The 137,751-nt window shown below is 45.1% G+C and overlaps 2 protein-coding genes across 5 annotated transcripts; one reads left to right on the top strand and one right to left on the bottom strand.

Moving 5' to 3' along the window:
• The first annotated feature begins 9,132 nt into the window (after positions 1 to 9,132).
• Positions 9,133 to 15,237, top strand: LOC145361721 (retinoic acid-induced protein 3-like). The gene is made up of 4 exons (XM_080217646.1): positions 9,133 to 9,162; positions 11,652 to 12,646; positions 14,285 to 14,355; positions 15,064 to 15,237. Exons 2-4 carry the CDS (start codon positions 11,674 to 11,676, stop codon positions 15,175 to 15,177), a joined length of 1,158 nt encoding a protein of 385 aa, XP_080073772.1. The 5' UTR covers positions 9,133 to 9,162; positions 11,652 to 11,673; the 3' UTR covers positions 15,178 to 15,237.
• Positions 15,238 to 53,789: 38,552 nt separating this feature from the next.
• Positions 53,790 to 128,906, bottom strand: LOC145361548 (CCR4-NOT transcription complex subunit 3-like). Of its 4 annotated transcripts, XM_080217375.1 has the most exons (21): positions 128,820 to 128,857; positions 113,610 to 113,657; positions 93,931 to 93,998; positions 92,070 to 92,137; positions 89,553 to 89,627; positions 85,959 to 86,048; positions 83,606 to 83,734; positions 82,462 to 82,488; positions 82,274 to 82,342; positions 76,124 to 76,343; positions 74,273 to 74,415; positions 73,479 to 73,532; positions 72,325 to 72,497; positions 70,153 to 70,295; positions 68,487 to 68,595; positions 67,698 to 67,854; positions 60,630 to 60,732; positions 59,132 to 59,330; positions 57,983 to 58,115; positions 56,206 to 56,331; positions 53,790 to 54,196 (listed from the first exon to the last, which is right to left on the bottom strand). In XM_080217375.1, exons 3-21 carry the CDS (start codon positions 93,953 to 93,955, stop codon positions 54,098 to 54,100), a joined length of 2,142 nt encoding a protein of 713 aa, XP_080073501.1. In that variant the 5' UTR covers positions 93,956 to 93,998; positions 113,610 to 113,657; positions 128,820 to 128,857; the 3' UTR covers positions 53,790 to 54,097. The 4 variants fall into 4 exon arrangements, with proteins under 4 accessions (XP_080073501.1, XP_080073500.1, XP_080073502.1 ...); XM_080217374.1 differs by lacking the exon at positions 113,610 to 113,657 and having other exon boundaries at positions 128,820 to 128,906; XM_080217376.1 differs by lacking the exon at positions 113,610 to 113,657 and having other exon boundaries at positions 60,630 to 60,729; positions 128,820 to 128,906.
• Positions 128,907 to 137,751: the final 8,845 nt, after the last annotated feature.

Here is a 137,751-nt window from a genome sequence, read left to right as displayed (position 1 = left end):
ATGTGTTGGGTTGCAGGAATAGGGTGGGGAATAGGGCCTGGGTAAGATACACTGCCAGTCAGTGCAGGCTCGATGGGCTGAATGGCCTCCTTTTGTGCTGTAGCAATTCTATGAGTGGGCAAGTGAGATTATGCTTTAATTATCAAGTGTCCACACGGTGAAGCCTTACATTGTTTGCTGGAGCAGACGAGGAAGGAGCATCAGAGAGAAAGCTAAGACTTTACCTGTTAAAAACCTGTTTAAAATAAGTTTAAAGCACTTTGTTCTTTGTAGAACTGTTTAAAGCATTTACTTATTGTATTTACTGCTTTAAGAATTGTGAGGGAGTGATTATCAGGCAGTTGTGGCCCATCAGCTTTAAATCAGCGCCAAGTTTAAAAGGAGGCCTGGTGTAGATAGCGGGCAGCGTCGGAGCGGGCAGCGGAGTGAGAGGGAAGCAGAGTGAGCTATTAGGGCTTAATATCAAAAAGGGCTGGAAGGTAAAAAGGCCAGGTGGAAAGAACAAGGAAAAAAAAAATTTTTCAAAACTACTACAGCAAAAAACAAGGAAAAAATTTTTTCCCACAACAAATTATATTGAATAATGGAGGGGCATGTGATGTGCGGTTCCTGTATGATGTGGGAACTGGTGGACCCCAGGGTCCTTCCCAGTGGCCATGTCTGCAGTAAGTGCAGGTTGCTGGAGGAGCTCCAGCTCAAGGTGGATGAGCTGGCCTCTGAGCTACAGACACTGAGGCTCATCAGGGGGAGAGAGGGTGTCATTGTCAATGGGGTGCAAGTGACATCCACCCCCCCTAGACTGTCTAAATCTAAGGGTCAGGAACAAAAGGGGGCTGCTGGGAGGAGGAAGGGGGGTGAGGAGCGGAGGCCTCAGCCTCTTAATCTGCATAACAGGTTTGAGGTTCTTGCTTCCAGTCTGGAAGAGGACGAGGCAGGTGAGGTTGGTGAGCAAACTGCACACGGTACAGTGATGCAGCAGGACATAGGCAAAGAGAAGGGGAAAAGGAACGTAGTAGTGATTGGAGATAGTGGGGTGAAGGGTATTGACACTGTCCTTTGTCACAATGACAAAGTGCACAGAAGGGTGTGTTGTCTGCCTGGTGCTCGGGTACAGGATGTCGCAGCTGGGCTGCAGAGGAATCTGGAGTGGGAGGGTGAGAACCCAGTTGTGGTGGTACATGTGGGTGCCGGCGACGTAGGCAAAGTGCGGACTGAGGATCTGGGGAGGGAGTATGAGAAGCTGGGAATGGAATTAAAAAGTAGAACCGACAAGGTGGTCTTCTCTGGGCTACTGCCTGAACCGAGTGCAGACGGGCGTAGGGTTGACAGGATAAAGGAAGTGAATGGGTGGCTCAGAGATTGGTGTGGGAGGAATGGGATCGAATTTATGGGGCATTGGCACCAGTATTGGGGTAGGTGGGACTTGTTCGGGCGGGATGGGGTTGGTCTGAATCGTGCTGGGACCAGAGTGCTGGCGAATCGAGTAAAGAGGACTGTAGACAGGGCTTTAAACTAATTAGGGGGGGGGAGGGTGCGAGGGTAGGTGATGTTAGGAGGTCTACAGTTAAGGATAGGGTACAGGTAAGGGAAGAGGCTGAGGATGTCCCAAGTGGTGGCGTTACGGCAAATAGGGTCCAGAAGAAGGCTGGGATGAAAGCGCTTTATCTGAATGCACGAAGCATTCGGAATAAAGTGGATGAGCTGGTGGCGCAGATCGACACAAATGGATACGATCTGGTGGCCATTACAGAGACGTGGCTGCAAGGTGACAGGGACTGGGAGATGAATGTACAGGGCTATCAAGTGTTTAGGAAGGATAGGCAGGAGGAAAGAGGGGGTGGCGTAGCTCTGCTGATTAAGGACAGCATCAAGGTGGTAGCAAGGGATGATATCGGAGCCAAAGAGCAGAAAGTGGAATCGTTGTGGGTGGAGATTAGGAACAGCAAAGGGAGGAAGACGCTGGTGGGTGTCGTCTATAGGCCCCCGAATAATGATCTGGAGGTGGGGCGGGCTGTTAACGCGCAAATAAGTGCGGCGTGCAGGAATGGGACGGCAGTAGTTATGGGGGATTTCAATCTGCATATTGATTGGTCGACCCATGTTGGACGAGGTGGGCTCGAGGAGGAGTTCTTGGAATGCTGCCGGGATAGTTTCCTGGAACAGTGTGTGTTGGAGCCGACGAGGGAGCGAGCTATCTTGGATCTGGTGCTATGTAATGAGGCGGGTAGAATTAGGGACCTTGAGGTGAAGGATCCTCTTGGAGAGAGTGATCATTGTATGGTGGAGTTTCTGTTGCAGATGGAGGAGGAGAAAGTGGGTTCCCGGACACGTGTCCTTTGTTTGAATAGAGGGGAGTACGGTAGGATGAGAGAAGAATTGGCGAATGTGGACTGGGGGAGCGCGTTGGAAGGTAGGTCTGCTGAGGAGCAGTGGAGGATCTTTAAGGAGATCTTTCTTGGTGCTCAGCAGAAATTTATTCCGATGGTTAAAAAGGACAGTAGGAAGAGAGGTAATAAGCCGTGGATAACGAAGGAGGTGAAGGAAAGTGTTAAATTAAAAGCGGAGGAATTTAGAGTAGCTAAGAGCAGTGGGCGAGAAGAGGATTGGGAAAGGTTTAAATGTCAACAAAGATTGACAAAAAAGTTGATAAAGGAGGGTAGAAGAAGCTATGAAGCTGGGCTAGCGCTTAATATAAAAAAGGATAGCAAGAGTTTTTATAAATATATAAAAAGGAAGAGGCTGGCTAGGGTGAACGTTGGTCCCTTAGCGGATGAGAAAGGGGAGCTAGTGGTAGGGGATGGGGATATGGCTAAGGTCTTGAATAACTTTTTTGTTTCTGTCTTCACGGAGGAGGACGTGAATAATTTGCCGGGTGTTAGCGATGGAAAGGTGGTAGGACTGGAGGGTCTTAATGACATTACTGTTACTAGAGAGGTGGTGCGCGACAGACTGGAGGGGCTGATTGTGGACAAGTCCCCAGGACCGGATGGAATGCATCCGAGGGTTCTGAAAGAAATGGCGGAGGTGATAGTGGATGCCTTGGTGGTTATTTTCCAGACGTCGCTGGATTCCGGGGAAGTGCCGGAGGATTGGAAAACGGCTAATGTTACGCCGTTGTTTAAGAAGGGTGCCAGGCAAAAGGCGGGGAATTACAGGCCGGTTAGTTTAACGTCTGTGGTAGGTAAAATGTTAGAATCCGTCATTAAGGAGGAAATTGCGAGGCATCTTGAAGGGAATTGCTTGATAGGGCAGACGCAACACAGTTTCATTAAAGGGAAGTCGTGTCTGACAAATTTACTGGAGTTCTATGAGGATGTGTCTAGGGCGGTGGATAGAGGAGAGCCGGTGGATGTGGTCTTTCTGGATTTTCAGAAGGCGTTTGATAAGGTACCTCACAAGAGGTTACTGCAGAAGGTCAGAGGACATGGAGTTGGGGGTAGGGTGTTAGCGTGGATAGAGGATTGGTTGTCAAATAGGAGGCAGAGAGTGGGGGTCAATGGGTGCTATTCGGATTGGCAGTTGGTGACTAGTGGGGTGCCCCAGGGGTCGGTGCTGGGGCCTCAGCTATTTACCATTTATATAGATGATCTGGAGGAGGGAACCGAGTGTAGGGTGTCGAAATTTGCTGATGACACCAAGATTGGGGGAAAGGCAAATTGTGCGGAGGGTGTGGAGAGTCTGCAGAAGGATCTAGATAGGCTGGGCGAATGGGCCAGGAAATGGCAAATGGAATTTAATGTTGGCAAGTGTGAGGTGGTCCACTTTGGTAGGAAGAATGGTAGGAAGGACTATTACTTACGTGGCGAAAAACTGCAGCAGGCGACGGTGCAGAGGGACCTCGGGGTCCTTGTGCATGAGTCGCAAAAACCCAGCCTGCAGGTGCAGCAGGTGGTCAGGAAGGCGAATGGGATGCTGGCCTTCATAGCGAGGGGGATTGAATATAAAAGTAGGGAGGTCTTGCTGCAGCTGTATAGGGCATTGGTGAGGCCGCAGCTGGAGTACTGTGTGCAGTTTTGGGCGCCGCACCTGCGCAAGGATATTTTGGCCTTGGAGGGAGTGCAGAGGAGGTTTACTAGGCTGATACCGGAGTTGAGGGGGTTGAGCTATGAGGAGAGGCTGAATAAACTAGGCTTGTACTCGTTAGAGTTTAGAAGAATGAGGGGAGATCTCATTGAGACGTATAAGATGATGAATGGGATGGATAGGATAGAGGTGGAAAGACTCTTCCCGCTCAAAAAAGACAGTAGGACTAGGGGGCACAGCCTCAAGATAAAGGGGGGGCGGTTCAGAACGGAGTTGAGGAGGAACTTCTTCACTCAAAGGGTGGTGAATCTCTGGAATTCTCTGCCCGTTGAAGTGGTGGAGGCTGCCTCGCTAAATATTTTTAAGAAGCGGGTTGATGGGTTTTTGATAAGAGAGGGGATTAAGGGTTATGGGGAGAGGGCGGGAAAGTGGAACTGAGCCACGACAGATCAGCCATGATCTTATTGAATGGCGGGGCAGGCTCGAAGGGCTAGATGGCCTACTCCTGCTCCTATTTCTTATGTTCTTATGTTCTTTCTTTCGAAGAGCCAGCACAAACTGGATGGGCTGAATGGCCTCCTTCAGTGCTGTAAGAGGATTTGATTCTTTCCCAGGTCCGTGGGCTGTTGGAACTCCCTCCCTTTTCTATTTCTGGCCTTTCCACTTTGACATTCTCCGTGACGTCTGACCCCACCCAGCCACAGACTGAGAGAGAGAACAGGTCCCAGGATGAACCCGGCTGGTATTTGTCAGCAGGGTTTACAGGAGGAGTTGGGCAGGTGGAGGTGTAATTAAACTGACTCACCTGAAATAGTTTGCAAGTCATCTCAGGACACTGACTAATCGGAATTCCTCCAGTTATTCTGAGATCATCGCTCCCTGACCCAGCCCAGCCCTGAGGGGGATGAAGCAGGAATGTGGCTGCCGGGAGCCTCCGGACCGGTCCCTGTCTGAGGGAGAAAAATCCACAGGCAGCTTCTTTCCAACATGGCTACAGCTTTCAACATAGGAATATCCTAACAGTCGGTGTGAACCCCAGGGAAATAAACCTCCGTAAAACAGTATCATTGAGTCACCTGTCCTGAGTTTACAGTCGTGGACTCTCCCAAACCATAAAACCCCAGCCGAGGTTAATGAACCATCCTGTGCACTACCCCTCACCCACTCCGATTCCTGTGGCAGACAGGGCGGTAATATTCCAGCCACAGAGTTTTACAGGACAAAAATAGACCCTTCGGCCCATCGTGTTAATGCCAGCCTTTAAGCACTTATCTATTCCAATCCCCATTTCCCAGCGCTGGGTCTGTAGCTCTGTGTGTGTCACAGTGTTTCAAAGCTCATCTAAAACCCTCTTCAACACTATGAGGGTTCCTGCCCCTCACAGGCAGTGAGCTCCAGATTCCCGTCACCCTCTGGGTGAAGAAGCTATTCCTCAAATCCCCTCTAAATCTCCTGCACCTGGTTATTAACCTGCCTACCGAGGAGAAAAGTTTCTTTCTATCTACCCTATCCGTGCCCCTTGTAATTTCAAAGACCTCAATCAGGTCTCCCCTCGCTTGTTATTCCCTGTCGTATTTTGTATTATTGAACAGGACGTGGGTGTCACTGGCTAACTCAACCCTAATGACCCATCACTAATTACCCCCCCGAGAAAGTGGTGGTGAAACATCTTCTTGAATTGCTGCAATCTTTGTGGTGTAGGTACACCCACGGTGCTGTTAGGGAGGGAGTTCTGGAATTTTGACCCAGTGATGGTGAAGGGATGGCCGATATATTTCCAAGTCAGGATGTGTGTGACTTGGGCTGGGATAAACACAGTAAGAAATCTGACAACACCAGGTTTAAGTCCAACCGATTTATTTGATAGTAAACTCACAAGCTTTCGAGGTTAACCCCTTCATCAGGTGAATGGAGAGTTCTGGCCTCAGACAGAGCATATAAAGCACAGACAGTGTACAGATTACTGTCTGAGGCCAGAACTCTCCATTCACCTGATGAAGGGGTTAACCTTGAAAGCTTGTGAGTTTACTATCAAATAAATCGGTTGGACTTAAACCTGATGTTGTCAGATTTCTTACTGTGTTTACCCCAGTCCCACACCAGCATCTCCACATCGTGACTACTATTGGGAGGGATATCCAGGAAGTGGGGTCCCAGGCATCTGCTGCTGTTGATGGTGGTGGTTGTGGGTTTGGAAGGTGCTGTCTAAGGAACCTTGGTGAGTTGCTGCAGTGCATCTTGTAGGTGGTACACACGGGTGCCACTGTGCATCAGTGGTGGAGAGAGGAAATGTTTGTGGAGGGAGCAGCAATCAAATGGGGCTTCTTTGTCCTGGATGGTGTTGAGCTTCTTGAGTGTTGGAGTTGCTCCCATCCAGGCAAGTGGAGAGTTTTACATCATACTCCTGACTTACGCCTTGTAGATGGTGGACAGGCTTTGGGGAGTCAGGAGGTTACAGGAAAAGTTAGAGTTCAGATACAGCGAGTGATTAGGAAGGCAAATGGAGTGTTAGTGTTTATTGCGAGGGGAATGGGAAATGAAAGTTGGGATGTTTTACTGGAGTGGTACAGGGTGCTGATAGGACAACATCTAGAGTGATAGACACAATTTTGGTCCCCTTGTTTAAGAAAGGGATTAGAAGCAGTTTGGAGAAAGATCATTTGGTTAATTCCTGGGATGAGGGGGTTAACTTATACAGAACGTTTGGACAGATTGGGCCTGTACCCAATGGAGTTTAGCAGCATGAGGTGATCTTACTGAAACAGATAGGGGGTTTCCACCATGGGAAATGTTTCATGCACTGGGACACCCAGATCCCTCTGTGTCTGTGTAATATTTCCTCATTTAAATAGTTTTTTTTGTGCTTTTCCTGCCAAACTAGAGTTCACACTTCCCTGCATTAAACTGTATTTGCTAAATTTTTATCCACTCATTTAACATAACCTTTTCAAAACCTCCTCACAGCTCACGCCCCTACCAACCTTTGTGCATTAGCTAATTTAACAGTCATACATTGGGTCACTTCTTCCACGTCATTGATATAGATTGTACAATTTGAGTCACTGGCACTGATCCCTGTGTCATTCCACTGGTTACAGTTTGTCAACCCGAAAAAGGCCCATTTATGCCTACTCTCTGTCTCCCATTAGCCTCTCTCTGTGTTAATATGTTATCCCCTTACACCAAGACCTCTCATTCTGTGTAATAACCCTTGGTGTGGCAGCTTATCAAATACCTTCTGGAAATCTAAGTACAGCAATGAAAGGGAGATGGATCTGTTGGCAGAGTTTCCATTTCTTTTCAGAATGATGTATCTGTAGAAATTCCCTAGAGATGGACAATGAGCTGACACATGACCCAGAGATGAGGATATTATGGGGTGTGTTGACTGCGTCATATCTGACATTACCTAAATGAGAGACAAGGAATCTGGAATCAAATCTTTTTTGAGAAAACACAATGCATTTTGAAATCTCTGCCCTCACTAATTTCGTATTAAACCCTCAGCTCCTCCTGACAACTGGTTTACAGAGAATCTCGACAGAACCATCCAGTCCAACAGCTTTCTGTGTTAATCCATGTGACAACAATAAATCAAGTCCAATCAAATCAAGGCTCTTCATAGACAATGCTTTATTGTTTAATTTTAATCCCTGTTGTAAGGTGTGAAACACGGCAGACAAGTTGTGTACAGCAAGATTCCACAAACAACAATGATGGTTGGGACTTGACTGTGCTCTCTGCCATAAGACCATAAATCATAGGAGCAGAATGAGGCCACTCGGCCCATCGAGTCTGCCCCATTCAATCCCCATTCTCCTCCCTTTTCCCCATAACCCCTGATCCCCTTATTAAACAAGAACCTATCTATCTCTGTCTTAAAGACGCTCAATGACCTGGCCTCCACAGCCTTCTGCAGCAAAGAGTTCCCATCCGTTGGAGAGGGAGACAGGAGTTTAACACTTTAGTCCAATGGCTGCATCTCCTACAGAGCAGTATTTGCCTCGATCTTTACTGAGGGCGATTGACCTGCCTCAGGGAGGCTGCAGTGAAGGTTTATTGGAGCTTTGGAATGAGGAGGCGGAGGGATCTTGTGAGGAGAAATTGAGTCGATAGGGGTCTATATTCTCTGGAGTTTCGAGCAACGGGAGGTGATTTCATCGAACCAACTGGAATTCTCGGAGGGTCGGATAGAGTGGATTCTGTTTCCCTGGCTGGAGACTCTAGAACAAGCAGGTGTAGGGGGAGGGGGGACATGCTCAGGATTGGGGGTCTTTTCATTCAGAGAATTGTGAATCTTTGGGATTCTCTATCCCAGGGGGTTGTGTGTGCTGATTGGTTAAGTATATTCATGACTGGGATTGATAGATTTTTGAACCAATAGGAAATGGGGGTTTGGTGAGCAGATGACATTCTGTTAAAGAATCAGCCATGGTCTCACTGAATGGTAGAACAGGCACGATGGGTCGAATGGCCTCCTCCTGATCTTATGCACAATGCCAGCCAGTATCCTCTGCTCAGGGTCTGTGGAGGGGGGTCTTTGAAGAGAGAGGGGATTAAGGGTTATGGGGAGAGGGCGGGAAAGTGGAACTGAGCCACAACAGATCAGCCATGATCTTATTGAATGGCGGGGCAGGCTCGAAGGGCTAGATGGCCTACTCCTGCTCCTATTTCTTATGTTCTTATGTTCTTATGTTCTCCCAGTCCCACCTTCTGAGGGACACAAGGACCAGAGAGGCCTCCTGTGGGATCTTACTGTGCCCAGACTGGCTGCTGCACTCCTTACATTACAACACTTTCAGGACAAGTACTCCACTGCCGGGAAAGCAGAGTGGGATGCTGGCTCTTGAGTTGTGAGGGGCGCTATATAATGAAAGTCTTTCTTTGGCTGGTGGTGAGTAGGCAGACTCGGTGAGTAACGGCCTGGGGGGTGGGAGTGGGGGAATGTGTTCAGCATTTTAGTTCCGATAATAGCCGGGGTGGGGGGGGGGAGGTAAAGAAACCTGAACAGCGAGTAAACAGCTCTCAAATCTCCAGGCGGGACCAGAGGAACGTCAGAGGAGCTGGACACACCTGGAGGATATAAAACACAGAGAGAGTTCACCCCCACACACAGAGCACACACAGCCCAGCCAACAGGTAGGAACTACAGCAATGTTATTCGATGGTCTCTGAAAAGAACCTGCATTCTCGTTAACTTTTTACTCTTACTTCCACTTCCTACTCTTTGTTTTAAAATGAGAAGTTGTTTTTTTCTAAAGCCAGGTCTGGGTTGTGTTGGAGAAGGTGTGAGTTGGGAGGGTTTGTTAGTGAATAGCTGGTCAGAGAGGAGTCGGACTGAACACTCACTGGATATGGAGTTGGCCCCTCTTTGTTAAACTCTGAATCTCCTTGCTACCTTTCCCTCTCTCTCCACACTCCAGGGCAGGGAATCCCACTCCGCGCCTCAACTGCTGCAAGTGACAGGCTGAGATTTTCCAGTTTAACATTCCTGTCCCGTTGCTAGAAGCCAGCCTGTTCAAGGAAAAATCCTTCTGTGCCCCTCAAACCCAAAATTCCTGTCACTCACTGTGCCCAGGGCCAGCTGATAGAGTAACCCACTCGCATTCCACCTATTATTCACATGTATTGGGATCCAGTGAAAAAGTATTGTTTCTTGTGGGCTATACGGACAAAGCATACCATTCATAGAGTAAATAGGGGAAAAGGAAGGAGAGAGTGCAGAATGTAGTGTTACAGTCACAGCGAGGGTATGGAGACAAATCCAATGTGAGGTAGGTCCATTCAAAAGTCTGACAGCAGCAGGGAAAAAGCCGTTCTTGAGCCGGTTGGTCCGTGACCTCAGACTTTTGTAGAATTGAAAGGATTCCCACCTCAATTGAGCTGCATGGCAAAGTACAAAATACTTCTCCAGTGGGTGGCACTGCTGCCTCACAGTGCCAGGGACCTGGGTTCAATTCTGGTGTGGGTAACTGTCTATGTGGAGTTTGCAGATTCTCCCTGTATCTGTGAGGGTTTCCTCTGGATGCTCCAGTTTTCTCCTACAGTCTGAAGATGTGCAGGTTTGGGGGGATTAGTGGGGTAAATACATGGTGTTTATGGGAATAGGGTGGGGGGGGGGGGGGAGGGCCTGGTTAAGATGCTGTTTCAGAGAGTTGATGCAGACTTGATGGGCTGAATGGCCTTTTCTGCACTGTAGGGATTCTGAGAGTAAAAAGTCTGACAACACCAGGTTTTAGTCCAACTGATTTATTTGATAGTAAACTCACAAGCTTTCGAGGGGACTCCCTCTTCGTCAGGTGAATGGAGAGTTCTGTGCCCAGACTGGCTGCTGCACTCCCTACATTACAACACTTTCAGGACAAGTACTCCACTGCCTGGAAAGCAGAGTGGGATGTTGTCTCTTGAGTTGAGAGGCGCTATATAAATGAAAGTCTTTCTTTGGCTGGTGAGTAGGCAGAGTCGGTGAGTAATGACCTGGGGCTTGTGAGTTTACTATCAAATAAATTGGTTGGACTAAAACCTGGTGTTGTCAGACTTTCTACTGTGTTTACCCCAGTCCAACACCGGCACATCCACATCAGGGATTCTGAGAGAGTTAGTGTGGGCACTTCAACATCTCAGATCTCCTTCAGTAATTAATAGAAAGCTGGTTCTGAACCCTCTTTAGAGAAACCACAGCACAGAAAATACTCAATAGGCAACTTCAGAGAGAGAAACAGTTAATATTTCAGGTCTGTGATCCTATCACATCAGTTCTGGTGAAATCTCACTGACCTAAACCATTAACTCAGTTTCTCTCTCTCTCTCCTCAGCCAGAGCTGCTGAGTATTTCTGGCAGTTTCTGGGGGGTTTTTCACAGTAACTCTGGAGAAAGCAGATTACTGGCCACTCCTTTCTCTGGCGCTTCCAGACACACTGGGATCCACGGGGAGGATTCCTGTGAAAAATTCTCCCCCTTAGTGTGGTGTGCTCTTGAGAGGTCACAGGTTTTGAAAGACGGTCAGTGAATGGCCTTGGTGCCTCACCCCCCGCCCCTCACCCCCCGCCCCACACTATGTAAGACCAGTGAAAGTTACAGAAAGATTGGCTTCAGCCACGTTGCAATGTAAATTTCCAGCATTCAGACTGGGTTCACGGTGGGAGATATAGGGGGGATGTCCGAGGTAGATTCTTTACTCAGTGTGGTTGGGGTGTGGAATGCACTGCCTGCTGTGATAGTGGAGTCGGACACTTCAGGAACTTTCAAGCAGATATTGGATAGGCACATGGAGCACACCAGAAATATAGGGAGTGGGATAGCTTGATCTTGGGTTTGGACAAAGCTCAGCACAACATCGAGGGCCGAAGGGCCTGTAGTGTTCTGTGTTCAGACTGGATGATATTGGGTGAAATAAACTGACCTAAGACTGTCTTAAGTCGGATCATTCATTCTTTTTTACTTTAAATATCCTTCAAAGGACAACAAGTGATTCACGAGTGGCTTGTTATTCACTTTCTCATGGAAAACAGTCAGTGTTAGAGTTAGTGACATCCCAGAATAAATATAAACAAATGGAATACATTGGAGAGAAATGGGTACTTTTTGTGAAATTAGAGAAACTATAAAGACTCTATTATTTTTGCAGCTGGTGATTGCCAGTTTTAAGGATGGATTTGAAGATGTTTTTCACGCTGCCAGTTTTATTCCTGTTGACTGTTCTGGACTTTGTAACAGCCGAGGTTCCCAGAGGCTGTGAATCAAGCCTCGAATCAGTTTATTTCAACCTGTGTGACCTCGATGCTGTCTGGGGAATTATTCTGGAAGCCATTGCCACTGTGGGCATTGTCATCACCCTGATATTACTTGTGGTTCTGCTCTGCATCACCCCCTTCATTTTGGATAAGAGGAAGAAAGCTTTCGTGCCTGTCCAGTGGATCTTCCTGTTTGCCACTTTGGGCATCTTTGGCCTGACCTTTGCCTTCATCATCAAGCTGGATGAGAGAACGTGTCCAACCCGAATCTTCCTCTGGGGGGTTCTCTTTACCATCTGTTTCTCCTGCCTGCTGGCCCACGTGTGGAGGCTGCTGAGGTTGGTGCGGAAAGGAGAAGGCTCCTCAACCTGTCACATGCTGAGCCTGGTTCTGGTCCTGACTCTGGTGCAAGTGGTCATTGCTATTGAGTACCTGGTGCTTGCCACTGTGCAATTCAATAACTCCTGTTTCTTTGATAACAAAGACTTTGTCATGCTGCTGATCTACGTCATGTTTCTAATGGCCCTAACGTTCATCCTCTCCATCTTCACTTTCTGTGGCCATTATAGAAAGTGGAAGAAACACGGTGCACACATATTTGTCACAATGTTCTTCTCCATTGCCATCTGGGTGGTGTGGATTGTTATGGTTATCCGTGGGAATGCCGAGTTAAGCAAGAGCGCAGAATGGGATGATCCAACCTTCAGCGTCGCTCTGGTGGCTAATGGCTGGGTTTTTATCCTGTTCTACGTGCTTCCAGAACTCCGACACATCACCTGCCCTGCCAAGTCTGAAGAGGAACCACCAGAAAACGTATCTTCGAATCAGAACAGTAGCGGGCTGAAGGGTCTGGACAATCAAGTGTTCTTCCTGGAGGAGCCGACTCGAGGTGGGTAATTACTCAGTGATTTCCTCACATTCCAAACATTCAATGTGAAATAACCAAGCTGCTTCTGGCTTGGGAATGGCCTTGGAATATCCTACACCACACTGTAACTTTAATATGAAGGCTTTGAGTTTGTTTTCTGAGAACTTGATTGAAAATTAAAACAAACAGCTGTAAAATATTATTTAATTTAAGAGGATTATCTACCAGAGCAGGGGAGGGGCTAAATAGCCCATTGAAAGAGCCAGCACCAGTGCATTGGGCCAAATGGCCTCCTTGATATGGTCCAATTTTAATAATCTGTTTGTGATGGAACTGAGTGGGTAGAACTGGGGGGGGGGGGGGGTGGTGGGGAAACACCCAGAAGTAGTTGGATAGAAGAAAATATCTACCTCTTTACAATGTTGTGGAGAAGGTGGGTGTGGGGGGAGCATGAAGAGGCAGTAGCGGAGAGTCGGTTTGCATTTACTGTTCCCCCTCATCTTCCCTTTCACTCCAATGATGAGGAAATTCAGGTGAGCAATGTCAGGCTGTGATTGGCCACTTGTCCACATCCCTGACCAATCCGGCTTCCTCCAAGGATTTCTAAGTCGACACACCGACTCCTTTTCCGTTTTATGAATTGGAGACTGAACCCTGCAGAGAACTGCTTCCTTCCCCATTCCATAGACTGGATAAGGCACATCCCCCCCCCCCCCCCTCCCCCCGACCCCCCCACCCCACCCCCTCAACCCCACTGACAGGGCAAAGGCCCCTCCAAGACTTCACCAATGTTGGGGACATCCCAGTAAGAACTGTTTTCAGCCAATTGCAAGTTTCCGTTTAGCACTGACTCCTGTACAATGTGACCATCAGGAGATTATGGCTGGGATGTACAGGAAGATGTTGCTCGGTAACAGTACTGTTTGTGCAAGAACCAATGTGTCACTCCACCAACACCTTGGCACCTGGGTCAACAAATTTACCAAACTTGGTGTGTTCCCCAGTAAGGGACAAACCACGACAAAGACAAAGAACAAAATCAGCCCGGGAAACAGGCCCTTCGGCCCAACGAGCCCATGCCGCCATCTCAACACCACCAGTCCCCCTCTCCACCCACGACCCCTGTCTAATGTTTTTTGGCCATCCAGATTGAGGGAAACTGATTTAGGGACAATTTATTCCTGCCAATCAGCCTAACAGCTCATCTTTGGGGTGTGGGAGGAAACCGGAGTACCCGGAGAAAACTCACGCAAGCACGGGGAGAATGCGCAAACTCCCACAGACACCGGCCCAAATCCATGTGTCTGCACAGCAATCAGCGATAGTCACTGAGCTGTCGTCTTGCCCATCCCAATAGCAAAGAGGAATTAGGGTGGAACCTGTTATGGTGTTGAGTTGACCTGTGACTCATCATTTTAACATCAGTGAGTTTTTTTTCTGAAGGATTTGGGGTTTTTTCCCCTCGATGTGTTAGGCTGCTAATGGCAGACTGACCTTTCTAGCTGAGTGGAGGATGTTATAGAAATCCGGAGAGATATCTGTGTAAATGTCACAGAAGAATTGAAGGCGGCTGATGAGGACTGACCCGTTGCAGTGACCGTTCTGTTTAAAATCTCATTCCTTCTCACCTGATTTCTTTTTTTCATTTTGTCTCCACAGGAATGTCTATGAATCTTGATGAGAATACTCCATCTCCCTCGTACCGAAGTCCCTCGCCCATGGGCCACAATGTAAGTACGGTTTGCTGCTAACGCTTACTCTGTGCGCTCAGCCTTGCCCTGCATCAACAAGGTTTTCTTGGCTGTTCCGGTTCATTCTCAAACGTTTATCCCTCAACTCATTGAACTGTTCCCTAAACACTCCCAGTTTTCCAGTTCCTGCTTTTTGCCATACCTGATTATTGGAATGTTCTCAACTCCAAGCAACACTGTGGTCTCCACTATTTATCACTGAGACTGGGGGTGCTCCCATTGTCTGCATCCAATCTATTGCTGAAACTTGGACTGTCTTCATCTTCCATTCCAATCTTTAACTCAGCGATAGAAGAATGAGAATCGGATAATATGATGAATCCCTCAGGAAAATCTCCTGTAATGTTCAACATTAATCTCCTGGGAGGAGGAACAGAGGCCCACAGCTGGTCATTACAGACTCAGTCAAAGCCGACTGTTTTGAAACCTGGTGTCTCCATGTTCAGGAGCTGATGGGTGCACCGATAGCGAGGGTCCTGGGGACAGGACAGCACCTTCTGAGGTTACAGAGACCATAACGATGAAGACTAATGTCCTTGGGACAGAATCCACATGGAATCAAACCGAGGGATCACAAGCCCACGGTCAGAGGGTTAGAAAATCGGAATCTTGGGTTCAAGGTCGAAGGTTATGTGAACGTGGCAGATTTTAGGCTTGACTCTAATGTTCTGCACTTTCTGTTTTTAGATGTACTCTTCCCCACAAGATTTTACAATTCCTCGCCCTCACACCAGACCCAGCTATCACCCCACACCTCTCCTACAAGATCCATACCTCAACTACAGGCAGACAACATTCTAGAACATTTCAGGGCTCACTCGAGGCAGATCCTGTTCACCGGGCTCCCCCCCCCCCCCAACCCGACCCTTCACTCTCCGAGATTCTTCAGTGAGTTGTCACAGCAAATTCCTGGACGCGTCGGCTTCTCGATTTTTATGGAAAAGCTTTTCCCTTGGTGTCCTGAAGGATATGAAGTATTTACTCAGGGAGCAACACTCACTCGTTCCCATGGTTACCAATCAAGTGCTGGTGTTGTGAGCCTGGGCCAGTCACATTGCTCTGTTAACTGTTGACTATTATGGAAAGCTGTCTATTTATCGAGGAATAAGTTAATCGAATCAATAATGCTTTAATTTGCAGATTATCAACTCTGAACATTCATTTGCCAGATCCCAGTGATTGGTTAATATGCTGCATGTGTATATTATAATAATTTGGTGGCTCTGTTTTGCAGTGCAGATTTCCTTTGTCCCTCCCTCCCCATCAGACTTGCTCCGTCTCATCCACAATCTTCACCCTCTTGAATGTAACAGAAGTTGCAGGAGTGATCACAAACTAACTTCACTCTGGCCATCTGCTGTTGTGAGGAGTGGCTGCAGAGAGTGACCAGGCACGAGGGGACCCCCCGCCCCCACTCCCCAGTCCCCAGTCCATCACAATCAGATGGGCCACAGAGACTGTGTTTGGGATCTTTCTCTCCTGCCATTTGATTCATGCCTCATTCTGCCAATATTTATCTGTTGGTGATACAGCCTGACCCCTCAGTGCTGCTGGTTCAGCCGGGATCTGAGTCAGAGAGAGGAAACCTCCCATCTGAACTCAACCCCTAAATGAGTGGAGTTCTAAAAGTCAGAAGTGACTTTCCAATGACCCTCCTGCTTTCTGTGTCTCTCTCTCTCTGCATTTGCAGAATTAATTTAATGAACTGTAAATTCTGCAGTGTAAATATTTTATTAGATATTTGTGGTTTTATCTATGACTGAAATAAAACTTTTTTTTGTAGCCGCAATAAAGTTTATTTAAAGGATTGATCTGTGTCTGTCTGAATCGGTTAATAGCACAGCAGGAAAGCACTTGGTTTCAAGAATTAAAACAAATGAGGAAAAAACTAAAATGTAAAAACACGGGAAAAGCTTCTTTTGGTACGCCTGGAGGTGAGAAAGTTTGAGGCTGAAACTCTAATAATGGGAAACAAGGCAAAGGCACTCTGGATCTGATGACTAAACCCTTTGAATTGATTTATTATTGGGATACAGTGAAAAGCATTGTATCTTCTGCACTATACAAAGCATACTATTCATAGAGTACAGAATGGAGAGGGTGCAGAATAGAGCTTGGAATAAGAGTGAAAGATAGAATTCAAGGATAGGGTTCAGCTCACAAGAAGTCACCACATTCCAGCACTTATCCTAGGGTCTTAGAAGCAGATGCAAAAACAGTGACCAGAATTCTTCCGCCATGGGAATCGGAGCAGGTGAGGGGCAGACAATGGGAAGGTCCCTTGACCTTGGGTGGGATTTTACAGTTTTGGGATGAGCAAAGGCGTAGCAAATTCTTCTTTTGTGCATTTCCCAAATTCCCTAACTATCATCAGGCTTTTATGAAAGGGGAAATCATGTTTAACAAATTTATTGGTGTTATTTAAGGATACAACAAGCAGGGTGGATAAAGGGGAACCAGCAGATGTTGTGTATTTGGATTTCAAAAAGGTATTTGATATGGTGTCATGTAAAAGCAAAATACACAGATGATGGAGATTGGAAAGAAAAGCAGAAAACGTTGGATAAACTCAGCACATCTGGAAGCATCTGCGAAGAGAAGCTGCGTTAACTTATCAAATCTGTGTGAGTCTTCAGTGTTGGATGGTTTTGGAGGTAATAGTTCATCTTTCATCCACACTAATATCAGGAAATAAGAGTTGGAATCAATGGATCATTTTCAAGCTGGCAAATTGTAGCTGGTAGATTGTGTCAGGGATCAGTGCAGAGATTTATTTACATTGTACACCAATGAGATGGCTGCAGAGTGAGCATTATTGTAGGCACGTTAGCTGATGATGCAAAAACAGTCAGAAAGCAAGTTGTGAGGGGGGATATGAAGGAATAGGTCAGTGGGTAAAAGTTTGGCAGGTGGTGTATAATGTGGGAAAATGAGACATTGTCCACTGTGGTGGGAAGAACAGGAAAACCACATTCCTTTTAAATGGAGATTGCTGAAGTGCTTTAGGCGTCCTTACATGTGAATCATAGAAGCATTAGTACTCGGATACAACAAGCAATGAGAAAGGAAAGTGTTGGTCTTCATGGTAAGAGGGAGATGGAGAATAAAAGTGGGAAAGTCTTTGCCTGCAGCTGCACACAGGGCAGGGGTGAGACTGCGCCTGGACGAATGTGTCCCAGATCAGTTTCCTGATTTAAGAAGCTACGGACTGGCATTGGAAACGGTTTAGAGAAGTTTCACTCAGCTGATTCTTGAGTAGCCTGGCCCTGACCTCACTGGGGTTTAGAAGAATCAGAGGTGACCTTATTGAGACACATATGATTCTCAGGGGGCGCTGAGCGAATGTCTCTCCTGATGGGGGAATCTAGAACTCGGGGACAGTGAAGTACACGGGGAGTCTGTTTCAAGGCAGAAGTGAGGAGGGATTTCTTTGAAGGTCATTAGTGTTTGGAATTCTCTTCCACAGAGAGCAGTGGAGGCTGTGTCTCAGTGAATAGAGTTAGAGTGGGACTTGGTGCAAGTTAAGGCAGCAGAGGTTTGGATGGACTCAGGTTTGTGGAGGGGAGAGCAGCCAGGACTCTGTGGGAGTCGTCAAGTCCCTGGTAATGAAGGAAGATTTCAACAGCAGGTGAGCTGAGACGGAGTGTGGGGGGAGACAGGGTGGAGGGGGAACGGGGTGTGGGGGCGAGATGGGGTGTGGGTGGAGACAGGGTGGAGGGGGAACGGGGTGTGGGTGGAGACGGGGTGTGGGTGGAGACAGGGTGGAGGGGGACGGGGTGTGGGGGGGAGATGGGGTGTGGGGGGAGACGGGGTGAGGGGGTGGAGGGGGACAGGGTGAAGGGGATTTGAGGTGTTGGGGGGGAGACAGGGAGGGGGGAAGGGGTGGAGGGGGACAGGGTGTGGGGGGAAGATCAGGAGGAGGGGGGGACGGGGGTGGGGGGGAGTCCGATGAAGTTATGGAGGTGGAATTTGGCAGATCAGCGCAGATATGAGATTAGGAGCTCGTCTCAGGGTCAAAGAGACACTGAGATTAAGAACATAAGAACACAAGAAATAGGAGCAGGAGTAGGCCATCTAGCCCTTCGAGCCTGCCCTGCTATTCAATAAGATCATGGCTGACCTGTCGTGGCTCAGTTCCACATTCCCGCCCTCTCCCCATAACCCTTAATCCCCTCTCTTATCAAAAACCCATCAACCCGCATCTTAAAAATATTTAGCGAGGCAGCCTCCACCACTTCAACGGGCAGAGAATTCCAGAGATTCACCACCCTTTGAGTGAAGAAGTTCTTCCTCAACTCCGTTCTAAACCGCCCCCCCCTTTATCTTGAGGCTGTGCCCCCTAGTCCTACTGTCCTTTCTGAGCGGGAAGAGTCTCTCCACCTCTATCCTATCCATCCCATTCATCATCTTATACGTCTCAATGAGATCTCCCCTCATTCTTCTAAACTCTAACGAGTACAAGCCTAGTTTATTCAGCCTCTCCTCATAGCTCAACCACCTCAACTCCGGCATCAGCCTAGTAAACCTCCTCTGCACTCCCTCCAAGGCCAAAATATCCTTGCGTAAGTGCGGTGACCAAAACTGCACACAGTACTCCAGCTGTGGCCTCACCAATGCCCTGTACAGCTGCAGCAAGACCTCCCTACTTTTATATTCAAATTGAGAACAACTGAATGAATTATTGAGATTGAGAACAACTGAATGAAAGGTCAGCCAGTTGCTGAGAGGCAGAGTCAGTGACTGGGCGAAAAGAATTTGGATGAGGGAACAAAGACAATGACTTCTATCTTGCCAAGACAATTTGAGGGAAATTTCTGCCCCTCCAGTACTGGATGTTAGATAAACAATCCGATAAATCAGCCACGATGGTGATTTTGGAGAGAGGAGGTGGTGAGGTAGAACTGGGACATTGATATCAAAGGCTGTGCTTTGAGCTGATGTGACTGAGGGATGTAGATGAGAAAGGGGAGGAGGTAAGGACAGTCAGCGGGGAGGCTGCAGGGGGAACAGTGCTGAAACAGCCCCACACACACACAACAATCTGCAAATCAGCCACTTCAGAGAAATTGGGTAAGAGATAAATACTGGCCCAGGACACCAAGGCCAACGGTACGTTGGTTTTAGAATCAGGGTGAGGAATACAGAAAACTAAAATCCAAATAAATTATACAAATCATTGATCCATGTACTGGGAGCCTCACCCTGACAGGAGGAAGATCATTGAGCTCACACACTGGCAACTAAAACCAGGATGACTCCAGCAATTAGAAGGTGCGTGACATTGTCTCAACTGCGATAAGGTTTAATGTAGGAGTTTAAAATTTACCACACGTAACTTTTTATCTCTCACCTTATTCTTCAGGAACTGTATCCCAGTGAGAGTCAGCACCTTCAGGAACTGTATCCCAGTGAGAGTCAGCGCCTTCAGGAACTGTATCCCAGTGAGAGTCAGCACCTTCAGGAACTGTATCCCAGTGAGAGTCAGCACCTTCAGGAACTGTATCCCAGTGAGAGTCAGCGCCTTCAGGAACTGTATCCCAGTGAGAGTCAGCACCTTCAGGAACTGTATCCCAGTGAGAGTCAGCGCCTTCAGGAACTGTATCCCAGTGAGAGTCAGAACCTTCAGGAACTGTATCCCAGTGAGAGTCAGCGCCTTCAGGAACTGTATCCCAATGAGAGTCAGCACCTCCAGGAACTGTATCCCAATGAGAGTCAGCACCTTCAGGAACTGTATCCCAGTGAGAGTCAGCGCCTTCAGGAACTGTATCCCAATGAGAGTCAGCACCTTCAGGAACTGTATCCCAGTGAGAGTCAGCGCCTTCAGGAACTGTATCCCAGTGAGAGTCAGCACCTCCAGGAACTGTATCCCAGTGAGAGTCAGCGCCTCCAGGAACTGTATCCCAGTGAGAGTCAGCACCTTCAGGAACTGTATCCCAATGAGAGTCAGCACCTTCAGGAACTGTATCCCAGTGAGAGTCAGCGCCTTCAGGAACTGTATCCCAGTGAGAGTCAGCACCTCCAGGAACTGTATCCCAGTGAGAGTCAGCGCCTTCAGGAACTGTATCCCAATGAGAGTCAGCACCTTCAGGAACTGTATCCCAGTGAGAGTCAGCACCTCCAGGAACTGTATCCCAGTGAGAGTCAGCATCTTCAGGAACTGTATCCCAATGAGAGTCAGCACCTTCAGGAACTGTATCCCAGTGAGAGTCAGCGCCTTCAGGAACTGTATCCCAGTGAGAGTCAGCACCTCCAGGAACTGTATCCCAGTGAGAGTCAGCGCCTCCAGGAACTGTATCCCAGTGAGAGTCAGAACCTTCGGGAACTGTATCCCAGTGAGAGTCAGCACCTTCGGGAACTGTATCCCAGTGAGAGTCAGCACCTTCAGGAACTGTATCCCAGTGAGAGTCAGAACCTTCAGGAACTGTATCCCAGTGAGAGTCAGCACCTTCAGGAACTGTATCCCAGGGACTAAGGGAAGCAGTTTAATTGGGGTGTTTGAGTTGAGTTGTATGTTGCTGTGCCCCAGGTTTTGAGGAAGTGTTTATGAAGGATATTGTTTTTCCAAGGTTTCTGTCAGTTGAGTGGGTTGAACAGGGGGAGGGACAGAGTAAACAGCATGGTTTAGGAATGAGAATCCATACAAACAGAACAAGGAGCCTTTTGTAACATCATGCGTTGCTGAGTTCATCATTTATCCTGGCTACAACAGCCAGAATAGTTGATCTATTTCTCTCGTATTAGCACACCTTTCATTACAAATAGTGGTTACCAGGGTAACCAATCCCAATGTTAATTCATGCTGAGTTTTGCTTTGTCCTGTTTAATCTGATCATTAACTGCTCTGTTGCTGCGGTAAGCTCTCGTTTCTCTCCAGAGTTTACCCTGCTATCTGGTCAGTAATTAACAATGAATCATCCCCTCCCACAACCTCACAAGGCTCAGGAGGATTCACCTCAGCTGCGGAAGCAGTCAGGCCAAGTGATTAAGGAGCTCCCATTTTCCGCACGTGTAAAGGGTAATTGTGTGAGGATGATCCTGGGCAGGTTAACATGACAGCTTCAGGGCAGCTACAAACAGAGCTGTAAAGAGCTGAGATTGCAGCGGTGAAAGGAAATCCTCTTGAACTGTGGTTCCTAACCCTTTTACACGTCACAGCACATCCCAACAGTATAAAAAATATTGAAGCATCTCTCTTATTTACTCTGAACTGCCCTCTCGCTAAATGAAACCTCCAAGGAACAAGTCAAGCCACCAGCTAATGCAATTGTCACTTGTTTGAGAAGTTTATAACGAAAGCCCCACGCCTTTAGGTGCATGTCAATTATCTCCCGAGTTTGTTTCTTGTGGTACATTCTCGAATTGTTCCTGTTTCAAACCTCTGACATCTTCCCTCACTGGGTGGGAACTTTGTTTTTTAAACTTCTCCCTGTCTTCTCTCCTGTTTTTCTGACTTTTCCTCGTGTCTTGTGCCCTTTCTGGGGTTTTTCCAGCGGGTTCATGCGACCTTTGCCTTCAGCTCCAAGTCCCGCTGGTCACACGAACTGGCCCCGATTAAAACCTAAACCACTCGGGCCTGAAACTCGAGATGCCGACCGCAGAGCTGAGGACAAAGGTTAGTTTTAGTTCAATTATTTGAATCTTTTTTTCGTGGCACTCTTGGGGGCAGAGGGGGGGTCTTCAGGGCATGTCAAGTGTGACCCCAACACACCGGCTGGGAACCAGTGCTGTGAGGTTACAGAAACCCGCAGCTCAACAGTGACAGGCGGAGAACGGAACATTTATTCCTGTTCACACTGGACTGGGTTCACAGTCAGGTGGTGAAGATGGGTGGAATGTATGAACTTACTGAGGGAACAAAGTAACACGAGAAGGCCATTCAGCCCCTTGAGCATGTTCTCTCATTCCATTCCCATCATAGCTCACCTGTCTCTTATCCACCTTCCTATCCAACAAAGTGACCTAGTTAATTAATTAAGAAGCCTCACAACACCAGGTTCAAGTCCAACAGGTTTATTTGGTCACACAAGCTTTCAGAGAGCTGTTCCGAAAGCTCGTGCTACCAAGTAAACCTGTTGGTCTTTAACCTGGTGTTGTGAGACTCCTTACTGTGCCCACCCCAGTCCAACACCAACATCACCACATCCTAATTAATTACCCAACAAAAGCCTACCAATCTCAATTTTGAAAATTACAACTGACCCACACACAGCAACTTTTTGGGGGGGAAGTTTCATATTTTCACTATGTATGGATGATGAACATGACACACCTAACCCTTCCCCCCTCTGCTGTCTCTATCCTGAGTTCTTGTGATCACTAACACTTTCTCCAGTACTAATTAATGCAGGCTTATCCCAACGTTGTGAAAAACGCGTGATGGGAAAGTTATAAAATTTTCAACCAACATCTGACTCACCCAGACCATCTGATTATAGAGTGTGCCGGGTTAACTGATCTCTGACTGGATCTTGAGGTAAAGCTTATCCCCAGGTAATGAGAAGTCAGTGAAAGGCAGCTTGGATAGGTTAGATGTAACCTCAGTGTTAATGGCTAGTGAATGACATCACTCTCTGAATCTGAAATTTGTGGGTTAAAATCCCATCATGCCCTCATCTCTCCCTTCCTCTGTGACTTCTTCTAGAACATTCCAATATCTCCACACTCCCCTCCTGCTGGCTTCTTATCCTCTCTGATTATCATTGCTCTGTATTCATGGCCATGTCTCCAGCTGCTTCAGTCACAACCTTTATTCTCCTGTTTAACATCGACCCCTTTGATCACGTCTGGTCACCTGCCCTGATATTTCTTCAGGAAGATCATTTTGCCTCTCGGCTTTCTTCACAATACAGCATCTCTGGATGTTTCTCAAGGTTAAAGGTTTAACTCCCAATAAAGGTTATTGGTGTTTCTGTGCCGTGTTTGGGTTTCTGCCTGTGCTCGGCCCTCAGCTACCCAGAGCTCGTAGGTTAAATGTTTTCTGATAAATTGAAATCCTGTTATGAACAATCTTTGGAAGTCTGTAAGCTGAGCAAGAATCTCCACTTGCCTCTGGTTTAAATGTGCTGCTGGGGTCAGTGTAACTCAGTTTCTTTTGATTTATTATTGTCACATGTATTAATAGTGAAAAGTATTGTTTCTTGCGCGCTACACAGACAAAGCATACCATTCATAGAAAAGGAAAGGAGAGAGTGCAGAATGTACAGTTACAGTCATAGCTAGGGTGTAGAGAAAGATCAACGTAATGTGAGGTAAGTCCATTCAAAAGTCTGATGGCAGCAGGGAAGAAGTTGTTTTTCCCTGTTCTTGAGTTGGTTGATACATGGCCTCAGACTTTTGTATCTTTTTCCGATGGGAGAAGGTGGAAGAGAGAATGTCCAGGGTACACTGGGTTCTGGATTATGCTGACTGCTTTTCTGAGGCAGCAGGAAGTGTAGACAGAGTCAATGGATGGGAGGCTGGTTTGTATGATGAACTGGGCTTCATTCATGACCCTTTGTAGTTCCTTGTGGTCTTGGGCAGAGCAGGAGCCCATACCAAGCTGTGATACAACCAGAAAGAATGCTTTCTATGGTGCATCTGTAAAAGTTGTAGCTGACATGACAAATTTCCTTAGTCTTTTGAGAAAGTAAAGAAGTTGCTGGGCTTTCTTAACTATAGTGTCAGCATGGAGGGAACCAGGACAGGTTGTTGGGGATCTGGACACCTAAAAACTATCGACTATTTCCGCTTTGTCCCCACTGATGTAGACAGTGACATGTTCTCCACTACGCTTCCTGAGTAAAGTTTTAATGCGGTTTGTTGAATATATAAACTAAATTGGAGGAAACTGTGATTTAGCATTTAATCTCAGTCCAATTAGATCAACTATTGTGAAAAAAGGGGAAATCTAAACAAGGTCAACCTTGAAACCAGCAGCAAGTTCCTCAGGCTCTAGTGTTCGAGTTGGAGGTGGTTCAAACTGGCTGCTTCTACTTTGTTTATTCCCTGCAAACCCTCCCAAGTGTTAAAAGAAGGGCTTGTGCAATGTTCAGGAGCTGGAGTGTTACACTCACATTCTGATCCTGCAGAAAACACTGGAACAAAATGCAGAAAGCAGGTTGATTGTGTCCAGGAGGCAGTGTGTCCACTCTGCAAACTGGAATGACACCACGCAGCAACTAAGCAGGGGGGAAAAAAAACAAACTAAATATTCAGGAAAAGTAGTGGGCTTAGCACTGGGAATGGAAGGTCTAGATCAACTGATACACATCCACTTACACTGACGAATGTCCGAAAGACGTGCTGGTTAGATGCATAGTAGCAAAGTAGTTGTTATTCTCCCTACCTGTCACACGGGGACCGGGGTTCAATCCCCCGTCAGGGAGTTACGAAGTTTGCCTGATGGTGCGTTGGTAGGGCAGCACGGTGGCACAGTAGTTGGCACTGTTGTCTCTCAGCACCAGGGACCCAGGTTCGATTCCAGCCAAGGGTCAGTGTCTGTGTGGAATTTGCACGTTCTCCCCGTGTCTGCATGGGTTTCCTCCAGGTGGTCATGTTTCCTCCCACAGTCCGAAAGACTTGCTGGTTAGGGTGCATTGACTATGCTAAATTCTCTCTCGGTGTAGCCGAACCGGCACCGGAGTGTGCAACTAGGGGATTTTCACCGTAACTTCATTGCAGTGTTAATGTAAGCCTACTGTGACTAATAAATAAACTTTAACCTTTAAAAAAATTATAGATATCCATGTATTCACCTGGTCATCTTACCCAAAATTCCATATTGTATTCCTTATTTTGTTTATGTAACATTCTTACAAGTTTATACATCTACAAGACTATTCCAAAACTCAAATTAAGTAAATAATATTAAAGATTTAATTTAATTTAGTCTAGCCCATTCTATCATAATGATTATTGATTGTGTAAATTGTGCATAAAATCATCCAACAACTGTTATTTGGCAGCTAGAATGTATCCTGAGTTGAGACTGTGCAGCCAACAGGCAACCCTTCCATGTGTTATTATTAGCGCAGAAGTTTTATTTGTCTGAAAGCACACTATCCATTTTCAAATGTTAATTGGGGAAGTTGGGAGGGGGTCAGAGTTGAAGGTTCACCTGGGGGGGGAGGTCAGAGTTGAAGGTTCACCGGGGGGTACCCGATACTCTTGCCCTCGCCCTGGGTGCAGTGGGCTCAGGAAGTGGCCAGATGTGGTTACAGCTACAGTACATTCAGGGGATTGGCTTTGGAGAAGGATTAAATGTTAGTGTTAAATTTCAGGTTGTTCCTTTAATGTAGGAAATTTACGAAAAGTGAAGTAAACATTTATACTTCAAACAACTGCAGCACCAGGGTTGAAGCTTGTATTGTGGAACTGCAGAGTTTAAATGACCAAACGTATTCAGTCTGACCAGAGTAAACACCAGCCAGCTGACCCATCAGAGTATCAGCTCCCCCTCCTTTCAAAATGGGAATAATTATTCAATTCCAGAATTTTCTGCTGTTGGGTTTTCTCTGGGGAGAAGTTTTGCCTCAAAGTCCTTTGGATCCTCTCGGAGTGACTCTCTCCCCGAAAACCTGGACAACCTCTGCCATTTGCCTTTTTGATCACAGCTACAAATATTGTGTGTTTAAACACAAACACCAGGATGTTGCAGAGTATAAACAAACACAGCGATGCGGGAGAACAAGGTCATGGAAAGAAAGCTGATGTCAAGCCCTGACTCACATCTGAACCTTTAATCATTCTCCCAGCCCAACATTTCCCAGTTTTCATGCCGCCCATTTATCTTCCTGGGGTAAAAGATCCAATTGTTTTAGAACCAAGATGAATAAACAATGAGGAATCAGACAGAGGACCTTTCAGGACTATTGGTACATGTGACATGACTGCGAGTACAAGGCCATGGAGGCCAGGTCATTGGGTGTATTTAAGACAGAGATAGGGAGGTTCTTGATTGGTAAGGGAATCAAAGGTTACAGGGAAAAGGCTGGAGATTGGGCTTGAGAAACTTAACAGCCATGATTGAATAACAGAGCAGACTCGATGGGCTAAATGGCCTAATTCTGCTCCTATATCTTACAACTTCAGACAACAGCTTGTATTTTGAGAATCTTTATTTAAAACACGCCAAGGTACTTTAGGAGAAAAGTTATCCCAGAGCCACAGAGGGGATGGCCAAATGAGGAGGATAAAGTGCAGAAAGCAGATTGAAGCAGAGGCGTGGCCACACCAATGGGGAGAATGTGGAAAGTGGTTGTGCATCATTCTCTGGGAGACACACAGCGACTGTGGAAAAGCAGCTTACTGTAACATCTCCATCTGCATTTATTTTGTGTTTTATTATTTTTCACTATTGCGAGATGCCCTCAGTGTCAGGAGTTGTGTGTTCAGCTTACACTCTGGGAGTGCTGCACTGTCAGAGGTACTGTGTTTTGGATGAGGTGTTAATCTCAGCTGGTTGAGTCCTGTGACACTATTCTACAGAGCACCAGGGAGTGTCTACAGGGCCAAATATTTATCCCTCAATCAACATAAATAGATTATCTCACCATCACGACATTGTTGTTTGTGGGAGCTTGCTGTGCACAAATGAGCTGCTGCGTTTACTACATTATTACCATTTAATCAGTCCCTCATTGATTGTAAAGGGCTTTTGGATAGAAACACAAACTAGAGGCAGGATGAGGCCATTCAGCCCTTTGAGCCTATTCTGCCATTCGTTTTGATCATAGCTGATCATCAACTTCAATATTCTGATCTCCCCCCAATAGGCCTTGATCACTTATATCTAATTTTTTTCTTGAAACGAGACAACATTTTGACCTCGACTACTTTCTGTGGGAGTGAATTCCACACATTCACCAGCCTCTGGGTGAAAAAATTCACAGTAAGAAGTCTCACAACACCAGGTTAAAGTCCAACAGGTTTATTTGATAGAATGTGACTTGCATTCTAATCAGTATTCTGCAAATCGTGTACCTTCATAAGGCCTTCTCTGATCAGAACTTTCCACACATCTGACAAAGGAACAACATTTCTGAAAGCTTGTGGGTTTACTATCAAATAAACTGGTTAGACTTTAACCTGGTTTGTGAGACTTCTCACTGTGTTTACCCCAGTCCAACGCCAACATCTCCACATCATGAAAAAATTCACTTCAGTTCTAAAGGTTTACCCCTTATCCTCAAACTATGACCCCTAGTTCTGGACACTCCCACCATCGGGGCATTCTTTTTGAATCTACCCTGTCTAAGCCTGTTAGAATTTTATAAGTTTCTATTAGATCCCCTCTCACTCTTCTAAACTCCAATGAATATAATCCAAACTGATTTAGTCTCTCATATGACAGACCTGCCATCCCAGGAATCAGTCTGGTTGTGAAAGGGGAAGTTATAGAAATGGATCTCTGCACCAAATCCTGAATGTACCTCCCCCAGCTGAGTCAACCTTGTGCACAGATCTCCCCTCCGGATCAAGATTTTCAGATTCACCCTGGCTACAGAACCATGTCTGAGCGTCTCCTGGTGCCTGGACAATCCAGATTTACAGTATTTGAGTGTGTTTAGATTTGCAGATACGATCCCACATCTTACTAGCCACAGAACAACTTTCAAACCAGCCATTTCCCCCTCCAAATTTTGAAACATTTTCATAACTTGGCAATCTTCGACTCCTACACTGCAGGAGGCCATTCGGACCGTCAAGTCTGCACTGACCACAATCCCACCCAAGTTTACTCTAGCTTGTCCCCCTGACATTAAGGGGCAATTTAGTATGGCCAAGCCACCTAACCTAAGAAAACTGAGCACTCGGAGGAAACCCATGCAGACATGGGCAGAATGTGCAGACTCCACACTGACCCAAGCCAGGAATTGAACCTGGGTCCCTGGCACTGTGGGACAGCAATACTAACCACTGTGCCACCTTTTATGATTAAACCTTTAAGATTTAAGCAGTGGTTTCTCTGGAAACAATTAGGTGTTTTCTGTAACTCTGTTCTGTTCACAGTGAAGTAACATTCCAAAGATGTTACACTGACAGCAAAATATGCCCAACCCTTCATTGAGTTTCAACATCATCGCCACTTGCCAAAATAACCCAGTGATTTAGTAATTTAGTAATTCAGTAATTAGTCCATTCCTCCTCGCCTTCCTGCCTGTGGTTCAGCCATTCTGATCCTGCTGCAGCCAGACTGAAATCTTTGCCAATATCTGTTAGTGCTCTGAGCAACACTCTCCCACCTAAAATGAGGGGGCCACAGGTTCTAGTCCCACTCCAGACACTCTGGTACAAGATTTCCCAGTGTGGTACCGAGGGAGTCCTGCTCTGTCACAGGTGGCTGGTAAAAGATGGATGGCCTCATTTAGGAGAGACATAGGGAACTCTCTCTGGAGTCCTGGACATTATTTAACATCAATCAACATCACTAAAACAGATCTGATCACTAATTATGTTGTTGTTGTTGTGGGATCTTGCTCGGTACAAATTGTCTGCTGTGTTTCCTACAACAGTGACTGAACTGCAAATATGTTTGGTAATGGCATGAGGTTGTGATAGGTGGTAAAGCAGTGCAATTTCTCACTATATCAGCAGCATCCGCAGTAATCTTGTCGTATGAGGAATGGTTGAGGACTCTGGGTCTGTACTCATTGGAGTTTAGAAGGATGAGGGGGGGATCTTATTGAAACTTACAGGATGCTGCGAGGCCCTGGATAGAGTGGATGTGGAGAGGATGTTTCCACAAGTTGGAAAAACTAGAACCAGAGGGCACAACCTCAGGCTAAAGGGATGATCCTTTAAAACAGAGATGAGGAGGAATTTCTTCAGCCAGAGAGTGGTGAATCTGTGGAACTCTTTGCCGCAGAAGGCTGTGGAGGCCGGGTCATTGAGTATGTTTAAGACAGAGATAGATAGGTTCCTGATTAATAAGGGCGTCAGGGATTATGGGGAAAAGGCAGGAGAATGAGGATGAGAAAAATATCAGTCATTATCGAATGGCGGAGCAGATTCGATGGGTCGAGTGGCCTAATTCTGCTCCTTTGTCTTATGGTCTAATCTCTCACCCCGATTGGTGTTTAAAGTTGGAAGCTTCAGAAACTTGGCGGAGTTTATATTTCCACAGTGACCCTGAGAACTTGTCAAACTCCTGGCCCCAGGTCAGTGTCCAAGCCCCCCCTCACCGGAGCTGATTGAGAGACTTTCCCCAACATGAGGCTCCAGCTCTTACTATCAGACCCTGGTTTACTGCCCAGCTCCCCCTCCACCAGCACTGGCCATTTGATGAATGGCGGCAATACAAAGTGGTCTCGAGGGCGAGCGCGAGAGCACAGGAGAGAGAAAGCGTTCTTTCAAACAGTGCGCGTTGTGTGTTTTTAATTCCAGTATCAGCCTTGCTGCTGGGCTGGGTGTTACCTCCATACTGTGTGTTTTGGAAGGACACGCAGACAAGTCATGGGTGACTCTGCGTCAATGTCGTGCTCAAACAGCACAGGGCTGCCACCTCTTCACTCCACTGTCCACACAACCGTGACTGTCAGGCAGAAGGAGACCTCTATGACTTGCCTGGACTTGCAAAATCTCACTAAATGTTCCAGCTGGAGACAATACAAATCTCTTTAACCTGTGTTTAACCCTCTGTCCACTCACATTGTCTGTACCTTTAAGACTTGATTACCTGTAAAGAACACAGAAAAACTACGGCACAAACAGGCCCTTCGGCCCACAAGTTGCGCCGATCATATCCTTACCTACTAGGCTTACCTATAACCCTCAATCCTTTTAAGTCCCATGTATTCATCCAGAAGTCTCTTAAAACACCCCCACCGACAGCAGCCGATTCCACTCACCCACTGCCCTGAGTGAAAAACTTACCCCTGACATCTCCTCTGTACCTACTCACCAGCACCTTAAACCTGTGTCCTCTCACATTCCAACCATTATTTTGTAAATTGAGTTTGTGTCTTTATATGTCCTGTTTGTGAACAGAACTCCCACTTACCTGACGAAGGAGCAGCGCTCCAAAAGCTAGTGGCTTTTGCTACCAAATAAACCTGTTGGACTTTAACCTGGTGTTGTCAGACTTCTTACTGTGTTTACCCCAGTCCAACGCTGGCATCTCCACAACAGGGAGGGATCGCAGAGGCTGCTAAACAGGATTCAGCGCCTTCAGGCAGGGCAGAAAGAACCAAACTGAAAAATAGCTGCAATTATTGATTAAACACAAACTACTGGGTTACTAAGCACGTTTTGCCTTAAACTGCAGACTCAAACTCAATAACACCAACCAGTGAAGCAAATCCCCAGTTTAAGTTAAAGAAAGTGTTGATCCAGTGAATCAGAGCAACCATGTCACTGCTAATTATTATTTAGGATTTGCTTTCCTCATTTGCAGGGTGTGGGTGTCACTGACGAGACCCTCATAGCTCCGAGGAAGCGGCCAAGCAGGTTTTGGCAAATTTAATAATCCATTCCAGAGGTTACAGGAGAGCTAACCATGTTAGTATGTAAGTGTAGTCACAATCAGGCCACACCAAATAAGGACATAAACTAGAAGCAGCATTAGGCCATTCGGCCCTTCGAGCCTGCTCATTCATTCATTTTGATCATGGCTGATCATCAAATCCAATATCTTGATTCCCCCTTCCATCCCCCAGGTCCCTCGATCCCTTTAGCCCCAAGGGCGATATCTAATTTCTTGTTGAAATCTCAACGTTTTGGCCTCAACTACTTTCTGTGGGAGTGAATTCCACACATTCCCCACCCTCTGGGTGAAGAAATTTCCCCTCACCTCAGTTCTAAAAGGTTTACCCCTTATCCTCAAACTCTGATCCCCTAGTTCTGGACTCCCCCCACCATGGGGAACATTCTTTCTGAATCTACCCTGTCTAACCCTGTTAGAATTTTATAAGTTTCTATGAGATCCCCTCTCACTCTTCTAAACTCCAATCTAATCTAATCCAACTTGGTCTCTCCTCACAGCTCGGCAGATTTCCTTCCCTAATGGGATATTAGTGAACCGGACAGGTTTTTACAACACCACAGCGGCTTCACTTTTACTGATCTGAAATCTTTGCGCCCCGATTATTAAAACTTAATTCAGATTGTCAAGTGAAAATTGAACTCATATCCTCTGGATTTCCAATAAATAGGTGAATAAATAATCAGGTAAACTAATCACAACAGTGGCATAGGATAGAGGATTGGTTAACTAACAGAAAGTAAAGAGTGGGAGTAAATGGGTGTTTTTCTGGTTGGTGATCAGTAACTAGTGGTGTGTCTCAGAGATCAGTGTTGGGACTGCAATTGTTTACGATTTATATAGATGATTTGGAGTTGGGAATCAAGTGTAGTGTGTCAAAATTTGCAGATGGCTCTAAGATGAGTGACAGAGCAAGTGTGCAGAGGACACAAAGTCTGCAAAGGGATATAGATAATTTGAGTGGGCAATTGTCTGGCAGATGGAGTACAATGTTGGTAAATGTGAGGTCATCCATTTTGATCGGAATAACAGCAAGATGGACTATTATTTAAATGGTAAAAAATTGCAGCATGCTGCTGTGCAGAGGGACCTCAAGGAGTTGGTTTGCAGGGGCAGCAGGTAATTAAGGCGGCAATTTTGTCCTTCATTGCGAGTGGGATGGAGTTTAAAACTAGCGAGGTTATGTTGCAGCTGTATAAGGTGCTGGTGAGGCCACACCTGGAGTACTGTGTACAGTTTTAGTCTCCTTACTTGAGAAAGGATATACTGGCACTGGAGGGGGTGCAGAGGAGATTCACTAGATTGATTCTGGAGTTGAGATGGTTGGCTCATGAGGACAGACAGAGTAGACTGGGGCTGTATTCATTGAAATTAAGAATGAGGGGAAATCTTATAGAAAGATATAAAATTATGAAGGGAATAGATAAGATAGAAGCAAGGAAGTTGTTTCCACTGGCGGGTGAAACTAGAACTAGGGGGAATGGCCTCAAAATAAGGGGAAGCAGATTTAGGACTGAGTTGAGGAAGAACTTCTTCACACAAAGGGTTGTGAATCTGTGGAATTCCCTGCCCAGTGAAGCAGTTGAGGCTCCTTCATTGAATGTTTTTAAGGCAAGGATAGATACATTTTTGAACTGTAAAGGAATTAAGGGTTATGGTGAGGGGGCGGGTAAGTGGAGCTGAGTCCACAAAAAGATCAACCATGATCTTATTGAATGGCAGAGCAGGCTCGAGGGGCCGAATGGTCTATTCCTGCTCCTAGTTCTAATCTCCTTATACGCCAAATAATTGCAATCTGTATCAACTAAATCCAACCTTGTCCAACAATGAAATCTGTTGGGAAAAGCAAATTAATGCAGATGCTGGAAATGAAAACAGAAATCGCTGGAAAATCTCAGTCTGGCAGCATCTGTGAAGGGAGGATCGAGTTAATGTTTTGAGTCTGGAAGACTCTGTCAGAGCTGTTGTTGTGAACGCAGAGTTGTTATGAATGAAATTTGTTTTTTCCGCACTACCTCAATCTGTCTTTTTCTAACCCACAAGGGTGCAACACGAGGTCACTGAAGAGTCAGCAACAAAAGATCTGGCCTCACTTGCTTAGAAAAAAAAAGCACAGCTAGAATCAGAATTGTACAGAACAGGACATTCAGCCCATCGTGTCTGCAATGGCTCTTTGAGAGCATCAGTTCACTCCGCTCATCCCCATTGTCCTGCAAGAATATTTCCTTTTCAAATGCTTTTACAATTCCTTTTAAAATGACAACAAGGTCTAAGGTACGAGGGGCAAGGTTTAAAGGAGATGTATGAGTCAAGTGTTTTCTTTTTCACAGAGTCGTGGGTGCCTGGAACTCGTTGCCGGGGGACATACTGGAAGCGGATACGACAGTGACTTTTAAGAGGCATCTTGACAAATACATGAATAGAACGGGAAGGGAGGGATATGGTCCCCAGCAGGGTAGGGGGTTTTAGTTCAGTCAGGCAGCATGGTCGGTGCAGGTTCGGAGGGCCGAAGGGCCTGCTCCTGTGCTGTAATTTTCTTTGTTGAATGTGATTCCACCACCTGTCAGGCTGCACATTCTAGATCAGGACAACTCACAGCGTGAAAAACAAACTTTGCCTCTCCTCTCAAATTCATTAGCAGTCAGGGCAGCACGGTGGTTAGTGCTGCTGCCTCACAGCACCAGGTACCCAGGTTCAATTCCCGGCTTGGGTCACTGTCTGTGTGGACTTTGCATGTTCTCCCCGTGTCTGCATGGGTTTCCTCCCACAGTCCCAAAGACGTGGGGTTAGGTGGATTGGCCATGGTAAATGCGTGGGGGTCACAGAGATAGGGAGGGCCTGGGTGGTGTGCAGACCTGATGGGCTGAATGGCTTCTTTCTGCACTGAAGGCATTTTATACCTTTGATTGTTGTCCACTAGTTACTGAGCTTCCTGCCAGCTGAAAGAATTTCTCCAATCTTAGCTATCAAAAGCTCGAAGAGAATAGAACCATAAATTTCCAACATGTTTTGATGATTTTATGAACTTGAATGATATAGTTTCTGGTATCCACAACCACAATGTGCATTTATGTAGCACCTTAAATGTAACAAGAGGCTGGGCACACAAAGGAAGCCGATAGAGTGACCCAGCCCAGCCACCCTCGGTTCCTGGTCTTCCAGTAGGTCTGACAACTCCCCCGGATCTTCTTCTGAAATCAAATATCAACTTCCATAACAGTGACAGCTGGGAGCGTCGCAGGAGAAAATAGAGGGGAAATTCAAAAAATTGTTTTCCTCACCTTCTTTTAAGACTGCCATTTATAATAAATTATAGATACTGCACAGGATTACGTAGGATTTACAGTATGGAACAGGCCATTCAGCTCAACATACTGGTTTTTTGGCTCTGCTCAAGCCTCCTGCTACACTTGTCTAAATCATTACAACACAAATTCGCTTCCTGCCCAACCTTCCCTTGTGAGAGTGTCCTCAACCACACCCTGTGGCAGCAATCACCACATTCCAGCCTCTGTCTGGGTGAAGAAGTTTCTTCTGAATTCCTGATCGGATTTCTCAATGATCTTATCTTGACAGCGTCTCGTTACATTCTTCCCCACAAGCAGAAACACTCACTCTGTATCCACTATCAAAACCTTTCAAAATTTTAAATACTAGATCTCAGCCTTAGAGTCATAGATGTTTACAGCATGGAAACAGGCCATTCGACCCAACTTGTCCATGCTGCCCTTCTTTTTAAAACCCCTAAGCTAATCCCAATTGCCTGCATATCCCTTTATACCCATTTTATCCATGTAACTATCTGAATGCTTTTTAAAAGACAAAAAATTGTACCCACCTCTACTACTACCTGTCAGCTCGCTCCAGACATACACCACCCTATGAAAAAATTGCCCCTCTGGACACTTTTGTATCTCTCCCCTCTCACCTTAAACCTTTGCCCTCTAGTTTTAGACTCCCCTACCTTTGGGAAAAGATATTGACTATCTCGCTGATCCATACCCCTCATTATTTATAGACCTCTATAAAATCACCCCTCAGTCTCCTACACTCCAGAGAAAAAAGTCCCAGTCTATCCAGCCTCTCCTTATAACTCAAACAAACTTCTCAAACTTTTGTTTCTAGAACCCCAGTCTGTCAATCCTTTCCTGATATTTATATCCATGCATTACTGTAAATGTTCTTGCCTTTGCAGCGTCCCCATATCCTTTTTATAACAAGTCGAGCTGGGTTTAGTCTAATCCAGGAACTACTAGTGGGTGAAAGGCTGTTAGACAGTCAAGAATAACCCAAGTAATGGACAAAGAACAAGGAAAAGTACAGCACAGGAACAGGCCCTTCGGCCCTCCAAGCCTGTGTTGATCATGATGTCCTAACTAAACTCAGATGTAATGGTATTACAATTAAATAAAGGTAACTACAAAGACATGAGGGAGGAGCTGGCCAGACTTGATTGGAAAGGGAGCCTAGACTGTGGAACAGCAATGGCAGGAGTTTTTGGGTGTTATATAGGAGGCACAACAGAAATTCATCCCGAGGATGAAGAAGCACGCTAAGGGGAGGATGAGGCATCCGTGGCTGACGAGGGAAGTCAAGGACAGCATAAAAGTAAAAGAAAAAGCATACAAAGTGGGCAAGGATTAGTGGGAAGCCAGAGGGGAGGTCATGCCTGACAAATCTGTTACACTTCTTTGAGGAGGTAATAAGGAAGTTAGATAAAGGAGAACCAGTGGATGTGATTTATTTAGATATCCAGAAGGCCTTTGACAAGGTGCCGCACAGGAGACTGTTAAATAAGTTAAGAGTCCATGGTGTTAAGGACTGGCATGGATAGAGGATTGGCTGACAGGCAGAAGGCAGAGAATGGGGATAAAGGGGTCTTTTTCAGGATGGCAGCCAGTGACTAATGGTGTCCCTCAGGGGTCAGTGCTGGGACCACAACTTTTCACAATATACATTAATGATTTGGAAGAAGGAACTGAAGACACTGTTGCTAAGTTTGCAGATAGTACAAAGATATGTAGAGGAACAGGTAGTATTGAGGAAGCGGGAGGCTGCAGAAGGACTTGGACAAGTTAGGAGAGTGGGCAAAGAAGTGGCAGATGGATTATAATGTGGAAAAGTGAGAGGTTATGCACTTTGGAAGGAGGAATGGAACGTAGATTATTGTGTAAATGGGAAAATGCATAGGACATCAGAAACACAAAGGGATTTGGGAGTCCTCGTTCAAGATTCTCTTAAGATTAACATGCAAGTTCAGTCGGCAGTTTGGAAAGCAAATGTGATGTTGGCATTCATGTCGAGGGGGCTAGAATACAACTCATGATGTGGAGATGCCAGCGTTGGACTGGCGTAAACACAGTAAGAAGTCTGACAACACCAGGTTTAAGTCCAACCAATTTATTTGATAGTAACCTCACAAGCTTTCGAGGTTAAACTCTTCGTCAGATGAATGGAGAACTAGAATACAAGAGCAGGGATGTACTTCTGAGGCTGTATAAGATTCTTTTCAGACCCTATTTGGAGAATTGTGAACAGTTTTGGGCCCTATATCCAAGGAATGATGTGCTGGCCTTGGAAAGGGTCCGGAGGACGTTCACAAGAATGATCCCTGGAACAAAGCTTGTTGTATGAGGAATGGTTGAGAACTCGATCTGTACTCGTTGGAGTTTAGAAGGACGAGGAAGGTATCTTATTGAAACTTACAGGATACTGCGAGGCCTGGATAGAGTGGACGTGGAGAAAATGTTTCCACTAGTAGGAAAAACTAGAACCAGAGGGCACAACCTCAGGCTAAAGGGACAATCCTTTAAAACAGAGATGAGGAGGAATTTCTTCAGCCAGAGAGTGGGGAATCTGTGGAACTCTTTGGCGCAGAAGGCTGTGGAGGCCGGGTCACTGAGTGTCTTTAAGACAGAGATAGATAGGTTCTTATTTAATAAGGGGATATGGGGTTATGGGAAAAGGCAGGAGAATGGGGATGAGAAAAATATCAGCTGTGATTGAAGGTGGAGCAGACTTGATGGGTTGAGTGGCCTATTCTGCTCCTGTGTCTTATGGTCTAAACTAAAACAAAACCTTCTGCCCTTACTCCATCTGTATCCCTCTATTCCCTCCCTATTCACGTACCCATCCAGATGCCTCTTAAATGTTGCTAATGTTCCTGCTACCATCATCTCCTCCGGCAGTGCGTTCCAGGCACCCATCACTCTGTGAAAAACCTCCCCCGCACATCTCCCTTAAACTTTCCCCCCCACCCTGAACCTGTGCCCCCTTGTAACTGACACTTCCACCCTGGGGAAAAAGCCTCTGACTATCCGCCCTGTCTGTGCCTCTCAACCTCTATCAGATAGCTCTATTTCTAATTGGCTGACAGAAGGTGTGGAGCCATGACGATTGGTGACCGAAGATTAGGAGCTGGGCATTGGGATCCAGAGCTGGAAAGGTGAGTACCTGATCTGGAACCAGGAGCTGTTTGCCACAGAACACAACAGCTGCAGCCACAGGGAGGGCACGGCTAGCCAAGGCTCGGTTGTTTTGGAAAGGTTTTTATTTCCCTTGGCAGTTCCTTTGCCATCAACAGCTGCTGGTTTATTCACAATAGTGGCAGCATATACCCTTGGCACACTTAACAACATCTCACTGTAAAGTACACAACATCACAGCATTTACAAAACATGTCTGCCTTTTGTTGAACAATAACAGCAATCTCCTCACTCTGTTCCAATCAGATACTGAGTGTCAGACAAAGTGACATTACCATCCTGAGTCACTGGTAACAAACCGATCTCCAATAACCACATCCTTATTTTTGCTCTGTCAGATAAAGATCAGGCCAGGTAGTTTAGTTTATTTATTGTGATGACAAGTAGGCTTACATTAACACTGCAATGAAGTTACTGTGAAAATCCCCTGTCGCCACACTCCTGTTCGGGTACACTGAGGGAGAATTTAGCATGGCCAATACATCCTAACCAGCATGTCTTTCAGACTGTGGGAGGAAACCGGAGCACTCAGAAGAAACCCACACAGACACGAGGAGAATGTGCAGACTCCGCACAGACAGTGATCCAAGCCAGAATCAAACCCAGGTCCCTGGTGCTGAGAGCAGCAGCACTAACCACTGTATCACCAGTAATAAAGGGACAGATTAGCCATGAGGAGTTGATTACCCTCCACTGGTTCCTGCGTTCAGAAATGCCTGACTTTAGCAACCAGTTTCCTTGGAATCAAAATAGTTAGAGTACAGTCCCAGCACAGGCCATTGAGCCCATCATGTCTGTACTGGCTCTGAGCAAGAATAACCTCATCTACTCCGGCTCCCTACCCTTTCCCTGCAGTCCAGCAACGCTTTTCTCTACAGCTCCTTATCCCATTTCCTCTCTCACCTGCTCTTCCCAACAGCATTGTGGAGATGCACACTGCGCATACACTGTGCACGCACACACACCGGACCAAGCGACTCCTGAGTGTGCCCATCCTCCCCAGTGTGTGGCTGACAACGGGAAATTCTGCTCATGTCTGCCTCCATATCACAAAACAGTGGACAACAAAGGGTCATCCAGATGGGAAACGTTGGGTCTATTCTCTCTCCAAAAGCCATCAGACCTGCTGAGATTTACAGCATTCTGTTTTTGTTTCACCAAATCAGGTGACCTTCTATCTGTATGATTCAGACTAAGTGGCTTCTTTTATTCGTATGAATGGGGAAAATTATTGGTCGATGTTGAGGTTAACAATCGATTGAATGGTTGCAGCTAATCTGTTGTGAATTGTTGCAGGAATGGAGCTCTCTGGGCAGAAGTTCAGTGTTTGGGTGATGGTCTGACTTGGATGGCCCAGTCACAATGTGGGGTCGTGGTGTCACCTTGTCTGGCCTGGCCTCAGCGAACTGGGGCTGACCAGAGTTTCTGTTGAAACCTGGGACTTGGCCACTTGGGTCAATTACCAGGCTGTGATTGGTGATATTTGCAATCAGCAGGAGGTGTTCCATTGAGGGGTTGGGCTGTTGTCAGGCTGTGGGATTTGGTATGTGTTCCAGTCAGGGTGGTGGGATTTCAGACAGATGTTTAGGACATCCTGCATCAACAGGAGGCCAAGTCTTTCTTTTTTGCTGACCTGCCTGCAGCCTCTGGCTGCATTATCTGCCCCCAGCTCAGCTAAGGGGTGGCCCACAACTGAATCCAGTCTATTTGTGATGGCTCCTTTTCCCACACTCACACTACTGGTGCCCCCCACCATCTATGCCTTGGGCCCTCTAACTTTCCATCTGGATTCAGCTCCTATTCGATGCTCATATCTGGTCTCATTTCAATCAGTGGCTGCAGAGGCCTCCTCCCTATCTTTACCTGGTCACAGCTATGCAATGCTCTCCTGTCTGACCTCCCACCTTCTACCCTCCCCCCCTCCAAATCTCTGCTGCTCGTATTCTAACTCCCACTAGTCTCGTTCCCCAATCAGCTTACTGATCCACAACTGCACTTCAGCTCAAATCCTTCCATCGCCTTGTCCCAAACTCTGTAACCTCCTTCAGCTGCTCCCAGATGTGTCTGCTTCTCCAATTCTGCCTGACATCTCCAACAGAAATATAAATTCAGAAGGCCAACCTGCTGACCAAAGTCAGAATCTATTCCAGGGTGGGATCCAGGAAAAACTGTGGAAGCCAAAAGCCAGCAAGCATTTAAACAATTTAACCCACTTGATTGGCAGCTTATCCATCATTTTCGACACACACACCCTGCACAGTGGCAGCTGTGTTAACCATCAACAAGATATGCTGCAAAAACTCACCTTCAACAGCCCCTTCCAAACCACAACCTCTGTCATTATGGAGAGCAACCCAGGTGCACCAGAACACCACCACCTGCAAGTTCCCCTTCAAGCCACTCACCATCCTGACTTGGAAATATATCAGCCGTTCCTTCACTGTCACTGGGTCAAAATCCTGGAACTCTCTCCCTAACAGCACTGTGGGTGTACCTACGCCTCAGGGACAGCAGTGGGTTCAACAGGCAGCTCACCACCCCCTTCTCAAGGGACAATTAGGGATGGAGAATAATTCCCGACCTAGCCAGCGACACCCACATCCTGTGAAAGAATAAAAAGCCATGATTAAGAACAATCTCTACAAATTTAACTGATTTTATCCAGTTTCATATTTAAGTTTTTTTTCTTTGTAAAGAGGATCAGTTGATATCGAAGGTTTGTACTTTGCAATAATTACTTTGGATTCTGAATGACCGTGATTAAATTGATCAATTCTCACACTGGGATTTGACAAGAGAATGTGAGCAAATTCATTTGATTTGGTTTATTATTGTCGCATGTGTGGGGATACAGTGAAAAGATTTGTTTCTTGTGTGCTATACAAAGCAGAGGGTGCAGAATGCAATGTAGCAGCTCCACATCATGTAAATGCAATGTTTAAAATGGGTTATGTCAGCTTTATGGATCTGATAGCCCACCACACTCAAGTCCATAATCCTCCTCAGCTCCGGAGCTGGGTAAAGCTCAGTCTGGAGCGGAATGCCAGACTACAGAGAAGATTTCATCATTACTGCGTGGGCCACAAGTGCCACCTACTGGAGCAGGAATTAGTGTTAGTTTGTTCATGTTTGACACTGAGAATCACTCAGCGATTGGAATATCAGCCCCAGTCTGCTGTTACAGCAAATCACTGTCTGTCTGGATATTTTGTTTCTCAGATTCTCCAATGTGTGGTGAATACCTTCCCACTCAATCCACAGGGAATGATCTGATCTCCTTTCAGCTCATTGGACTTGGGGTCTCTGCAAGGCTAGCTGTTCACCCTTTTCCATCTTACGTCAGCCACCCATCCTGTTCCAGTCCCATCATGTTTAAATCATTTGTTGCTGCACCTTAGGGTCTTGGATCTTCCAGGTAATCAGATCGCCATTCCTCGCCTCATTTCCTCCCGCTCTGCAATAGATGACCATGCCATTTCAGTTGCTTCTTGGCCACTTTCTTCAACACAATCTTCAGTGACCCCTCCCGATATACCGCCTCCTGATTGTGCTCTTGTCACACATCCATCACAGCACCCACATCTCATGAGTGTTCAGCCATTGTCCCTCTGTTCCACGCTGTCTGAGTTTCCTCAACGGAAAACAAGATCAGACTCTGCTGTCTTGAAGATGCTTTCAATTCCAGCTCCTCCCACATCCCCCCTCCCGCCCCGAGCCTGCCCCACCATTCCATATCATGGCTGATCTAACCTCATCCTCAACTCCACTTTCCTGCCTGTTTTCCATAACCCTTCACCCCCGTTACTAATTAAAAATCTCTCCCCACAAATCTACTCCATCGTGCAAACCAGCCTCCCATGCACTGACATTCCCGCTGTCTCAGCAAAGCAGCCAGCATAATTGGGGACCCCACGCACCCTGAACATTCTCTTTTCCACCTTCTTTCTTCAGGAAAAGGATACAAAAATCTGAGGTCACGTACCAACCAATTCAAGAACAGCTTCTTCCCTGCTGCCAGACTTTTGAATGGACCTATCTCACATTAAGTTGATCTTTCTCCATACCCTAGCTATGACTTTCTGCACATTCTGCATTCTCTTCTTTCCTTCTCATGAACAGTATGCTTTGTATAGCGTTCAAGAAACTGTATCCCAAAATGTGACAACAATAAAATGTCCCAGTATCCATCGCAGAATTCCACAGATTCACAAAGCTTTGTGAAAAGTAATGTTTATTTGATTTGTCACATGTATTGGTACTACATCACCTAATTCTTACCCCCTTACTCCTCTGCACTTACTTCTGACCCTAAACCCCTTCCCCCATCCCTAATCCTCCTCACCCTGCTCCCCTCACCCCCAGGGTGTTCCTCTAATCCCCTCTCCACCTCCATGCTCAGCCCTAAAAACCACATCCACAGCAATATGGTTTACTTGTCACTGCCCTCTGAAATGGAGGCCACTGAGGGATGGGCAAAAATGATGCCCTAGCTAACAACACAGTAATACAGCTCTGAATCAGGCCCTTCGGCCCACAATGTTGCGCTGAACCTGACATCAAACTAAACTCTCTTCTGCTGCCCTTGCTCCATATCCCTCCATTCCTTACATATTCATGTGCTTATCTAAAAGCCCCTTAAATGCCCCTACCGTATCTGCCTGCACCATCCCTGGCAGTGCGTTCCAGACACCTGTGTAAAAAAACTTCTCCCTCACATTTCCTTTGAACTTTCCTCCCTCATTTTAAATGAATGCCCCAAGTATTAGACATTTCAACTCTGGGTAAAAGATTCTGGCTTCTATCAGGTCTCCCCTCAGCCTCTGCCACTCCAGAGAAAACTACTCTAGTTTGTCCAGCCTCTCCTTATAGCTCATACCCTCTAATCCAGGCAGCATCCTGGTAAACCTCTCCTGCATCCTCTCTGAAGCTTCCACATCCTTCCTGTAATGTGGCGACCAGAATTGAATACTCTAATGTGCAGCCTAGCTAGTTTATAAAGCTGCAACATGACATTGTGACTCTTGTACTCAACGTCCAAACCAATAAAGGGACACATGCCACAGGCCTCCTTTACCACCCTACGTGCTCATTTTCAGGGAGCGATGGACATGAACCCCAAGATCACTCTGTACATCAATGTTCTTTAGGGTGCTGCCATTAACTGGATACTTACCCTTAACATTTGATCTCCCAAAGTGCAACAGCTCACACTTGCCTGGATTAAACTCCATCTGCCATTTCTCCACTCATATGTGGCAGCACAGTGGTTAGCACTGCTGTCGCACAGCACCAGGAATCTGAGTTCAAATGCCGGCTTGAGTCAGTGTGTGTGGAGTTTATACATTCTCCCTGTGCCTGCATGGGTTTCCTCTAGGTGCTCTGGTTTCCTCCCACTGTCCAAAGATGTGCAGGCTAGGTGGACTGGCCTTAATGTCAGGAGGACTAGCTAAGGTAAGTACATGGGGTTATGGGATTAGGGCCTAGGTAGAATTGTGGTCGGTGCAGATACGATGGGTCAAATGGCCTCCCTCTGCACTGTAGGAGTCTATATCTCGCTGTAATGAATAAGTCGTCCACGCTTCCTCAATATCCAGCAATCCAGTCAGTCCCAAACCCAGCTCCATCCCTGCAGTCCTGAAAGATTATTCTCTTCACATTTACCATCCAATTTCCTTTCCAAATCATTGATAGTCTCTGCATCGATGTCCACGAGAGTCAACAAGTTCAGGTCACTACTACTTGCTTCATCAAAAAAGTACTCCCCCCACCCCCCAAAACATCTTGTCTACAACCTTAAACCTGCGTCTTAACCCTGGGCTGTATAACTGGCCAATGGGAACAGCTTTCCTCCCTGAATCTGGCCTAAAGCTGTCAACTTTATAAACTTCCATCAAATTTCCTCTGCTCCAAGAATAATCCCAGCTCTTCTGGCCTAACCTTGTAGCTAAACTCCCCCATCCCTGGAAACATTCTAATAAATCCCCTCCGCACCCTTGATTTATTGTCACATGTATTAACGTAGTGACAAGTATTTTTTTTTGTGTGTACTGACAGAGGATACCGTTCATAGAGAAGGAAAGGAGAGAGTGCAGAATGCAGTGTCACAGTCATAGCTAGGGTGTAGAGAAAGATGAACTTAATGCAAGGTAAATCCATTCAAAAGTCTGATGACAGCAGGGAAGAAGCTGTTCTTGAGTCGGTTGGTCCATGACCTCAGACTTTTGTATCTTTTTCCCCGATGGAAGGTGGTGGAAGAGGGAATGTCCGGGGTCCTTAACTATGCTGGTTGCTTTGCTGAGGCAGTGGGAAGTGCAGACTAAGTCAATGGATAGGAGGCTGGTTTGCATGATGGATTGGTCTGCATTCATGACCTTTTGTCGTTCTATGTCTGTCATCCAAGACACTGAACCCAATCCACAGGATGAAATCAAATACCCCCCACGTACACAATCCAGGGCAAATCTGTTATTATAGATGTGCTGCAGTACTGCTCATTCAGCACCAGAGTGCTCCAGCGAGCAATGCAAACACTCCAAGAACAATGAACCCTTTAATTGACAGCATGTTCTGGGATCATTTCCTACGGCTTCACTGCATCTGTTTGTGGGCCGGACCACTACAGTCCCATTCAGAGCCAGTTTTCACAGGAAACCGTCCACTCAAATTCAGCTCAAACAAATCTTTTGTATATTGCATATGAGCTGTGTACTACCATACGCAATCAGAATCTGACATCAGGAAGAATTTTCATTTCCAGTTACTGACGGAAAATCCGAGGATTAAAACAAAAACCTTCACTCTAAATCTGGGATGTCAACGATACAGGCCACATCAGGCCCGTATAAAGTTGCCATGCGGCCCACCAGGCAGTTGTAAAACATTAATGGTGCTGTGTGTGCCTGTGCTATACAACTAATTGTGCAGCTCCAGATGCAGCTTGTAAAGAGAAGCCATCAATTTCTCTTTCTCCAGGGCACTTTCCTAATCAGTAAGTGCATTTGTGCACATCTTCCCTGTACTTTTAACTCCACGCACCCCAGACATTCTCTCTTCCACCTTTTTTTTATAAATTTTATTCCAATCCAATCAAGTCCAATTCAGAGTCTCAGTAAGTTGGGACATTCTGGATCCAAGCTGACAAGACAGGGCTCTAACCTCCTGTCTTGGGCTTGATCTACATGATCCAAGCTGATTGGATCAGGCAGAGCTCCTCCTCCGAGGCTTGATCTCATTTGCCTCTTCGCCAAAAGGCCGAGATGCCGCTTTTAAAAATTGCTTCAAATGAAGTTGAAATGTAACCTAATGACTTCAACCAAGTGCAGCATGGTCAATACTACACTTGATCTCTTCCACCTTCTTCTGTCAGGAAAAAGTTACAAAAGTCTGAGGTCACATACTAACCCACTCAAGAACAGCTTCTTAAGAACTTAAGAACATAAGAACATAAGAAATAGGAGCAGGAGTAGGCCATCTAGCCCTTTGAGCCTGCCCCGCCATTCAATAAGATCATGGCTGATCTGTCGCTGCTCAGTTCCACATTCCCGCCCTCTCCCCATAACCCTTAATCCCCTCTCTTATCAAAAACCCATCAACCAGCGTCTTAAAAATATTTAGCGAGGCAGCCTCCACCACTTCAACGGGCAGAGAATTCCAGAGATTCACCACCCTTTGAGTGAAGAAGTTCCTCCTCAACTCCGTTCTAAACCGCCCCCCTTTTATCTTGAGGCTGTGCCCCCTAGTCCTACTGTCTTTTTTGAGCGGGAAGAGTCTCTCCACCTCTATCCTATCCATCCCATTCATCATCTTATACGTCTCAATGAGATCTCCCCTCATTCTTCTAAACTCTAACGAGTACAAGCCCAGTTTATTCAGCCTCTCCTCATAGCTCAACCCCCTCAACTCCGGTATCAGCCTAGTAAACCTCCTCTGCACTCCCTCCAAGGCCAAAATATCTTTGCGCAGGTGCGGCGCCCAAAACTGCACACAGTACTCCAGCTGCGGCCTCACCAATGCCCTATACAGCTGCAGCAAGACCTCCCTACTTTTATATTCAATCCCCCTCGCTATGAAGGCCAGCATCCCATTCGCCTTCCTGACCACCTGCTGCACCTGCGAGCTGGGTTTTTGCGACTCATGCACAAAGACCCCGAGGTCCCTCTGCACCGTCGCCTGCTGCAGTTTTTCACCCCGTAAGTAATAGTCCTTCCTACCATAGTGGACCACCTCACACTTGCCAACATTAAATTCCATTTGCCAGTTCCTGGCCCATTCGCCCAGCCTATCTAGATCCTTCTGCAGACTCTCCACACCCTCCGCACAATTTGCCGTTCCCCCAATCTTGGTGTCATCAGCAAATTTCGACACCATACACTCGGTTCCCTCCTCCAGATCATCTATATAAATGGTAAAAAGCTGAGGCCCCAGACTTTTGACTGGACTTACCTCGCATTAAGCTTATCTTTCTCTACACCCTAGCTATGAGTGTAACACTACATTCTGCACTCTCCTTTCCTTCTCTATGAAAGGTATGCTTTATCTGTAAAGCACACAAGAAGCACACTATGTTAATACGTAACAGTAATAAATCAAATCAAGGAAGGAAGCCATTCAGCTCATCGAGCCTGCACCAATAACATGCCCTATTCCCCATCACCCCACATAGAGGCGGGATGGTGGCCTGGGTTCAATTCCTGGCTTAGGTCACTGTCTGTGTGGAGTCTGCACTTCCTCCCCATTAACCCGTGGGTTCTCTTTGGGTGCTCCGGTTTCCTCCCAAAGTCCAAAAGACATAGTTAGACACATTGGCCAATGCTAAATTCTCCTTCAGTGTACCCGTACAGGCGCCGGAGTGTGACAACTAGGGGATTGTCACAGTAACTTCATTGCAAGATTAATGTAAGCCTTATTTGTGACTAATAAACTTTCAATCCCCTTGACAAGGGACAATTTATCATGGCCAATCCACCTAACCTGCACATCTTTGGAGTGTGCATTTTTAAGCAAATGAAAATTCTCATACTTTGAGAAAAGCAAGCAGTAAGTTTTTATGCATTAATATATTGGCAACCAGTATCTGCTGCCAAAGAGAACAACATTAACAGACAATGAAGCATGTGATATCTACAGCATGTAGACAGGTGAGCTATGAGAAGATCAACTTCCCCTCAGCCCCTAGAGCTATATCTAACTCCTCCTCAAAAACGTACGCTGTTTTGACCTCAATTGCTTTCCGTGGTAGTGAATTCCACAGGTTCACCATTCTCTGGCTGAAGAAACTTCTCACCTCAATCCGCATGCACACACTGAGCTTATTAAAGATCTTGTAGCTGGAACATCTGAGTCTCATTACGTATGCCTTTAGGGATATCGCTGCTGACCACTATTGGCCTGGCCCTTTGGGTTAGTTGAGTTTGACAGCCTTGCTCTAAATCTAAAGCAAGAGTGGCCTAAACAAACCGTAGGTGGGGAGTTAAAACAAAGTCCTGTCTTACTTCACACACTAAACACCACCCGCCTGCCCCCAGCCTCAGCTGGGGATTATTTATTGCCCATTTTAGAGAGACTCAATTTTCTTTTTTTACAATTTGGCTAACTTGCAACAATGATGAGAGAGCTCGGTAGAGCTGCCTGAAGGCACTGCACATTCACCCTTTTAATATCTGTCCTTTGAAATTCTGTATCCCCCCCCAATATTACAATCGGTTTCTTGTAGCACTCTACTCCTCATTTTTATAACTCAAAACATTTCTTCAAACCCCACCACGATAAACTTAAGAGTTTATTCCTCTCTGTCAAACAGCCTTTTCGTTATCTATCCTCAAAATCTTGCAACTTACAATAGTTTCCACCTTACCCTTAACCTTGCCTGTTCCAGTTACCCAAAACAATTGAAGCCATTTTCCATAATTAGAACTTTTCATTCTTGCCCTTCATCTTCCTCAGATTTGACTATTCCACTTCTCTCCTGCATAAACCTTTTGCTGTCCATCTCAACTCATACCAAGTTCCATTCACCCACCACTCCTCTGTTGGCTGTTTGACATCAACTCCCAAGTCCATTTAGTTTTACAATTCTTCAGCCTCGTTTTCAAATTCCTCCATGATGTTGCGTCTCCCTATCTCGGAAATCTTTTCCGCCCCCACAACCCTCCCAGATCTCTGCGCTCCTTCGATTCCTGTCATTTGCACATACCTGATTTCCATCACTCCAGTGTTGGCTGTTGTACCTCCAGGTGTTGGAGTGTGAAATATCCTCCCTCAACTATCTCCTCCTCCTTGAATGAAGACTGACTCTTTGGTCACCCTATCCTTACATCTAGCATGAGTCAATATCAAATTTTGTCTGCTCATGCTCCTGTGAACATTTTAATACATTAAGGGAACCAAATTAATACAAGTTGTATATTAAAATAGTTCCAGTTATAGTGATAGCGTAATATCATAGAATCCCTACAGCGAAGAAACTGTTCTCCCCATTGAGTCTGCACCGACAACAATCCCATCTAAACCCCATCTCCATAACCCCGGTCTCCCTGACACTGGAGTACTGCATGCAGCTCTGGTCCCCACACTACCAGAAGGTTGTGGAAGCTTTGGAGAGAGTGCAAAGTTGATTCACCAAGATGTTGCCTGGTCTCGAGGGCGTTGGCTATGGGGAGAAGTTGAATACATCAGGATTGTTTTCACTGGAAAGACGGAGGCTGAAGGGAGACCTGATAGAGGTCTACAAATGAGAGGCACAGACAGGGTGGGTAGTCAGAGGCATTTTCCCGGTGTGGAAGTGTCAATTACAGGGGGCCACAGATTCAAGGTAAGAGGGGGAAGTTTAAGGGAAATGTGCAGAGAAAGTTTTTCATGCAGAGTGGTGGGTGCCTGGAACCTGCAGCCAGTGGTAGTGGACGCAGGCATATCAGCAACATTTAAAGGGCGTCTGGAGGGGGACATGAAAAGGAAGTGAAGAGAGGAACACGGACTTAGTAAGTATAGATGGTTTATTTTAATTTAGTTAAGGCATGATTGGCATGGGCTTCGAGGGCTTTTCTTTGTTCTAAACAGCATTTAGCATGGCCAACCCACCCAACTTTGGACTGTGGAAGAAAACCAAAGCACCTGGAGGAAACCCATGCAGAAACAGGGAGAACGTGCAAACTCCACAGTCAGAGGCCAGAATTGAATCCAGGTCCCTGGTACTGAGGCACAGCAGTGCCACCACTGTGCCACCGTCAAATATGTTGAAAGGATAAAGTAACAGATGCCTGATATTTCCAATCTTAAGTTTAAGAACATAAGAACATAAGAAATAGGAGCAGGAGTAGGCCATCTAGCCCTTCGAGCCTGCCCCGCCATTCAATAAGATCATGGCTGATCTGTCGTGGCTCAGTTCCACTTTCCCGCCCTCTCCCCATAACCCTTAATCCCCTCTCTTATCAAGAACCCATCAACCCGCTTCTTAAAAATATTTAGCGAGGCAGCCTCCACCACTTCAACGGGCAGAGAATTCCAGAGATTCACCACCCTTTGAGTAAAGAAGTTCCTCCTCAACTCCGTTCTAAACCGCCTCCCCTTTATCTTGAGGCTGTGCCCCCTAGTCCTACTGTCTTTTCTGAGCGGGAAGAGTCTCTCCACCTCTATCCTATCCATCCCATTCATCATCTTATACGTCTCAATGAGATCTCCCCTCATTCTTCTAAACTCTAACGAGTACAAGCCTAGTTTATTCAGCCTCTCCTCATAGCTCAATCCCCTCAACTCCAGTATCAGCCTAGTAAACCTCCTCTGCACTCCCTCCAGGGCCAAAATATCCTTGCGCAGGTGCGGCGCCCAAAACTGCACACAGTACTCCAGCTGCGGCCTCACCAATGCCCTATACAGCTGCAGCAAGACCTCCCTACTTTTATATTCAATCCCCCTCGCTATGAAGGCCAGCATCCCATTCGCCTTCCTGACCACCTGCTGCACCTGCAAGCTGGGTTTTTGCGACTCATGCACAAGGACCCCGAGGTCCCTCTGCACCGTCGCCTGCTGCAGTTTTTCGCCACGTAAGTAATAGTCCTTCCTACCATTCTTCCTACCAAAGTGGACCACCTCACACTTGCCAACATTAAATTCCATTTGCCATTTTCTGGCCCATTCGCCCAGCCTATCTAGATCCTTCTGCAGACTCTCCACACCCTCCGCACAATTTGCCTTTCCCCCAATCTTGGTGTCATCAGCAAATTTCGACACCCTGCACTCGGTTCCCTCCTCCAGATCATCTATATAAATGGTAAATAGCTGAGGCCCCAGTACCGACCCCTGGGGCACCCCACTAGTCACCAACCGCCAATCTGAATAGCACCCATTGACCCCCACTCTCTGCCTCCTATTTGACAACCAATCCTCTATCCACGCTAACACCCTACCCCCAACTCCATGTCCCCTGACACCTTCTGCAATAACCTCTTGTGAGGTACCTTGTCAAACGCCTTCTGAAAATCCAGAAAGACCACATCCACCAGCTCTCCTCTATCCACTGCCCTAGACACATCCTTATAGAACTCCAGTAAATTTGTCAGACACGACTTCCCTTTAATGAAACCGTGTTGCGTCTGCCCTATCAAGCAATTCCCTTCAAGATGCCTCGCAATTTCCTCCTTAATGACGGATTCTAACATTTTACCTACCACAGACGTTAAACTAACCGGCCTATAATTCCCCGCCTTTTGCCTGGCACCCTTCTTAAACAACGGCGTAACATTAGCCGTTTTCCAATCTTCCGGCACTTCCCCGGAATCCAGCGACGTCTGGAAAATAACCACCAAGGCATCCACTATAACCTCCGCCATTTCTTTCAGAACCCTCGGATGCATTCCATCCGGTCCTGGGGACTTGTCCACAATCAGCCCCTCCAGTCTGTCGAGCACCACCTCTCTACTAACAGTAATGTCATTAAGACCCTCCAGTCCTACCACCTTTCCATCGCTAACACCCGGCAAATTATTCACGTCCTCCTCCGTGAAGACAGAAACAAAAAAGTTATTCAATACCTTAGCCATATCCCCATCCCCTACCACTAGCTCCCCTTTCTCATCCTCTAAAGGACCAACGTTCACCCTAGCCAGCCTCTTCCTTTTTATATATTTATAAAAACTCTTGCTATCCTTTTTTATATTAAGTGCTAGCCCAGCTTCATAGCTTCTCCTACCCTCCTTTATCAACTTCTTTGTCAATCTTTGTTGACATTTAAACCTCTCCCAATCCTCTTCTCGCCCACTGCTCTTAGCTACTCTAAATTCCTCCGCTTTTAATTTAACACTTTCCTTCACCTCCTTCGTTATTTAAAGGATTTAAAACATTTAACTATTATTTCTTTACATCCAATCAAGGTACCAAGACATGGGAGAAGTGGAAAAGTGAACAGAAATCTATTTCACTCTCAGCAAGCTCACAGAGTTACCTGAGTTTTGATTGATGGATTTGCTGGTCGCCATTTCCTGCTCTGCTCCCATTAAGATTATGAAGCTCCATGCCAATTTTAGCCAATAGTATGTTCACATAACACTGCTCCGCTTACTAACAGCATTACCTAAAATATATCAAAAATTAAAAATTTACTCATTCTCACAGGGATAAAACCGTTACAACAGACGGTTCCTGTACGTTTATACTCAGCCTGAATTCACTCTGGTCAGAACACAATCATTAACTCTTGATCTGGTCACAATCTGGTGTAGATTATCTGGTTTCTGACAGCACCAAACTAAATGCTCAATATTACCCAGATTTGATTTGGCTCACCCAAACCAGAATTTACTTTCTCACAGCCTTCAGGTCCAGGAATTGAGAATTCAGAGTGTTACCAACCAGAACAATCTCTGGTAAAGTAAAAGAAAATGTGACACACAAAGGTGGGGCGGGGGGGGAAACAAAAGGATCCAGAGGGGCAGTGTGTCTGGAATGAGCTGCCAGAGGTAGTAGTAGAGGCAGGTACAATTTTGTCTTTTAAAAAGCATTGAGACAGTTACATGGGTAAAATGGGTATAGAGGGATATGGTCCAAATGCAGGCAATTGGGACCAGTGTAATGGTAAAACTGGGTGGCATGAACAAGTTCGGCCAAAGGGCCTGTTTCCTTGCTCTAAACTTCCATGACTCTAAACAGTGAGACAATAATTCAATTATCTTAACTCACCAGTCCGATAACGATACTCTTCCAACCTCCAGCATACAAACACACCCAGATCCTACACACCCAAATGTCATTTATTAATTGCACACCCACATAACAACATATCCCCCAAACCCTTTGAATTGTCCAATGAATCAGATTCAGTGTCCAGATTACAACGGGAATGGTGCTGTGAAGAAATACCAACTGTCGGCAATTGCAACTCAACCAGAGCAAAGCCTCAGTCACCTTCCAGCTCTCAATCTCAGGCGGGACTCAACTGTCCTTTCTGGATTGAAGTGCTGGCAGCCCGACAGTCACAACAAATCATTGGAGTTACTTTTTTTGTTCAGAAACACTTTGGATGAAGGATCACAATAAACAGCAATCCTTCCTCCAACAGGCACTCACGAAAAAATGGCAGAACTCCAGGAATATCCACCAAATCTGCAGCTTTTCAAATACACCAGACTAATCTATTACCAGGTGAGATAGGGAAATAAGTGTTATAAAAGGAAAAAAGGCTAGAAGCACTTGGCAGATCTGGAGCGGAAAGAGAAACCATTAATATTTCAGGTCGATAGACTTTCATCAACCTGAGTATTTTCACCATTTTCTGTTTTTAGTTCAGACTTGCAGCATTTTGGTTTTGTATTTGGGTTTGTAAGTGTTACCTTGCTGACTAATCAAACAGTATTGACAAACAGAAAAATCACAGTAACAGATTTGCAAGCAATGAAAATGCTTAAAAAGGCAAGGGAAAGGGAAAAAGAAAAGTTTTAATCGTCTGGATCAGTGAGTGCTGCAAGATAGGATCAATATGCATCAGGAAGGGGGCCAGAGGTAATAGATATCAACAGCAAGTTTTGAAGGAAGCAGCCCCTTTAAGGCTGCAATTCTGGATCCGTGGATGGAGCAAGATTTAATCAACATCCCTGTAATCCCGATCTATTTCCACATACTTACAATAGAGAGAGTCAGAACGCCGTTGGGTAAAGGATTGTTGCTCAGGTTGGAGGTGCTTTGTTTAAGTGACATACTCTAACGAGGTGTACACAGATGACTTAGGCGCACGAAGCAGAATCACAAAATCCTTGCCAACAATACAAAAAGGCAGAGGGTTTGCAGAGGAGACCTGAACAAGTTGGCAGTAGGCGGGTCAGTGGCAATGGGCAGAAAGGATTAATAATTGGACTGTATACTTGGACAGGTAAATACAGCATAACAAGAACAATAATATCTTGGCTTTAATATAGGGAAACACATTGGTCTCAGTTCAGCAGATAGTCGCAAGTTGTGCAGCTTTGGAAAGACCATTAAAGCCACAGAGCAAATAGATTCACCAGGATGACAATGGCCTGGGAAAGACAAACAGTCTGATACAGATTACAGTGGAGCAGAGGAGTTGGACATTTAATAAATCAAGGGCTTTGATAAAACAAGGAAAAGACTATTTAATTGGTTGAATTGAGTACAGTACCACACACAAACCTTTCAGCTGCAAGGGTTTTATGAATCCACCACTAAACCTCAGATGGTAAGGCTAAACTTATGCACATGGGGATCTAAGTGCAGTGGGAATGGTCAGTAATGGTGGTATTTCCCTCTGGCTAATTTCTAGTACACAGGGCTGCCCCTTCAGGGGCAGCACTCCGAAAGCTAGTGTTTATGCTACCAAATAAACAAGTTGGACTTTAAACTGACGTTGTGAGACTTCTTACTGTGTTTACCCCAGTCCAACACCAGCATCTCCACAATTTCTACACATGAACTAGAGTGGGGGACATACAGTTTTGAAAGCTTTCTTCACAGCTGTTGATCTACCTCAACTTATCCTCCCCAAACTCTCAATTCCCTTAGCATCCAAAAATGTAACAATCCCAGTCACAAATATGCTCAAAACCAACCCTCCAAGGTAAATGTGGACCCTAAGCCCCTTGTGGACAGTTACCTACTCCATTCCTCAAGGGTGGGGTTATTTATATAGCTGTTTTTCAAAACTTCCTTACAGTTTCACTGCCAGCACAGAATGGGAGAAAGCCCAATGGGATTGATAACGGGACAGGAGACTTGGGAAATGAGGTGGAGGCAAGGCTGCAAACAGGAGAGAGTGTTTTATTCCAGTGTTGCAGCCATGGAGAAGCAGACAGGAATGTGTTGAGATGAGATGAGAATAAAGAACAATGCATTAGTGGGACAATGGAGACTAACATCTTACACCTGTAAACACATTCAAATGGAAAACAGCAAAATGAGTATAAGAAGTGGACAACCTGAAGTTAATAAAACAGAAAGCCCCAGCCCTGAATAAACATCCACAAACATACATGAAAAATGTTTTATTTTTTCATACAAGCACTAACTGCTTTTAAACGCAGAACTGTACAGATTCCTGACAAAGTATTTTCCAATACAATATCTTATGCACAGGTTAGAACAAAATACATGATGTACAACATTTGTGATTTCTTTCTCCTTTTTCCTCAAAATTGTACAAGGTCTCTAAATGAAAGCTCTCTTCCAAAGAACAATTGTGTGTTCAGACTGGTGAGCCCAACATGGGGTGACTGACAGTCAATCAGCAGCACACAGCAAGAGAACTCCACCCTCACACAGGATGCACACGTCCTGGTTACTGCAGGTCCCTGTCCTCCAAGTATCTGTATTCAAACGTGAAGCCTTCTTTCTTTCTCTGGCCCCATTTCTCATAGTCAAAGTAAATGTATGTTCCCTGTTGGATCAGAAACAAAGCCTAGTAAGATGTAAACATCTGTACAGGAGCATCATTTTACAGACAGAGAGCTGTGTCCGATTTGGAGAGATACACACTTGTCCTGTATGTTGCTTTTTCAATAGTTAATTGATCCCAAATTCATGGTCTCCAACGATTAAAGAGGTTACCTCGTTCCCATCCACGTTGTTCAAAGGTTGGGGATCAGAAGTGGCATTCAAGCTAGTGCCACCTGATGCCCATTTCATTGAGGTCATTGGAAACAAATCCAACACTATAACATACCATTACACCTCACCCACCACATAGCCCCAGATGCCTCCCACCCCTCCCCCAATTACACACACAATCCTGTTACCCAATTGCCATTTGGTAGGTAGCTTCACGTGCTCTTTGCATAATTTACCCACAATGTTAAGAACTGGCAGCCTCACATTAATTATCCCGTGTAAACTCCAGCCCTAGGAATACAAAGAAGCCTCTGTGCACAGCAGGGACAGGAGAGACGCAGGTAGCCTGATGACTGGAAGAGAGTTCAATACCAAATAATATTACACCTCAAAGGTCTCATAATAACAAGAAAGATAGAGGGAAATGAGTTTGAGAAAGCACAGTAAGCAAGCTGTTTCACTAAATCACATTCCTGTCATCACCGAGGTTACATGCTGCAGCACTCAGCCCTGGAGGCACAAAAACTATCCTTTGGCCACACTAGACTGACTACACAAACAGCCTAACCTCAAACACTTAATGAATTTTTGACACCCAAGCCATCAGGTCTCAGGCTGAATCCTCTATATCGCTCAGGAGCTGACACCAGTAAAGGTAAAAGCACAGGAAGTATGAATGAGTGGAATCGTACAGCCCAGTATACTCGGGTCAGCTCCAATGAGACCCACTGACCAGTTCCTTAACCACAGCTCTGGAAATGTTTCAGCTTCTATCCTTAGCCAATTCCCTTTGTCAAAGTTGCCCTTTAACCTGCTCCCAACTTATTTTGACTATATATTCGAGATCATCGCAACTCACTGTTCAAGGGGGAGGAGATGGCCCAGAGGTATTATTGCTGGATTATTAATCCAGAAACACAGCTAATGTTCTGGAACCTGGGTTCGAATCCCATCACAGCACATGGTGGAACTTGAATTGAACAAACAAAAATCTGGAATTAAGAATCTACTGATGACCATGAAACCACTGTCAGAAAAACCTACCTAGTTCACCGATATCCTTTAGGGAAGGAGATCTGTTGCCCTTACCTGGTCTGACTTATATGAGACTCCAGAACCACAGCAATGTGGTTGACTCTCAACTGCCCTCTGAAATGGTCTAGGAAGCCAGTTGTTCAAGGCAGCAGTCCACCACATCCTCAAGGGCAACGAGGGGATGATGGGCACCAAGTGCTGGCCATCCAATGACATCCAAATTCCATGAATAAAAAATATCATCCTCATCTTTCCTCCCTGCACTTCTGGTAGAAACCTCTGGTCCTTTGGTTACAGAGACTGTTCCGACTGCAGAAATATATTCTCCCTCTTTGATCCATCCACATCTATTCTATCTCCCCTTAACAGTCTTTGCTAAGGTAAACCAATTCAGCTTCTCTAATAAGCGGAAAATCCAAAATATGAAATATGGGATTAAAAGTACAATTTTCTGTATAGTAAGCAGCCAGCTTTTATCTCAGATTTGTTAGAGACCAAATGTTTTGAAACACAGACTTGACCCTGGAACTTCCACCCCCCCAACCATCACCCCACAGCTGTAGAAATATTTCAGCTTCTATCCTTAGCCAATTTCCTTTGTTCCAGCTACCCTTTAACCTGCTCCCAATTTATCACGGCTATATATTCTAGATCATCGCAACTCACTGTTCAAGGGGGAGGCAATGGCTTAGAGGTATCATCGCTGGATTATTAATTCAGAAACTCAGCTAACGTTCTGGGGACCTGGGTTCAAACATACTGTTGACTGCTTTTAGCATCAAAGAACCCTGAGCAGATCCATACCTGTTCATATTCATCAGTGATGGTTTTTGGCTCTTCGTGTCTCTGAAACCACATCATGTACTTGGTGTGGAATCTCCAGGATTGTTTCTTCAAAGCTTTAGCAGCTAAATACTGGGACTTGGTCCCCTAGCAAGAAGAAATATAAAAAGGTGGCTAAAAACAGGGTTGCATCAGTTCATAGGATGGTGCAGCACAGGAGGCAGCCATTCAGCCCATCATATTTGTGCCAGCTGTTTGAAAGAGCAATTCATTAGTCCCACTTCCCACTCACTCCCCATGGCGCTGCAAATTTCTGCTTTGAATATTTATGCAAATCACTTCTGAAAGTTACTATTGAGTCTGCTCCAGCTTCCTTACGTTCCATATCTTTCAACCCGCTAGTGGAAATAAATATTTCCAGGATTTTATGGTTAAGAATCTATAAAGGCTGCTGCCAAAAAGATAGTTGTGCGTACTTTTGATAAAGCGTTTTGGGTTTTGTTCAGAATTTTTTCTAACTACATCTCTTTTACCTTGCTGTTAGGTTTTTAAACATGCTAATGCATCAAATTTCAAAAGTTATCACTGGAGTCCTGTGCTTGTGTTCAGTAACTTTTCCTCTCCTTCTGACAATACAACAAAATTTACACCAGTTGAGATGGTTTTCAGCCTGAGATTTAGCTTGTCCAGCATCATCAGCTGCTGTGACAATGTTAAGAGGCGCTGAGTGAAAGGGCAAGTTGGTAAGGTACAGGGTACAGAACTATTCTCAGCAAAATGCTTTCAGGATGAAGATGGGAGAAAGCTGTTTTTGTTTTAAAAAAGTAAAGCTTTTAAAACTCTTGAATTCAAACGGAAATACATCACAAGCTTTTGGTGCACAGAACTTGTACCACAGAACATACTTTGCTCATTCAATAGGCATGAAAAATACCAGCTGTGCATGTCAATTTTTAAATTACGATCATAAAAAAAACTTCGCTTCTTGCTGCTGCTGGTTCGTTTGTGCAAAACAGCTTCATGTTTATCTGTAGAATGAACTACAATAATTCAGTATATTGGAAGGACTCTGAACTGTGTTTGGGGCACGGGGTTATATAACACCAAGCCTTCAGTGCAGGCATACCCAGATGTTTGCAGCTGAAAGCTATTTTAGCTTTAGTGCTTTTGCTAAGTTACAGCGCACAGTTTGAATTAGGAAGGTCACAAAGAACAGGCAAGGCATTGAGATGAGGAATTCCTCCTGGCAGCTTGGGGATGTCTGGAATGCAACACATGGGAACAGGGCAGTGGGACACATTCAAATCCCAGTTCTCAATCATAGAGACTAAGCCTTCCCTTTACTCCCTTCCTCTGAACCTTACTCCTTTCTGATCTCTGGGGAAGGTTATTGTTGTGAGGTTCATGGGTTACACAGGTCCTTTGAGCCCCACAAATGCCCAATCTCCAGGTGCAAGGGCTGGGTAGTGAGCACCAGCAGACTGGACAACTGCAAGGGGTACCACACCTCCCGGACTGACTAAACAAATGGACTTTAATGAGGCTGATTTAATGACCAAGAGTAGGGCAGAGACCAAAGGGTGAGTGTTAAAAGCTTTGGCAACAGTTTTCCACCCTTTGTAGACGCAGAGAGCACAAGAAGTGGGTGAGCTGTGGACATGTGAAATGACCAATAACTGGGATCTGATTAGTCAGGTCAGCCTGGACTCGCCTCAAGCCAAATCAATGGGCTCAATTTCTGTTTGACCCAAACAATGCTGTGGATCAACTGCTGCAACACAGTCAGATCAATACCCACCTCTAGGTAGTAAAAGATGAAGAAAAGGGTTTCAGTGGACAATCGCTGGTAAAACTCCAGAGTATCTGAATGGACTGGGGGAATCTGATGGTGATAAGGCGGTGTGGGACATGGATTACGTGGGAGGTAGTGTCTGTGGAGCAAAACAGAAAATAAATTTAAGCACTTTCATTGTGGCAGTTTTGGAACAGATTTATTAGAGTTTAAAATATTGTATTGGGTAGAAAAAATATCAACACATTTCCAATAAAATTAATAATCTAACGAAGTGAGATTGTCAGCATCCTGAGAGCATAGTAAGGATGAAAGACGACAGCCAAAGTCTATCAATGTTTCACGATGTTAAACAGGGAAACATCATGCCTTTCCATATCCAGTTTCAGTTGTGGCTATACATAAAAACCAACAACTTCAGTGTAAAGCTATAACTGGAACCTTGGTGTTCAGTACAGACAAAAGCCAACAAGTCCACTGAAATTGTCAACCACACTCCCACATCTAAACAGGCCAGTGAACAAATAACTTCAGCATGGAAATTCCAAATCAACAACTCCAACTACAACAGCTGAAATTCCTCAACAAACCAATCAAACTCTGCCTCTGCCATGCCATCTCTAATAAGCCACATACAGAAAACTATAACAGCCCAGCCTCACCCCAGCTAACCAAGTACTCTGAAAACGAGGATCCCCTCAAGACTCCTGAATCCAAGACTGCACCAATGGTCTCCATCTATCTATACTACCAGGGCCATGCTTGACTTGATTAGATCAACATTAAGAATGGCTCATTGGGATATTTAGCCGCCTGTGTGTATTGTTCCCACTTATGTATAATTCTTACTACTTGCTAAACAGTAAGATGCTTTTCAAAAAAAAGCAAAGCTACATCACAATGTTTGGATTTGCAGGTTCTTTAAAACAGCCACTGAAATTATCTCCAAAGTGTTTGTTTATCGACTCCAATTTTATTGCAAGTCCACGAATAACTATAACAACATCCCTGCAAAACATTACACAGAAATGAATGAAGTTATTGGGGTCTATAATACATATTCACCATTGCTTCAATTAACTGTGAAGCATTGTAATGACTGTCCAGCTAATAAGCACATCTTATTGCTTATTCCCAGCTCATGCTGCTACTGACCGTATCCTCTCAGAGTCTGACGGATGAGGCATATGGAGCCAGGCCGATTCCACCATGTGCAGCTGGTATTCTTGGTCCTTAGAAAGATGCACTGGGCTCAGTGGGCACACACCCAGCATCGGCTGAAGGTGAACTTCTGTTGTTTGTGGAACGTTAGATGTCATTGAGTTGCTCTGTGACGATGGGGTGCTGAAGAGATCTGGGGGGAAAAACCCCACCACTTTTAACACAGATTTTAAATAGAACAGACTTTAACCATTTAAAACCTACATAGGCATAGAAGCATAGAATTCCTACAGTGCAAAAGGAGGCCATTCGGCCAGAGTCTGCACCAACTCTCCGACAGAGCATCTTACCAAGGACCGTCCTATCCCCGTAACCCTAGGTATCTACCCCACTAATCCCTCTAACCTGCACACCTTTGGACACTAAGGGGTAATTTAGCATGGCCGATCCATCTAACCCGCACATTTTTGGAGTGTGGGAGAAAGCCGAAAACCCAGAAGAAACCCACGCAGAACACGGGGAGAAATCTAACCTGGGTCCCTGGGGATGAGGCAGCTAACCATTGTGCTGCCCAGATTTATCTTCACCCTTCCCCTAACTGATGTACTGTTGGCTAGCAGTCAGTCTGAACATGTGATATACACTCAAAACATATCGCACCTACATTAACAATCTATGAATATATAATAATCACAGACATTAACACAGGAAAAGTATCAAATCTATTCACTAATGTCCAGTTAAGAGAATTTTTTAGTTGCTCAGCTTCGAACCAGACTGATTTTGAAATGGCTGCCAGGAGATGCAAATGCACTCTGGACCTCAGTCTGCAACACTGTGAAGGGTCAGTCCTGTGAGCTGTGGCACAGAGACTAGGAAGCCATCGTGACTTGCTTATTTGGCCTTGGCTCATTTTCCACTACATTATCCAAATTATTGCACATTTGGGGTTCCAGGCATTATCTATAAACATCTAATTTCTCTGTAAACAAAATGTATTTCAAGTGATGTTCCAATTAGAAACCGATGCAGCAGACATTACAAACACGAGGAGGCCATCCCTCTAAACCAGCTGCTCCACTGCATTACCTCGAACAATTCCATTTTTTTATCTGCAGATTCCTTCAATCCTATAGGCCCAGATCGATACAGGCTACCCTAATCTCGAGAGAGATAAGAGATAGATAGAAAGCAGGACTTGTATAATTAGGAAGATGGTGGAATCAATAAGTTGCATACTCGAATAACCAAACCCCAATCTGGATATGGCAGGGATTTCTCAGCTGTTTCCACCCCTCACTTAGACTATATTAGATCCTCTCATCTTCACTTTTGTGATACTGGGCACAGCCAACCAACGCCCCACCCCGGTCCCTGGGCACAGCCAACCAACGCCCCACAGAAACCAACATCTTGATGGTCTAGCTCAGCTAAGAATGACAGTAGGGATTTTGCTGACACCTTCAGGAACTGCTAATCGGTAGTTACTCACCTCTCTCATTCAAATGCAAAGACTGAACCTGTTCTTCCAATCCTGCACTTACAGCTGCACGTTCTGCCATGCTTTTTAGGGAGCTCAGTGTCTCTGGAGCCTGCTGTATGCATGGAAATAAATAATGTTAAAGCATATGGGAAGAAACTTGAAAAGGTCTCAAACATTTCAAAATGCGTCACGTACAACAAATTGTTCAGTGATTTTGAAGGGACTTTCTGCTTACAGCATCATCCTGCTAACAGCAATTAAAATAAATCAATCTGATCTTTGTGACATCAGTTGAAGGAATCAGCTGGCCAGCTTGCATTTCAAACAGCATCATGGGATTTTTACACCCCATGACCTGCTAAACAACAGCACCTGTGACAATGCAGAACCCTCCCTGTATAGCACTGGAATGTGGCCTAGACTTAGCACTCATTTCAGTCAGTGAATCCTCAACCTACAACCTTCTCACACAGCTACAAGTGCTACCAACTCATAGGAGAGCAAGTCTTTAAATGTATGCTGAACAAAGTAACACCATCATGGCCAAATGTGACTGAAATTTGGCAACCTCAGTGCATGGAGCATCTTAGATCCCTCAGAGGAGAGGGCAGAGAATGAAGCGAGTAAGTTCAGAACGAGAACTAAGAAACCTGAACAGGGCAGGGGATTGCAACGTGAAAAGTGAGGGCCAAGTTAAAATATGATATATTCTAATGGAACCAATGTACAAATTGTCACACAAAAAGATGAAACAAACCATTTGGAGTAACAACCAGCCTTTGGTGCAACAGGCTGGTTATTGGGAGAATCCCCCACTCTGAAATAGTCGCGACTTGGACATAAACTGGAGTTTACCTTCAAACTGCAACCCCTCATGGATGCACAGATTGTGACCTAACACACCATAACATTCTAATCAACGGTCCTTATGCTTTCAAACAAAAACCACTGCCAGGTTTTTTTACTTGCAACCCCTTCAGAAACATTGCCGTGAACCTGCAAAACTCCCTGTGATAACGAGAATGGTGATTCCACCCAGTTTGACAAGCCCCTCTGTTACAGGGAGAGACCACAACAAAATACAAAGATTGCACGATGCTGCATCCCTGATCAGTACTTCAGGTAGACTTGTGACACAATGAGAAACAAATTATGGGAGTCCATAATCTTTTCCAGTGAGACTGAAGGAGAAACAAAGAATCTAATATGCAAGAGGCAGAAATTACCCCCATTGCAGGAGCTGGCATGAAAAGAAACCTTGAAAAAAAAAAGGAGTTTCTGATATTGAATCTGAGTGACATCCTTCAGCACCAAGTAAAGCAACTGTAACAAATCACCCAATTACTTCAGAGACCAGTTACAGAAAAATGGGTAAAATTACGCTTTGCACTTATGTAGCCAGAAAGTTAATTAAGCTAAAGACTTATTTACTCAATTTACCTGTATACATTAATTACTGAAGCAGGGTTTTGTTTTTTTCAATGTAACTTATAATCATTTAACATTTTCTTGGTAAAATAGTGCAACCATATAAACAATGGAAATTTACAGGAATTCCAGAATATGTCAAAATTATAGAAAGGAGTTAAATGATAAAATCCTTCCTGATGATTGTGCCCAAGTACTTGTCTACAGAAGAACATAGATCAAATTCCTCTCTGGATACATCTGTCAATGTTGGCAATATCTCACACTCATCACGGCTGAATGATAGAAATTGTGCTGTGAAACAATCCAAGATTCTCAGCATTCAAAGAATCAGTGCCAGGCTGGCCACTCAGCTCGAGAGAGATTCCTGTTGGGCTTACTTCCAGTGCAGTTCAAGATTTTCATAACATACAGTAAACAGATTTGAGCATCTTGTGCATCAACATATAATGGCCAGTTTTATTAACATTCATTCATGGAACATGCTCATCGTTGGCTGGGTACTTGCTGCTGGTTCCTAATCGCCCTCTAGAAGCTGGCAGCAGGACATCTTTATAATGCACTACAGTCCACACGGTATTCCAGAGAATGCTTACCAGAATGAGGAATCAGTCACAAAGAAAGATGGGAGAAGTCGGGACTGTTCTCCTTGAAGAAAGCTGAGTGTTAAGAGGTGTGCAAGACGTTTCTACTTCTCCACACTTCCATATAAAAGCAAAATACCACAGATGCTGGAAAATCTCAGGTCTGACAGCATCTGTGGGGTCAAAATAGAGCCAGTGTTTCAAGTCTGGGTGATCCTTTTTCAGAGCTGAGCTCCATGCTTGAGCTCTGATGAAGGGTCATCCAGGCTCGAAACGTTGGCTCTATTCTTTCTCTGCAGGTGCCATCAGACCTGCTGTGTTTTTCCAAGACTTTGTTTTTGCTCAAAATCATGAGGGAACTGGACAGAGTGGATAGAAACTGTTCCGATTGAGGGAAGGATAAAGAACAAGGGGGCATAGATTTAAGATACAAGGAGCACATGAGGAAAATCCCTCAGCAAGAGGTTAGGACCTGTAATGTACTGCCTGAACGTGAACTGGCTTCTGGGTCAATAGAAGCTTCTGAATAGAAGCTGGATTATCATTTTCACGGCTACAAACAAAAAGCAGGGAACAGCACTTGGTCATTTGCTGCTTCAGAATGCCAGCACACACATGGCAGGCCAAATGGCTACCTCGTGCTGTAACCATTCTATGATTCTATAGTGTAGGTACATGCCCAGCGATGTTAGGGAACGCCAGGGTTTTGACCCTGCAACGTTGACAGAACGGTGGCTTGGAGGGTATCGTGCAGATGGGTGATTGTTGCCCTTGTCCTTCTAATCGATAAGGTCACACGTTTGGAAGATGCTGTAACGGAAACTTGGGGAGTTGCTGCAATGCGTCTTGTAGATGCTATACACCTCAACCAATGTGTGTCAGTCGTGGAACGAATGAATGTTTAAGGTGCTGGGTCAGTGCATACTCGATGGTCTAAATGTCCTCCTTCTGCATTGTCACAATTCTACATGAGGAATCTATAAACTGATTGTGTGGACACCTTCCCCCACCCCCACATCTCACCACGGCCCTGAAGTTAACACCAAGGGATTTTCAGACACTTTCCCAGGTGCCCCAGATTGAGGTAAAATTGATTTGCCTGTAATTGGGCATAGTATCCTCAGTTTAAATGCTAACATTATCACTGGATAGAAACACTCACATGAACATCACTTTCAGCTTTTAAAATTTTCACACAATACTTACATTTCAAAAATTATTGAAGTGGAAAAACTTTGCCAACAGCCCACCTCGAAAATACACTTCAACACCAAGTATATTTGTTCAGTTCAGCAATTCCTACAGATTTACATGCTGAATAAATAATTTAGCTACAAGAGATGCGAGGCTGGGCATTCTGCAGTAAGTAACTCCCTAAAGTCTGCCCACTCTCCACAAGACACCAGTCAGGAGTGTGACAATACTTTCCAATTATCTGTGAGTGCAACTCCAACAACTCGAAGCTGAATACCACCCAAGACAAATCTGCCCACTCGATCAGTAATGCACCCAGCACCTTACCCAGGCCCACAGCCCTTACCTTATTCCTATGACACTAGCCATGGTAAATGCACAATCCATCAAATCGGCACATCTTTGGACTGTGGGAGGAAACCCATGCAGGTACGGGGACAACTTGCAGACTCCACACTAGCATCACCCAAGGTCAGAATTGAGCCCGGGTCCCTGGCGCAGTGAGGCAGCAATGCTAACCACTGTGCTGCCCTTATGCTGGATATGGAGAATTGAGAGCTGAGAGAAGTTGTAACCGAAGGGTGGGGAAGGGGTCGAAATGAAACAAATCATTGTGAAATCAATGCAATGGGGCTGAAGGCAATGGTAGGCCAGGAAAGACTGGAGATGAGTTTATGTACCAGCTAGACCAGGGGTCTCCAAACTCCTGCCCACAGCGGGCTGCATCCGGATTGGACTTTGGAGAGCGCTGAGCGAGAGCGTAGGAGGCCAGCAGGGAGCATGCAGAGGACAGAAAGTGAGAAAGATATGGAGGGGTTGGGGAAGGGAATGCAGTGAATCCAAGGATGCATCTCAACTGCATTAAAAAGATAATAATTTGTTCAAGGAAAAAGACCGATTATTTCCCTAACAAATGGGATTGAATTGTTGTTCTGTATATAATCAGTTAACGTGCACCAAGCACAATCTTTAAGCACTAAAATTATCCCTTGTTGCAATGACTAGATATTTAATTCTTCTTCCTGTACTTGTTAGAACAAGACGGTACGCAATGCCAAATTCTGGCTGCAAAAGTTACATCTTCAGCTGTGCCCCGAGTAGCCCAAGATAAGATCTACAGACCAAAACTGTGCTTCCATCCCAAACACCAGGCACTTTTCTCCTTGCAGAAAGGCCTCTGTAGCAGGCCTTTGTATGTCCAAATAGATGATAGTTCTTTGTACCAGAGACAGCCACACCATTGCCAGCCTGTAGGTGGCATGCATGAGCAGCAAATCAATTTTCTCTTGATCTGAAAGTTGGAATTTGGCCAAGTGCATACAATGCCACCTCACTCCACAGCATCAACTTGGACAAAGAATTTCTACAGTGCTGAAGGAGGCCATCCAGCCCATCGAGTCTGCACCAACAACCCCATGCATTTAACCTAGCTAGACTCCCTGACACTAAGGGGTAATTTAGCATGGCCAATCCACCTAACCTACACACCTTGGGACTGTGGGAGGAAACCGGAGCACGTGGAGGAAACCCACACAGACAGAGAGAATGTGCAAACACCAGTGTCCCAAGCCAGAAACTGAACTTGTGTCCCTGGCGCTGTGAGGCAACAGTGCTAACTACTGTGCCAACCAAATATCCTGACTTTTCACACGTTTTTAGTGTTCTTAAATCTTTATCGAAAGCTGTTGAAAACCAGACCTAGAACTTTATTCATACAACCAAACCTGAATGAGTGCCTCTTGCCAATGTTCTCTTATGATAATGATTGGAGATCCAAGTTCAAATCTTGTCCCAGGAGGCTTATATCTAGCCTTCCAAGTCCTGAGTGGACCATGGAGCAAGCAGTCTTAAACTCACATCCCAGGTTATGAAGTTCCAGTGTAATCCTGAATCTGAATCAGTCCCTTTCAGAAAGGATATTGAGAGCAACTCCTAAAACGGATGCAGCTCACTGCACTGTGTCCTTGACACACACGCACACGATGTGGAGATGCCAGCATTGGACTGGGGTAAGCACAGTAAGAAGTCTCAACACCTGGTTAAAGTCCAACAGGTTTATTTGGTAGCACAAGCCACAAGCTTTCAGAGCGCTGCTTCTTCATCAGGTGGGTGGGAGTTGTGTTCACAAACAGGGCATATAAAGACAAATTTACAAAACAATGGTTGGTATGCGAGTCTTTACAGGTAATCATTTACCTGTGGTAATTGATCAGGTAACTGATAACCTGTAAAGACTTGCATTCCAACCACTATTTTGTAAGTTGGATTTGTGTCTTTATATGCCTTGTTTGAACACAACTCCCACTCACTGGATGAAGGGGCAATGCTCCTAAAGCTTGTGCTACCAAATAAAACTGTTGGACTTTAGCCTGGTGTTGTGAGACTTCTTTCTGCCCTTGACACACTCCAGTCCTCCTGACGTGCAAGCCTTCTTGACTTCTAAATCCAATTAGGCCATCAAGACAAGACCGATACACACAATAATGCTGGACCAGGATGATAGAAATTATCTACTCCCTTGCTTTGGAAAATACCCCACCCAATTGGAAAATGTCAAATGTAACAGTACAATGGAAAGGAGGGGGGAAAGAAAGCAGGAATCTAAATCGGCCAAGTTAGTTAACATCTCATTAGGAAAATGCTAGAACTTAATATTAAGATGCTGTTTAGAAAATCATAATAGTCTGGCAGTCAACATGGTTTTGTGAAATAGAAATTATAACTTAAGAGAGTTCTCGGAGGATGGAATAAGCAGGGTGGGTGAAAGGGAACAAGATGTTCTGAAGAGTCACATGGACTCAAAATGTTAACTATTTCCCTCTCTCTACAGATGCTGCCAGACTTGCTGACTTCATCCAGCATTTTCTGTTTTTATACCAGTAAATGCAAGATCTTTGGATTTCCAAAAGGAATTCAAACAAGAAGCTACATAAAAGTGCATAGCGATGAGGGTGATATATTAGCATATATCAGTTAGCCAACAAGAAACTGAGTTGGGATCAATGGGTAATTTTCAGGTTGGCAAATTGTAAATGGTGGGGAAGGGGAGGGAGGGAGGGAGGTTGGAAGGGGATGATTCCTCTCAATGGGGATCTAAAACTCGGACACAATTTGAAAATATGGGGGTTTTCATTTTAGACAGATGGGGAGGAATTTCATTAGTCTGTATTCCTTTTCCAAAGATCTGTGGTATTGAATATATCCGATGCTTGCATTCCAAACAGAAGCAGCATGTGGTAGACACAGCTAATTGATCCGACAATCAATGGATCAGATCTAAGCTCTGTAGTCCAACCACACTGATTTGTGAATAGCGGACAATTATACAACTAACGAAAAGGGGTGGCTCCAGAACAATGGGTAGCCCCGCAAATCAGTGTAAAAGACAAGGCTTAAGCATTTCCAACTGTCTTTAGCCAGAAATGCCAGATGGATGATTCATTTCAGATTCCTCAGATCTCCGAGTTCCCAGCATCAGATGCCAGCCTTCAGCCAATTACATTCACTCCACGTGATATCAGGAAAGGCACTGCAAAAGCAATGGGCCATGGCAATTCTCCAGCAATAATACTGAAGGCTCCAAAACTTGCTGTACCCCTAGCCAAACTGTTCTGGTACAGCTGCAACACTGGCATCTACCAGGGACGAGCGGGACAAATCCAAATCACTACTCCATTGGTCTACTCTCAATCATTTGAGAAGTACTGGAATGGGAATACTGAATCCTTTTCTTGGATCACATTGTGGCCAAAATCAAGCAACATGTGAAGGTCTCTCCCTGTCAGCACTCTGCTAACTGGCTTAACCTGTGCAGCTTTCCAGCAAAACAAGCCAGTGAGACCTTTCTACCTGGCTCTCATTTCGTACATACCTTTAAATCCTGAGAGACAAACGGTAAGGGTCCGTTCATCATGGCTGGTGTTGGTTTAAGATCAGAGAAGTTGGAGGCTTGAGTGTTGACTTGACTGGCTGCAAGAACAGGGATGATGTTCGTTGTGCTGGCAACAGACACACTGACCGGCTCCTTCCTGCACAACAGTTAAAGCAAAACACTTCAATAACACGCACAAATAACATCAATCTGTAGTAACCAGTCAAATCTCTCAGAGCTGGGGAAAAAAAAAATCAGGGACAATTTTACTTTTAAAGCTTCATTTGCTTTAGTGACAGAGACAGCCATGAATTAGCCAATAAAGCTAAAAGCATTATCTCAAGGACAATATGCATGTTTTTGTAAATTTGTTCTTGGTATACAGTCAGCACCACATTTACTATACCACCCTGAAAACTGAACAACTTGCTAGGTCAGTTTAGAAAGACATTTAAGTGTGAAACTGGGTCACATGGTGACCAGGAAGGGTAAGGGTCAGTTTTCTGAATTAGTTGCATCATTAACAATTTGGTAACTCAAGTTAGATATATTGAACTTGATAGAATGGAATCAGTAACCCCACAATGAGGCGCCTGATCTTCTGGACCTCACTTATTTTCTTTGGTCATTTTTTGAGAGGGCTGGCATCAGTGGGGACAGGGTTGTGGGGAAGATGGTGAGAACAGTATCAAAGGGATTACTCAAACAGTTCCTGCAGAGAGTGTGACTGCTGTTTTCCACAGCATCATTGCCGGATCTTACATAATAAACTCGAGCTGTGGTACTCACACATTATTCTGTATGGGAGTTGTGCCAGTTGGCTGGCTATTTGTACTGGAAGGAAGACTGTAGCTGTTCTGATGTTCCACACTGTTCTCAGCAACCACGGCACTATAACCTGAAACAAAAGGTGCAATTCAACATAAAGCAATACCCCCAGAAAACAGTTCTCCAGACAGCATATATTCAGAAAATGCTGGGAGTCCTTAGGACACTGCTGTAAACAAACAATGTTACAGGTCTCTAACCTTTTGGGAGAACTGCTTCTGATGAAATGTCACAGACTTGAAAAGTTAACTCTCTCTCCATGGAGGCTGCCTAACCTGAGTGTTTCCAGTATTTGTTTAAAGTTTATTTATTACGGTCACAAGTAGGTTTACATTAACACTGCAGTGCTGCTTTTATTTCAGATTTCCAGCATCCACAGCATTGTGCCTTTAGCATTTATTGAGAAATAGGTGCCATATTAAGCAGTACCCCAAACACTGTATATTCAGCAGGAAATGCATCACATTTTAAATTATAGCAAAATATGACTGTACAGTTTCAGCAGCAACTCTTGAAGATTTAAGGCAAGTCCTGGAATGTGTTTGCTGAGGTGAAGTTACCACAGTTACTGCAAACAGCTCACATTAAGTAGTTCACAATCTCATATTTGTGAAAATTGTTCAAAGTGACAAATACTACAGAAAGAAAATGCCCTTTTCTTAGAATGTCTTTCATAATCTCAGGACTTTCCAAAATGCTTTACAGTCCATTAAATACTTGCAAACTGTAGTCATTGTTGTAATGTAGGAAACACAGCAGCCAGTACGCACACAGCAAGCACTCACAAACAACAAGATAAATGACCAGGTAATCCGTTTTAAGGACATTAGGATAAATATTGACAACCTCATTCAAGTGAAAATGCTACTTCTGAGCCCAGGCACATTTTATTCAGGGAAATAGGGCACAGAGCCTGTTTTGGATAGATTATCAGCATCATGTACTGAGCTACAGCATGGGTTAGGTACAGAGCAATGCTTACTCTACTTTGCTCCAGCAATGTGCTGAGCCCAAACTTCACATCCAAATCCCTCTTCAAACCGCTGAGTGAGGTGATCAACTTTGTGCCAATTAGGGCTGGATGAGATTATTCTAATTGGATTTAATGTGTGACCCTTACAACCAGAAAAACCTTCTCGCTGACTGAGCGGCATGGTAGCACAGTGGTTAGCACTGCTGCTTCACAGCTCCAGGGGCCTGAGTTCGATTCCTGGCTTGGGTCACTATCTGTATGGAGTTTGCACATTCTCCTCCTTTCTGTGTAGGTTTCCTCCCACAGCCCAAAGACGTGCGGGTTAGGTCGACTGGCCACACTAAAAATTACCCCTTAATCATAAGATGCTTAGGTAAGAGGGATTAGCGGGTAAACATGTAGGGATATGGGGGTAGGGCCTGGGTGGGATTGTGGTCAGTGCAGACTTGATGGGCCGAATGGCCTCCTCCTGCACTGTAGGGATTCTATTCTATTCTTCCAGCCTATCTGACCACACCGTGTCCCAGAGGGGGAAAAGGTACAACCCACTACATTGCATAGTCCCAGATAATTTTACATCACTGATGCTCAAACAGTGAAGAGGCATGCTCATCACATTAAATAACTGCAGCCAGGGTGGCCACTATTACATACTTGCAGTTCCGTTTTGCTGCTTGCTGGTGGGAATGGGCACAGCATTGGCAGGTCTTGACTGGAATGAGCTGGTGGTGTTGATTGTGGTGGTTCCTGCTGCCACAGCTGCTGCATATGCAGAAACTGAATTTGTTCCCTGCGTCCTGGAAAACAGACACCAGAAAAACAACTTATTCCTCAGGTGGTCGCAGGGTTATTGACTCCACTATCCTATCGTCCCAGCCCACTCCAATTTGTGCAATGAATTCCCTGCTATCTGACTAAACGTGCTCCTCATTTGTTTGATAAATTGCCTCCTGGCTGTGCCTCAAATGCAGCCTCAATTGTTTTCTCAATACGATATTACTACAGCCACATGTAATTCCACAAGGTCTCCTCTCAATCATCTGCTTTCATCAGAAAGGGTAGCCTTTCTGCCCCTCATACCTGCTTCACAAGATCATGGCTAACCTCATGTAACGGATTTAACCTTTATCCCCACAAAAAAAATTTATAGTTTTGAAATTTACAATTGATGCCTTTCATCAACACTGCTCCTCTCCAACACACAGACACACTTCCATCATCCCTTATGCAAGGTGCTTTCTAACAGAATTCTGAATGACCTCGTCCTAATTTTAAGTTTATGCCTCCGTGTTCTGGCTGAAGAGGCCTGGTTTTGCAGCTTTGCTCACAGCTCAGCCCACACTGGATGAAATCAGTCTCTGCCACTTTTGAATCAATGATAATGCAGCCTCTGAAATCTCATTGCATAGATTTCAGTATCTGGCTTTCAGAATGCACCATAGATATTCAGGAAAAATGTCAATCCAAATATTTACCTCCTTTGCGCCAGCTTAGATAAACACCTCCAGATACCATTCTGGGTGGGATGAGAGTGTGAATTACTTCTAGTGAAGAATTAATCATCAAAAGCTCATACAAGGATAGCCCCTTGTAAGAAAGGATATTGAGCTGTGGTTACACACAAGCAAATTTGGACCATCGTTCTCACACAGAATTCAAACATTCCCAATGTGAATAGGTATTAGGTCCCACTAATCAAATCTAGAAGACACCATACCCAAACAGATATCTTATTCTCAGTCACCAAAGGAAGGAGGGTGGGCTGGCAAGTGTTCTTAAACACTGCTCTGTACCAGTCCCACGGAAGGCAAATGAAAAGGTAATGGGGGTGACTGCAACCTCTGGGATTCAGTGTATATACATCCAGTGTCAAGGTCACACAGCCCAAAAACAGACCTAGAGCTCCCTTTCAATCAGCCTGAACATCAAAATATACTCCAAACACATTGAGAATCTTCCCCACCTCAGATAACCTTTTATCATTGAAGCTGCCAAGTTAATGTTGATTACTGGCAGACTCCACACTATGGGTCCAGTTCACCTAAAATACATCAGTTGCATCAAATAAGCTCATTTACTCAAGACAATTACAGACAATGGAAATGGCTGTAATCATTAATCAGAACTAGCTAACTAGACAATTGAAAGGTTGAGTTCAAGCCACTCCAGGATTTGGCCATAATCTTCCCTGGCCGAGAAGTGGTGTCATCCTTCAGGCCTCATCACATCTCAAAAGGACTCTACATATTGCAAAATCCTTTGAAGTGCAGTGAACGTTTTATAGGGAAATGCAGCAATTACATTAGACAAGATCCCACAAATGGGCGAATGACCACCTACTTATTTGTGGTTGTGTTGTTTGAAGGAGGAAAGCTGACTAGAGTACTAGGCGAACACTATGAATAATGCCACTGGATCTTTAACAACTGAGTCACCATACTAGCTAGGATCTCAGTTTAAACTTTCATCTCAAGGATGAGGACTCTGACAGCACAGGGCTCCTCCACAGAATACGAGCTTGGGCAGTAGCTGGAGCAGGGCTCAAAGCTAACGTTCTGATCCTGGTGTAAGAATGTTGTGCACTTATCCGAACTAAACTGAACTAATGCCCTTGTGAACCCAACCCTGTGTACTCTTCACCCTTAATAGAATTGGAACACAGATTCTCCAACGGACGTCACGTGCATCATTACTGATAGTTGTCCTTTATATACTCACTAGAGCAATGTTAAAGCATGAGGCATTTTATACTAGTAAAACACCAAGGATGTCAGAAACAGGGTTGAAGCTATTTCTAAAGGCTGCACTAGGGTTATTTGTACTTACAGAGAGTAGCTCTTGTTGGATTGTAGCAGCTTGTTTCCCCCATTACTGGATCCATTCGAGGGCAGGGTCGGTGTTTTTGTGCTGTTCAACCCCTGCGCACTCTGGGAAATAGAAATGGATGGAGGGAGATTGTTACCATGGTGAGTCTTGCTGCTTAGAACCTTTGCAGGGGACTGAGGGTGGAAAAAAGAGAGCAGAGAAGTGTTGTGAATACAAGGCAAGTGGGATGCGGGAACACAGAAATCTTGTTCTCAAACCCTTTGCAGACCTTTCCCCCACCGCTTTTTCCTTTCCCATTCCTCCCTCCCCCATCCCCGAGCTCTGTACTTGCTTAAAAAGTTATTAACTTCTCACCTTCCAGGCCTTCTGAAAGGTCACTGATCTAAACCGTTAATTCTTTCTCATCCTACTGATGCTGCCTGACCAGCTGAGTGTTTCCAGCATTTTCTGCTTTTTAGATTCCAGTATCTGTAATATTTTAAAATCAGGCTTAATTCCCACAAAACGAAACTGGGAAATACTGAACCTCATGATGCTGTTGTCTGTGCCACACCAGAAACATGCCAAGGCCCAACAGTCATTGTAGGTTTATTTAAGAATTCAGATTTAACCATCTACTGTGGTGGGATTTGAACCTAAAATTCCAGAGCATTGCTCTGGGCTTGTGGTTTGCTTGTTCAGTGACCTATACCAGTCTTCATAGGCCTCCAGAGCAGGAGGAATTTCAGCCTGTATCCAAGACAGCAACACTCATATTCCAATCCAAAATCTCCACAAATTCTGAGCATTAACAGGTCCATGAGAGTAGGCAGCGAATGATAAGTGAACGCTTTCTCAGGGGCAGAGGAAGAATTAAAAAGCTGCCCCTGGGCTGGTGACTCCAGCAGCCAGTTAAGGAGCTGCTCCAGGCCCCTGCCTGAACCCTCAAATGAAAACTAAAATGGTTGACAAAGTAAAAAAACTACAGTTACCATCAACTCTAGCCCACTAATACCTCTAGTTTTGGTAGAAATGGGGGCTGGAGTGATCGCACTGTGACAAATTCAATCTGCAACAAAGTTGTTCTCCTCAAAGCTTCAGCTTATACACAATATAAGATGGAATACAATCTTTACAACACAAGTGTATTTTACTCCCTTGAAAAGCAAACTGACCAAGCTCATTTCGCTGTCTGACCTACTCCGCTTCCGTTCATCTTCGTGATTTTCCTGCAAACAAAGCATTTTAAAATTAGCACCAAAGACATTAAGAATTTCAACGTCACAACAATATTGTGGGTTAAAGTACAGCCTTTCTACAGTATTAAGCTACATGGAGCAGAAAATCCTTAAATTGAATCCATATTCTCTCCTGAGTCATATTAACTCAGAAACCAGAGCAGCAGGAGTTGGATAATGGGTTTGTGTCTGATGGGACTGAGGCAAGTTTCCAAGATTCCCACGAGCTGGAAAATGGCTATAACTAGATAAGAGCAGGTTTGCCTGCGATGGACTCACAATCAAATGACCAAACACTGAAATGTTCAGAGACTTTAGTCATTTGGGTGCAGCACAGATAGAACACTGCTTCTAAAATGATATCCAACTATCTACAGAGGAGCTGGGCAAAACATTGCTCTAAGTGTAGTAGCACAATTCAAAATGGGTCATGCATCATTACGTTGCAAAGGGCACCTTACACAGAGCAGTGAACTACAAGGCCTTCATATCAACAGATTAGCCAAAATGAAGCAATATAACTGCACCATCATCCACTGTGATCTAGTGAGGTAGTGGAGAAGTCTGATAAATCCAGGCAATGATTCGATCACTGTATGAGCGCGCACTGGGTCAGCGTTATAGGGTCAATCTCATACATTTCCGATATGGACTCAATCACTTTCTGGTTTGCGTGGGATAGGTGCGTCTGGTTTGAATGTCCAAATATATCCTGAACCATCATTACTCACCACTGACTGGTTAGCTGGACTGAGCGGTACTGGAGAACTTGACGTTGTAGAGGTGGGAGTGCTGTTACACTGGTTAAAAAGCTCATCTTCTACGTTGCTGTTACTGTTACTTGCTGGTGATGTTGCCATTATTGATGTTTGTGCTGGAAAAACGGAGTGAGTTCCATTAAAACCAGAAGATATAATTGGTCAGGCTCACAACGACGCATAGTAATCTGACTGAAACAGAGTAGTGAGGGTACAAGTCCCTCCTAACTCAGCACTGTTAACCGGCTAGCTGACTGGCTCACACACCCTCAGCCTCAGGGATAAATTACCATCTGAAATTTATTCTAAACTCCACATCAGTTTAGACTTTCTAAAGCAAACTAGTTGTTCTAATTGTTTGTCCTGATTGTAAGCAGGAGTCAGCTGTAATGAGTAACAATGGTGGGTTTGTCAGTGATGCTCTACATCAGCCAATCACAGTTCTGCACTCAATACTTTTCATGAAACAGGTAAATGATCCAATTCAGAGAGAGCTGCTCTATCACACACACTAGCAGTTTAGAAGCTCCTTTCTTCTTTAACATCTCAACTTTATTCTATCGAGAATAATGTTAACTCTCATGTGCTCTTACGCTGACAGGAATCTTTAACTTCCACTGAAAATTAGTTGTTCTAAACAGCTGCCAGGGTTAGAGGGAATAGCTCATTTAATTGAACATGAGCCCTGGATCTCACTGATTACCCTTTTTGCTGACCATATAATTAATGAACACTTGTGTTAACTACAGCACAATTGATGTCCTCAGACTGTTAACATGTCCTGTCAACCACTCCATTCAACTCCTCTCATTCAGTGATAAGCTCTGTCGTTGTTGCTACTTCAACTGTCAAGTTTAATCAAAAGTGACCATACATTTCCCAAAAGCACATTCTGCTTATTCTTCATCTGTCTCATTGTTACATCTATTAATCAATTGAATTTCTATTCCTTTCACCCTGTTCGAACTGCCCTGTCTCTTGGAGGGTGATCACGGCTGGCCAGAGTATTTTCTGACATTATTACATTTGTAAAAAAAGTTAACTATTTGCATCCACTGCAGTGTGAAGTTTATAGAATCCCTGCAGTGCAGGAGGCCATTCGGCCCATTGAGTCTGCACCAACCACGATCCCACCCAGCCCCCATTCCCATAGCCCCACATATTTACCCCGCTAGTCCACGTGACACTAAAGGGCAATTTAGCACCATCAACCTAACCCACATATCTTTGGCCTGTGGCAGGAAACCAGAGCACCCGGAGGAAACCCACGCAGACATGGGGAGAACGTGCAGACTCTACACAGACAGTGACCCAAGCCGGGAATCGAACCTGGGTCCCTGATGGTGTGAAGCAGCAGTATTAACCACTGTGCCACCCTTGCCAGCCTAGAGCTATGACCCGAGTCACTCGATTCAGTGGCCTTGCAAAGAATAGCTGCTTTAAATTGAGTATGAGCTTTGAACTCACCCATTACCCTTTCTTTCTCACCTTAAACCATTTGTTACCAGCTCCACCAATAACGAGGAGTGTTTCCTGCTACTTTACATGTTCCAAAAAATATACCAAGTTCCTCGACAAAAAAATAAATTTCTCAGAGAAATAAACTCATAGTTCCAAATTGAGGAGGTAGAAACACCTTGATCTCTGGGCCTTCCACGGCTTAATACACACACACACACACACACACACACACACACACACACACACACACAAACACTACTGGTCTACCCAGCAAAAGTTGCCTCCCATTGGTTAGTTTAAAGTAACTTTGCCATTGGTTGTAGACAAGACATTTGACAAGCAGCACAATGAGAATACACTTACCTATCTCCTCAAGATCAAGATCATCGTATAAAAACTCATTTTCTTTAAAGTCCGGGTCCTGAGAAGAATCAACATAGTATTCGACATCATCTTTGATCTTCTTGATCTGGTCCACTTCTATCGTGCTGTTGTCTAACATGCGCAGCAGAGTTTCCAGCATTTTAATGTGGTACCTGTGCCTCTCGATGTGTTGCTTCAATTCTTCTAACCTGTCCTGTTTCTGCAGAAAGATTGTCACAAGTTAGATAAAGTTTAAATTTTAAGTTCACTTATTAGTTCAAGTTTATTAGTGTCACAAGTAGGCTTACATTAACACTGCAATGAAATTACTGTGAAAATCCCCTAGTCGCCACACTCCAGCACCTGTTCGGGTACACCGAGGGAAAATTTAGCATGGCCAACACACCTAACCAGCACATCTTTCAGACTGTGAGAGGAAACCCACATAGACACAGGGAGAATGTGCATACTCCACACAGACAGTAACCCAAGCCGGGAACTGAACCCAGGTTCCTGGCACTGTGAAGCAGCAGTGCTAACCACTGTGCCACTCTGAAGGGGCCAAGCAAAGGTTAAGAATTAGATCAGACTTATTATTATCCATTATTATTATTTTATATCTGTAACAAGATAGACTGCAAAATACAAATAGACCATGGATTATGATCAATATTGAATAGTGAGTGTTTTTATTCACATTTCATGTCCTTTCAGCCGATGCAATTGCTTCTGGACTGCTGTCACTGTGGTTTTACTGGCAGATGTAGCATATATTCTGTACAAAGCAAGGTCCCACAAAGAGAAGAGATGAATGATCATTTAATCAGTTTTAGGGATGTTAGCTGAAGGATGAATTCTGGCCGGGTCACTGGAAGAAATCCCTATTCTTCTTCAAAAGAAGAGCTGTGGAGTATTTTGTCTACCTGAATTGGGAAACATTGACTCAGTTTGATGTCTCATCCTGAGTATGGCACATCTAACACTCCACCACTCCCTCGCTATTGCCCTATAGTGTTAGCCTAGATGATATGCTCAAGGCTCTAGTAGGTCTTCAGCACCACACCACACTATAGTTAAGGAAATCCACCAGCACCTCTACTTTCTTAAAAGGCTTCCAGAAGGCATTTGATAAAGTGCCACACAAGAGACTGATCCAGAAGGTCAGATCCCAAGGGGTTGGGGATAGAGTAGTGCCTTGGATTGAGAATTGACTGGCTGATAGAAAGCAGAGAATTGGGGTAAATGGGTCCTTCTCCAGTTGGTGATCTGTAACCAGTGAGGTCCCTCAGGGTTCAGTTCTCGTACCACAACTATTCACAATTTACATCAATGATCTACAAGCATAGACGGTGTGAGATAGCAAAATTTGCTGAAGACATGAAAATAGGTGGGAAAGCAGGCTATGATGAGGAGATAAAAAAGTTTACAAATGGGGACTGACAGGCTAGGGAATGGACCAGTATCTGGCAGATGGAGTTTAACGTGGATAAGTGTGAGGTTATTCATTTGGCTGGAAAAATAAAAAGACAAGGTATTATTTAAATGGGAAACAGATTCAAAAGGCAACTGTGCAGAGGGATCTGGGTGTTCTTGTGCATGAGTCTCAGGAAAGGGAATGCAGGTGCAGAATGTTATAAGGAAGGTAAATGGAATCTTGGCATGTATTGCAAAGGGTCTACTGTATAAAAGTAGAGAAGTGTTGTTACAATTGTATAAGGCATTGGTGAGACCACACTTGGAATACTGTGTTCAGTTTTGGTCACCTTCCTTGAGAAAGGGTGTGGTGCCACTGGAGGCGCTTCAGAAGAGGTTCACTAGATTGATTCCAGGTTTGAACATAGAACATAAAACACTACAGCACAAACAGGCCCTTCGGCCCACAAGTTGCGCTGATCATATCCATACCTACCAGGCCTATCTATAACCCTCAATCCCATTAAATCCCATGTACTCATCCAGAAGTCTCTTAAAAGACCCCAACGAGTTCGTCTCCACCACCACCGACGGCAGCCAATTCCACTCAACCGCCACCCTCTGAGTGAAAAACTTACCCCTGACATCTCCTCTGTACCTACTCCCCAGCACCTTAAACCTGTGGTCCTCTTGTAGCGACCATTTCAGCCCTGGGAAATAGCCTCTGAGAATCCACCCTATCTATACCTCTCAACATCTTATAAACCTCTATCAGGTCACCTCTCATCCTTTGTCTCTCCAAGGAGAAAAGACCTAGCTCCCTCAACCTATCCTCATAAGGCATGCCACCCAATCCAGGCAACATCCTTGTAAATCTCCTCTGCACCCTTTCAATAGCTTCCACATCCTTCTTGTAGTGAGGCGACCAGAACTGCGCACAGTACTCCAACTGGGGTCTGAAAAGGGTCTTATAATGTTGAAGGGGCTGTCGTATGAGGAGTGTTGAGTAGTTCAGGCTTGTACTCACTGGCATACAGGAGAATGAGGGGTGATTTGATTGAAGTTTGATTGAAGTTTATAAAATACTCAATGGGATTGATAAAGTAAATGTTAACCAAATGTTCCCCCTTCTAGAACTGTCTAGGTCAAGAGGTCATTGTTGTGGAGTAAGACGGGGAGGGTCAAGGCAGAGATAAGGAGAAGCTTTTTCTCACAGAGGTGTGAATCTAACAAACACAGGTCCCAGAGTACAGTGGATGCAGAACCAATCAATGGATTCAAGAAAGAGACTGAGAATATAAAAGCCATAAGGTTTTTGTATAGTTTGTTATCTCATGCTGTCCTGCACGTATGCAGAAGTACCATTAATCACACTCTGTAGTCTAGCTGTACCTAGTACTAAGTGTGTTAACTGTCGTGTAAAGATTTATTGCGATGAGAGTGTGTACAGAGTTGATTGGTTTTCAGAACATTATGAACTGTGCATGCAGCTATACTACCGCTCTATTGGTGTAAAAGAGTCAGGGACAAGTTGTAATGGGCTAATGCTCTGGAAGCCCACCTACAGACTGGGATAAGTGTTTGGAAAAAGTAGAACCAAGAAGTTAATTTTGCCTGGGAGTGCGGGACCACTGATGGCTGCCCACCCTAAGGAAAACTAGCTCCGACGTTGTAAAAGAATAAAGGTGTAAATCTTCTATCCGGAGTTGACTTGATTATTATCAAACGAAGCCGAACGCAGAGCGCCGAACCTTAGAAACTATCAAGGCAGATAAATATTTGATCAAAAGTGGGATAAAGGGCCATGAGGAAAACGCAAGGAAGTGGAGTTAGGATGAGATGGAGATTAGTCATGATCATACAGAATGGCGGAGGGGGTTCGAAGGACTGAACTGCCTCCTCTCACTCCCAATTCCTATGTTCCTACGGCTAAGGAAATTCAGCATTTCCACTACAACTCACCAATTTTTACAGATGCACCGTAGAAAGCATCCTTTCTGGATGTTTCACAGCTTGGTATGGCTCCTGCTCTGACCAAGACCACAAGGAACTACAAAGGGTTGTGAACGAAGCCCAGTCCATCATACAAACCAGCCTCCCATCCACTGACTCTGTCTACACTGTCCGCTGCCTCGGAAAAGCAGCCAGCATAATCAAGGGCCCCATGCACCCCGGATATACTTTCTTCCACCTCCTTCTGTTGGGAAAAAGATACAAAAGTCTGAGGTCACGTACCAACCGACTCAAGAACAGCTTCTTCCCTGCTGCCATCAGACTTTTGAATGGACTTACCTTATATTAAGCTGATCTTTCTCCACATCCTAGCTATGACTGTAACACTACATTCTGCACTCTCTTGTTTCCACCTCTGTGATTGGTACTTTTTGTCAATATTTTTCACTGTATACCAATAGATGTGACAATAAATCAAATCAAATCAAATCCCACAAGTTAGAGTGCCACTATGTATACCAAGCTGGCAAAGCCTCAAATCCATGACATATTCTGCCTCACAGGGAGTTCTGATAGGGATCCCTGGGTGAGGTCCTCAGCACCTCTGCAAACAATCCTCTGTTGTTTGGCTGCCAGGCAAAAAGATCATGGTGCAGCTTTTAAGGATTTGACATCCCAGATAGAGAGAACAGCAGTCACAATGCTGACCTCAAAACTATTTGAAAACACATTCATTAGAAGAACTGAAAGTAAACAAGTTTTGTAAAGAAAGTTTCAAGGCTTTGTTTTTTAACAGTAGTCTTGGTGAATGACTAATATTATCAACAACTGCACTTAATAGCACTTTAGCTTAGAAAAAACATCTTATAGTGCTTTAGAGGCATTAAGAGATAAAAACAGACACCAAGAGGCTTGAAGATGCAGCATCGGAAAATAAAAAGAAATTGCAAGGCTGCAGGGAAAGATTGCTTTTACTGACAGCCGACACACACACAGGACAGGCTGAATGGTCTCCTTCTATGTAGTTATGATTCTATTAAACAATGGAGGAGATTAGAAAGGTGACAAGAAGCTTCATTAAAGAGGATAGCCTCAAAGGGAGAGAGATATGGGAGGTGAAAGGGCAGGGATGTCTAGAACACAGGGGCTAGAAGAATGATGGCATGGCCAGTAATGGGTGGAAGGGAGGAATGCACAAAAAGCCAAATTCAAAGAAACAAAAGAATTGGAGGTGGGGCAGATGGGATATGTTGCCAGGGTGGAGACAGTTAAGGAGATAGGGATTTAGGATTTAGCCAGTTAGGTAAGAATGTTAAAAAATGAAGCACTGGGCAGTAAGCACAGGGTGCAATGAATGAGCAGGACTTGGTAAAGATATGAACTGGGCAGTAGAGTTTTGGATCTAGATTATGGAGAGTGAAGAATGGGAGGTTAGTTTTGGAATAGCCAGGTCTGAAGGTGATAAAGGCCTTCACTAGTGGATGAGCAATGTTACAAAGGTGGAGGTCAGCAACCTTTGTGATGGATAGTACATGAGATCAGAAGCTCAGCTTCGAGCTGAATATGATGGTGAGATCACAAACAGTCTGCTTCAGTCCAAGGCAATCATCGGAAAGGAGGGCTGAAGTCAATGGTGAAGCATAGAATCCTTACAGTACAGAAGGCGGCCATTTGGCCCACCGAGTCTGTACTGACTCTCTGAAAGAGCATCCCACCCAAACTCATCCCTGTAACGCACCATTAATTTACCTAACCTACACATTTTGGGATTGTGGGATGAAACCCACACAGATATTTGGAGGACACAGAACATTATAGTGCAGTGCAGGCCCTTTGGCCCTCAATGTTGCACTGGCCTGTAAAACCAATCTAAAGCCCATCTAATTTACACTATTCCAATATCATTCATATGTTTATCCAATGACCACTTAAGGGACCTTAATATTGGTGAATCCACTACTGTTGCAGGCAGGGCATTCCCTTACTACTCTCTGAGTAAAGAACCTACCTCTGACATCTGTCCTCTACCTATCACCTCTCAATTTAAAGCCATGTCCCCTCATGCTAGCCATCTCCATCCGAGGAAAAAGGCTCTCACTGTCCACCCTATCTAATCCTCTGATCATCTTACATGCCTTTATTAAGTCACCTCTTAACCTTCTTCTCTCTAACAAAAACAGCCTTAAGTCCCTCAGCCTTTCCTCATAAGACCTTCCCACCATACCAGGCAACATCCTGGTTAATCTCCTCTGCACCCTTTCCAATGATTTCATATCCTTCCTAATAATGCAGCGACCAGAACTGTATGCAATACTCCAAGTGCAGCTGAACTAGAGTTTTGTACAGCTGCAACATGACCTCATTGCTCCGAAACTCAATCCCTCTACCAATAAAAGCTAACGTGCAAACTCCACAGATAATTGCCCAAGATTGTTAACCACTGTGCCACCGTGCTGCCCCTAAAGGGACAGAATTTGGAGGCAATGAACCAGAGTAAAGTGAAGCCATTAACAATAAAATACTATGGCAACTGTGACTTATTAAAAAAAACAGGAAATCCCCACAGTTAACAACGTGGTCATGATTAACAAGGTAAGGAATAGTGCAGTTAGGAAATGAACATGCAGGAAGCCTGGTGTATGTTCAACATTCTCACAGGTGGCACTTGTACACAGGGTTTTATAGCAGCAGCAGCATTAGATATATTCACCAGGTCTTACAGTAACAGGCGGGTATGGTCCGGGCTATACCTATGGGCAGAGTATTAAAGCATTTCATTCCTACCTCTTTTTCACCTTTCTTTTTCCTCGTCACTGCTGACAAAGTTTCCATTTCACTTTCAAAAAGATCAACCTGGGAACAGCAACATGATTACCATCACTGGTCTGCGTGAACATGAGGCTCAGAAATAAATGAATAAATCAACAGAGGTTTAAAATAAATTCAAAGTGAAATTAGCCAGGGTGACTCACCTGCATATTTAACGTGTCTATCGTATTCTGAAATGGAAGACAGATAATGACAAAAGAGATTTGCATGATTAATTAGAATCCTCTTTTAAATGCCAAGATTTTACCAATTTTGCTCACAGGACAGCTTGTCATCATAAAGCCCTTGTTAGAGGGTGGTGAAGCGTGGCAGAGGTGAGGGGAGCAGATCATGCTGTCAATTGCCACTTGGCCATCAATCAGTAGGGACATAATCGCAACACAGTCACAACAAAGCACTAACCCCACATCCCAACAGTCCAGCTGGTCGTGAATCAGTGAGTTGCAGGCCAATAGCTGGCTGCTCTCTTTAACGCCAGGTTTGTGAGTTTGTCTCAAGTCTGACATTTCTTTTGATCTATATTGCTTTAACAATCCCAGCTATTTGGAAGGTATTATCAGAACAATAACGACATGGCCCATTTTAACTGTGAGACTGTCGTATTGTAGAGTTCCTGATAGGCCAGGCTTCAGATTCCAAAATACTCAACAGTTTCAGGTAGCTGAATACATCCAAAATCTTGCTCCTGGCCTCTGACTAATCACCTAACATCACATCTTCACGCATACTCATTGCTGGTCACTATCCTCAGCAAATGCACTTGGGGAAGACCAGACATGGCTGATTCCAGTAAGTAAAAGCATAAGGCTCTCAGAGTGACAGCAGCAAAGAACTGCCCCAAGGCTGACAATGCTGCTGCGATGCCAGTGTCAGCAGGGTTTGCACGAGGCCTGCACATAATAAAAAAACTTGCACTTTTGCAGCAGCATTAACGCGGTGAAGCGTCTCAGGCAGGAGGCAACATAATGAAGCGGGAGGAACTTGCACAGGAAAATATGTTCATATAAAAAAAACCAAGGATAAACAATACGGAAATGCAAAAAGTTGCACCGGAAAAAACAATGGAAGCAATCTCAAAAAACACAAACAAAAAACAAATCTTAAAGATTGTAAGAAGTAAAAGGAACATTCCCATGGAAGTGGGCGCTGATGACTTGTCACGCATTCTCCTCTTTTTGCCTACAATGCGGCAAGTTCTGGGAGCAACAGCAGAAGCTCTTGAACTGGCCTGAGTTGTGTCAACCCTGACCCTCTGAAAAATATTCGGGCTACACTGCCATCACTCACCGTTAGCCACTGACAGATTTCTTCCTTTTCCTTCTGTGCAGGATCCACCTTCGTCGCTGATCCCAGCCCTTCTTTAGAATAGGCTTTGGTCTTTGTTTCTCTTTCCACTATCTTGAACCTTTCCATTTGCTTTATAGAAAAGATTTAAATACTTGAACCTCAAATTTAGATTTAAAAATCGCACTACGCATTCTCTACACCCTGGCCCCCACTCACTTGCCTCCAATCAGCTGACCAAGACAAGCCTCAGACTCCTCTGTGACTGGCTGATGGAGTGACAATTGCAGTGAGGTGATAAGTTTTCTTTCTCTCATTCAATAATCACAAAGCAACATAGGTCAACTGACCATTAGCTGAGGCCAGCAGATTCGAGTGTCAGAACAACAGCACTCAAACCTGGTATCTTCGGATAACACAGGCAGTTCAGGCTGTGCCTGAATTGGACTAAAACCCTGGGTACAGATACATCAATTATCATCACTGTAACATATCAAACTAATAATTTCCTTCAATAAAAAGCAAGCATTAAAATACATGCAGAAAGGAAAGAATTCCCAGTGCTCAAGCCTATCAAAGTCAGCATGTGACCATATCATGCACACCATGTCTATGCAGCACTACGCAGTACCAAGCGTTCCTGGGGATTAACTTTCACCTTTTTCAGTGAGATCTACAACAGAACCACAGCCTCCCTGTTTCAGTTTCCATCTTGACTTCTAGAAATTTACATTGGCTTTTATTAAAGCATCCCTTTCATTGTACTTTGTATGAAAATGCAGGAATAAGTCTGTGTAAACCTGCAGAGAATATAGGCAGGATGTGGGGCTTTAAACAAGAGTAAGCTATGTTAAAAAAAACACAGGGGGGCAATCTGACAAAACGTAGCTCAGTGTTACAGATAATGAGGCAATCGCACAACATGGCCCAATATCACAGCAGATAGTGGAACTAAAAGGAAGGTATTCTTAAGCAACAGCTGAAAAGCAAGGACATCATTTATAAAGTCCAGAGCAGACAAGAGCAGAGAGGAAACAGCAAATTTTCTGGTTGGTGCTATGCTCATTTGAATAATTAGTGCATGCATACTAAATTTAGTACCTGTGTTAAAACTGTGCAGAGAGGAACTTGGTCAAAGTTAACCAACCAGTCTACACTTTTAATGTATACAAGAATGACAACAAAGCAACAATAAGACCTGGTGGGAAATACCCAGATAATTGGGGTGGTGGAGTAAGGACATGCTGTTGTACAGAACACATGACATCAGAGTAGTACAGAATGTCAGGAAGTTACTGCACATAACGTGATAGAGGAAAAATCTAGAGCTATGACACAGAGTGCAGGACTGTACAGGCCTTGCGGAGTGGTACAGGCGTTGTACAGTATAGCAATGATAGTGTGAGGGTACAAGACAGTACAGGTATTGGGGGACTGTAAAGGCATTGCAGGGTGGTACAGGCATTGTACAGTACAGCAATGACACTGTGAGGGTGTTTTTTTTTTCATTCGTTCATGGGACATGGGCATCACTGGCTGGGCCAGCATTTATTGCCCACCCCTAATTGCCCTGGAGGAGGGGGTGGTGAGCTGCCTTCTTGAATTGCTGCAGTTCACATGCTGTGGGTTGACCCACAATGCTGTTAGGGAGGGAATTCCAGGTATGTGACCCAGCGATTGCGAAGGAATGGCGACGTATTTCTAAGTCAGGATGGTGAGTGGCTTGGAGGGGAACTTGCAGGTGGTGGTGTTCCCATGTATCTGCTGCCCTTGACCTTCTAGATGGAAGTGGTCGTGGGTTTGGAAGGTGCTGCCTAAGGATCTTTGGTGAATTGCTGCAGTGCATCTTGTAGACAGTATACATTGCTGCTACTGAGTATTGGTGGGGAGGGAGCGGATGGTTGTAGATGTGGTGCCAATCAAGCAGGCTGCTTCATCCTGGATGGTATCAAGTTTCTTGAGTATAAGGCGTTACAGGCATTGTATTCTACAGCAATGACATTGTGAGGGCGTAAGGTAGTACAGGCATTGTGCAATACAGCAATGACATTGTGACAGTGCACGGTGGCACAGGCATTGTACAGTACAGCAATGGCCCCGTGAGGGTGCAGGGCGATACAGGCACTGTACAGTACAGCAATGACACTGAGGGTGCAGGGTGGTACAGGCATTGTACAGTACAGCAATGGCCCTGTGAGGGTGCAGAGTGATACAGGCATTACACAGTATAGTAATGACACTGTGAGGGTGCAGGGTGGTACAGACAATGTGCAGTGTAGCAATGGCTCTGTGGGGGTGCAGGGTGGTACAAACAGGCATTGTACAGTACTGCAATGGCATTGTGAGGGTACATTACCGTTTCAATTAGTTTTCGGTTTTCTTGTAGCTGCCTCTTGTCTTTGATTTCGTTGGAGGCCACCCATGTCTTTATTTGGTCTCGCAACCTCTGCAGGGAAAATAGAACACAATACAACAAATTCAAACCATCAGCAGGAAGGCAGAATGACACACAACCTGTTGCTTTTCTACTGGAAGCAACTTACAGCAGATTGATCCTGGGCCTGTTGAAGAAATGGGCACTGCATGAGAATTATACAGCTGTACAGCTGAACAGAAAAATCAGATGGAACTGGTTCTATGACTGGGGATTCCTGGGTTGACACTTCTCTACTGGCATGACTTCTTAAAAGTTTCCTTATTTGTATTTTTGTTTGAATGCCAATAATTCCCTCTGTGTGCTATTTTTAGCAAACATATTAACATGTTCAGAACTATTTCTGCTTCGCTGTTGCTAGCATCTCAATTGTTTTAATGCAGACATAGGGAATGCAACTCAAAAATATATCTCCTCTGGTTGAGTTAGACATTACACATATATACTTCTAAAAAGCAGGGATTACTGAAGTAGGAACTATTTCTGTGATGTCAGATTTCTCTCCACTCTGTGTACAGCAGGGACTATGAGAGCCAAAGTTTCAAATGGATTCAAACGTTTGAAAAACATTGGCAGCAACTTTACATTTTCTTCTTTTTGATGCAGGGAGAAAGTTACACAAGCAGCTGAAATTGGATTAGTGATTTGGTTTGAACTATAAATTAGTCATTCACCATGTTACCATTGAAAGGTTATCCAGTCATCTGACCTGTTCATTAAATCCATCTCCAAATCAATTCCAGCTTCTCGGAACAGGGGGACCTACCACTCACTCAGTTGTTTCAAAATAGCGAGTGAGGTCTGTAAGTCTGCACGAGCGCCCCCTCAGCAAAGCCTATCAGCTTCTGATAAACATGAAGACAATAAGTCGGTGAGAGAATGACAGAATTGTAAGAGACTATTCTGTTGTGTCACAATTCAGCACTTCTGACAACTGTCAAGTGATCCACACGCATCAGAAGCCTGAATTTCTGTTACACTCTAACCCCGGAATCCCCTTTATGATGATATGTCCCGTGGAAAATAGAAGCACAAGGAGGCCACTCGGCCCTTCGAGCCTGCTCCGCCATTCATTTTGATCATTGCTGATCATCAAATTCAATATCCGGATCCTGCCATTTCCCCATGTCCCTTGATCCCTGTAGCCCCAAGAGCTATACCTAATTTCTTCTTGAAATCACATGTTTTGGCCTCAACTACTTTCTGCATGAGGGAATTTCATAGATTCATCACTCTGGGTGAAGAAATTTCTCCTCACCTCAGTTCTAAAAGGTTTACACTTTATCCTCAAACTATAACTCCTAGTTCTGGACTCCCCCCACCATTGGAAACATTCTTACCGAATCTACCCAGTCTACATGGCAGACTGTGGAATTTGAATTCAATAAAAAAAATTCTGGAATTAAGAATCTAGTGATGACCATGAAACCATTGTCGATTGTCAGAAAAACCCATCTGGTTCACTAATGTCTTTTAGGGAAGGAAATCTGCCGTTCCTACCTGGTCTGGCCTACATATGATCCACAGCAACTGACTCTTAACTCCCTCCAAGGGAAACTAGGGATGGGCAATAAGTGCTGGTCAGTCAGCAACGCCCATGTCAAAAAAGTAAAGCTTACATTAACACTGCAATGAAGTTACTGTGGAAAATCCCCTAGTCGCCATACTTTGGTTGGCGCCTATTCAGGACAATGCACCTAACCAGCATGTCTTTTAGACTGTGGGAGGAAATCGGAGCACATGGAGGAAACCCATTCGGACACGGGAAGAACACGCAAACTCCACACAGCCAGTGACCTAAGCGGGGAATCGAACCCAGGTTCTTGACGCTTGAATCAGCAGTGCTAACCACTGTGCTACCATGCCATCCCACAAATGCAAATGAAAAAAACATGCTATTTGCTGAGTTCATCCTGATCACCGTTTATTCTGTTTTCATCATTGATGCCATGGCTGATTAGTGTAAAGGTGCGTTTGGGGTTGGAAGGAAAACAGGAGGACAATGCCAGAAAATTAAATGTTTTTAACATGCAAAGTAGACCATCCAACTGAGCCAGCTTGACATTCTGCTTCATGTCCATTTTTGTTGGGATCTTGCTGTGCCTAAAACAGTTGCTGCATTTATTCAGACACCACCATAATGATTTTATATGAAGCGTGGAAATGATTGTGAAAGTAGCAGTCTCTCAACCGCAGCTTAGTTTCTCTCAACACAGAAGTTGGAAGGGAAAGGGTGAGAGGTGTGAGTTACTGCCCTTGACAACAACGCAGCATCTGACTGAGTTAGGCATCAAGAAGCCCTACCAAGATTGGAATCAATGGGATTCAAGGGGAAAGCTCTCCATTGGGTGGAGTCATACCCAACACAAAGGAGGATGGTTATACTTTTGGAGATCACTCATCTCAGTCCCAAGACATTGCTGCAGGAGCTCCTCAGGGAGGTGTCCTAGACCCAGCCATCACTGACCTTCTTACTTAAAGTCAGAAGCATCTTAAGGTCAGAATACATGAGCAATTTCAGGTACTGAATCAGTCTGTGTCCATATACAGCAAGACCTGGACAACATTCAGGTTTGGCAATAACTGGCAAGGAATAGGTGTCCAGCAACGATCATTTCCAATAAGAAAGAATCTAAGCATTTCCCCTTGACATGCAATGGCATTACCATCACTGAATTTCCCACTATCAACATCCTGGGGTTACCACTGACCAGGAATTGGATCAGCAATATGAATATTCCAAGCCAAGTAACTCACTGCCTGACTCCCCAGAATTCATTATCTATCAGGTTCAAGTCAGGAGCATGATGGAAAATTCTTCACTTACTTGGATGAGTGCCGCTCTGAGAGCAGTCAAGAAGCTTGACACTACCCAGGACAAATCAGCCTGGATAATCGGCATTCCTTCCACCACCTTTGCACAGTGGCAGCAGTGTGCACAATATAAAAGATGCACTGCAGTAACTCACCAAAGCTCCTTTGACAGCACCTTTCAAACCCAAGAGCTCTACTCACTAGAAGGCCAAGGGCAGCAGACATATGGGCACACCACCACCTGCAAGTTCTCCTCTAAGCCATACAACTCTGGCTTGGAAATATACTGCTGTTACTCCAGGGTCACAGAATCAAAATCCTGGAATTCTCTCCCTTATAGCACTGAGGGAGTACCTGCACAGGATGCACTGCAGCACCAGGCTGTAACTCTGTCGCCTTCTCAAGGGCAACTAGGGATGGGACACAAATGTTGGCCTTGCCAGCAATGTGCACATCCCATTAAAGAATTTTTAAAATTCCATGGGAGAAACAATCTTTTCACCAACACACAAGCTGTTACTGAAGATGATCAGCTGATTAAATGCGCAACCCGTCCACTCACACCAGTGACTGTTGTGTTTCAGCCATGGGTGCTGAACCAAATCATGTGAGCACCACAGAGGGCAGCCTGCATTTAACTCCTGTTCATGGAACCGCTTAACAGCAAAAGTAAAACCCTCCGCCTCGGGCCCTTTCTCTCACCTGCAGTTTCTTAATTTCCTTCTTCAGGTCTGCTTCATATTTTTCCTTCTGATTTGCGTTTGCTGCGCTGTGAACCTGTTTTACAAGAAGATGCTGTTAAAAACGGCATTGCTGTCACTGCTTACCAAAGACACAGGACATCTGTCACTAGCTCAGCACTAATGTTCGCTCAAGGAACAAGGGACAGCTGAATCACAATGACAATCCAGGTCAGGCCATCCAGGCTCACTTACCTTTACTGAGAAAGGCACTGCATAGATCAATACAGTTTTCAGTATTTTAGGCTGTCCTGTCTTTAAACATCATAAAAACCTCAACAATGGTATTGAAGAAACTGAGGTTAAAAGAATTCCTCAATATTTTAGTCATAGCTAATGTTCCGTTTAATTAACATTTAGATCAAAGCTTTCCAGTTCGGCTTCCTCCACTTTCATCCCACTTCTCCAAGTTGCGTTTTTCAATCTAGATCTGACATAGTGGCTTCCTTTAACCCCCACTAAACTGAATAAGACTGGCAGTTTCGGAGCTTCACTGCACGGACAGAATTATAGAAACCCTATACTGCAGAAGGAGGCCATTCAGCTCATCAACTCCCAAAGTATCTTACTCAGGTTCAACCCACACCCCATTCCCTTAACCCCACACACTTATCCCACTAATTCCCCTAACTTACACATCTTAGAACACTAAGGGGCAATTTATCTTAGTCAATCCACTAACCTGTACATCTTTCGACTGAGGGAGGAAACTCATGGGGAGAATGCTAAAAATGTCACACAGTCACCCAAGGCTGGAATTGAATCCAGGTCCCTGGCGCTGTGAGGCGGCAATGTCAACCACTGTGCCACCATGTGCAGTCCATCAGACTCACGAGGTTTCCAGCTTGTTTTAAACTGCTTAACTACCTGTTAGTTGGCAGTCCTGGCTTGTCAGTAGCTGAGTACTGACTTTGCTGATTATTTCACTAACACACAGTACAAATTGATAATATTCTCTGTACCCAGCAACCGAATTTAGATTATTTTACTGGCCACAATACTCAGGAAGAATATTTTTTCTCATACTCACACTCAGTGATCCCTTACTGCTGCTCCCTTCCAGTTATGGCACTGATTGCAACCCAATAAATGGGATCCCAGTAGTTATAATCCTACACGTGGTTTTGCAACTTGAACTGACCAGCACTATCACACTTGCCTGCCTTTATTCTAGAATTTGTAGAGGTTTTTCTGTCCATGTACAAGACAGATGAAGATGGACTTCATCCCACACAAGGAGTAACATCATCTGCAGCTGGAAGAACACAAACCTGGAAGCCTTAAAACGGTGAGTATTTGGGAAATTACTCAAGTTGGTAAGTGAAAAATAATCATCAACTGTAAAAATAGTTTTAAAAAGAGAAAAGAGCCACGAACACCATCAAACAATAACACAAAGCTAGTCATCACTGGTAATGACTAACAGCTTAAAATCAGCTAATTCAACCAGCTTGGAAGTGCCAGGAACTTAACATAAACATTCATATACTGATTTTGAGAGAGGTTAAAGGGCTACAAACAAAACTCTGTAACAATTTCAACTAATCTTTTTGCCCTCAGATCTCATAATCTCACCGTCATTGGGTAAGGCCCACACCGTAATGTCAAGTTCAGGGAGCAGAGAGAAAAAGGGTGAAGCAAAAAGAAAGAATGAACAGGGTAAAGATTTAAGAGGAACAGAAGACGAGGAAAGAGAGAGATAGGTCAAGAAAACCTAGAACCTGCCAATAACAGTGCCCTTTGCCCTCTAAGCGCAATATTTGATCATCACAGGGCAAATGAAAAATCTAACAGAGGTAAAGTACACTCTACAGACATTATGACATTATCTCCATAGATTCTGGACATGACTAATTTGTCCCTCGTCAAATTAAACTTGGCTGAAATCTACATCGGTTTTTGAGAGCTATATAGAGTTAAATTTCCTTTTTTTTCAGCAACAGAAGGGGTTCATCTAAGCGTGGTCACCCTTTACTACTCTGTTTTTTGAATTCAGTTTAATGAAATAAAATCTCACAGGGGCAATTTTAATTTCTTATATTTTGCAACAAATGTATAAAATAAATGTTACAGTAAAAAAGTCAGAAAATGCTGCTAACGTGTGCAAGTAGTTAACTATCAATAACAAATATTTATTAAATTTCAAAATTCTTAATCTCTCATGAAGCACTAATTGGGAAGCAAGGACATACATGGCTATTGGTGACAGAGGTGACTGGATGGATGGGAGCAACTGCGATTGTGAGAACAAATTTTGACAATTACTTTTGCCATGAGGTGTCACAGTTGAAAACATGCAAAGAAATGAAATGACTGCAGTGTGAGAGGCAAGACTTTTAAATAATCGTTTGTTCCCAGTTTAAAATGGGATGGCAGGGAAATGTGCACCATTAAACAGAGAATGAGTGTATCAGTCTGTAAATAACTTCGTGAGGAACCTGATCTCAACCTGGAAGCAACCAGCTTCGACCAACTCTACCTTTTGCCAGATATCTTCGAAGGTTTCTACACCCTCACTGACTTTCTTCAGACAGCGGTCAATTTCTCCTGCAGGATAGCAAATTGAAAGGAGTTAATATTTCTTTTGAGTTACAATGTTCACTTGTGACGGACAATTATTTTAAATTAACCATAAAACCGAAAGGGGAAAAATCCCATTTCCTATTAAATCCTTAGACAATGTATTTGGATAAACCAGGTACACACAGCAACATTACAAGTCCGCCCGTATTCATTTTAATTGAAGATGTGAAAGATGGACTTTCTGGAGGTTTACAGAGAGACATTTTCCACAATACCCCCAGGCAATATGGTATAACATCAGGTATCACACTTGCACACAAAATGCCTCTCTTTACTGGGACCCTATACTTGACTCAATGCTCCCTCTTCTCAAATCCCTCACACTCCCATTTACAGACCCTGCTCAGAGACCCCCTACCCCCCAGAATCACACCCCCTCACTCAAAAGCTCACCCCTCTCGCCCAACTCAGAGATCCCACATCTTTTTCAGAATCCCTGGATCTAAGTGAAATCTTTTTTTATTACTGACTACAATTGAGAATCAGGGTTTACTGCTTGGGGTACTTTTCCTCATACTGTGTAGTGTGTATGTGTAGAGGGAGGCCCACACATCTAGAAAACACAGTAAATTATTGCTGACCCAGCTGTGGTATTTCCGGCCTGTATAAAAACCAGGCAGCAGGTTAGCTACAGGCTTCACCGGAGTACAGTATATCTCACGGGCAGAAAGAGTCATTTCATAGACTAGTAATCGAAACGGAACTTTTCATTTATTTATTAGTATCATGAGTAGGCTTACATTAACACTGCAATGAAGTTACTGTGAAGATCTCCTAGATGCCACGCTCCGGCACCGGGGTAGCACAGTGGTTAGCACTGCTGCCTCACTGCACCATGGACCCGGGTTCGATTCCCAGCTTGGGTCACTGTCCAAGACTGTGCGGACTTTGCACGTTCTCCCTGTGTCTGCGTGGGTTTCCTCCTGGCGCTCCAGTTTCCTCGCACAGTCCAAAAGACATGCTGGTTAGGTACATTGGCCGTGCTAACTTCGACCTCAGTGTAGCCGGAGTGTGGCAACTGGGAGATTTTCATAGTAACTTCATTGCAATGTTAGCGTAAGCCTACTTGTGACACTGATAAAAAAAATACATTTTATAAACTCTAGGTATACTGAGAGAGAATGAAATTTAGGTATGCAAATATTAAGACATTGTCTACTATTAAGATTCAGAGTTTATATTTCTTAAAAACCAGCCTAAATTAATATTTTATTTGTCAATTACTGTTGGTGACTCTTTAATTAAAGGGAGCTGGTGAATGGAGTAAGGAAGGGCTGCAAATGAATCAAATTCAGCAAGAATCTCAAGAGCAATTAATGTCGTGGGATAGAGGAACAATTACGCTGCAATTATCTTTTAACACAACCTGTGCTCTCTAAAGCTAGCGAGTGAACGAAACAGGCAACATGAAGAATCTTGTTCAACATTCCGGAGCAAATCAGAGAGACCAATAATCTGGATAAAAGCAAATTACTGCGGATGCTAGAATCTGAACCAAAAGAGAAAATGCTGGGAAATCTCAGCGGGTCTGGCAGCATCTATAAGCAGAGAAAACAGATGACTTTTCGAGTCCAGCCGATCCTTTGTCAAAGCAAATAATCTGCCCCATTCTCCAATCAATTCATAAACCCATCACCACAGCTCATGCACAGTCGGATATGCAAGCATCAGGAAGACAGGAACCAGAGTATCTACACCATGAGTATTAATCCCCTCCCTTAACAAATATAAACACAACCCACAGACTAATCCCTTACCTTGTAATTTCCTTTTATCAGCCATGACTGAACGACCAGTCAGTGCCTTAAAACCATGCTCCAGTGCGCTGCAAAACAGAGAAAATTTGTAGTCAGTGACTGTTGAAAATATCATCAAAAATAAGCATTAGTGTTAAGCACAAGTTGACACATCATAACACGGATACTATCACCAACACTGTATTTTTTTGTTTTTATTCAAATTCAATCAAATTAAGTCCAATTCAGAGTCTCAATAAGTTGGGACATTCCTGATCCTGCCTTGGGCTTGATCTACATGATCCAAGCTGATTGGAGTAGGCAGAGCTCCTCCTCCAAGGCTTGATCTCATTTGCCTCTTAGCCAAAAGGCCGAGATAAGAACATAAGAAATAGGAGCAGGAGTAGGCCATCTAGCCCCTCGAGCCTGCCCCGCCATTCAATAAGATCATGGCTGATCTGTTGTGGCTCAGTTCCACATTCCCGCCCTCTCCCCATAACATAAGAACATAAGAAATAGGAGCAGGAGTAGGCCATCTAGCCCTTCGAGCCTGCCCCGCCATTCAATAAGATCATGGCTGATCTGTCGTGGCTCAGTTCCACTTTCCCGCCCTCTCCCCATAACCCTTAATCCCCTCGCTTATCAAGAACCCATCAACCCGCTTCTTAAAAATATTTAGCGAGGCAGCCTCCACCACTTCAACGGGCAGAGAATTCCAGAGATTCACCACCCTTTGAGTGAAGAAGTTCCTCCTCAACTCCGTTCTAAACTGCCTCCCCTTTATCTTGAGGCTGTGTCCCCTAGTCCTACTGTCCTTTCTGAGCGGGAAGAGTCTCTCCACCTCTATCCTATCCATCCCGTTCATCATCTTATACGTCTCAATGAGATCTCCCCTCATTCTTCTGAACTCTTAACGAGTACAAGCCTAGTTTATTCAGCCTCTCCTCATAGCTCAACCCCCTCAACTCCAGTATCAGCCTAGTAAACCTCCTTTGCACTCCCTCCAAGGCCAAAATATCCTTGCGTAAGTGCGGCGACCAAAACTGAACACAGTACTCCAGCTGCGGCCTCACCAATGCCCTATGCAGCCGCAGCAAGACCTCCCTACTTTTATATTCAATCCCCCTCGTGATGAAGGCCAGCATCCCATTAGCCTTCCTGACCACCTGCTGCACCTGCAGGCTGGGTTTTTGCGACTCATGCACAAGGACCCCGAGGTCCCTCTGCACCATCGCCTGCTGCAGTTTTTCGCCACGTAAGTAATAGTCCTTCCTACATTATTCCTACCAAAGTGGACCACCTCGCACTTGCCAACATTAAATTCCATTTGCCAGTTCCTGGCCCTTTCGCCCAGCCTATCTAGATCCTTCTGTAGACTCTCCACACCCTCCGCGCAATTTGCCGTTCCACCAATCTTGGTGTCATCAGCAAATTTCGACACCATACACTCGGTTCCCTCCTCCAGATCATCTATATAAATGGTAAATAGCTGAGGCCCCAGCACCGACCCCTGGGGCACTCCACTAGTCACCAACCTCCAATCCAAATAGCACCCATTAACCCCCACTCTCTGCCTCCTATTTGACAACCAATCCTCTATCCACGCTAACACCCTACCCCCAACTCCTTGCCCCCTTACCTTCTGCAATAACCTCTTGTGAGGTACCTTGTCAAATGCCTTCTGAAAATCAAGACAGACCACATCCACCGGCTCTCCTCTATCCACCGCCCTAGACACATCCTCATAGAACTCCAATAAATTTGTCAGACACGACTTCCCCTTAACGAAACCGATGCCGCTTTCAAAAATGCTTCAAATTAAGCTAAAATTAACCTAATGACTTCAACTAAGCCACAGCATGTCAATACTACACTTGATCTTAGCCAAAAGGCCAACACTTTTTTAAAAATTTTTTGCTTGACTTTTTATTTCAATACAAACATGAAACTTCCCATAACCCACGCCTTCAGTTTGTTAGGCAGTTTTGGCCACAAAGCCATCATTCTTAGCCAGCCCCAAGATGCAATCGTCTGATTCACCCATCCTACAGATAGCTCCACAGATAGCATAGGTTCTGTGCTGGCCATTAAACCTTCCTGTTACTTTGTCAACATCAGCGAGGTTGATTTGAAGCATAACATAAAACATAAGAAACATAAAGATCAACAAATTCACCAGCATCGTTCTGCATGTTGGATTTTATTTAGTGGCTGTCTTTGTTCAAAGTTCAGTTTTATGCAGGGATGCTTGATAGGGCGGACGCAACACGGTTTCATTAAAGGGAAGTTGTGTCTGACAAATTTACTGGAGATCTATGAGGATGTGTCTAGGGCAGTGGATAGAGGAGAGCCGGTGGATGTGGTCTTTCTGGATTTTCAGAAGGCGTTTGACAAGGTACCTCACAAGAGGTTATTGCAGAAGGTCAGGGGACATGGAGTTGGGGGTAGGGTGTTAGCGTGGATAGAGGATTGGTTGTCAAATAGGAGGCAGAGAGTGGGGGTCAATGGGATTTAATGTTGGCAAGTGTGAGGTGGTCCACTTTGGTAGGAAGAATGGTAGGAAGGACTATTACTTACGTGGCGAAAAACTGCAGCAGGCGACGGTGCAGAGGGACCTCGGGGTCCTTGTGCATGAGTCGCAAAAACCCAGCTTGCAGGTGCAGCAGGTGGTCAGGAAGGCGAATGGGATGCTGGTCTTCATAGCGAGGGGGATTGAATATAAAAGTAGGGAGGTCTTGCTGCAGCTGTATAGGGCATTGGTGAGGCCGCAGCTGGAGTACTGTGTGCAGTTTTGGGCGCCGCACCTGCGCAAGGATATTTTGGCCCTGGAGGGAGTGCAGAGGAGGTTTACTAGGCTGATACCGGAGTTGAGGGGATTGAGCTATGAGGAGAGGCTGAATAAACTAGGCTTGTACTCGTTAGAGTTTAGAAGAATGAGGGGAGATCTCATTGAGACGTATAAGATGATGAATGGGATGGATAGGATAGAGGTGGAGAGACTCTTCCCGCTCAAAAAAGACAGTAGGACTAGGGGGCACAGCCTCAAGATAAAGGGGAGGCGGTTTAGAACGGAGCTGAGGAGGAACTTCTTCACTCAAAGGGTGGTGAATCTCTGGAATTCTCTGCCCGTTGAAGTGGTGGAGGCTGCCTCGCTAAATATTTTTAAGAAGCGGGTTGATGGGTTCTTGATAAGAGAGGGGATTAAGGGTTATGGGGAGAGGGCGGGAAAGTGGAACTGAGCCACGACAGATCAGCCATGATCTTATTGAATGGCGGGGCAGGCTCGAAGGGCTAGATGGCCTACTCCTGCTCCTATTTCTTATGTTCTTATGTTCTTATCCTGCACCAACTAGGATATAAACACAGGCCAACACACTAGAACACAGACATTACAGCCTGACACGCTGTTACACAGACATTACAGCCTGACACGCTGTTGCACAGACATTACAGCCTGACACGCTGTTGCACAGACATTACAGCCTGACACAACCTGTAACACAGACTTTACAGCCCAATACACTGTTACACAAACATTACAGCTGAACACACTGAAACACAGACATTACAGCCCAACACATTGTAACAGACATTACAACCCAACACATTGTAACAGACATTACAGCCTGACACAGTTACACAGTCATTACAACCTGACAGTTACACAGACATTACAATCTGACACACTGTAACACGGACATTACAGCCTGACACAGTAACACAGATATTCAATCTGACACACAAACATACATTACAGACCAACACCCTGAACCACAGACATTACAGTCCCACACCCTGTAACATAGACACATTCCAAAATAAAGTAAAACAAACATAATCTAACATGGTACAATAGAGACATTACTGCCAGACACACCATAGCATGGACATTACAGCATGATACACTGTTAACAGCCATTACAGCTCGACACACTGTAACACAAACAGTACACCCTGACACATTCTAACACAAACATTACAGCCCGATACATTCTAACACAAACATTACAGCCCAACACACTATAACACAGACATTATAGAATCATACAACTCTACAGTACAGAAAGAGGCCCTTCAGCCCATCGAGTCTGCACCGAACACAATCTCACCCAGGCCTACCCCACATCCCTACATATTATGCCCACTAATAGTCCCAAAGCCTGTAACATAGACGCATTCCAACAGACAATAATACAAACATAACCCAATACTGCAATAGAGACATTACAGCCTGATATACTTTAACATGAATATTATAGCCCGATGCACTATAACAAGCATTACAGCATGTTGTATTGTAACACAGGCATTTCAACTTGACGCACTGTAACACAGGCATTGCTCCACATACCATAACACTGACATTACAGCCCCACAAACCGAAACACAACATTGCAATCTGACATACAACACAGACACTACATTATTTTATTAAGTTACATAGCAATTCATCTTCTCTCCTAGAAACATCTTCAATTGCTTCACATCACTTTAAAATAATGGCTTTTCCAGGAAAGCCAATACAGCAGCAGCAGCTTGCAAAGCAGGTAAATCCCACAGAAACAATGATGTTCATTGAGGAAGAAAGTGTTGGCCAAAGCCCCAGAATAACTCCCTGATCATCTTCAAATGGTTCCATTGGACTTTAAACATCTACATGAATCACCAGGACAAGGGGGCAAGGCTTCAGAATGAATACCAGAATGGTAGGGAGTAGGATAGCTTGATCTTGGGTTTGGACATAGCTTGGCACAACATTGAGGGCCAAAGGGCCTGTACTGTTCTATGTTTCACAGTTATTCACAGGACTTGAAGCTAAAACCATCAGACTCAGGGACTCCTGAAACAAGGTGATATTTCTTAGGACTCCAACCACGATTAGATTCAAACACGATTATAACTCGGCAAACGGACAAGTGGCACTGAGTGGAGGTGAAATTTCCAATCAGACAGACTGGAATAGAGAAAAGATTTCATACATTTAACACTAATCAGAACACTGTTATCTGCACTGGAAGGCTGTGTGCAAAATGACTTGGAACTGCAATAAATGTCGGTTCGAACCATCAAGTAGAGATGGGAGTGTCAACCAGTGACTGAAAGGGAAGAGAAACAGGAGGAGGCAGCACACCTGAACATTCTCTTCCATCTCCTGGGGTCTGGTAACCAAGATGTGGAAATGCCGACGTTGGACTGGGGTAAACACAGTAAGAAGTCTCACAACACCAGGTTAAAATCCAACAAGTTTATTTGCTAGCAAACACCACTGGCTTTTGCTACCAAATAAACCTGTTGGACTTTAACCTGTGAGACTTCTTACTGTCTGGTAATCAATCCAGGGATTCAAGTAGCATCACAAGCCCGTGATATGATGATAGCTCAGCCGCCTCGATTGACTTCCCTCTTTTGCAATGGCTCTCATCTGAACCTGCAAATGATTGCGAGCCTTTGCTTAATGTCAAATGACTAATATTTTCGAAACTGCTCATTTCCTCACGCCTTCAGCTAGATTTACACTGGAAAGGCTGAGTTAAGTCTCAATTGTATGGTTGAGCCTAAGTTGCACAGCATCACAATGGATGATGCAGCATTCGCAAGATACTTTGATGAGTTATCAGGTTCTATAGTATTCTTCGGATAATTACAGCAATGAAAAGAGCCATTCGGCCCATCGCTGCAACAGCAACCCACCTCCTCCAATTGCCCTGCCTTCTCTCTGTAGCCCTGCATTTTGTTCTGTTCGGACAATTGTCAAAAACTTTTAAAAGCCCAAAAGCCACAACTGAATCTGCCTCTACCACATTCTCAGAGAGTGCATTCTGGATACTAACCACATATATTATAACCAGATGTTGTGACACAGGGAGGGGTTATGGTTAGAGACACATAACCTTGCAGCCACTGTTCCTTTCAAGTGACTCCCTGATCCCAATTAGCAAATTCTGGGTGACGATATTTTTGTTTTGGATTACGCACACGTTTTGCCCTTAGGGTAATAGTGGGGAAGTGGTGGAAGAGTTCTTGGTCTGATTATCAACCTGCTGAACCATGGTATGACATTCCTACTTAGGCCAACAAGTCTCAGGGTAGGGCTTAAACCCAGAGTTTCGAGGCCAGATGTAGCTACAAGACTTTTGTGTAATTATAATTAGCTCATAGAGTAAATCTTCTCATTGTATTAAAAAAAGGATATGTAGTACAGTTCCAAGCACCACAATGTGGGAATGAAATCAAGGTCTTGGAGGTGCTGAAGAAGAGATTTACTACAATGATACAAGAAACGAGGGACCTCACTTATACAGAGAGACCAGAGTAACTCAGGTGGTTCTCTTTAGAACAGAGAATTTAATGAAGAAGTTTTTAATACAATAAATAAAGAGAGACTGCTTTCAGTGGCAGAATGGGCAGTAACAAGGGTTACAGATTTAAGGAGATTGGCAAAAAACCAGAGGCAACATGAAGAAACAGTTTTACACAGCGAGCTCTTGCAATCTGAAACCCACTGCCTAAAAAGAGTGAAAGTTGACCCCAAAACAACCAAACCAGAACTGAATAAATACTTCAGAGAAAAATATGACAGGTTTGTGGGATAAGAAAAGGGTTCTTTAGATAGCTCTATCAGAGAGACATGTTGGGCCAGATGGCCTCCAGGTAGGCTGATACTCTATGATTCTAATCTAATCCCATGTGATCCCTTTTTCCATCGATTCTCAGTATAAAGGCAAATAAAAACATTTACTCTCCAGATATATAGCTGTCACTCTCTCACAGACATCTCGTAGCCTGTCTATCCACTAACTTAAACATTCTAGTTGATAATCAGCCTGAGAAAATACAGGCATGAACAAATGTTTCCTAGGGCAGAACAATATTAGTTGTTTAATTGATAAAGAAAGAAGATGCCTTTATATAGTTGCTTTTATCATGTTTTCTGCATATTCTAAACCAGATAATTACCTTTGAAGTGTGACCACTGTTGTTTTACAGGCAAAAATGGCAGTTAAAATCCCATAAACAGAAACAAACAAATGACCAGATAATTAGCTTTGCTGACGATGGGTGGAAAGATAAACTATGGGTAGGACAGAGAGAGAGAGAGAGAGAAAGATAGACAGGTAGTTCATGCTGTGTGTCTGGAACAAGCTGCCACAGCTAGAAGAGGCAGATACAATTTTGTCTTTTAAGAAGCATCTAGACAGTTACCTGGGTAAGATGGATATGGAAGGAAGTGAGCCAAATGTGGGCAATTGGGATTAGCTTAGGGTTTTAAAAAAAAAGGGCGGCATGGACAAGTGGGCTGAAGAGCCTGTTTCCATGCTGTAAACCTCTATGACTCGGTTAAGTGAGTGGGCAACAAGAAGGCAGATGGATTATAGTGTAAGGAAATGAGAAGTTGTTCACTTTTGTCGACAGAATAAAACAGCAGAATATTTTTTGAAAAGTCAGAAACTTGGAAGTGCTGATGTTACGCAACGGGACTTGGACAGTACTGGGTCAAGAAAGTGAACATACAAGTGCAGCAAGCAATTAGGAAGGCAAACGGTACCTTGGTCTTCATTGCAAGGGGACCAAAGTCCAAAAATGAAGAACTCTTGCCAAAGTTTTGGTAAGAACGCTTCTGGAATACTGTGTGCAGTTTCAGCCTCCACATTTAAGAAAAGAAACTTGCACTGGAAGATTCACTTGATTGGCCCCAGGGATGAGGGGGTTGCTCTATGATGAGAAGTTGAGCAAACTGGAGTTTAGGAAAATGCAAGGCGAACATAATGAAAGGGCTTGATAGAGTAGATTGTTTCAGCTGGTCAGGGAATCTAAAGCACGGGAACACAGTCTCAGGAAATGGGACCAATCATTCAGAACTGAGATAAGGAGAAATTATTTCACTCAAAGGGTTATGAATCTTTGCAATTCTCTACCTCAGAGGGCCATGGGATGAATACATTTAAGGCTGGGATAGACTGATTTTTGGTTTCTCAGGGAATCAATAGATATGGGGAACGGGCAGGGAAGTTAAAGGTTGTATTAAATGCCTGTACATTCTAATGTTGGAGCGTGAACTAATTATGCTATGTGTTGTCCAAACTGAAACAACTCCCCTGCTATTCTTCATCCTGCAACATTGGATCAATTAGTCACTGAGCAAAAAGTAACTCAATTTAACATCTCATCTGAATAATGAACTTAATGGAAGTCAAAGTGGGCAAAATAGCCAATCAAGGTGGGCTATTACCAGGCACGAAGGCTTCAAGAGGTCAATCATCATATCTGCAGAAGTTGCACTGCAGGAGTTCCTCAGTGAAGCTTCCTTGGTGCAGCTATTGAAAGCTGCTTCATCAATGACCATTCCTTACTTAAGGATGGCACAGGGTTATCAGCAGGCGGTTCTATTCACAACTCCTTCAGTAATGATGGTTAACACCAGGATTTGTAACATCACCGTGAATACTGGCACTCACAATGTAATCAATATTGTGGAAGCACTATCATTATTCAACACCAAGGACAGGCAGTGAAACATTAAAATTACCTTCTGTAGCACTATAGCAAACTACAAAGGCAACGTATCCATTCCTCTCTCTGTAACAGCACTGCGAGTGTACCAACACCAGATGGACTGCAACAATTCAAGGCGGCTGCTCACCACTCAGGGCAATTAGAGATGGGCAATATAAATGCTGGTCTAACTGGTAACATCACCTCCCATGAAAGAATTAAAAATAAATCCTTTAAAGTTGTGTACCTGTAACAGGGTACACTGCACTCAGCAACGGGTGCTTCTCTTTTTAACTCTGTTTATCTTGGTTTGCGCCTTAAGCTGTAATACAGCAGAAGTTTACATTTTCTCCTATGTACATAAACATAGAAACTAGAGGTTGCATTCGATAGTTCAAAAACAGGAAGTTTTCAAATTAACAGGAAGTTCAGTGATGTCTAAGTTTCCACAGTTCTATGTTAATTTTAGGTGCCTCGCATCAAGCTTAAACAGGTGGGATTTCTGCCTTTTTCACTTTTTACAAATACGGTGAAGGTAAAAACACGCCTCTAGTTAACACAGTCCGTCACAGACTGTGGGTCCTCCGACCTATACAACAACTTGAATTTATATAGTTTTGAAAAATATTTGAAAAATATTCTGTAATCAGTGACATCAAATCAGTAGATCACCAGTGTAACACCATACACTAAGTCTGGCTCTTTGCTAGCTTTATTCAGGAGCAAAAACATCCAGATGCTTCCAACATGACTTTTTTTTCATTTATGGGATGTAGGCGTCGCTGTCGCTGGCTGGGCTAGCATTTGTTGCTGGAACTGAATGGCTTGTATTTCAGAAGCTGCATTGCTGTTAAGAGTTAACCACATTGCTCTGGATTTGGCGTCACATATCAAGGAGGCAGATTTCATTCTCCTTACTGGACATTAATAAACTATATGAGAATGGTTTCATGGTCATCATTAGACTTTCAATTGCAGATTTTTGTTTCACCATCCACCGTGGTGGGATTTGAACCCAGGACCCGAGAGCATCAACCTGGGTCCCGGCATTACTAGTCCAGCACCATAGCCTGGAGTGGATTACTCCCAGGAATCTGCCCCACAACCAAATTGGGAATACAAGTTTTTTGAGAAATCCACAGTTACAGGCCCTTAATTCCATAAGATATGTTTGTGTTCTTTGTCCATTTACCACCCTAAAACGATTATATAAAGGCTGGAACTTATAATCACATCACCGTCAATGGGATTTTGTTGACATATGGGCAGCAAGAGGGCAGGAGCATCAACCTCTGCAATCATTCAACTGGCAAGATAGATCAGCTGACTGACCACTGCACCGAGGTACAGGTAGCCATTCAAGTGGGGGAAGCAAAAGGAATGTAGTAACAGTAGGGGTCAGCATAGTGAGGGGAATTGACACTGTTCTCTGTAGCAAGGAGCAAGAACCCAGATGACTGTGATACCAGAATTCAGGAGATCTGCTCAGGGTTTAGGAGGATTCAGTACTGTGCTTCATGTAGGTACAAATGAGATAAGCAGCACAAGGAAAGAGGTGCTGCAACCTCTATAAGACTTTGCAAAGTATGGTGCCCAGAATGGGACACAATGCCCCAGCTGAAACTTAGTGATTTATAAAGGATTAGCATGCCACCTGTGTACTTATACTCTATGCCGCTAAAAATTCATAAGAACATAAGAAATAGGAGCAGGAGTAGGCTATCTAGCCCTTCGAGCCTGCCCCGCCATTCAATAAGATCATGGCTGACCTGTCGTGGCTCAGTTCCACATTCCTGCCCTCTCCCCATAACCCTTAATCCCCTCGCTTATCAAAAATCCATCAACCCGCGTCTTAAAAATATTTAGCGAGGCAGCCTCCACCACTTCAACAGGCAGAGAATTCCAGAGATTCACCACCCTTTGAGTGAAGAAGTTCCTCCTCAACTCCGTTCTGAACCGCCCCCCCTTTATCTTGAGGCTGTGCCCCCTAGTCCTACTGTCCTTTCTGAGCGGGAAGAGTCTCTCCACCTCTATCCTATCCATCCCATTCATCATCTTATATGTCTCAATGAGATCTCCCCTCATTCTTCTGAACTCTAATGAGTACAAGCCTAGTTTATTCAGCCTCTCCTCATAGCTCAACCCCCTCAACTCCGACATCAGCCTAGTAAACCTCCTCTGCACTCCCTCCAAGGCCAAAATATCCTTGTGTAAGTGCGGCGACCAAAACTGAACACAGTACTCCAGCTGCGGCCTCACCAATGCCCTATACAGCCGCAGCAAGACCTCCCTACTTTTATATTCAATCCCCCTTGCTATGAAGGCCAGCATCCCATTAGCCTTCCTGACCACCTGCTGCACCTGCAGGCTGGGTCATGCACAAGGACCCCGAGGTCCCTCTGCACTGTCGCCTGCTGCAGTTTTTCGCCATGTAAGTAACAGTCCTTCCTACCATTATTCCTACCAAAGTGGACCACCTCGCACTTGCCAACATTAAATTCCATTTGCCAGTTCCTGGCCCTTTCACCCAGCCTATCTAGATCCTTCTGCAGACTCTCCACACCCTCCGCGCAATTTGCCGTTCCACCAATCTTGGTGTCATCAGCAAATTTCGACACCATACACTCGGTTCCCTCCTCCAGATCATCTATATAAATGGTAAATAGCTGAGGCCCCAGCACCGACCCCTGGGGCACCCCACTAGTCACCAACCACCAATCCGAATAGCACCCATTAACCCCCACTCTCTGCCTCCTATTTGACAACCAATCCTCTATCCACGCTAACACCCTACCCCCAACTCCATGCCCCCTTACCTTCTGCAATAACCTCTTGTGAGGTACCTTGTCAAACACCTTCTGAAAATCAAGGAAGACCACATCCACCGGCTCTCCTCTATCCACTGCCCTAGACACATCCTCATAGAACTCCAATAAATTTGTCAGACACGACTTCCCCTTAACGAAACCGTGCTGCGTCTGCTCTATCATGCAATTCCCCTCAAGATGCCTCGCTATTTCCTCCTTGATGACGGGCCATGCATTTTTTTTAAAACCAGCCTTCTCAAGTTTGTGCTGCCAATTTTAAAGATTGACGCACATACCTAGGTATCTATGTTCCTGCTTCCTCTTTTAAAACTGTAATATTCATTTATATTGCCTCTCGATCTTCCAACCAACACGCATCACCTCACAGATATCTGCGTTAAATGTCAATTGCCATATCTCTGTCCATGTCACCCATCTGTCTATGTCCTCCTAAAATCTGTCAATATCGTCCTCATTGTTCATAACATTTCAGTGTTATACATGGTTTGCAATGATACCCTGAAAACCCAAGCCAAGGGATGGAGCAGTGGCTCCTTGGAAACATCACTGTACAGTTTAGTCCCATCATTCGTGGGGTGGGGGGTTACATTTCAGTGAAACCTAGCAAACGGGGAAATCATGAACAACGGACACACTTTACCATGGGAATCAATTAGAGATAGGTTCCAGCCACCCTAAACTTTTACATATATGAAGGATCAAAGGCAATAAGATCAAAGTTTTCAATGAAGTAGAAACTTACAGGAGTATTTGTTCAATAAAAGAAGAAAACAAGAAAAATGCAAAACTTGTCACACTTGCAGTATTTTAATTGAAAGTGGAGGTGGACTGTGATTAGGGGTTAAACTGCAGCAACATGTAGATGCAAACAATGGCAGATGCCATAAACACTGCTCACTCTCTACTGCAGGAAGTGTATCATGTACACTTTCCTTTTTGAAACTTGATTTAAGTGGTCTTTTCTGGTAATTTATAGAGGAGGTTTCTACTTTTTGTTTTTTATTTTTAAAATTATGAATAAGTGAACATTTGGGCCCGCAATGGGTGAACTAGTGCACATGTGCAGGTAAGCAAATTCACAAACTGCATTATATAACTAATCGTGTTTGAAAAACAATATCTCACCACTCCACTTTCTGCACTTCAAGTGTTTTATTTCCAGACTGTCATGTCCTTTTCATCCCCTTGGGACTGACACTTCAAAACGAGTCTATCGAGCCTTGGAGGGAGTGCAGAGGAGGTTTACTAGGCTGATACCAGAGTTGAGGGGGTTGAGCTATGAGGAGAGGCTGAATAAACTAGGCTTGTACTCATTAGAGTTTAGAAGAATGAGGGGAGATCTCATTGAGACATATAAGATGATGAATGGGATGGATAGGATAGAGGTGGAGAGACTCTTCCCGCTCAGAAAGGACAGTAGGACTAGGGGGCACAGCCTCAAGATAAAGGGGGTCAGTTTAGAACGGAGTTGAGGAGGAACTTCTTCACTCAAAGGGTGGTGAATCTCTGGAATTCTCTGCCCGTTGAAGTGGTGGAGGCTGCCTCACTAAATATTTTTAAGACGCGGGTTGATGGGTTTTTGATAAGCGAGGGGATTAAGGGTTATGGGGAGAGGGCAGGAATGTGGAACTGAGCCACGACAGGTCAGCCATGATCTTATTGAATGGCGGGGCAGGCTCGAAGGGCTAGATAGCCTACTCCTGCTCCTATTTCTTATGTTCTTATGAGCCAAATTAAATCTTGGCCAAATGTTTTTTTGAAAATCCATATGCACAATCTCAGTCACAGTAGCCTCATCAAACGTTTTCATCAAAGAACTATCCTCAATGACTCCAGTTAGAAATGAACTACCATCACTGACTCCAGCTCGACATGAACCACCCTCAATGAACCCAGCTCGACATGAACCACCCTCAATGAACCCAGTTCGACATGAACCACCCTCAATGAATCCAGTTATGCACACACCATTATCAATTTTGTTAATCACAAATGATATATTGAATCTACAAAAACATGCATCATCATGAAAGGAATCCGCTTGTGTATTTCCTCCTATCAAAGATGCCAATTATCTGTCTGCATAGATCATACACAATATCTGCATCTGTTGCAAAAATCTGGAACAGGTTCAAACTTTCTGTGCTCCTCCAACATCATCTCCTGAGTTACTGTGCTAGTTTTTCCAATACTACTAGGATGCATGATTTTTTTGCACTTGGTGGGAGGACTCAGCTGTCTCAGGCATACATCCTGGTGGAAGGCGTGTGTTAGAGGTGCAGGGACGGAGCAATCACAACTGAATTAAGCGGCATAGAAATCAATCAGTGAAACAAAACCTAATAGGTCTAATTCCATCTGGGACCTCCACAGGGAGGTTGTAAATTATCAGTCACTGCTGATGAGTATACAGTGGTGCAAAAAGAGATTTAACCTGAAACAGCGACCTTCAAGATCCTGGAGGTGCTGTAAAGCAATGGATTATTAGATCATCACAATACGGAATTACTTCTCATAATAAAATTAAATGATGTGTATTGTGTTATCATAGAATGGTCACACAAGTTTCTATGTATAACATGATTGTCATCTGGAATAGATTTTTGTGAAACGTTACAGTCAGTAGCCAGAAATAAACAGGGTGAAACCTGCCTCATCTTGGAGGGAAGAGGTGGTGCTGACTCCCTCATTGGGCAGATCATTTATCAGATTTTTTGTAATTTGTATTTAACAGGGAAAATTGAAAAGTAATAGCTTATTCTGCTTGTCAGCCTTTATTTCTGTATAATAAAAGCAGAATACTACAGATGTTGGAATCTGATTCAAAAACAGAAAATGCCACAAAAACTCTGGCTGCATCTGTGGAGAGAGAAATTAGAGTGAATGTTTCATGCCTGTATTAATCTTCATGAGCTACTACTGTGTGCTTGTTATACCACTCATTTGGGACCACAGAGTCAACACAATATGCAGTGCTTCACTCGCTCTGGCCTACCTAACAGCACAGTTCTGCCACTCAACCTGGCTTAGCAGCCGCCACACAAACATGGTACATATTCACCTCCAGGCAGTCATGAGGATTATTTCTGGGACGCTGAGACCAACACAGCTCTGCTTCCTATGCTGGCACACATTGAACCAACTGATATCAGCAGGGAAAGTATCTTCCTCAAAGAAAACCAGCAGGGGAGAGCTAACAAAGCACTCCCATTGACCCAAGCCATCAATCAAAAGCTGCACATTTATCTAAAATCCCACAGCCCCTCCTGGAACACACTCCACACTATACCGATAAAAGCCCCACCTCTCAATGGAATACCTTTTTGACCGCAAACATCACCAGCCACAACTGGCCCAAGTGGTGATGCTCCAGCTTTCAAAATTGCACAGAAATCCCTCAGCTGTGTGAGGATAGGGCAGGGAGGATGTGGAACATGAGAAACAGCTCAAGTTCAGATTCTGGGCATCCAAGTCAGACCATTAGTCACGTGTTGAACTTCTCCCCCAAGAGATCCATTCCTGGTGACATCACAACCGTTCACACTGCAAAAATTATAAGCCATTGAATGGATTGTTAGCCTGCCCTCAACATTAAACCATAACTGCTTCCCTAGCCATATGAAAAAAAAAACCAGTCACCATTCTGTTTTATCTCATCCTATGCCATCCCATTCTATTCTTCTGGCATTCCCAAGAATGTCCTGCCCATTCCTTCCCATTACCTCACTACACCAGGTTCCAATTTAATCATCTGCTTCCTTCGGTTGACTTCTGTTTCCCTCCAAGCTGGCTCCATAGACGTTGTTTTGAAATGACTACAAGTTAGACAGGACATTTAAATTTGTCCCAATTTATTTTTACCTAAATCAGTGGGCAAATGGTGACAATGGCAGTAATTTAGTTAGACTAGTAATCCATGCACCAGGGGCATGGGCTCAGATTCCACCAGAGCAGCTGGTGGAAAGTAAATTCGATCTTTTTTTAAAATTTGGAATTGCAAGCTCACCTAACTGTGATAACCATCAATTGCCATAAAAATGCATCCATTTTATTAATGCCCTTTATCATAGAATCCCTACAATGCAAAAAGAGGCCATTCAGCCCATTGAGTCTGCACCAACTCTCTGACAGACTATTTTACCCAGGCCTTCTGTCTTGTCCTATCCCTGTAAACCTACACATTTCCCATGGCTAATTCATCTAACCTACACATCTTTGGGCACCAAGTGGCAATTTAGCATGGCCAATCCATCCTAATCTGTACACGTTTGGACAGGTGGAGGAAATGGGAGCACTCGGAGGAACCCCACGCAGACACAGGGAGAACATGCAAACTCTACACAGTCAGTCACCCAAGACCGCAACTGAACCCTGGTCCCTGAGGCAGCAGTGCTAACTACTGTCACCTTACCCAATCTGGTCTAAATGTGACACCACACGTGAACAAATAAAACATAAGAACATAAGAAATAGGAGCAGGAGTAGGCCATCTAGCCCTTCAAGCCTGCCCCACCATTCAACAAGATCATGGCTGATCTGAAGTGGATCAGTTCCACTTTCCCGCTTTCTCCCCATAACCCTTAATTCCCTTGTCTATCAGAAATCTATCTACTCGTGACTTAAATATATTCAGCAAGGTAGCCTCCACCACTTCAATGGGCAGAGAATTCCAGAGATTCACCACCCTTTGAGTGAAGAAGTTCCTCCTCAACTCTGATCTAAACTGCCCCCCTCTTATTTTGAGGCTGTGCCCTCTAGTTCTGCTATCATCTCTAAACGGGAAGAACCTCTCTACCTCTACCCTATCTCGCCCCTTCATTATCTTGTAAGTCTCTATAAGATTCCCCCTCAGCCTTCTAAACTCTAACGAGTACAGACCCAGTCTATTCAATCTCTCTTCATAGGCTAACCCCCTCATCTCCAGTATCTGCCCAGTGAACCTTCTCTGTACTCCCTCCAAGGCCAATATATCCTTTCGCAAATGCGGTGACCAAAACTGCACACAGTACTCCAGTTGCGGCCTCACCAGTGCCCTGTACAGTTGCAGCAAGACCTTCCTGCTTTTATATTCTATCCCCCTCGCTATAAAGGCCAACATTCCATTCACCTTCTTGATCACCTGCTGCACCTGCAGACTGGGTTTTTGCGATTCATGCCCAAGGACCCCCAGATCCCTCTGCACTGTAGCATGCTGCAGCTTTTTGCCCTTTAAACAATAATCCCTCCTACTATTATTTCTGCCAAAGTGGATAACCTCACATTTGCTAACGTTATACTCCATCTGCCAGGTCCTTGCCTACTCACTCAGCCTATCCAGATTTCTCTGCAGACTTTCTGCGCCTTCCATGCAATTTGCTTTTCCACTCATCCTCGTGTCATCAGCAAATTTTATTACCCTACACTCAGCCCCCTCCTCCAGATCATTTATGTAAATGGTAAACAATTGAGGCCCCAGCACCAATCCCTGCGGCACTCCACTAGACACCAACTGCCAACCAGAATAGCACAAACGAAAAACACAGAAGAAAAACAAACATGGAGAAATAGATCCTGAGTTTGAATGCCAATTATCTGTGACATGAAGACACTCGCTATCCAGGTTATGTTCCCAATATAACTAACTGGGGCCTGCAATGTTGTTATGGATGCTCAGAAAAGTCATCTGACTTTAAAAAGTATCTTAACCCATCCAACATAAAGGCAGAATCCTGCAAGGGCACATTGACATTTCACAAAATTAACCGACAACAAATTGCTGAAAGTCAACGCAATCTTGCAGAATTCTACCTTTATGTTGGATGGGTTAAGATACTTTTTAAAGTCAGATTATTTGTCTGAGCCTCCAATACAACATTACAGATTTAAAGGAATAATTTATATTGCCAAGTTATTTCCCGGTGTTTGATGTCATTGGATTTCTTTTCCTTGATTGAAGAACAGCCAAAACTGTTCAATCACTGAAACCAGATTGTTAATCTGCCATAATTCCATTATGTATGACAGCTTGTTAACATACGCTAGTGTCTGTGTTATGGCACATACACACTCCAACGACAAATCCGCACTTTCAATTCCTCTGTTAGCAAAGCAGCCTGACCTGTGGTTTGGATGCGAAAGTTCCAGTTGATGGATGGCTTAAGCTCACTAAAAGTAAAATTGTGCAGAAAATTCCCCGCTGCACACCAGTTTTAGTAAACACTGCATGCTCTAAGGTTAAAGCAAATATGCAAGTACACCTAAAAGTGCTGCAAATTGCATCATCAGGAATATTCTGAGGTTGATTTTGATTTGATTATTGTCACATGTATTAACGTACAGTGAAAAGTATTGTTTCTTGCGCACTATACAAACAAAGCATACCATTCATAAAGAAGGAAACGAGAGGGTGCAGAATGTAGTGCTATAGTTATAGCTAGGGTGTAGAGAAAGATAAACTTAATGCGACGTAGGTCCATTCAAAAGTCTGATGGCAGCAGGGAAGAAGCTGTTCTTGAGTCGGTTGGTATGTGACCTCAGACTTGTATCTTTTTCCCCTCAGAAGGAGGAGGAAGAGAAAATGTTGGTGGGGTGGAGGAGAGGTGAATCTGAGGAAATATGAGCAAATGAGAAATTTAATTTCTGCTACACTCATGCCAACTGCCTGAAACTTCTAGGTCTCAGACTGCACATGATGGGTGAACTAACTAGCTTTAGCATAATGAGTGAGGAGTCACTGAGTATGTCTACAGTAGAAATAAAGAGCTCTGCCTGCATTTACATCCCCTAACCACCTGTAAAGGCCCCACATAATACAAATGGAATGTGAGTTATTCAGCTGTAGATCAGCAATCTCCACTGTGAGCCTATATTTATGGCTGCCTCGGCACTGTGTTAGCTGTTTTGCAATCATCACCTTTTCTTAGAGCTATGAGTTATCTCAATTAGGCCAGAGTGGAGTCCAATTAAACAGATCACCAGTATTCAGTTAAACACAGCAATGTCAAGAGTTTGGTTTTACATGTAAGGTCGCATGCCCACTAACATCAGCATCTGATTAAAAGCACACTGTAGCTGGGATCTAGTTATACGCATCATACAAATAACTGAATGTTACAGCACACAAGGTGGCCATTTGTTCGTGAAGTAACTGCCTGTCTTTTAATCCAAACAAACCACCTGGTCTAAAGCTCCTTAAAAGAAAAAACCTGCATGAATTCTCTTCAAAACATACCTTAGATTCTGTCTAAACAACACTTTATAGCAGAAAGCTCCACATTCTGATAACCATCTGTATATTTTCTTTCCTAATCTCCTTTAATTCTTCAGTGATGATGGCCATTAGAATCTGATCAAATGTACAACAACATCTCTACAACCTGGCCCACTGGAACTCATGTACCTCACTGATTCCCCATTTGCCCCTTCCTCACTCCCCCAAACTTGATTTGGTTCTGTGGATGCAGCGAAGCACCAGTAATCAGCCTCCCTTCTTTACCCAAGTTATCCAGCAATTTAACCATGGAAACAACACATGAATAAGCCATGCCTGTCTTCATCCACCAATATAGAAAATGTGAATATCACTGCACTTTCCTGATGGCCATTTTAATTGTTCTCAGATTTTTTTTAGATATTTTATGAACAAAGTATATTTTTGCAAGAAGTGTATTCCCTAAGACTTTACAGTAATTTTAGCCTCTAGAATGAAAGGACAAATGGTAAAGTGTTGAATGTTTCTGCAGCAAGTTTTGTTTATGTAATCTTGCTCCCAGACGAAGCAGCTGCCTCATTGCTCAAGGCAAGTCTCTGCATTGTGCTGATTACAGAGTCCACTCATGAAAAGGCGTACATCCGTTTCCAAGCTCATGCCTCACGCATACGATCCACCGACAATACTACAACTATTGGTCTCCAACAACAAAACAGTAGCCTGTTGGAAGTCAGGTCAAATTGCACAGTTATTCAAAGGTTGGCTTTTCCTCTATTGCACAGCAGGGTTATGAGAGTTCATGGCACCAACACAACTCCAGAGGGAATCTTTCTGTAAACAAATGCAGCCTCCGGGGTTCTTCCTGTCTGAAACCTCTCACAACAAAGACTTACGGCCTGAAAAACAAAAAAAAAGGGGCCTACCCATGGCAAAACTCCAGCCCCACAAACAGAACCCCCAATCATAACATGGGAGGCAGTGGCGTAATGGTATTGTCATTGGACTAGTAATTCAGATGCAGAGTAACACTCTGGAGACCTGGGTTCAAAACCCACCATGGCGGGTGGTTGAATTTGAATTCAATAAGAAAAAGTGGAATCAAGAGTCTACAATTGAAATATTTGTTGATTATTGTAAAAACCCATCTGGTTCACAAATGTCCTTTAGGGAAGGAAATCTGCTGTCCTTACCTGGTCTAGCCTATGTGTGACTCCAGAGCCACAGCAATCTGGTTGACTCTGAAATGACATAGCAAGCCACTCAGTTGTATTCAATTGTTACAAGGAAAACACAGAGGACTGAAACTGGATAGCTCACCTGGTATTGATCCAGGCGCTGGAAAAAACAGCTGCAAACCCACTCCTATTGACCCTGCAAAGTCCTTCTTACTAACATCTGGGGACTTGTGCCAAAATTGGAAGAGCTGTCTCACAGACTAATCAAGCAATAGCCTTGCACTGTCACACTGATGGAATCATACCTTGCAGATAATGTCCCAGACACCACCATCCCTGGATATATCTGTCCCATCAACAGGACAGATCTAGAGAGGTACTATACAGTAAGGAGAGAGTTGCCTTGGGAGTTCTGAACATCGACACTGGACCTCATGAAGTCTCATGGTATCAGGATAAACTTGGGAAAGGAACCCACCCTCAGCTAATGAATCAGTACTCCACCATGTTGAACTCCACATGGTAGACACACTGGGGGTGGCAAGGTGCAGTATGTACTCTGGGTGGAGGAATTCAATGTCCATCGCCAAGAGTAGTTCATTAGTGTCATCGCAGACTCAGCTGGCTGGGTCCTAAAGAACATTGCTGCGAGACTGAGTCTACGGCAGCTAACCAACAACAAGGAAAAATATCACTGACCTCATCCTCATCAACCTGATGGCTGCAGATGCATCTGTCCGTGACAGTATTGATGGGAATGGCCACTGCACAAACCTCGAGGAGACAAAGTGACATGTTCACATTGAGGATACGCTCCATCATGTTGTGTGGCACTGTCACCGTGCTAAATAGGGTAGACTTCAAACAGATCAATCACCTCAAGACTGGGCATCCATAAGGTGTTGTGGACCATCAGCAGCAGCAGAATTGTACAAAACCACAATCTGTAATCTCACAATCCAGCATATTCCCCACTCTACTATTAACATCAACCCTTGTTCAAAGAAGAGTGCAGGTGAAAATCCAAGGAGCAGCCATACCCCCTGTCCCGACAACCAGGCCCCCCCCTCCCCACAGCCTGAAACCACCCCCCGCCCCAACAACAACCCTGCCACTGGTCCCCCCCTCCCCACAGTCAGACCGTAGCCATGTGTGTGTTGGACACTTAGAGAAAGAGAGAGAGAGTGTGTGTCTATGAAATCCCAGTCACAGCAAACATGAAAAGCTTGCAGTGAGAGAGAAAGAGAGTGTGTGGGAAAGGGACTGTGAGAGAGAAAGAGACAGAGAGATAGAGAGAAGGCGAGAATGTAAGAGAAAGTGTGCGTGTGTGAAAGAGAAAGAGAGAGAAAATGAGCGAGAGAGGGACAGTGTGTGTACGTAATCACAGTCACAGCGAGCATGAAAAGCTTGCAGCAGACGGAGACAGTGTGTGTGTGAGAGAGACAGGGAGGGAGGGAGGGAGGGAGGGAGGGGCAGGGAGGGAGGGAGGGAGGGAGGGGCAGGGAGGGAGGGAGGGAGGGGCAGGGAGGGAGGGAGGGAGGGAGGGGCAGGGAGGGAGGGAGGGAGGGAGGGAGGGGCAGGGAGGGAGGGAGGGAGGGAGGGGCAGGGAGGGAGGGAGGGAGGGAGGGGCGGTGAGGGAGGGAGGGAGGGAGGGGCGGTGAGGGAGAGAGAGAGGGGAGGGGGTGAGGGAGAGGGAGAGAGAGAGGGAGGGGGGGTGAGGGAGAGAGAGAGGGAGGGGGGTGAGGGAGAGAGAGAGGGAGGGGGGTGAGGGAGAGAGAGAGGGAGGGGGGTGAGGGAGAGAGAGAGGGAGGGGGGGTGAGGGAGAGAGAGAGGGAGGGAGGGGGGTGAGGGAGGGGGTGAGGGAGAGAGGAGGGTGAGGAGAGAGGGAGGGGGGTGAGGGAGAGAGGGAGGGAGGGGGGTGAGGGAGAGAGGGAGGGAGGGGGGTGAGGGAGAGAGGGAGGGAGGGGGGTGAGGGAGAGAGGGAGGGAGGGGGGTGAGGGAGAGAGGGAGGGAGGGGGGGTGAGGGAGGGAGGGAGGGGGGTGAGGGAGGGAGGGAGGGAGGGAGGGAGGGGGGGTGAGGGAGGGAGGGGGGGTGAGGGAGAGAGGGAGGGAGGGGGGGTGAGGAAGAGAGGGAGGGAGGGGGGTGAGGGAGAGAGGGAGAGAGGGAGGGAGGGGGGGTGAGGGAGAGAGGGAGGGAGGGGGGGTGAGGGAGAGAGGGAGGGAGGGGGGGTGAGGGAGAGAGGGAGGGAGGGGGGGTGAGGGAGAGAGGGAGGGAGGGGGGGTGAGGGAGAGAGGGAGGGAGGGGGGTGAGGGAGAGAGGGAGGGAGGGGGGGTGAGGGAGAGAGGGAGGGGGGGGTGAGGGAGAGAGGGAGGGAGGGGGGGTGAGGGAGAGAGGGAGGGAGGGAGGGGGGGTGAGGGAGGGAGAGTGTGTGTGTGAAACAGAGGGAGAGTGTGTATATGTAATCCCAGTCACAGCGAACAGGAAAAGCTTGCAGTGAGAGAAAGGGAGAGAGAGAGTGTGTGTGTGAAACAGAGAGGAGGAGCGCAAGACTGAGCGTGCGAGAGAGCGAGTGAGTGAGAGAGAGAGCGTGTGAGTGAGAGAGAGAGCGTGTGAGTGAGAGAGAGAGCGTGTGAGTGAGAGAGAGCGTGTGAGTGAGAGAGAGAGAGCGTGTGAGTGAGAGAGAGCGTGTGAGTGAGAGAGAGAGCGTGTGAGTGAGAGAGAGCGTGTGAGTGAGAGAGAGCGTGTGAGTGAGAGAGAGCGTGTGAGTGAGAGAGAGCGTGTGAGTGAGAGAGCGCGTGTGAGTGAGAGAGCGCGTGAGTGAGAGAGAGTGTGCGCGCGCATACACAAGCACACACGCACATGCATCAGTGTCACCTGGACTGACAGAGTTATGTGTGTCTGTGTTTGCATGTTAGGATACCTGGACTCACAGTGTGTGTGTGTTTGTGTGTGCATGTTAGGATACCTGGACTCACAGTGTGTGCGTGTTTGTTGTGCATGTTCAGACACCAGGACTCAGTTTTTTTTGTGTGTTTGTGTGTGCATGTTAGGACACCTGGACTGACAGTGTGTGCACTCACTTCCCCTTTCCCACACTGAGACCCCCTTGCTCTGCAGATTCTTGCTTCCTGTTTAGCTGGGTTATAATGAACAGTGTTTAGATCAAACTGATAAAACACACAGAACTTCCACAGTCTCAATAAAAATCATCCCTTGTCCACATTAAAAACATCCTTCAAACGGTCAAACACATAAGAGGAGTGTGGAAAAATAGATCCAGTGTTTTTCTCACGACGTTTGAGTTGCTTGCTCCTGAGTTTCAAATATCCATATCCTCTCTGCCCCAAACACTCAGAGGGCTTCATACATCTTTGACATATGGGACATTCCCCGACGTAAACTCCTGTATTCATCTGCAGATGTCTCTGTGAATCGTTGTGCCGACGTTCTCATCCCCCTTCATTAACTAAACACTACAACAACCATTCTGCACTGAATATACACAACACACACAGACACACACACGCGCACAGGCATGCATGCGCACAGACACACACACTACACTCACAGACACAGGCACACACAAACAGACACACACACAGACAATCCAGATATATCATACAAACACAATCCACAAACACAAAGATACACACTCTCAATCAAGGTATACCATAAACACAGCCTCAATCCACACACACAAAGATACAGACAATTCAAGTATAACACACATGCATATAGTCAATCCAGGTATAACAGAAACATACATACATACTACACATACACACTACTATCAATCCTGGTATACCACACACAAAGCATTATCAATCCACATATACCACACAAACATGCTGTCAATTCCAATATATCACAAAACTCTGCCAATCCTGGGATATTCCAGTCAGATCTGATAAACAACACGTACTCCCACTCACTCCCATTTGATCCAGTTGCTCAGAATTACAACAAAGCTATTATCTTCCTGTGGTCTCACTCTTATCAAACACTGACCAAACCATTTCCACTGACTCACAGAAGAAACAAACACACTGGATTTTTAATGAATCAGTCCTTTCCCATTCATTCAACCAGGATACAGCAAAAACCCACTGTGCAAAATCCCATTTCCCACTGCTTGGAATTGAGAGTACGGAATATTATACAGCATTCAATTATTCTGAACGAGACAAACATTACCATCCTCCATAGATAGTTAATGAAAAAGGCACAGAAATATATCAGAAAAATATTTCTGGTTGGGGTGAAACTTGCCAGTGTATTTACAAGGGAAAGAGAAGTTCCACACTTGTACAGTGATCTCTCAGCAAGATTCAAATTATCTTTGGCTTCCATTCAAAGTGATCTGTGGAGTGCGTCAGATAATGTTACAAGGAAGTTCATTCAGTGTTCATCTCCCCAGCTATAGTAAAACATTAGTAACTGAGCACATTCATCCCAGTCACAGCGAACATGAGAAGCTTGCCAACACAAAATCATAATCTGTCTGCGTGAATCACAGAGACGCTGGATAACGCGGGTTTTGTGGACACCGGGCGACACGAACACCGTGCGATGCGGGTTACGCGGACAGCAGGAATGTGCATTACACAGACACCGGGTGATGCGGGTTACACAGACACAGGCTAGTAGAAGTAGGGAACCCTGGATGACTCAGAATATTGAGGCCCTGGTCAAGAAAAAGGGGGCATATGGCATGCACAGGCAGCTGGGATCAAGTGAATCCCTTGAAGAGTATAGGGAGTAGGGCTAGAGTTGAGAGAGAAATCAGGAGGACAAAATGGGGACATGAGATTGCTTTGGCAGATAAGACAAAGAAGAATCCAAACAGATTCTGAGGTGCCTGAAGATTGGAAGGTGGTAAATGTAGTGTCTTTATTTAAAAAGGGCTGCTGGGAAAAGCCTGGGAACTGCAGACAGGTGAGCCTCACATTTGTGGTGGGTAAGTTGTTGGAAGGTATTCTGAGAGACAGGATCTACAGGCATTTAGAGACGCAAGGACTGATTAGGGACAGTAAGCATGGCTTTGTGAGTGGAAAATCATGTCTCACAAATTTGATTGAGTTTTTTGAAGGGATAACCAAGAAGGATGATGAAGGCAGTGCAGCTGATGTTGTCCACATGGACTTTAGCAAGGCCTTTGACAAGGTACCGCATGGCAGATTGTTGCATAGGATTAAATCTCACGGAATCCAGGGTGAGGTAGCCAAAAGGCAGAGGGTGGTTGTAGAAGGTTGTTTTTCAAATTGAAGGCCTGTAACCAGCTGTGTGCCTGAGGAATCAGTGCTGGGTCCACTGTTATTTATCATTTATATTAATGATTTGGATGAGAATTTTTGAGGCATGGTTAGTAAGTTTGCAGATGGTGCATAGTGGACAGTGAAGAAGGTTATCGAAAATTGCAGCAGGATCTTGATCAATTGGGCCAGTGGGCTGATGAATGTCAGATGGAGTTTAATTTAGATAAATGCGAAGTGATGCATTTTGGTAGATCGAACCAGGACAGGACTTACTCAGTTAACAGTAGGGCACTGGGGAGAGTTACAGAGCAAAGAGATCTAGGGGTACAGGTTCAGAGATACTTGAAAACTGAGTCACAGGTGGTCAGAGTGGTGAAGAAGGCATTCAGCATTAAACTAGAAAGAGTACAGAAAAGATTACGAGGATGCTGCGGGATTTGATGGTCTGACTTATAAGGAGAGGCTGGATAGACAGGGATTTTTTCCTCTGGAGCATAGGAGGCTGAGGGGTGATCTTATAGAGATCTATAAAATAATGAGGGGCATAGATCAGCTAGATAGTCAATATCTTTTCCCAAAGATAGGGGAGTCTATAACTAGAGAGCATAGGTTTAAGTTGAGAGGGGAGAGATATGAAAGAGTCCAAAGGGGCACTTTTTTTCACACAGAGGGTGGTGAGTGTCTGGAACAAGCTGCCAGAGGTAGTAGTAAAGGTGGGTAACATTTTATCTTTTAAAAAGGGTTTAAGCAGTTACATGGGTAAGATGGCAATAGAGGGATATGGGCCAAATGCAGGCGATTTGAACTAGCCTGGTGATTAAAAAAGGGGCAGTGTGAACAAGTTGGGCCAAAGGACCTATTCCTATGCTGTAAAGCTCTATGACTCTAGGTATGCAGATTTAAGTGATTATCAGATTACCATGATTTCATTAAATGGCTCAAGGGGCTGAATGGCCTACTTCTGTTCCTTGTTCATAGATGATATTGTTTGAGGGATAAATACTGATCATGACACTGGGGAGAACTCCCCACCTTTTCTTCCAAATAGTAACATGTGATCTTTTACAAGGCTGAGAATTATAAAGAATTCTGGGTGTAATGTTTTGGAGAATATGGTGGAGTGGAAGCTATTATCCCAGGAACAGGATCAGGTAGGTCAGATTCAGATCAGGAAAACGGAGGTAAAACATTAGCTAGTGATTTTGAATATGTAGCGGTGAAACTTGAAATTACAGGAGTAGCAAAGTTTAAACAGTGTCCAGCAAGGGAAACTGAAGAGATTGAACTGATTATACTTCAACACAGGAAGTATTACAAACAACCTAGATGGGTTAATGGCACGGGTAGACACATGGCAGCAGGACGTCATCCGATAATGGAAACCTGGTTTGAGGGGCAAAACTGGCAGCTTGATATCCCTGGTTATAGGGTCGTCAGGTACTATAAAGTGGGAGATATAAAAGGACAGGGAGTAGCACTAATGGTTAAAGAATCAATTCCAGTTGTGAGAAGGGATGATATACGAAACCTATCAATAAACAAAGTTTTGTGGGTTGAGCTTAGAAATAAAAAAGGGCAGTCGCACAACAGGGCGTATACTACAGACCCCCAAATAGTGAAAGGAGATGGAAGAACAAATATGTAGGCAAATTCTTGCCTGCAAGAATAAGAGGGTAATAATAGTACGAAACTTTAACTATCCCAATATCAGCTGGGATGCCAACAATATTAGTGGCATCGAGGGGGAAAATTTAAAGCAGCATGTCCAGGAAAGTTTTTACAATCAATTAGTGACAAACCCAATGAGGGGAGGCATTTCTAGGCCTAGTCTTGGGGAACAAAGAAGGGCAAGTGGGTGAACTGACAGTTTCTAATCATATTGGGTACAGTGATCATGATTCAGTTAGATTCAGCATTTCAATGGAAAAGGACAGCGATAAAGCAGGAATAAAAGTTTTGAGTGGGGGCGGAGGTGAATTTTGCAGGAATGAGAAGGGACTTGGCTGAGGTGGACTGAACAGCACTGCTAGGGTTAAATCAGTGGGAAACCAACGGGAAGCACTAAAAAGCACAAATCCTAAATGTACAAAGTAAACATGTCCCATGAAAATAAGAGCAGGATCTGCCAAATCTTACCCCCCCCACCCCACCAGTCAGGGACGGTCAGCATGAAGGCCTTGCCTCACAAATCTGACTGGATTCTTTGAGCAAATGACAAGAAGGATTGATGAGGGTCATGCAGTGGATGTTGTCTATGTGGATTTTAACAAGGCATTTGACAAGGTCCTGTGTGGCAGATTGATCAAAAAAGTAAAAGCCTGTGGGATACAGGATAATGTGGCAAACTGGATGAAAAGTTGGCACAATAACAGGAAACAAAGGATAATGGTCGATAGATGCCCTTGCAAATGGAAAGTTGTTTTAAGTGGTGTTCCACAAGGTTCGGTGTTGGGATCCTGACTGTTTTATATAATAACGATTTGGATCTGTACATGGGGGACACGATTGGGAAATTGCAGGTGATGCACAGATTGGCCAAGTAGTGGACAGTGTAGAGGACAGCTGTAATCTATAAAACAATACCAATCAGTTGGTGGAGTGGGTAGTAAAGTGGCAGATGGATTTTAATATAACAAAATGTGAAGTCATGCATTTAGGGAGGTCAAACAGTTATAGCGAATAAACAATAAATAGAAATATACTAAGAGGGTTAGATGACGTAAGAGATCTCAGCGTATAAGTACACAAGTTCTCGAAGGCAGCAGTTCAAGTAGACAAAGTTGTAAAGAAGGTTTATAGAATGTTCTCCTTCAGTGGTACAGGTATAGAATATAAAAGTAAAGATATAATGTTGGAATTGTATAAAACACTGGTGAGGCCACAACTGCAGTATTGTGTGTCACCACGTTACAGGAAGGACGTAATTCCTCTGGACAGGGTGCAGAGAAGGTTTACAAGAACATTGCCAGGGCTGGAAATGTGTAGCTACACAGAGAGATTGGATCGGCTGGGACTATTTTCCTAGGAAAAAAGAAGGCCGAGGGATGACTTGATTGAGGAGTACAAAATTATGAGGGGAAGAGACAGGGTGGACAGGAATAAACTGTTTCCCTTGGCAGACAATTCCAGAACTGGGGAAATAGATTCAGGATAAATCAGTCAGTGTAAAGGGAACATGAGAAGAACTTCTTTGACACAGGGGGTGGAGGGTGTCTGGAATTTGCTGCCTGAATTAGTGGCGGAGGCAGACACTCTAAATTTGTTTAAGAAGTACCTAGATCTGCATCTTAAGTGCTCTAAGTTGGAGGGGCTATGGGTCAAGTGCAGGAGAGTAGGATTAGAAAGGGCACCTAGGTGCCCTCGGGCTGGCATGGATAAGAAAGGCCAAATAGCCTGTTTTGCTGGTTCTAATATCAACATCTCTCCAATCCTCTGGTACCTTGTCTGTGGCTAAAGAGGATACAAAGGTTTTGGCCAAGGCCTCAGCCTTTTCTTCCCTCGCCTCTCTCAGTATTCTGCGATAGACCCTATCTGGCCCTGGGGACTTGTACACCTCAATGCTTTTCAAAGCCTCCAATACCTTCTCCCTGTCCTCGCACGTCAACATCAATGGGGAAGAAGTAGAAATGGTTGAGAGCTTCAAGTTTACCAGATCATCTGGTATCCCCCTTGCACCCCAGATCATCAACAACCTGTCCTTGTTCCCCCATGCCAACACTAAAGTTAAGAAAGCCCACCAATGCCTCTAATTTTTCAGAAGACTAAGGAAATTTGGCATGTCTGTTACGACTCTCACCAACTTTTACAAATGCACCATAGAAAGCATCCTTTCTGCTTGTTCACAGCTTGGTATGGTTCCACAGCTTGGTATGGTTCCTGCTCTGCCCAAGACAGCAATAAACTGTGAACTGCTCTCATGAACAAAGCCTGGTGCATTATTCAAACCAGCCTCCCACTCACTGGCACTATCTACACTTCCTGCTGCCTCAGGGAAGCAGCCAGAATAATTAAGGGCCCCATGCCCACTGGACATACTCTCTTCCATCTTCTTCCATCAGGAAGAAGATGATCTTCCATCATGAAGAAGATACAAAAGTCTGATGACATATACCAATCAACTCAAGCACAGCTTCTTCCCTGCTGCCCTTGACTTTTCTGTATGGACCTACCTTGCATTAAGTTGATCTTTCTCTATACCCTAGCTATGACTGTAACACTATATTCTGCACTCACTCCTTTCCTTCTCTATGAACAACATGCTTTGTCTGTATAGCGCACAAGAAATAATACTTTTCACTGTGTACTAATACTTATATACTAATAAATTAGGTTAGAGGGTCATTAGATTGGTTGCACTGGTCGGCACAACATCGAGGGCCGAAGGGCCTGTACTGTGCTGTAATGTTCTATGTTCTAATACATGTGACAATAATAAATCAAAGCAACTCTTTATCTCAACATGTCCTAGAAGATCAACATCCTCCTTTCTATACTACCACATCCTTCTCCTTTGTCAAAGTACTTGTCAAGGACCTCACCCACCTCATCTGGCTCCACACACAAATTCCCTCCACTATCCTTGAGTGGATCCACCCTTTCCCTAGCTACCTTCTTCCCCTTTATATATGCATAAAGCACCTTGGGATTCTCCTTAACCCTGCCTGCCAAGGACATTTCATGGCACCTTTTTACCTTCCCAAATCCCTGTTTAAGCCCTTCCCTGCTTTCTCTGTATTCCTCAAGGGCCTTATCCGTTTTCAATTTCCTGACATTTATGTATACCTCCTTCTTTTTCAGTAAACTCACAATCTTTCTTGTCATCCAGGATTCCCAAATCTTTATCCTTCATTTTTACAGGGACATACTTGTCCTAACTGTTAACAATTGACTTTTAAGAGACTCCCACATACGAGATTTAGATTTACCCTCAAACAGCCACCCCCAGCTCCTGCCTAATATTATGGTAGTTGGTTAGCCTTGCCCCAGTTTAGTGTTTTTACTCTGGGTCTACTTCTATCCTTTTCTATAAATATCTTGAAAGTTATAGTATTGTGATCACTGTTCCCAAACTGGTCCCCCAGAGACATCAATCACCTATCCAGGCTCGTTTCCCAGAACCAGGGCTAAGATAGCCCCTTCCCATGTTGGATTATCTAATATTGTCTCAAGAAGCTCTCTTAGACACACTGAATAAACTGCCCCATCCAAGCCCCTGGCACTAAAAAAGTTCCAGTCTATGTTGGGGAAGTTAAGATCGTCCATCACAACAACCCTGTTAGAACATAGAACATTACAGCACAGTACAGGCTCTTCAGCCCTCAATGTTGTTTTTACATCTTCCAAAATCTGCTGACATCTCAGTTCCTCCACTTCACGCTGGCTGTTGGGAAGTCTGTAGTACATTACTCCTGTTCCTGAGTTCTGCCTAAATGGCCTCACTGCATGGTCCCACCAAGATGTCCTTCCTCTGTATAGCTATGACATGCCCCCTAATCAGTAAAGCAACACCCCCACCTCTTTTGTCACCTTCTCTATCTCGCCTGAAACATCTAAACCTTGGAATGTTAAGCCGCCAGTTCCACCATTCTTTCATCCAAATCTCCATAACTGCCACAACATCATAGTTCCATGTAGTAATCCAAGCTTTAAGTTCATCCGCCTTACCTGGTATACTCCTCACGTTAAAGCAAACACACCTCAGACCATCAGTCCTGTCATGTTTAATACACTCCCGCTGTGTTTTACTTCTTTTAGCCTTACTGGACCCATTCACTGAGTTCTCCACAGTGTCTCTATACTCTGTGTTGTGGTCCTTTTTGATTTTTGTCTTTGATTTCTCTGCCTTCCACCTTTCTCCTTATTGCCTTTTGTTTCTGTGCTAGTTTTATGACAATGCCCTAGATTCCAGGTGAAACTTTTGATCAAATTAATTCTGCAACAAAATATCTGCACAGTGCCCAATCTCCCAGAAAGCTCGATAAAGGCAAAGTCTCCTTCAGTGGCCCAGATACTCACACAACAGTAATTCTCACTGGATAGGAAACAAGTATTCACTAGCCATCAGTCTTTCCATTCCCACTTTCACCTTCACTTCTGATGTTTGCCTTTCACTTTTTGGATCACTGCTTTCCATCTTCTTCATTCTCACCTCTCAACTTTTCCATCTAATTTTTTTAATTTTGTGTTTGGAACGAGGGCCTGGCTGCCTAGACCAACACTTCTTGCTCATCACTAATTGCCCTTGAGGTGGTAATGGTGAGCTGCCTTCTTGAATGGCTGCTGTCCGGGTGGTGTAGGTACACCCACATTGCTGTGGGGTTTTTCTCAACGATGGTTTCAATGTTTCTCAATGTCAATGAAGGAACGGAGATTATAGTTCCAAATCGGGATGGTGTGTGGCTTAGAGGGGAACTTGCAAGTAGTGTTATCCCCCTGTGCCTGCTGCCCTTATCTTTCCAGATGGTTGAGATTGCAGGTTTGGAAGGTGCTGTCGAAGGTGCCTTGGCAAACTGATGCAGTGCATCTTGCAGACAGCACAGACTAAATCCAATGTGCCAGTGATGGAGGGAGAGAATGTTTAAGGTGTTGGATGGAGTGGCAGCTGTCAAATCTCCTCAGTAAATCTGCCCAATAAACACATCTCAATCACCAGATGTCACTCCTCATCACAGCTCCCAGCAGAAGTTACCATCGATCCAAGAGTGACGTCCAATCAGGATCGTGAGTTACCGCCATATGACTGAACAGAACAATTCTCACCCCACGGATCACATGGGGCAGGATGTTCTGAGGTAGAGAGATCTGGAGTGCAAGATTTGCTTCCTTTTTCTTCCTTCTTTGCCTCATGTTAAGGTGCTGGGAGTCTCAGCATGATACTTGATAGACAGGTTTCACCACTGAGTGAATAGTAGCAAACTCCTCAGTCATCATTGTTAATGATGCAGTACTTCAAGGAGAACTTCAGAGTGTCTTTGATGTGTTTTCTTTGTCCTCCCCTGCAAATGTCGGTCATTTGAGAGCTGAGAGAACAGGACCTGGAGAGGGAGACAAGTTTTGACTATCCAGCCACAGCGTCCAGACCAGCAAAGTTGATTTTGTTGGAATCTTGTCTGACTGCCTGTGGAGTTAGCTTTAAGGACATAAGCATTTGTTCAAAATTGTATCTGGAGGATGCAGCAGAGGCACTGCTGATGGAATTTCTCTGGAACTCTTTTGTGTCTTGGCCAATCTTAGCTTTTTGAGAGAAGTGGCTGCCAAGGTATGGTGACATATTCCAGAATCTCTCCTTCAGCGTATGCGGGAGGTGGAATATCTGGCTGACCAGCTGTGGGCTGACATGGGTTCTGCTTCGGCAACATTCAGGAACAGGCCAAGTTTCTTAAGATGACCAAGAATGGAATGCAAATCCACCAAGAGTGGGCACCGACGTTGCAGTCATCGCAAACTATAGATCATATACATCGATGATGGTCAGTGTGGTTGTGACGCGAAACTATCAGGATCAAAGAGTTTTCCTTCTAGACGTTACTTAATACTGACACAAGACAGCAGCCGATCTTTGAGAAGGTGACCGTTTGGTAATTGTAAATAGGATGGAGGCAAACACACAGCCTTGTCAGACCCCAGTCTGGGTTTTGAAGACATCTGGTTCAGATCTCCCACTGAAGACAACTGCAGTCAGATCATCATGAAACAATTGCAGAATTGTGACCAAGTTCCTTGGACATCTAAACTCTGGGAGTAGCATGCAAAGAGCCTTGAGATTTATTAAATCAAATGCTTTAGTTTGGTCAATGAATGCAGTGAAGAGTTCCTGGTATTGCTCGCAACAATTTTCTTAGATACCACCAGGTACTATCAGTGAATACATCTTGAACTTTTGTAATGTTTCGAATAAACAAAGATCCTTCTCACTAATCCCCAAAACAGTCACTTTACCAAATACCTCAAGGTAAACACAGCTCACCTGTTAAGTTAAGCTCAGCAACATGCCAGATAGAATTAACTTATTTATACAGCTCTTCAGGAAGTCCACCTGGAGCCAATGAAACTCTATCATTTTGAACTCAACTCACTATCGTGATATAGAAAAAGAAGCAGCCAATCCGTGCACAACAAGATCCCACAAACCATATTGAAATAAACAGTTTGTAAGTCTTAGATCTTTGAACAGTACCATGAAATACTTTACAATTTGTGAGTGAGCCATTGCAAATCACTGCCCTAGTTGCTAAATCCACAAGTAATCACAGTCCATTCACCAGACTGTTTATGGCTCCTTTCAGTTGCCAGTAACCCTGCGTCTTCACCCACTTCTTCCCCTGAAAACAGGCTTGCGTTTTTCTGAAAGCAGAAGCACTGAAGGACAATCACTTTGGGCCTTACTCTAGAAAGTTATGTGACAACTGAAACATCAGTGTCTCTCATCTGGAGCACATCCAATAAAGCAGAGTAATGGGCACTAAGAGGTTCACAATGTCATCTGGGTTACTAAATGCAATGCCACAGGTTAGCGCACCCTGTCCCAACTACCATCAGCGCCCCCACACCGGAACTCAGTCTGCTCTGAATACTTTCATTACTCTTCCATGACGGTGATCCTAGTCAATCAAATCCAAACCATTGCTTCTTAAAGATGGAGTAATGCCGCAGAGCTAACCACTGTGTGCCAAAGTATTACAAAACCCTCAGCAAAACACTGATTTTACTTCATAACAGTCTCGATGCTAAGTTGTTGGCAAAAGTTGTCACACAGGAGCAGAGGTTCATCTTTGAATGTCATGAGAGTCTAGCCAGTGAGTGTTAGAGGGGGCAGCACGCCTTCTGTATACTGTAAAACAAAGAGTAGGAATGAAGAGTAAGCAATACTGACAACACTGTCCATTGTCACTGAAGGGGGCCTGTCTTGTGCAGTAGGGCCATGAGCAAACTTTCATTTGTGCTAACTAATCAGATTGAGGGGGAAAACCTCGGATTCCAACTCACACTGGATAAACAATCAGAATGTCTGTTACCGTTCAATGTTGCGAGAAGAGGCATGCTTGTGAACTACTCGCTGAAGATGGCGAGTTGCTGTGAATGTAGCTCGCTGGTGACTTGGCAATGCACAGAATAGATTTTGTTAGCTCCAGTTACCCTTACAGCAACTGCAGTCCAGATATTTACATTAAATATTTTGAGATCTCGCCAGACAAGATATGATGTGAATGCACAGTCTGCCGGTGTTTATCTTTTCTTTCTGTTACCGGCTTCACTCAAACAATCAGCACGAGTGCAAAAACTTAACAAAGACCTTCAGACTCCATTGGAAGAGTCCATACACTCTCTACTTCCCCCGGTGCCCAATCCCTCAGACCCAGGGTCTCTCCATCGCCAGGTTAAAGTGAAACACAAGTCGTTGAGTTGGCCAGTGCCGAAGCTGGGCTCGGTGGACCCCGGGGTAAGAGAAATGGCCAATATCGGCTCATTTCTTTTAACAGTCAAGCCCCTTCTTTTGTCCCGGTGGTTATCCAGCACGGATTCCTTGTCGTTACCGTATTGCCACGGAGGCGGTGGCGAGACGGTGACAGTAGGACCCCCATCGCCACTGCCCATGGTAACAATAGCCCCCAGTTTGGAGGGCACCGTTACCAAGGCGACAGCGTATTGGCACAGGGGGCAAATCCTGGTGCCCACACTCTGGATCCAGAATCTGGGGACACTTTAGTCAAATCCAGAGCTCAGACCCAGGGCCTGGCCTTTCTCCCCCTCAGCACCCCCCTCACCCCCTCCCCAAATTGGCCAAGGCCCGGGACCAGGCCACAAAGCCTCGGGCTCTCCTCCCCCTCAGCCCGGGAGCCCAATCTGGGCCGCACACAGCTACAACCAAGCGGCCAACCAGCCCGGCCCGAGCACAAAAGGACAATTAAGGTGCAGCGAGTGCAGGAGAGGCGCACAGGCGAGGCCCCGGGAGGCGGCGGCGGGACTTACCGAGCGAGAGAAGCCGGATCCGGGGCCACGGCGAAGACACGGTCACAAAATGGCGGCCAGTCGGCGGACTGTGGCAAAACCCGCCACCAGCGGCCACTCCGGGAACTGCAGCCCGGCTCCAGCTCAACACCGCCACCAGCGGCCACTCCGGGAACTGCAGCCCGGCTCCAGCTCAACACCGCCACCAGCGGCCACTCCGGGAACTGCAGCCCGGCTCCAGCTCAACACCGCCACCAGCGGCCACTCCGGGAACTGCAGCCCGGCTCCAGCTCAACACCGCCACCAGCGGCCACTCCGGGAACTGCAGCCCGGCTCCAGCTTAACACCGCCACTAGCGGCCACTCCGGGAACTGCAGCCCGGCTCCAGCTCAACACCGCCACCAGCGGCCATTCCGGGAACTGTGGCCCGACTCCGGCTCAACCCCGCCACCAGCGGCCATTCCGGGAACTGTGGCCCGGCTCTGGCTCAACCCCGCCACCAGCGGCCATTCTGCGAACTGAAGCCCGGCTCCGGCTCAATCCCACCACTAGCGGCCATTCCGCGAACTGCAGCCAGCTCCGGTTCAACCCCGCCACCAGCGGCCATTCCGGGAACTGCAACCCGGTTCTAGCTCAACACCGCCACTAGCGGCCACTCGGGCACTGCAACCCGGTTCCAGCTCAACACCGCCACCAGCGGCTATTCCGGGAACTGCAACCCGGTTCCAGCTCAACACCGCCACTAGCGGCCACTCGGGAACTGCAACCCGGTTCCAGCTCAACACCGCCACTAGCGGCCACTCGGGAACTGCAACCCGGTTCCAGCTCAACACCGCCACCAGCGGCCACTCCGGGAACTGAAGCCCGGCTCCAGCTCAACACCGCCACTAGCGGCCACTCGGGAACTGCAGACTGGCTCCGGCCCGACACCTCCACCAGCGGCCACTCCAGGAACTGCAGCCCGGCACCGGCCCAACACCGTCACCAGCGGCCACTACGGCAACTGCAGTCCGGCTCAGGCTCAACACCGCCACCAGCGGCCACTCCAGGAACTGGAGCCCAGCCCAGCTCCGGTTCAAACCCGCCACCAGCAGCCACTTCGGGAACTGCAGCTCGGCTCAGGACTGTCCCCAGCGGCCATTTCGGGAACTGCAGCCCGGCTCCAGCTCAACCCCGCCACCAGCGGCCATTCTGGGAACTACAGCCTAGCTCAGGACTGTCCCCAGCGGCCACCCCGGGAAGTGCAGCCCGGCTCAGGACTGTCCCCAGCGGCCACCCCGGGAAGTGCAGTTTGTTGCTCTAATGAACAGTGGAATAATAATGGAGTCATCCAGTCTCATCTACAATCTATAAAGAACATAAGAACATAAGAAATAGGAGCAGGAGTAGGCCATCCAGCCCTTCGAGCCTGCCCCGCCATTCAATAAGATCACAATCGATGGTCCTGGGGGGGTGGGGGCAAATTGCAACAAAATCTTAGGCCAAATCAGCCTAATTACATATCCAAGAGCTGAAAGAACTGGATCAATGGGTATAGTTTGAATTCTGTACATTTTATAATTATAACCAATTAATGTATTAATTAGACTTAGTTTCTCCAGCTCACTAATGTCCTTCAGGAAGGGAAATCTGCCGTCCTTACCCAGTCTGGCCTCCATGTGACTCCAGAGCCATAGCAACGTGGTTGACTCTTAACCAATCTCTGAAATGGCCAAGCAAGATACTTAGCTCAAGGGCAACTAGGGATGGGCAATAAATGCTGGCCAGCCAGCGACGCCCATGTCCCACGAATGAACTTGTCCTGTGCAGGGCAATGGCCAGCAAGACTCCAGCCCAGACCCACCGGAATCTCTTTTGCTCCATCCCAGCTGGTGTCATAACAACATAAGAACATAAGAAATAGGAGCAGGAGTAGGCCATCTAGCCCTTCGAGCCTGCCCCGCCATTCAATAAGATCATGGCTGATCTGTTGTGGCTCAGTTCCACTTTCCCGCCCTCTCCCCATAACCCTTAATCCCCTCTCTTATCAAGAACCCATCAACCCGCTTCTTAAAAATATTTAGCGAGGCAGCCTCCACCACTTCAACGGGCAGAGAATTCCAGAGATTCACCACCCTTTGAGTGAAGAAGTTCCTCCTCAACTCCGTTCTAAACCGCCTCCCCTTTATCTTGAGGCTGTGCCCCCTAGTCCTACTATCCTTTCTGAGCGGGAAGAGTCTCTCCACCTCTATCCTATCCATCCCATTCATCATCTTATACGTCTCAATGAGATCTCCCCTCATTCTTCTAAACTCTAACGAGTACAAGCCTAGTTTATTCAGCCTCTCCTCATAGCTCAATCCCCTCAACTCCGGTATCAGCCTAGTAAACCTCCTCTGCACTCCCTCCAAGGCCAAAATATCTTTGCGCAGGTGCGGCGCCCAAAACTGCACACAGTACTCCAGCTGCGGCCTCACCAATGCCCTATACAGCTGCAGCAAGACCTCCCTACTTTTATATTCAATCCCCCTCGCTATGAAGGCCAGCATCCCATTCGCCTTCCTGACCACCTGCTGCACCTGCAAGCTGGGTTTTTGCGACTCATGCACAAGGACCCCGAGGTCCCTCTGCACCGTCGCCTGCTGCAGTTTTTCGCCACGTAAGTAATAGTCCTTCCTACCATTCTTCCTACCAAAGTGGACCACCTCACACTTGCCAACATTAAATTCCATTTGCCATTTCCTGGCCCATTCGCCCAGCCTATCTAGATCCTTCTGCAGACTCTCCACACCCTCCGCACAATTTGCCTTTCCCCCAATCTTGGTGTCATCAGCAAATTTCGACACCCTACACTCGGTTCCCTCCTCCAGATCATCTACATAAATGGTAAATAGCTGAGGCCCCAGCACCGACCCCTGGGGCACCCCACTAGTCACCAACCGCCAATCCGAATAGCACCCATTGACCCCCACTCTCTGTCTCCTATTTGACAACCAATCCTCTATCCACGCTAACACCCTACCCCCAACTCCATGTCCCTCGACCTTCTGCAATAACCTCTTGTGAGGCACTTTGTCAAACGCCTTCTGAAAATCCAGAAAGACCACATCCACCAGCTCTCCTCTATCCACTGCCCTAGACACATCCTTATAGAACTCCAGTAAATTTGTCAGACACGACTTCCCTTTAATGAAACCGTGTTGCGTCTGCCCTATCAAGCAATTCCCTTCAAGATGCCTCGCAATTTCCTCCTTAATGACGGATTCTAACATTTTACCTACCACAGACGTTAAACTAACCGGCCTATAATTCCCCGCCTTTTGCCTGGCACCCTTCTTAAACAACGGCGTAACATTAGCCGTTTTCCAATCTTCCGGCACTTCCCCGGAATCAAGCGACGTCTGGAAAATAACCACCAAGGCATCCACTATCACCTCCGCCATTTCTTTCAGAACCCTTGGATGCATTCCATCCGGTCCTGGGGACTTGTCCACAATCAGCCCCTCCAGTCTGTCGAGCACCACCTCTCTAGTAACAGTAATGTCACTAAGACCCTCCAGTCATACCACCTTGCCATCGCTAACACCCGGCAAATTATTCACGTCCTCCTCCGTGAAGACAGAAACAAAAAAGTTATTCAATACCTTAGCCATATCCCCATCCCCTACCACTAGGTCCCCTTTCTCATCCTCTAAAGGACCAACGTTCACCCTAGCCAGCCTCTTCCTTTTTATATATTTATAAAAACTCTTGCTATCCTTTTTTATATTAAGTGCTAGCCCAGCTTCATAGCTTCTCCTACCCTCCTTTATCAACTTCTTTGTCAATCTTTGTTGACATTTAAACCTTTCCCAATCCTCTTCTCGCCCACTGCTCTTAGCTACTCTAAACTCCTCCGCTTTTAATTTAACACTTTCCTTCACCTCCTTCGTTATCCACGGCTTATTACCTCTCCTCCTACTGTCCTTTTTAACCATCGGAATAAATTTCTGCTGAGCACCAAGAAAGATCTCCTTAAAGATCCTCCACTGCTCCTCAGCAGACCTACCTTCCAACACGCTCCCCCAGTCCACATTCGCCAATTCTTCTCTCATCCTACCATACTCCCCTCTATTCAAACAAAGGACGCGTGTCCGGGAACCCACTTTCTCCTCCTCCATCTGCAACAGAAACTCCACCATACAATGATCACTCTCTCCAAGAGGATCCTTCACCGCAAGGTCCCTAATTCTACCCACCTCATTACATAGCACCAGATCCAAGATAGCTCGCTCCCTCGTCGGCTCCAACACACACTGTTCAAGGAAATTATCCCGGCAGCATTCCAAGAACTCCTCCTCGAGCCCACCTCGTCCAACATGGGTCGACCAATCAATATGCAGATTAAAATCCCCCATAACTACGGCCGTCCCATTCCTGCACGCCGCGCTTATTTGCGCGTTAACAGCCCGCCCCACCTCCAGATCATTATTTGGGGGCCTACAGACGACACCCACCAGCGTCTTCCTCCCTTTGCTGTTCCTAATCTCCACCCACAACGATTCCACTTTCTGCTCTTTGGCTCCGATATCATCCCTTGCTACCACCTTGATACTATCCTTAATCAGCAGAGCTACGCCACCCCCTCTTTCCTCCTGCCTATCCTTCCTAAACACTTGATACCCTTGGACATTCAGCTCCCAGTCCCTGTCACCTTGCAGCCACGTCTCTGTAATGGCCACCAGATCGTATCCATTTGTGTCGATCTGCGCCACCAGCTCATCCACTTTATTCTGAATGCTTCGTGCATTCAGATAAAGCGCTTTCATCCCAGCCTTCACCTGGACCCTATTTGCCGTAACGCCACCAATTGGGACATCCTCGGCCTCTTCCCTTACCTGTACCCTATCCCTAACTTTAGACCTCGTAACGTCACCTACCCTCGCACCCTCCCCCCCCCAATTAGTTTAAAGCCCTGTCTACAGTCCTCTTTACTCGATTCACCAGCACTCTGGTCCCAGCACGGTTCAGACCAACCCCATCCCGCCCGAACAAGTCCCACCTACCCCAATACTGGTGCCAATGCCCCATAAATTCGAACCCATTCCTCCCACACCAATCCCTGAGCCACCCATTCACTTCCTTTATCCTGTCAACCCTACGCCCGTCTGCACTCGGTTCAGGCAGTAGCCCAGAGATAACCACCTTGTCGGTTCTACTTTTTAATTCCATTCCCAGCTTCTCATACTCCCTCCCCAGATCCTCAGTCTGCATTTTGCTTACGTTGCCGGCACCCACATGTACCACAACGACCGGATTCTCACCCTCCCATTCCAGGTTCCTCTGCAGCCCAGCTGCGACATCCTGTACCCGAGCACCAGGCAGACAACACACCCTTCTGTGCACTTTGTCATTGCGACAAAGGACAGTGTCAATACCCTTCACCCCACTATCCCCAATCACTACTACGTTCCTTTTCCCTTTCTCTTTGCCTATGTCCTGCTGCATCACTGTACCGTGTGCAGTTTGCTCACCAACCTCACCTGCCTCGTCCTCTTCCAGAGTGGAAGCAAGAACCTCAAACCTGTTATGCAGATTAAGAGGCTGAGGCCTCTGCTCCCCACCCCCCTTCCTCCTCCCAGCAGCCCCCTTTTGTCCCTGACCCTTAGATTTAGCCAGTCTAGGGGTCCTGCTCTTGGAGGTTCAACTTCAGCCCTTAGGTCATAAGTTCATAAGATATTGGAGCAGAATTAGACCATTCAGCCCATCGAGTCTCCTCCACCATTCGATCATGGCTGATATGCTCTTCATCCCCTTTTTCCTGCCTTCTCCCCATAACCCTTCAACTTATTCCCAATTAAAAATCTGTCTAACTCCTCCTTAAATTTACTGTCCCAGCACCCACCGCACTTTGGGATAGCGAATTCCACAGACGCACAACCCTTTGGAAGAAGTAGTTTCTCCTCAAATCTGTTTTAAATTTGCTGCCCCTTATCCCAAGAACTTCCTTCCCAGAATGTCCCACAAGAGGAAGCATTCGCTCCACATCAACTTTATCCAGACCTTTTATCATCTTGAAAACCTCAGTTTGATCTCCCCTCATTCTTCTAAATTCCAGACAGTATTCACCTAAACTGTTCAATTTTTCTTCATACGACAAACCCCTCATCTCTGGAATCAATCTAGTGAACCTCCTCTGAACTGCCTCCAATGCCATTACATCTTTCTTCAAATATGGGGATCAAAACTGTGCACAATACTCCAGGTGCAGCCTCACCAATGCCTTGTATAGTTGCAACAATCCTTCCTTACCTTTATATTAGCTATAAATGCCAACATTCCATTCACTTTCTTTATTATCTGCGGTACCCGCATGCCCTATCATCCTCCGACTGACTGTGTCCATTCCAGTGCCACCTGGGCAGGGTGTAAATCCAAGAGATGAAGACTGTGCCCGGCCAGCCTCAGTTGTCCCTCCATCATCCTCTGTAGCGCTTCCTCATATGATGTTCGCAACTTTATACATCAGCACTGGTGAATCCATCCAATTATATGATACATTTGCTGTTTTCTTCCATCTTTCACTGGTACAGATTGGGGCCAATGATACAGTGGACAAGTTGAGGGGCAGCTCTACAGCTGAGCTGATGTTGTTGGAGAGCCACATATTATGTGATAATCTTGAACGCTGTAATAAATAACTGGTACACTATAGCGGAAGAGGTCATGTGGCACGGTGAGTTAGCCCCCTGTCTCTGAGCCAGAAGCTCCAGGTCCGAGTCTTACACCCAGGCCAAGGAAGGTGTCTTTACAACAGAGTCAAACAGGTTGATTGTCAATTTGCAACATCCTTGACACACGCCAATGGCTGGTGGGAAGAACGGGAGAGACTCCTGGTCAGTCATGTTTGATGTGGAGTGATGGCCCCTCACATGTTGCCTGACCTGTTGGCCTGGATTAAATCTGCGGTGGATTTGATACCTCCTCTATCCAACTCTGCCAGGTTCATATTGCTAAAGTTACCTCTGACATCAAAGAGTGATTCCAGAACAGTAAACCTGATCTCTAGGAGAATCTGTCGGCACTGCAGGAACTCTCAGTTCAAACTTCCTCCCAGACAAGCTGTGCCAAAGAGAATCCGATTATCTCAACTGGGAAATAAAAACAGAAAATGTGAAAATGCTGATTAGGCAGAATCTCTGCACAGAGAGAGAGAGAGACAAACCAGACTTCCATTTATACAGTGACTTTAATATCCCAAGGAATCTTTCCACTCAGTCAGACAAACATAGACAGTGAGACAGGTGTTAGAACAGGTGACAGCAGCCCAGGGGACAAGGCAGACAACCTCTGCAATTGAGAACTTTTGCTTTCCCATGACTGAGATCTCTCACGCATGGACAAGATTTAAAAATAAACAACAGGAAGTGAGAATGGAAACATAGCAACCACATAAAGACAGAGAGCTGGCAATGGTTAAAAGGAGAAAAAAAATTCATGCGAGCCTAAAGAAAAAATAATAGAATCCCTGCAGTAAAAAGGAGGCCATTTGGCCCATCAAGTCTGCACCAACAACTATTCCACCCAGGCCCTATCCCTGTTACCCCACTAATCCCTCTAGCATACACATCCCCGTGACACTAAGTGGCAATTTAGCATGGCCAGTCAACATAACCTGCACATCTTTGGACTGTGAGAGGAAACCAGAGCACCCGGAGGAAACCCACGCAGACACGGGGAGAATATGCAAACTCCACACAGACAGTGACACAGGCTGCTCATATTTCTTATGTTCTTATGCGACCCGAGCCGGGAATCGAATCCAAGTCCCTGGAGTTGTGAGACAGCAGCGCTGACCACTGTGGCACCATGCCACCCATCTCAAAGGTTATACGATACACAGTTAATGTCTCTGTCTGTGTCTCTGTCTCTGTCTGTATCATTGTCTGTATGATTGTGCCTCTGTGTCTGTCTATGTCTCTGTTTGTGTTTCTGTTAGTGTATCTGTCTGTATCATTGTCTGTGTCTTTGTCTTTGTATGGAGAACAAGAAACAATACTTTTCACTGTATGCTAATACATGTGGCAATAGTAAATCAAATCCAAATCAAAATGTCTGTGTCTCTGTCTCTATCTGTGTCTCTGTCTATGTCATTGTCTGTATCTCTGTGTCTGTATGTGTCTCTATCTGTGTCTCTGTCAGTGTCTCTGTTTCTGTCTCTGGACAAAATGTTTCAGAGTCAGAGTGCCTTGCTCACACCCCACCCCTTCCACTCTCTCTCTCTCTGTGGGTGACTCTCAGCCATCGTTTGATCTGCTGGAGATTTTCTGTTTCTTGCATCAGTCGTTTCCTCAGCATCCTGATCCAATTAGCAGCAAATCCATCTCACTAATCCAACAAAATTATCACCACAGCAATAATCCCCTGTAAACGGACTAACAGAGATAACATCAGCACGACAGTAATCCCATTCTGACAAATCAATATAGCACAACGCACAGGATAGTTACAAAGCCACAACAACAAGTGATATTTCACTGTGTGTGTTAATGCACAAACCTTGTGTGTTTTATCACCAATCGCCTTCACCTTGAATAGGAATCACAGAATCATAGAAACCCTACAGTGCAGAAAGAGGCCATTCAGCCCATCGAGTCTGCACTGACTACAATCCCACTCAGGCCCTACACCCATATCCTTACACATTTACCCACTAATCCCTAATTTCCTACCTATCTCAGGGCACTAAAGGGGCATTTTTAGTATGGCCAATCAATCCGCACATCTTTGGACGGTTGGAGGAAACCAGAGCACCCGGAGGAAACCCACGCAGATACGAGGAGAATGTGCAAACTCCACACAAACAGTGACACGAGCCGGGAATCAAACCCGGGTCCCTGGAGCTGTGAAGCAGCAGTGTTAACCACTGTGCCACCGTGTTGCCCAATCATTGCAACATTACACTCATCAATGTCACAGACACTCGTGTCACACT

This window comes from Carcharhinus amblyrhynchos, chromosome 35 (assembly GCF_965287045.1).
Source record: "Carcharhinus amblyrhynchos chromosome 35, sCarAmb.v2.hapA, whole genome shotgun sequence".
Lineage (NCBI taxonomy): Eukaryota > Metazoa > Chordata > Chondrichthyes > Carcharhiniformes > Carcharhinidae > Carcharhinus > Carcharhinus amblyrhynchos.
This window is presented reverse-complemented; position numbering and strand designations above follow the sequence as displayed.

Coding starts and splice junctions, on each gene's coding strand:
- LOC145361721 (XM_080217646.1), top strand. CDS start 11,674: ATGGATTTGAAGATGTTTTTCACGCTGCCAGTTTTATTCCTGTTGACT. Junction 12,647..14,284: donor CCTGGAGGAGCCGACTCGAG/GTGGGTAATTAC, acceptor TTGTCTCCACAG/GAATGTCTATGAATCTTGAT. Junction 14,356..15,063: donor CCTCGCCCATGGGCCACAAT/GTAAGTACGGTT, acceptor TTCTGTTTTTAG/ATGTACTCTTCCCCACAAGA.
- LOC145361548 (XM_080217374.1), bottom strand. CDS start 93,955: ATGGCTGATAAAAGGAAATTACAAG. Junction 74,416..76,123: donor TCTTGATCTTGAGGAGATAG/GTAAGTGTATTC, acceptor CCGTTTTTCCAG/CACAAACATCAATAATGGCA. Junction 59,331..60,629: donor TTTGCATTTGAATGAGAGAG/GTGAGTAACTAC, acceptor TTTTCCCCCCAG/ATCTCTTCAGCACCCCATCG.